General features: G+C 44.2%; 1 protein-coding gene across 1 annotated transcript; it reads right to left on the bottom strand.

Moving 5' to 3' along the window:
- Positions 1 to 20,585: 20,585 nt before the first annotated feature.
- On the bottom strand, positions 20,586 to 124,974 carry SLC45A3 (solute carrier family 45 member 3). The gene is given in 10 exon segments (XM_040337535.1): positions 20,586 to 20,745; positions 20,748 to 21,011; positions 22,100 to 22,114; positions 22,227 to 22,244; positions 27,638 to 27,907; positions 28,103 to 28,915; positions 40,260 to 40,645; positions 86,279 to 86,405; positions 109,452 to 109,609; positions 124,798 to 124,974. Coding segments are annotated over 7 exon segments (1,638 nt in total). The 5' UTR covers positions 40,429 to 40,645; positions 86,279 to 86,405; positions 109,452 to 109,609; positions 124,798 to 124,974; the 3' UTR covers positions 20,586 to 20,656.
- Between the last annotated feature and the right edge of the window lie 14,495 nt (positions 124,975 to 139,469).

Genomic DNA, 139,469 nt, shown 5'->3' with positions numbered 1-139,469 from the left:
TTTTCGTGGTGGGTGTTCTATTGAAATAGCCAACTCTCAGAAACTCCCAACTACTTAAAGTGGATGTAAACCCGATTCAGGAAATTTGAGCTGGTACATATAGCTGCAGTGTTTTGTTATCTCTCTTCAATGAGCTAAGTCCCGTAGCTCTCTCCCTGAACCATTCCTCTGTTATCAGCCCGATAACTCCTGATAAATTCTCTGACACATCAGATAAAAGCAGACCTGAAATTTCTGTCAGGGAGGTTGCTATAATAGATTAGCAGGGAGCTGCCCTGTTACAAAACACCACCTGAGAGTCTCTGCCAATTTGGTTTGTGTGTGCCTTTCCTCCAATCAGCAATTTTAGCTATCTTGGCTGTATGCCCAGACATCACACTCTCTGTTAACCAGGAAGAGAAAATCTCCTAACACAATCTGAACTTTCTAAACAGTATATAAATATAAGTCAGCAGATATACTGTACATGTTAAACCTATGTAGATTTGGTTCATCCCGGTGTATCATCTGAGGCTGTTCACTTCACTGGGTGTATGGGAGGTTTTACATCCACTTTAACTTCCGGAATGATACACCATCAGTAATGGAGATTTTTGACACCACGGCAGCAACCGAATAGAGTCCAAGGCACATATTATGAGCAGAAATTGTTACGGCCCGCCTCCGAGGCAGCGACATGTTTGTCCTCGTTAGCCGCTGTGCTGTCAAAATGGCTAAATCTTCCTGTACCGGACTGTATTCAGTTGCCGGTGTTGTGTCCAAGCAGCGTTATATAACGTCCTCCCAGAATCGTGCCCCCTGGGCGCGCACACGGGAGTCCCTCTGGACCTGGCGCATCATGGTAAATCGCCGCCAATGACGGAGCGATCACTTGTAAACAAACCGGCGTCATATGATGACGCCGGTTCCTCTCTGTACCAATCGGTACAGTGTTGTGGAAAGAGCAAAGGCAGCAGCGCTGTGGGCTGGATCTATGATCATGTATTGCAGTCACAGATCCAGTCATCTGTAGCGGGTGCCACTTTGATATGGATGGAAGACTGCCGTCTGTAGATAAAGAAGGAACTTGGCTCCCTCCGGTGGCCATTTTTTTGTCATAGCCACCTCCTGTTTGTTTACCATGGTACAGCAATGGACGCTGGGAATGGAAGTGCAGGAGATAAAGACTCCATTGCACTGGACGGTTGTCAGACTACAAAGTCCAGAGTGCAACTGTGCGATCCCAATATACTTTGCGCCCCGCACGGCCTGCTGGGGAAGGAATTTTAGGAGGAGGACGTCCTTGGCTCTCTCTTTCTGGACCGCCTCTCCAAGCAAGAAGGAGGTCTGTGTGAGGCTTATTTCAGGAGTGTAAGGCCTGAAAAGTCTGGGCCTGTACTCGCCTATGCAGATCGCCCCCATCTGGTGAGGGGATTCCTGACGGAGTGACCGGACCGTGTCAATGAGCATCTGGTGACCAGTTCGATCAGCAGTGTGTGACGGCCGCGTGGAAGACCGGGAACTGTCGGTGACGGAACAATCCAGAGAGGCCAGGCCTGGTTGGATGAGACGGGCACCTGCCCAACAATATTTGGATTACAAATTACTCATTGCGCGCCAACGCATGCCAACAAGTATATCTGCGGATTGTTGAAAACAATCGTATTAAGGTTTGGTCTGATCAACCAAACCTCCCTAGTGAGACTCACGTTTTAAAGACTGCCTGTTAGGAAGAGGCAGTTGCTTATATACACATAAACATATACTTGTTTACCTAAAGTATTTGGTTATATTAGGTTGCTGCTAGTAGAGCTGGGTGAGGCCTGGTGAAGAGGTGCTTCAGTATTAGACATATCTCACTGAAGGAATCCCTTTACTGTGTGCTTACACAGGTCTATCTTAACCACTTGCCGACCTGCCACCGTCAGTTTACGGCGGCAGGTCGGCTCCCCTGCGCGAGAGCAGGTAATATAACGTCGGCTTTCGCGCAGGCTCCCGGTCCTGTCAGGGAGAGAAATGCTGATCTTCTGTTCATACAATGTATGAACAGAAGATCAGTCATTTCCCCTAGTAAGTCCACCCCCCCTACAGTTAGAACACACCCAGGGAACATACTTAACCCCTTCCCCACCCCTTAGTGTTAACCCCTTCACTGCCAGTGGCATTTTTATAGTAATCCAATGCATTTTTATAGCTCTGATCGCTATAAAAATTCCAATGGTCCCAAAAATGTGTCCGAAGTGTCCACCATAATGTCGCAGTACTGCTGCCATTACTAGTAAAAAAAAATATTAATAAAAATGCCCCCTATTTGCGCAAATCAATCAATAAACGCTTATTGCGATTTTTTTTTAAGAAAAATATGTAGAAGAATACGTATCGGCCTAAACTGAGGGAAAAAAAATGTTTCTATATTTTTGGGGGATATTTATTATAGCAAAAAAATATTATTTTTTTTCAAAATTGTCGCTCTGTTTTTGTTTATAGCGCAAAAACTAAAAACCACAGAGGTGATCGAATACCACCAAAATAAAGCTCTATTTGTGGAGAAAAAAGGACGCCAATTTTGTTTGGGAGCCACATCGCATGACCGCGCAATTGTCAGTTAAAGCGACGCAGTGGCGAATCGCAAAACGTGCTCTGGTCTTTGACCAGCAATATGGTCCGGGGGTTAAGTGATTAAGTACTGTAATAAAACCTGTATTTATTTATTATAACCATTGACTCTTACAGGGCCCTGTAAGCAGTCCTCTAACTGTTTTACTTTGTTATTTACTTTAATTGCTTGCCAAGTAAAGTTCTCTTGGTTAAGTTTAAACCTGTGTGCTGTCTATCCATTATCTTAGGCTCAGTACAACATAAGGTAACGGTTTATTACCTTATGCCCACCATTTACTTTTACCCTTGCCACTGGGAGGTGGTACAGTGTCTTAATCCATTTTAACATCCTGGGTCCTAGGCCCATGGTTTCCAATGTTTGGATCATGAGTCCCCAGTCTACCCTGTCAAATGCCTTTTCCGCGTCAATCGACAGGAGTAGCCCTGGGGACCCATTCTCTTTCATCTTTCTGAGGAGTAATAATGCTCTCACCCCATAGTCCCTCCCCTCTCTTCCTGGAATAAATCCCAACTGGTCCGGATGGACCAGTGTGGTCATCAGCCGTTTCAGACGTTCTGCTAACACCTTTGCAAACAGCTTGTAAAACATGGGGGAACTAATGCGCAAACCAACCTAACCAGGGCACATAAGGCTAAAAATGAACAACTAAAACAATAAAAGCAGCAGCCACAACTAATAGTGCTCACACACTGGTAACAGATAAAAAATGGGGGGTGTATATGGCGCTTGCAAATAGCTAAACTAAATAATATTTGCTATTAATAATTTACATCAGAAAATAGGTAATTCCTATGTATCTAAAAGTGTTCCACTCCAAATACGATCAGAAAGCCATCCAACATCAATGAATCCATGTGGAGGGTGATAAGAGTGAAATAATAGATAGGAATACAAATAATATAAAAACAAACGTGCCAATGAAAGCACAGTGTTGATGAAGTGAGATGCATTAGGTATTTTAAAGATGTCCAAATATTTCTCAGCACTAAAACTTCATATCACATCTAACTAAAATAATAATTACATAAACTTCATCAACACTGTACTTTCATTGGCACGTTTGTTTATATTATTTGTATTCCTATCAATATTTTCACTCTTATCACCCTCCACATGGATTCATTGATGTTGGATGGCTTTCTGATTGTATTTGGAGTGGAACACTTTTAGATACATAGGAATTACCTATTTTTTGACGTAAATTATTATTGGAAATATTATTTAGTTTAGCTATTTGCAAGCGCCATATACACCCCCCATTTTTTTATTTGCAAACAGCTTGGTGTCAGCATTAAGCAACAAAATCGGCTTATACCCAGAGCAAAGCTTTTCATGTTTCCCTTCCTTCGGGATTACTACGATTGTGGCGGGAAGGGCTTCCCTACTCATTTCGTATTCATTCCCTAGGCCGTTATAATATTGACACAGTCTTGGAATCAATATCTCCTTGCACTTTTTAAAGTAGAGCGTTGTAAACCCATCTGGGCCAGGGCTTTTGCCCGAGGCTGAGTCCGCCAACGCTCCTCTGATTTCTTCCTCCGTTATTGGTTTATCCAGGGTTAGTCCTTCGCTCTGTCCAATATTAGGCAGTCTTGCCTCTTCTAAAAACTTCTTTTGTTTTGGTCTTTTTCTCCCCCTGTCCCCCAGGTCTTCTGCTCTACGAAGTATAGCCCCTTGTAGTAATTTTTGAAGGTTTCTGCTATGTCCTTTGTTGAGTGTACCACCTCTGTAATTTCTGGCTTTCTTTTTCTGCACCATTCTGCTAGATGTTTGCTAGATTTATTACACCACATATACCTTTCTTTTGCACATAATATTTAATTTCCTTCTAGTGTCTTTTTCCATGAGTTCTTTAAGTTCATCTCTTTTTCTAACTAAAACATTAGTAGAGCTCCCTTTGCTTCCCCTGTTTTTTATGTTCTTGTTCAATTTAATATATTTTGGCAATCAGGTTATTCATTTTTCTACTCCTTTTTTTTTCTTGCTAGCCCCCTCTGAAATCAAAATCCCTCTAATAAAAGCTTTATGGGCTTCCCAAAGAGTTGCTTTTGAGACTCCTTCAGTACAGTATCATTTATCTTGAAATAATATTCCAACCCATTTTTCACCCTATCTAGGCTAACTTCGTCCAGAATCAGTTCTTCATTCAGTCTCCAGGTATTAGGTGACCTTTCCCGAATTTCCCGAAACTTGTGGCAAAATATTAAATATTCCATGGACTCAACATGCCTATCAGCAAGTAGCTTGGGGTGTTTACTTTCCAAAAAGGGGTCATTTGGGGAGGGAGGGGAGTTTTAACTGTCCTGGCATCTTATGCACAACATTAGAAGCTTATGTCACACATTAACCACTCTTCTAAGCACTTTTTGTTTACATGAAAATATATATATATTTTTGCTAGAAAATTACATTGAAAAAATTTAGAAAACCTCAGTTGGATTTTTTTAGGCAACAAATACGAACAACTAGTGAAAAAAGTTGTTATACAAAAAGTTTATAAATTCATTCATTGAAGTTCCAATATATTCCATTTAAATATTGGTTTAAACCAACGCGTTTCAAGTGGTCATATTTAAAGAAATCTTCATCAGGGATTTTATGTATCACTATCTAGAATAAATCAAAAGAGTTAATTTAATTTCTTTTCTTGTCGAGTTTTAATTACATTGTCTCATTCTTACCCGGTACTAAGAATGTAAGGGCTGACACTTTGTCACAACAATTTTCCTCCACTTCCAAAATGGAGTCGGTTCCAGTTCGTGTGATTCCTCCTGATCGTATTCTGGCTACGGTTCGCACCAGTCTCACCTTTGGGTGACAAAATTCTTGCTGCTCAGGTCACTGCTCCTCCAGAGAAACTTTGTGACCGCTGCTTTGTCCCAGAGAGTCTCCGTACAGCCCTGCTCCAGACTTGCCATTCTCTCAAGGCTGCTGGCCACCCTGGGAAGAATCATCTCCATCTTTGCTCAGGAGATCTTTTGCTTATATGGGCTTCCCAAGGTGATTGTCTCAGACGGGGTAGTTGGTTTGTGTCCCGGTTCTGGCGAGCCTTTTGGGCACAGTTGGGAATTCAGCTAGCTTTCTCTTCTGCTTATCACCCGCAGTCTAATGGGGCTGCAGAACGAGCCAATTAGTCCTTGGAGCAATTCCTACATTGCTATATTTCTGACCATCATAACAACTGGTCAGACCCGACCCCGATTGTCCCCGTTTATGGCGAACTATGGTTCATGTTGCCTGACTTGTTTGTTCCGCAGAGTATTTCAAGTACAAGTGATACCACTTTCCGAATAAGGGTGACACCAAGCCCCACACAATCTACCAGTGCTCCCTATGTAGTCAGGAGCTGTTTTTTCGGCTCCACGTGACTATCTTTTCCCTCATAAAATCATAAAACTATATGTATAGCCTGTTGCCCTGTCACAGAGCTTATACATCTGGACCCCACATCTGGCACGTTTGCTGGGAAGATACTGTTTGATAGACAACGCGGCCAGAAAACTTAATCAGGGACTCATCAATGCAGACAACTTGATCAGGAGGCTGCAAACTGCCTGTTAAAGTGGTTTACGAGGGGTCGATTTTGAGAGAACCAATCTATCCAGGGTCTCCCCGAGGATGACAGAGTTGACGTGCATGAACTAGGGCAGGGGAAAAAATCGATTTGAATCTAGAATCAAGTTGAGAGGTCAAATCGTTCAGATTTTCAGCAAATCGATATTTTTTTTTCCACCAGGACCGGCCCCTGAGGAGCTGCGGGCAGGAGTTTTTAGGCGAGGCCGCGGCTTCGGCCTAGTCCGCAAGGCTGGATGCCGAGGACTAGGCCGAAGCCACGGCCTTGCCTAAAAACTCCTTCCCGCAGCTCCTCTGGACCGACGCGGTGTCCATTAAAGAAAAAACTCGATTCGAATCGTGAATCGAGTTTTTTTTTTTGGGAGGGAGAAAATCGTCCGGCTCTAGCATGAACCACAAAATCTGCTCGTATCGTGTCCTGGTCATGGAGGCAGAGAACATGAATGTATGGTGAATTGGGTCAATGGACCAATATGACCACAACTCACTTTTTTTAACTACGCCCATGAGGAGGGATAGGCCCAGGAAGGTCTTGAATTCGGAGACCGTAATAGGTCTCAAATCTCTGGCAAGGGGCAACTGGGGATTAGAGGCGATGAATTAACCAGCATACAAATTGCTTTGGTCCACAATAGATCTATAGAGATTTGTTGTGAAAAACGGCAAATAAAAATCAGGTGACGTAAAATCAACTGTTTCCATCTGAATTCCGGGTTGGGCAGTGAATGGGGGAAGTATGGGGGCTGCAGAAGTGGTGGTCTTCCAATTCGGATTGGCAAATGCAGCAGGAAGGGCACTATGGGCTCAGCAGGCCTATGTTTGTCATATTCCTTGGGGCTGGGGGACACAGCTCGTGCTAGCCACCATACCAGCTTGAACTGCACTTATGTGACTCGCCACATCACCAAGTGTTACTGCAAGTGCTGGATGTACGACCAGGATGTACTAGGCCGCTGGTGCTTGCCAGTTCACCAGAAGGATGAGCGGCACTAGTACATGGTTTAATGAATTAATATAACACAACAGTAAATTTAGCCAATTTTTTGTATAATGTGAAAGATGATGTTACACAAGAGTAAATAGATACCCAACATGTCATGCTTTAAAATTGTGCACTCTCATGGAATGGCGCCAAACTTCGGTACTTAAAAATCTTCATAGGTGACACTTTTTTTTTTTTTTTTACAGGTTACTAGTTTAGAGTTGCAGAGGAGGTCTAGAGCTAGAATTGTTGCTCCCGTTCTAACGCATGCGGCAATACCTCACATGTATGGTTTGAACGCCATTTACATATGTGAGTGGGACTTATGTGTGCGTTCACTTCTGAGCGCAAGCTACCGGGCATATTCAATTTCTTTTCTTTTCTTCTTTTTTCTATTTTTTTTTATTGCTTATTACACTTTCCCCTAAAACACCCACCCCTCATGTTGAGGGCATGTATCCTGGCAAGGTTCAGGAGAGGGGGGGGGGGCGCTCGCTCGTCCCCACCCCCTTCCCCGACCTGCCAGGCTGCATGCTTGGATAAGGGTCTGGTATGGATTTGGGGGGGGGGACCCACACCATTTTTTTGGCATGGGGTTTCTCTTGAAATCCATACCAGACTGAAGGGTCTGGTATAGTCTTGAAGGGGGAACCCTATGCCGGGTTTTTTTTTCTTTTTTTGGGGTGGTGATTTCCTTCAAGATCCTCAGAGCACAAGTCGCATGCCAAAGTCGGATCAGTTAAGATGATGATCCAACTTTAATGATATTCAATGGGCTGAAGTAGAATCAAAGTCAGACCAAAGTAGTGCAGGAACCTTTTTCAAAGTTGGACCAGTTAAGACGGCTCTCATAGGGAAACATTGATTTATGCACATCATGCAACATGTGTTTCCAATGTCAGAGCGTTTGTTGTACCAGTGTGAACCCAGCCTTAGGCCCCGTACACACCATAGAATCCATCCGCAGATAAATCCCAGCAAATGGGTTTCAGCGGATAGATCCTATGGTGTGTACACGCCAGCGGATCTGTTTCCGCGGATATATCTCCCCTGGGATGGATTCCAGCAGATCGAATATTTGCTGACATGCAGAACATATCCATCTGCTGGAGTCCATCCCAACGGATGGATCCGCTGGTCTGTACAGACTCACCGGATCCATCCGTCCAAAGGGATCCCCCGCATGCGTCGTAATGATTTGACGCATGCGTGGAATTCCTTATATGACAGCGTTACGCACGTCGCCGCGTCATAATCGCGGCGACGGCGACGACACGTCATCGCCAAGAGGATTTCGGCGCGGATTTCAATGCGATGGTTGTGTACACGCCCATCGCATAGAATCCGCGGAAATCTCGAGAGGATTTATCAGTGGAAATGGTCCGCTGGACCGTATCCGGGAATATCATCCGTGTGTATGGGGCCTTAGTCTGTATTTTAGCAATGTACAAAATAACAATGAGGAGACTCTCTACTTGCCATCAGCACAGCACAGCCTTACACTCGTATACAATGTATGGAATAAATTGTAACATTTCACCAGAGGGAGATCGTTCTTTGAATGAAAGCACCTAGAAAGTTTTCAGTTTCATAATATTTCTGTGTGCCTGTATTTACAGGACTATCTTCCTCTGGTACAATGTTAGCATGTTAAAAAAAAAATGGAAAAGAATTGTGTAATTTCTTCAGTGTTGTCACCAGCCATATCAGAAAGAGGAGGGAACTGCTGAGCAGGAGGAGTTCAACAAAAGGTTCCATCGCTGGTAATATCTATCATTCTGGCATGCAGTACTAAGGTCCACCAGCAGGTGTCTCCTGGCAGTTTTGAACTGTCAGGGGAACTTCTCCCTGCTGGTGTTATGTCCTCCTTGGGCCACAGTACTGGCGTCCACCAGCGGATGGATCCTGGCAGTGTGGAGCAGACAGCACCTTTTTGCGCTCAGGTGTGACTTGAGGCCAATTACAGGCATTCCTATAAATACCCGGCAAGTGCAAACATACCTTGCACTGGTATCGTCCTCGTGCCCTGATCTGTACCTGCTGCCTGATTATCTGTACCTGTTCCTGAAATCTACTACCTGAGTTCTTGATCCTGTCTCCCTGTCCTGACCATCCATCCTCTCCCTGTCCTGTGTTCCTTACCCCATCTGCTGATCTCCCAGTGTGTGATCTTGGCCTGGCTTACGTTTATGTTTCTGGAATATCCCTTTGTCCATCTGCCGATCTGCTGTGTATGACCCTGGCCTGGCTAATAGAGAAAAAAGAGGATCACCGCTCCAGGTGGGTCGCTATGTAGAGTAGACTGACTCAGGATACCGTGGGTGCTGGCCATGATTAAGCACTAGCTCAGTGTGAAAAACGCGTCGGCTGTTCCCCTGTTCCTTTGCTGTGACCTTGTGAAGTGATGCATTTGCTGTTCGTTTGAATAAAAAGACAACCTTTTTGGTTATTGGAGTGCGGCTATCCATTTCCTCTCTTCGTATCTCACCCTGGCCTGGCTGATGTTATTTGTGGGTCTCTGTCTGTTGGTTGGTTTGTTTCACTGTGTCATATTGGAGGTGGTTGTATTTATATTATTCACTTACCTAAATAAATCATTATATTTTCACTTATATGTGTTTGATGTTCCTCTGTTGCTAGCCACACAGTTCTGGTCACACCTGGTACATGATAGCAGCACTGCAGTGTGGGAACTGTAGTCCAGAGAAGAGACTACTGCCACCATGTATTTTAATCTATACCAATGCTAATTTACCACTAAACAGTAGGGGGCAGATCCACAAAGAAAGTACGCCGGCGTATCTATTGATACACCGGCGTAATTTCAAAATTCCTGTGTCGTATCTTTGTTTTGAATCCTCGGCATTTGGGTTAGATCCGACAGGCGTACGTCTTCGTACGCCTTCGGATCTTAGATGCAATTTTTCGGCATCCGCTAGGTGGCGTTCCCGTCGTAATCTGCGTCGAGTATGCAAATTAGCTATTTCTGACGATCCACGTACGAGCAGCCGTCGCATTTTGTTACGTCGTTTCCGTTCGGCTTTTTCCGGTGTATAGTTAAAGCTGCTATCTGGTGGCGTACTCAATGTTAAGTATGGCCGTCGTTCCCGCGTATAATTTTGAAAAATTTTCGTCGTTTGCGTAAGTCGTCCGTGAATGGGGCTGGACGCCATTTACGTTCACGTCCTTGCGACGTCTTTTAGCGCAATGCACGGCGGCAAATTTTAGGGACGGCGCATGCGCAGTTCGTTCGGCGCGGGGACGCGCTTCATTTAAATGAAACACGCCCCCTACCCGCCGCATTTGAATTCCGCGCCCTTACGCCGCGAGAGATACACTACGCCGCTGTAACTTACGGCGTTGGTTTGAGGATTCAAACCAAAGCCAAGTAAGTTACGGCGGCGTAGCGTATCTCAGATACGCTACGCCGGAGCAGATGTTTGTGGATCTGCCCCTAGGTGTGTATATTTCCTGGTGCTAATTCACAACCAAGTTATGGGTATCTACACTTGTGTTCCTGTGCTTGCAGTAACTTCATTCACCCAGGTGTGTCAGAGCAGCTGAGGTTGTTCTTGGAGGTGAGGCACAGAACAGAGAACCCAAATAACCAAATGGCTCCTTGGGGGGGGGGGGGGTACAGCTACAACATACAATACTACTCAACATCTGCAGGCCTACTTTAAAGTGAACCTCTCCCTACAAAACTCTAACTAAATTAACATTACCATGAGCCATAATATGCCGATACAAATAGTTTGTGTGTGTGTATATATATATATATATATATATATATATATATATATATATAAAAATATGAACATTCTGTGCACTCTGGGAGGTATCTAACCTGTAGTTAACGGCTCAAGCCTTTCTAAGTTGGCATATCTACGCACCCCCCCCTCCTTCCTCATCATGCCTAAATACCAAAACCCCAGTAATTGCACAAACTTTTGTCCCAGGTTTGAGGGTTTACAGAATGCACTGATGTTTTATTAAAAAAATATGGGGGCATCTTATAGTGTTTTAATTTGTAGTGATCCACAATAGCCGAACAACATTGGTAGATTGTGTACTTCTTGCTGCTATTGCGATCCTGGAATAATCACATGTGCTGCGTCCACACCATCTGCCGAGTCACTGACTTAGAACAAATATGCATGCTTGTTCCATATCTGTGACTAAAACTAGTGGGCCAGATTCACATAGAATTACGTTGCTCCTGGGCAGCGTAACGTATGTTATTTACGTTACACCGCCGCAGGTTTACAGCGTAAGTGCCTGATTCTCAGAACTCTGTGAACTACCTGTAAACTTGCGGCGGTGTATCGTAAATGCGCTCGGCGCAAGCCCGCCCAATTCAAATGGGGCGGGCACCCTTTAAATTGGGCGCGTTCCCGCGCCGAACGTACTGCGCATTCTCCGTCGGTTAAATTACCCGACGCGCATTTCGCTAAATGACGTCGCACGGACGTCATTTGTTTTGACGTTAACCTAAATGGCGTCCAGCGCCATTCACGGACGACTTACGCAAACGACGTTGGTTTTTAAATTTCGACGCGGGAACGACGGCCATACTTAACATGGCTTAGGACACCTAGGAGGTAGTCCTAATTTTACGCAGCGTAACTCGACGGAAACGACGTACAGTTAGATCGACGGGCAGCTTGGACGTTCAGGGATCGCCGTAAGTATTCATTTGCATATTCTACGCCGACCGCAATGGCCTCGCCCCCTAGCGGCCGGCCTAGAATTGCATCCTTAAGGCCGAGTACTCACAAGCATACATGTCCGATGAAACCGGTCCGCGGACCGTTTTCATCGGACATGTCTGCCCGGGGACTTCTGTTCAATGGCCGTACACACCATCGAACAGAGGTCCGCGCGTAAACAATACGCGGGGCGTGTCCGCGGTGTCGCCGCGACAATGACGTGGCGACGTGGGCGGCCTGCCTTTAAAAGGCTTCCACGCATGCGTCGAAGTCATTCGATGCATGCGAGGGATGGCGGGCGGCAGGACATGTACGGTAGGTCTGTACAGACGACCGTACATGTCCGGGCGGACAGGTTTCCAGCGGACTGTTTTAAAGCAAGTCCAGGAAACAGTTGTCCGCTGGAAACCTGTCCGATCCGCCCGAAAATGGTCCGCTCGGGCCTACACACGGCCAAACATGTCTGCTGAAACTGGTCCGCGGACCAGTTTCAGCAGACATGTTTGGTCGTGAGTACGGGGCCTCAGATCCGACAGTGTAATTCAATTACTCCTGTCGGATCTTAGGGCTAGCTATGCGTAACTGATTCTATGAATCAGTCACATAGTTAGGACGGCCCTAACACAGAGATACGACGGCGTATCAGGAGATACGCCGTCGTATCCTCTTTTGTGAATCTGGCCCAGTATTCTTAGAAGGAGAATGACAAGACACACTCGAACAATAACTAAATGTTTCCTTGAGCCTACCTATCCTGTACACCCATGTGAAAGGTTGGTCTTCGCCAGCACAGATGCACAGGCAGTCCCCATTCATGCATGTATAAGCCGGCTGGTCACAATTTGAGGACTAGACATGAGCAGAACAAAAAACACAAATTCGGATAATCCGGCTCAGTTCTGATTTCATTTTGCTGCATTTTTAACAACATTTGTTTTGTTTAGCTTTGTTTTCATTTTTTCGTTTTAGACCGGATTTAAATTTTCCCAATGGATTCAAAGTATTCAACAGAAATTTGCATAGAAAACATCAAATCGATCCAACTTCATTGTGAAGAATAGCTGCTTGTAGTCTATTAGAAATTCAGATTTCGGAAGATTGCTATATTCTTTCTATTTAATTCTATTCCTATTCAAATTGAGATGATCTGCTATATTCTTTTCTATTTTATCTATTGTACTTTTATATTTTCTAAATAATTCAAATTTTGGAAGAAAGCAATACTCCTTTTTCTCTTTTTTTTTTCTATTCTATCTCAAAAGACTGCTATATTCTTTATATTTTATTCAAAATTCAAATTTTGAAGATGGCTATATTCTTCTCTTCTATACTTTTTTATTTTCTAGTCTAGTCAATTTTCTTTTCTATTCTATTCCATTTTTTCCCATTCTATTCTGTCTTTTCTGTTTTGTTCTGTTCTTTTATATTATGTACTATAAGCAGGACCAAGTAGGAATCCTTATTTCACGTTTATACCTTACTGTATTTATTGCAATAGTTTCCAATTCAAATTCATCTTTCAATTCAAATTCAGGTAAATTGTTATAATTTATTTTGGATTAGTTGAAACTTGTTACTATTGTGATTTGGAAATTTGGGAACATCCGTATCTCTGAATAATGAAAAGTTCATCCAAATTTCAATTCGTAATAAAACAAATGGCACATGTCTATTTGACAGCTGTGCGTGACCCCTGTACCCTTCACATGAGTGTATGTATAGGTACACCTGTTTGAATGAGGCCTTAATGCTGAAGTTACATTAGTTACATTGCTCAAGCTAGGACCATACCTGTAGGATCCTCATGGAAGATGGAAATTACTGTAATAGGAACCGCTCCTACAGTGATTGCTGCTGGTTTCTGGGTCCTGTGCCTCAGCGGCTACCCTGGGGCTTACTGAACACAGGAGGTTGTTTGCACGGCACATGAGCCTTGCAGGGAACATTTCCTCAATGAATGCAAAGTGTTCTTTGGATGAGGCGGAGATTATAATGTCACCATCCAACGTCTCCAGCCTCTCCAATCAAAGAAAGCTTTACATTCATTGACAAAATGCAATGTGTTCCCAGAACGGTGCCCGTCACGAGTAACCAGCCTCTTGTGTTCACAATACAGCAGGGCAGTTGCTTGGCACAGGACTTGGAAACTAGTAGAGATCACTCTAGTAGCAGCACCTACTGCAGTGATTTACAGCTTCTACAGGGATCTCATAGGTATGGCAAGTCCAGGCAAAGCTACACAATCACAGTAGGGTAGGTTCGGTATAGCGGGAAAGGGGCTTTGTATACAGTGATTCAATTGATCTGCATATGTCGGCTTATGCCCTTTGTCTATGGCAATGTGCCAGACACAGAAGATGACAGCAGCCAGCTAATAAGCCATACTAAACTCTGCAGGGACATATGGACGATCCATCTCATGGTATGAGGAGATGGCTTGAATAGGACATAGGACATGCACTGAACAAATCATAGGAGGGGTAATGTATTCAATAACTGTGTGACCTATCGCTCCTCATATGGTATCACTGCACCAGTCGTAAACACCGACTCACCAGCCAGTTTATTCATCTGTATAGGGCATAGCAGCAACATAGTACATGCACACAGACCCATTGACCCATCCTCGGGTCATAGTTATTATTATTCCTGTTGCAAACTCGGTACCTTTTTAAAATAGTAATAAACCCAAAACCAAAAATGTAACATACTGCAGCTTTCCAATCATTCGATGTGGTGGCTCCATTCATTTTCTATTTTCCTCTGTTTCCAACTGGTGATCTGGCCAGTTACGCACCTCCTGTATTAGAGTGCCTCCACTCTGGAGGAGGGAGCACAAGGGGACCTTTAGACCAGGGCTCGACAAAACCCAGGTGCCAAGTCGCAATGGCGACTGGAAATTGCATCCTGGCGCCTGAATTACACTGCAGCAGTTGCGCGGACTAGCGTCGGGCTGGCCGATTAATTGAGGCCGCGGCCTGCTGAAGCGGGATACACGCTCCTATCTGCGAACCGGCGCCCTCTGGTGGACAGTGCTGTGATGAGCGCGGCTTGCTCTCACTGCCCGCCCACCTCCGAAATCATCTTCCCAGGTTGACAGCTGGGCTTGAGCGTTGCCAGGTGGGGGTGCAGGCCGCACCCGGGTGATACACGCCAGAGGGGTGACACCCGTGGATAGCGGCAGCAGCGACACCGCCCGCTGCCCTACACTGATCGCTCCACTGACACAGCAAGGGAGGCGCAGGAGTCAGACCGAAGCCGCCGACACCTCCTCCTCTGTTTACATCCAGTGAGGAGGAGGAGCCCGAGGGACACACACCGCTGTGTGTACACGGCCGCGCTGTTCTGAGGTCTGTACTGTACACTCTATTAAGTAGATGGACATGTTCGGTGGGGGAGGGGTGCCTATGCTGATGAGGGTCTGCACCAAGTTTGGTGTCTATACTGCAGTGGTCTGTACTAAGGGGGGATTCTATACTCATTGGGGGTCTGCACTAAGGGGGTGTCTATACTTCTGGGGTCTGTACTAAGGGGGGGGGTGTATACTGCGTGGGTCTGTACTAAGGGAGAATTCTATAGTGATGGGGGGTCTGCACTGAGGGGGTGTCTATACTGCGGGGGTCTGCACTAAGGGGGTGGCTATACTTCTGGGGTCTATACTAAGGGGGATTCTATAATGATGGGGGGTCTGCACTAAGGGGGATTGTATACTGATGGGGGTCTGCACTAAAGGTGGGTGTCTGCACTAAGAGGGGGGTTCTACACTGATGGGGGTATCTGTACTGAGGAAGGGGGGTTTGTTCTTAGTGAGGGGAATCTATACTGCAGGAGGGGGGTCTGTAGTTAGTGGAGGGGTGTCTGTACTGGAGGGGTCTGTACTGAAGGGGGAGACACAATTTTTTTCCGCACCAGGTAACACCAACCCTAGTGACGCCACTGTCAGAGCCACCTCATCAGTGCCACCCCATCAGTGCAGCCTCATCAGCGTCACCTATCAGTGAGTGCCACCTGTCAGTGCCCATCAGCACAGCCTATCAGTGCTTATTAGCACAGCCTCATCAATGTGACCTAACAGTGCCCATCAGTGAGTGCCACCTGTCAGGCTGCTCTGATGGGCACTGATAGGTGGCACTGATGAGCACTGATACGCTGCACTTATTAGATGGCACCGATAGGTACTAATAGGCGGCACTGACAGGCGATACTGATGAGGCTGCGCTGATAAGCTGCACTGATGGGTACTGACAGGCTGCACTGATAGGTGATGCTGATAAGCACTGACAGATGGCACTGATAGGCTGCACTGATCAGGCCGTGCTGATGGGCACTGATGAGGTGGCACTGACAATTGGCACTTATGGGCACTGACAGGTGGCACTTATGGGCACTGCTAGGCTGCACTAATCAGGCTGCGCCGATGGGCACTGAGGTGGAACTGACAGGCGGCACTAATGGTCACTGACAGGTAACACTGATGAGGCTGCGCTGATAAGCATTGATAGGCTGCACTGATTAGGTGGCACTTATGGGCACTGATAGGTTGCATCAGCGCAGCCTCATCAGTATCGCCTGTCGGTGCCCATCAGTGCCGCCTATCAGTACCTATCAGTGCTTATCATCGCAGCCTCATCAGCGCCACCTATCAGTGCCCATCAGAGCAGACTCATCAGTGCCACCTTATTTTTTTACTTTTTGGTCTTTTTCGCTCGGGCACCAGGCCCGAGCAATTCTTATTGCCTGATGCATCGGACATGAAGTTCTGGGCACTGGACAGCTGATTTAAAAAAACTGTCTTCTAACTTTTTTAGCTGGCTCCTAGATTCTAAGCAAATTTGTCAAGCCCTGCTTTAGACGGCAACATTGTCAGACCAGGAAGGAAGTGTTAGATGGACAAGAAATTTTAGATTACACTAACAAATACCGTATTTATCGGCGTATACCGCGCACTTTTTTGCCCTAAAAATCAGGGCAAAATCGTGGGTGCGCGATATACGCCGATACCCAATTTCCCGCGCCGTGTTTGAATACCGCGCCGGCATATACCGAGCGCAGTACACTCGTGTATAGTCGGGCAGGCTCGGCTCCTCTCACGCTCACGTCCTGGACGTACAGGACGTGAGCGCGAGAGTAGCCGAGCCTGCCCGACTATACGCGAGTGTACTGCGCTCGGTATATGCCGGTGCAGTATTCAAACTCGGCGCGGGGATCGAGCGGGGAGGACGCCACAGAAGGACGCCGGACCAGACGAAGAGGACACCCGAAGCCGCAGACGGACGCCGGACCCGACGAGGCCGCCGATGGACGCCGCGCAAGACACCAAAACTGTAAGTACAAAAATCTTTTTTCCACAGGAATGCGGGTCCACTTTAGGGGTGCGCGCTATACGCCGGAGCGCGCAATACCCCGATAAATACGGTAATTGAAGCTGAACTCCAGCTAACACTGTATAAGTAGTTACAATAACAGTTTTTGTTTTCCTTTTTGGATAAAAGATTTACATAAATTAATAAAGGCTGATCATTGTAAGCACTCTTCTTAGTAGTACAGTGGAACCTTGGATTACAAGCATAATCCATTCCAGGAGAATCAAAGTGAGTTTCCCCATAGAAGTCAATGAAAATAAACATAATTTGTTCCGCATTGACTTCTATGGCATGCAATACTGCATGTGGCCAGAGGTTGGGGGCGCCGGAGAGCCTCGGAAATACTCTGGGATAGCTTAGCTGAACTCGATAAGGCTTGGGAATGGACTATTTCTGAGTGTTTCCGAGTATTTCTGAACTGCTCGGCTCCGGCGCCCCTGACCTCTGGCCAAATGCGGTACTGCACACCGCAGAGGCTTGAATCCTGCTTGTTTTGCGAGACAACACTTGCAAACCGAGTCAGGATTTAAAAAATAAATGCTTGTATTGCGAAACGCTCGTCAACCGCATTACTCCCAATCCGAGGTTTCACTGTAAATGGTTTGTCTCAACCCTCTAACTGCTATATCTACAAAAAAAGACGTATTGGCAGTATCACCCAGTGAAAATAAGGGAAAGAATGTCTAAAAAAGAAAACTGGTGCAGCCACCACATCAAAGCTGCAATATAATAAATGTTTGCTTTTGGGTTTAATACCGCTTTAAGTTTTACTTCTTGGTTGCCACTGTTTACAACTCTTTTGTCTTGACCTTCTGATTGCTCTGTAAATATATTTTTGTTTGCTACCAAGCTGAATCTCTAGCCATTCCTGACGTGACCTCCACTTTCCTGAGGGTTGAACATTAGTGCTGTCTTCCATGCAAGATCCGTGGCTTTAAAGAAGACCAGACACTACTAGAGTCTGCATCTGGAAGGGAGTGTTCTGCCACCTGCTGGAGATACAGAGGGTTCACTGCAATCCATAACAGTATTCAATAATTCCGCTTTATTAATACTTAAAGCGGGAGTTCACCCAAAAATCAACTTTCTGCAGTTAGATCCAGCATACTGCTGACATCTGCAGTATGCTGGTCTTTTTTTTTGGTACTTATCGTTTTAGCGGTATTTCTTCTATGGCTCCGAGCGGGGATTACTTCCTGGTATAGGCGTTCCCTTCAAGACAAGCAAGTTGATTGACAGCCTTCGATAGTCCGACACGGCTTCCGAAAATACACGAGTGACGCTCAGCAAATTACGGCGCCTGCGCAGTCAGCTCTACACGGCACGCGCCGTAAACAGCCAAGTGTCACCTCGGCTGTTTTCGGAAGCCGTGACGCGCTATCGAAGACCGTCATTCAACTTGCTTGCCTTCGGGAACGCCCATTCCCCGAAGGATTCCCCGCTCAAAGCCATAGAAGAAATACTGCTAAAACGATAAGTACCAAAATAAAATAAAAAAGACCAGCATACTGCAGATGTCAGCAGTATGCTGGATCTAACTGCAGAAAGTTGATTTTTGGGTGAACTCCCGCTTTAAGAAGTAGGCGTTTACTTAAAAAACATTATAAATTCTAATTATCAATGGTAAAATAAAAACTTGGCAAACATATAGTGATGTTGAATTTTTTAATAATATATTAAATCTGAAAAGTGGCACTTAGTAGTTCATTCATTTAATATGTAACATACTTTAATATCCACACTAAAAACACTGATTCTCCCTTCAAACAAGCCTTCATGTAAATACCCAGCCTTCATTTAACCTTTACATTTATATTTCATATTTTAAACCTGTCATACTTTTTCTCTAGTTTTGGATAGAGTGCAGAGAGATTAGAACACCTGTCAGTTTTTATTGCTGTCTGTGTCCCCCCCGTTAAAGAGATTTACCCTTTTTTATTTGTCCTGTTTACCATTGAACGTAAAAGAAAATCCCCAAATTTTGGGTTATCCCCAGAAAAGTAATAGAGAGATAATCTACCAATGAGGACACTAGTTCTGGTGACCTAGGGTTCCCCAAGGAACTCTCTTAATTTGCAAAGATTTCCGCTGTCTTCCTGTTTGGCTATGGGACAGAAAGTGAAGGGAAATCTCTGCAATGGGACTAGGGTTGCCACCTGTCCAGGATTCACCCGGACAGTTTGGGTTTGGAATCATGTGTCTGGGTTTCAGACTGCCTGAAACCCGGACAAATTATTCAGAATGGACTATGGCTTCCCAGCAGGGTTGCTGGCTGCAGTTGTCTAAGCTGAGAGTGTCTGTTACACTTGTTCACACTGCCCAAAGCCAGCACTAACAATCACCCCTCCCCTCCAAACATACACACAGACGGGAGAGGGCTCGATCTGCACCTCTGCCCCCACCCTTCCGTGTCTGCCCACACTCCAATCCCCGGTACTGTGCCTTTAGAAAAAGAAAAGTTGGGGACGGAAATTTGAGGCCCAGCTGCCTCAGATACATCTGAATGAGAGGTGCTGACTGCCAAGGGGTGAATGAGCTCACCATCCATCCCTTCTCTCTCCTGCCTCTGAGTGAGTACAGTAAGTAAATCGGAGATCTCAGAGCAGAGTCTTCTCTGTACTTCAGAATTCTCTGTGTTCCCCCCTTAAATCAGGGTTTCGAGCATTCCTTATGTTAGAGTCCCCAGAGTTCTCCCTCACATCACAGTCTGCAGAGTTCCCCCTTACAGTGAAAGAGAACTCTGCGAGTTCAAGAGTAAAAGGGGAACTCTGTGGACTCTGATATAAAGGGGGACTCTTGTTATTAACTTCATATGATTAGAAATGTTATTTAATAGAAAAATATATGTATAGTTTATACAATTAAAAAAAATTCTGGGGAAAAAAGTGTGGGAAGTCCCACCCAAGATCCACTCCCCCACCAAAAAAAAAAATGATACGCTCATATGCATTAATTACTAAACCGCATGTTTTTTTTTAAGCAAGTTCTTTCTAAATCCCGCGATAACTCGCGGCAGACCTCCGCAATGTCTCCTGGGAACAATGATAAAAGCTCCCAGGAGACATTGCGGCATCGAGGAAGTGACGGAATACCCGCACACTACCCGATGAATCCATATACAGGAAGCGGCCAGTAACATAAAGGATTACTAAGGTTCGCCTGCCCCTGACAGTGACTCGAGCTGGGCATCGCCGCTTAGTGAAGGATTGGCTCGGCTGCTCTCGTCCTGGAAAGGGAACTGCGTTCCTGCTGTGAAAAAGTGCAGGGACTCCGTTCCCACGCGTTCCCGCAGACTTAAGCCCTGGTTTGACTTGAAGAAAAGGTGGCAACGCTAATGGGACACAGATGGGCAGAGAAAAAAAAAACTCTGTCCAAAATGGGGAAAAAAGTTTTGCCTAAAGTTCTACTTAAGTCATTTTTGATGTTCCTCTTACAAAGGAGTTGTTTTCACCATATCGCTTTTGTCAAATACTACCTTATTGGCGAAATATACAGCTATCAATCCAAAGGCTGCTGCGAGGCAACATAAGCTGTGACTGTTTGTGTCTTTTGTACAATAAAACCCATGAGAAGAGAAGGGACCACCTGTGAGAGCAGACAGGCACTGTCAAGTATGGCTATGTCCAGGCAGATCCCGTGGTTTGGTGCAGCTGATTCTCCAACTGTAAGAGGCCCATCACAGGAAGGACCAAGACACAAGGAAGGAGGATTCGAGGAGAAAAGTGCAACGCCATTGCTGTCTGTTGCTTCTTTGGTGAATGCAGACTTTCTTTCCTCTCTATTGTCTCGTCTTCTACCACATCCTTATATTTGGGGAGAACACCTGTTGAATAGAACAGGGAATTTTTTAATTTGCATATTTTAAAGTAGCACAGTATAAGTATAACAAGGCATTTTATACAGCAGTGTAAATATATATTCTATAATGATTTAACCAAGAATTGTGGAAGTTCGAGAAAGCTATCTCCGCAATTTTACTCACTTTTTGGGCTATTAGCAGAAAGCAGAGGTACAATTCCTGCCACACACTCTGGTGATAGCCCAAGGCAGAACTCTCATTTTATGGCTCATTGTTTTAAACAACATAGTATAGGGCACAGGCTGGACAGTGAGGTTTATATTGTTTTGCCAACACATTGTCCCCAGTAAAATGGAGGATGACTGAGCTGTTGAGGGAGAAATGTCAATCACATTACCACTACTACATCTATGCAATGCTGACTGACATGACATATCCCCACTTCACCACTGCACATGTGCACCACACTGACTGCCACTGTACCTATGCACTTCTTACCTGACCACCACTGTATCCATGTGCTTCTTACCTGACCACCACTGTATCCATGTGTTTCTTACCTGACCACCACTGTATCCATGTACTTCTTACATGAACACCACTGTATCTATGTACTTCTTACCTGACCACCACTGTATCCATGTGTTTCTTACCTGACCACCACTGTATCCATGTGCTTCTTACCTGACCACCACTGTATCCATGTTCTTCTTACCTGACCACCACTGTATCCATGTGCTTCTTACCTGACCACCACTGTATGCATGTGCTTCTTACCTGACCACCACTGTATCTATGTACTTCTTACATTAACACCACTGTATCCATGTGCTTCTTACCTGACCACCACTGTATCCATGTCCATGCACTTCTTACCTGACCACCACTGCATGTGCTTCTTACCTGACCACCACTGTATCCATGTACTTCTTACCTGACCTTACTGTATCTATGTACTTCTTACCTGACCACCACTGTATACATGTTCTTCTTTCCTGACCACCACTGTATCCATGTGGTTCTTACCTGACCACCACTGTATCCATGTCTATGCACTTATTACCTGACCACCACTGTATCCATGTGCTTCTTACCTGACCACCACTGTATCCATGTCTATGCACTTATTACCTGACCACCACTGTATCTATGTACTTCTTACCTGACCACCACTGTATACATGAATTTCTTACCTGACCACCACTGTATCTATGTACTTCTTACCTGACCACCACTGTATCCATGCACTTCTTACCTGACCACCACTGAGTCCATGTACTTCTTTAATGGCAGCCACTGAATAGTACAATTTCCCACATCTCCCGATGCACTCCTTAATTCACCTCTGCTGCACGCTGCGCTTCTCCACTAACTGCACCCATGCACTTCAAATGACCACCATTGTACCCATACAATTCTCCACTGACCATCACCACTGTAACAGGTCACCACATATAACATATGAGCTGCGCTCCAATATGGTATTATGATTTAAAAGGTGTAAACACGGTTGATTGATAAAAAATGGCTTCAGCCAAACAACAACCATGAGTGGAAAAAAAGTTTTTGTGTTATCATTCATATTCTCTGAAAAATGGCCAAGAAATCATAATTTCTGCCAGGGTATGTAAACGTATGAGCACAACTGTACAAAAAGGATATCATGTATAAAATAGGAGCTGCGCTCTAATATAGTGAAAAATACAAATATTGCATAGTGACAGAAAGGTGACAAAAGTGAACATAAATCAACAAATTGCACAGTGACACAATTAGTGAGTGGCAATATATGTCAGCAAGTCCCAATGATGGTATATAAAACTAAAGCAGATATATCCTTTGAGATGAATAATGTATGGTAAAACAGTACACAAGGGGGCAGATTCACAGAGATCGGCGCATCTCTGCGGCGGCGTAACGTATGTCATTTACGTTACGCCGCCGCAAGTTTTACAGGCAAGTGCTTGATTCACAAAGAACTTACCTGTAAAGTTGCGGCGGCGTATCGTAAATCACCCGGCGCAAGCCCACCTAATTCAAATTAGCCGGGTAGGGGGCGTGGAGCATTTAAATTAAGCGCGTTCCCACGCCGAACGTACTGTGCATGCGCCGTCCGGAAAATATCCCAGGGTGCATTGCTCCAAATGACATCGCAAGGACGTCATTGGTTTCGACGTGAACGTAAATAGTGTCCAGCCCCATTCCCACGTAATTTTTAAAATTTTGACGCGGGAACGACGGCCATACTTAACATTGGTTGACCCACATATAGCAGGGGCAACCTTACGCCGCGCAAACCTTACGTAAACGTCGTAACTTCACTGCGTCGACCGCGCGTACGTTCGGGAATTCGCGTATCTAGCTAATTTGCATACTTAACGGGGAAACCGACGGAGGCGACACCTAGCGGCGAACAAAAAAAATTGCATTTAAGATCCGACAGCGTAAGAGCCTTACGCCTGTCGGATCTAATGGATATCTATGCGTAACTGATTCTAAGAATCAGTCGCATAGATACAACGGCCCAGATCAGGACTTACGACGGCGTACATGGCGTTGCGCCGTCGTAAGCCCTTTGTGAATCTGGGCCAAGGTGTTTAAAGTCCTCCTCCTGTGAATACCACGATCACATTGACAGACAAGTATGAATCCACCACCACATGGAGTACACGTTTACCAGCTTGCACAAGCTGACTCGCTTGTGGCTAACATCCAGCGAGAGCCTTTTCTTCAAGGGATAGCACATTGTTTCTAAACTTGCCCCAACAGGTCATGTTTTCAGGATTTCCCTCAGATGAAACAGCTGTGGTAATTACTAAGGCAGTGAAACTGATCAAATCACCTGTGCAAAATAATGGAAAGCCTGAAAACATGACCTGTTGGGACGCCTTGGGGGACTGGAGTTGAGAAACATTGGGATAGCAAACGAATTACAGATCCGACCACAACAGCCTCCAAACTCTACTAAGGAGCAGATGGACTTAAATAGTCACAGGGACAGCAGCACGTCAGGAGGAGCGACGTGCTGACGTCACCACACTGTTTCCACGTCCCGTTAGGACAGGCATGTCCAAAGTCCGGCCCGCGGGCCAATCATGGCCCGCGTTCCAGTTTTGGACGGCCTGTCTGGTAATTTTGACATGTATATCTTTTGTGGCCCCCAATGAATCCCCGAGCGCCGGGGGCCACAAAAGATATAAATGCTTGCTGCCTTGGAGGAGACAGGACAAGTGCCTTACAGGATACAGGAGTATTTGTAAAAGGAAGTCCCGTCTCCTGCGCTGCCATTGGATGACTGTTCTGTTCATCACAGGAGGTGGGACTTTCAATTAAAGAGGCAGCCGAGAAAATAGGAGTTTCTCCTGTATGTCTGTCGGCGCTCGTCCCGCCCCCTCCCTGTCTCCTCAAGGCTGCAGATGGACATGAATCAGGCTGCACCGACGAATGGTGAGTCTGCATTCATGTCAATGTGGGTGCTGCATTAATGGCAATGTGGTTGGTGCTGTATTCATGGCAATGGAGTGGGTGCTGCATTCATGGCAATGGAGTGGATGCTGCATTCATGGCAATACGGTGGGTGCTGCATTCATGGCAATACGGTGGGTGCTGCATTCATGGCAATACGGTGGGTGCTTCATTCATGGCAATACGGTGGGTGCTGCATTCATGGCAATATGGTGGGTGCTACATTCATGGCAATACGGTGGGTGCTGCATTCATGGCAATACGGTGGGTGCTGCATTCATGGCAAAATAGTGGGTGTTGCATTCATGGCAATACGGTGGGTGCTGCATTCATGGCAATACGGTGGGTGCTGCATTCATGGCAAAATAGTGGGTGTTGCATTCATGGCAATACGGTGGGTGCTGTATTCATGGCAATACGGAGGGTGCTACATTCATGGCAATATGGTGGGTGTTGCATTCATGGCAATACGGTGGGTGCTGCATTCATGGCAATATGGTGGGTGCTGCATTCATGGCACTTGTGAGGCTGCAGATGGGCACTGATTAGGCTTTTTGATGGGCACTGATTAGGCTTTTTGATGGGCACTGACCCTTATTTTGCTTCACAGTTCTTTATTTAAAATGTAAGATTTCTTCCTGAAACTTCCTTTTTAAAGTTTTAAGTCGATAAATACGGTGTATCCAATTAACACGCCTAAGCTCATCTCTTCACCACACACAGCCACAAAGGCAAGAGAATTATTGTTAGGCAGTGTATTAGTGCTCGAACGAACACACTTCGACCAAATTTGAATGGTTTAAAGAATGTCAGGCAAAATGGTCGGCCCTCAAGCATGTTCACTTCATCAAATCTGGCCCTCTTTGAAAAAAGTTTGGACACCCCTGCGCTAGGAAGAGCTTTTGTATTGTAGCCGGCCGGCTTACTGTCCATGTTGGATGAACCTTGTTTATATGTAAGTGATACTGTTTTATAAAAGTGACCCATTTTTTTTTTTTTTTAGTGTAAAAATGTATAAAATAAATAAGAAAACAGTACTATATGTCATTTTGCTAATTATTAAAAACACATTTTTTTTTTCAAAATTTCCTCATAAATGCTAAAATAAAGCACATGCAGTTCAGTACCTGGGACAATTACAGAACACTAGAAAAATTCTGCACTCCAGCATTAGAGGTTGTCCAATGATAGCATGAAAGGAGAAAATATACCATGAAGAATAATATATATATGGAAAGAAATATACACTAGAACAATATAAACAAAATAGACCATTTCGAGAAACCTCATGAATAAGCATTTTCATCCTAAACATTTTATCCTAAACATTAAAATTGTCAGTAAGCGCCACCCAGACCAATGCTATTTTGTTCAGGGTATGAAAAAGGAAGGTCTCATCTTACACCCAGAACACAGTGCTTTATACTGTATGTAGCCTTCGGCTATATACAGTTTATACAGCACACCCAGTAGCCCGCACGTGCTAGTGAGGAAAATAGGTTGTTTGGACCAGCTTAGTCCAAACAAATTACGGTATTTAAAGCGGGGGTTCACCCTATCGACCAAAAAAAAAATATTTTTTTTCTTTTACATTAAAATCAGGCATTGTAGCGCGAGCTACAGTATGCCTGTCCCGCATTTTTTACCCCCGTACTCACCTTGTAGTCGTCCATCGAAGATACCGGGGAATGGGCGTGCCTATGGAGACGGAGGATGATTGACGGCCGGCTCTGGCGCGTCACGCTTCTCCGGAAATAGCCGAAATAGGCTTGGTCTTCACGACGCGTGCGCATAGCCTGTGCGCAGGCGCCGTGAAGAGCCGAGACCTACTCCGGCTGTCTTCGGGGAGAGTGACGTGCCAGGGCCGGCCGTCAATCATCCTCCCTCTCCATAGGCACGCCCATTCCCCGCGGGAGCCGAAATCTACGATGGACGAGTACAAGGTGAGTACGGGGTTAAAAAAATCGGGACAGGCATACTGTAGCTCGCGCTACTATGCCTGTCTCGATGGTAAAATGTGTCGGGGGTGGGTGAACTACCGCTTTAAACTAATACTAAAGCTTGAGATCAGCTTTAAGTTTATGGGTCTGTGCTGACCATTGGAGGGAGAACCCACTCTTCCCACTGGATGTTTTTTTTATCTTATATTAAAAGGAAAGTCCTACAAGACTTACTGAAACATGTAAAGGTGATTTGAACATCTAAAACCTGAAACAAACACAGAATACAGATCTTTCTAGAAGCAACTCACCACCCTTTACCAATAACCAAATAAATCACATTTTGGTGAACTGACCTTTTAAAACAAAATTACAGTCAAATATTTGTTTATGTATTTTCTTTTTTTTGGATCTGGGTAGACTTGGAAAAAGTTAATAATTATGAAAAATTGTTATTGCTGCCTGTTTCACAAAATGAATTAGGGGAGGAGATAACTTCAGGCTGAAAAAAATATATAATCTAAAAAAGAGGTCCTAATCCGTTCACTTTTTACAAAATAATATTGTTCTTTTGCCGGCTGTGTCCTCACTGGAGAGATTTCCCATCACTTCCTGTCTTGGGGGAAAGTGAGGGTACATTTCCCAAATAGCTACACACACTGGAATCAAATCTTATGTCGTCCCCACTTTACCCAAAACTAAAAAGTTGGGCTTTGACTTCTTCAACCTAATTTATACAGTATTTCCTACTTGATCTGTGCTGTAGTGGTGCATCACTAAGCTGAAAAAATCACTGGCAGTCACATGCATTTCTATCTTTTCATATATAGAAATGTCTAAATAAATAAATAATGATGCTAATTTGGTAGTTTGCAATATTCTTAGCCAAAGTTATGTTTGCTTTATTTGATTGTTCTAAACTACCAGTCTTTTAAATGTATTATATATAAAGGATGGATATAATGTGCCTGTAGATGGGATATATAAAGGATGGGAGATGATAGATCCTTCCACATTTTGAATTCATGGATTAAATCTCTATGAGCTATAACAATCATTTACATGTCTAGATTTTCTTAAGTGGTGCTGGCATTGTTTAAACTGATGATGTTTGTATGACCTTAATTTGAAAGGCAAACCATGAATTATTGGCCAATGAAAAGTACAGCTTCATGAGCACATAGACATAGTGTGGTGTCTTGTTGACTTACCTGACGGTTATGGTGATATAATGAAGTGAGAGTATAGGGCAGGATCTGAAGCACAGAGAATGGGATTCCTGTTATGGCAGCTGATGCGGTTACCATGATAACATTACTAGAAAAGCATATGACCAATGCAGCAACAGGTAGACAAGAGACACCAGCTAGGTAGACAAATCTTGTTCCAAATGTCCTAACCAGGTAATCCATAGAAGCCGAAAAGGCTATTGATATCACAGACTGAAGAAAGAGGCCCAGACTTCCCATCCTGACTCCTGGTTGAGATTAGAAAAACAACAAAAATAAAGTAAATGCCATGCTGCTTGTGGGAATTAATATATACTGATTTAAGAGCAATTTCTAGAAAAGATAATGCTACAGGATGAAGAGGAAATGAGCAACAAAGATTAACTGAGATTAAGAAAAGTTTGTTTTGTAAATATTTGTTTCTGATTAATTATTTTACTGACCTTCATCGTAACGAAGTCTAGCTTCTGTGCCTGGTTCTGCTGCTGGCACACCATGATACAGGCCTTCTCCAATAAAGTCGGTATAAAACAGTATAAATGTCATAAGGCCCATCCAAGAGCATAGTTGTGCCACAAATAGGCGCCGCAGAGCAATGGGCACCCCGCAACAAAATCTCCTTAATCGTGGAACCAAAGCACATGTACTTCTGAATGCAAGAAACATACGAGAAAGATTGTATGGCCAAAGCTGACACCCTTTCAGGGAACTTCCCCACCATCCTGTGTACTCCAAACAGATATCCTGTTGTACTGAATTTGTCCAAATCTCTTCTGAGACAAAGAATGTAGCAAATACACATACAGAAAATATAATAAATAGGAGTGTAAACAGACATTGTTCTTGCCCTCCTAACTGCTGTGCCAGCCAGCTGCCACGCCAGTCCACAGATGGTATTAAATAACCGATGCATGCACCTACTCCAACTGTTAATGCATAGACTGAGAATGCCTTCCTGCAAGCCTCTCCTTCTGGGAAAAGGTCAGACAGTAAGGCTTCCAAAGGAGTAAAACAGACTTGTCCACAGGAGTCCAGAAGGACGATTCCGAACACTAGGAAGGCCACCTCCATGCCAGCATGATGGCGACCGGTTAAACTGGCCAGATAGGTGGAATATGGGATAATAATGAGACTCAACATAACTCCAAAGCAAAGAAGCCAGATGAACGGACGGCGACGGCCATATCTGCTGTTCCAACGATCACTGGCTGAACCAATCAGGTGTACAACGAAAAGACCACAAATTGGGCCAATACCTGAAAAAGAAAATGGTAACATTCATCATATTATTTAGACTTAGTGTTTAAAGGGGTTGTAAAGGTTTGTTTTTTATTTTATAAATAGGTTACTTTAAGCTAGTGCATTGTTGGTTCACTTACCTTTTCCTTCAATTTCACTTCTAAATGTTTTTTTTCTTTGTCAGAATTTCTCACTTCCTGTTCCTCCTCAGTAAGGTGTTTAGTAAGCTGTTCAAAATTACTTTCCACCGCTCGGATGATGGTGAAAAGCTTACTGAGGAGAAACAGGAAGTGAGAAATTCAAACAAAGAAAAAAAAACATTTAGAAGGGAATTTGAAGGAAAAGGTAAGTGAACCAACAATGCACTAGCTTAAAGGAACCAATTTAGAAAATAAAAGATAACCTTTACGACCCCTTTAAATATGCATCACTTTGCCACAACTAAGCCAATATATAGATACATTGCAAATAGTATTTAAATATTCACATAAATATCAACAACAACAAAAAATTTACATTGATTTGGTACTATTTAACATGTAGTTAAAGCAAACTTTAGCTTTAGTGTTGCAGCATTAGAGCCGAATCCCTGTCAGGCTTTTATTGTTATCTGTGTTCCTGTAGAGGGGAATATTTCCAATGGGGAACTTGTTTCTAAGACAGAATTTCCCCTTCCTTTGATCCCAAAGACTTACTCTCAAAGTGGTTCTAAAGTCACAAGACTTTCACCTTAAAGCGGAGCTCCGCTGAAAAAAAAAATATTAAAAGCCAGCAGCTACAAATACTGCAGCTGCTGACTTTTAATATTAGGGCACTTACCTGTCCTGGAGTCCAGCGCCGTCCGCAGCAGAGGACGAGCAATCGCTCTTAATTCTGCTGCCCCCCGCCATCCTCGGTGAGGGAACCAGGAAGTGAAGCGCTCCGGCTTCACTGCCCGGTTCCCTATGGTGCATGCGTGAGTCACGCTGCACCTGCTGTGCTCTGGGAGCCGAGTGTTCCCAGAACACAATGGGGGGGGGGGACGGGAGGTGACGTCCTGCCCGCAGTCTGCCCACAGACTGTGGCCGGAAGTGGGTGCAAATACCTGTCTTTAGACAGGTATCTGCACCCCCCTCCCCCTGAAAGGTGTCAAATGTGACACCGGAGAGGGGGAGGGTTCCGATCAGCGGGAGTTCCACTTTAGGTTGTAGCTCCGCTCTAATATATTACCTGCAATAAGGTAAAAAAAACTACTTTCACTGTCTGCTTCCCTCCCTCTCTAAATACTTACCTGAGTCCTTTATCGATCCAGTGATGTGCCTGTCTGCAGCAGCGCTGCTTTCTCCCTAATATCACTGGGCAGATTGATAGCAGTGGGAGCCATTGGCTCTTGCTGCTGTCAGTCAAATCCAGTGAGGAGGGAGTGGGATGCAGGGCCGAACTGCACTAAGTTTGTCTTTTATGAATGGTTGAGACACTTAAGGCTCATACACACAGTCAGACATCCAACAAAATTTCCCTTGGATTTTTTTCCTAATTGATTTGTCCGGCCACACCCATAGCATACACACAGTCAGACTTTTCTGCAAACTTTTCTAAAACTTTCCTAACATCACGTGTTTTTTTTGCTATTTTCTGCTCTTTACCGCCACCCTTTGGTTAACTTCTGCTATAGTTTGTTGCTTTTAACATTGGTTCTGAGCATGCGTATTTGCACTTTGTCCAAAAGTTGGTTGGATTGCTGTACACACAGTCAGACAAGGCACCATCGGACTTTTGTTGCCGAAAAGTTGGTCCGTTTGCAGACCCAACTTTTTGTTGGATGAAACCCGAAAAAGTTGGTCCGATGGAGCGTACACACGGTCAGACAAATTAGAAAACTTGCAGATTTTGAAGTTGGTTGGCAAAAAGTGTGACCGTGTGTATGGGGCTTTAGACTTTTTTCTATGTCGAGGTATGGCTTTTTGGCTGCAATTCTTCCATGAAAACCACTAGTGGCCAGTGTTCTTGGACAATAGATAGGTGTATCTGGGTCCTACTGGTCTCTGGAAGTTCTGTGCTGATGGCACTGCTGGACATCTTCTGATGTCAAACGGAAATAAGCATGATGTGTCTTTCATCTCCTGCATTAGGTTTCCTTGGCCGACCACTGCATCTATGGTCCTCAACGTTGCCCAATCAATGGTGACAGAAAGATTTGAAGAAGCCTACATCCACAGAAGACCTGTAGTTATTTCTCCAAGATGTTTGGAACAACCTACCTGCCCAGTGCACTGTACCACCAGCATGATTTAGCTTTTTCTTCTGTTCGCTCACTTTGCATTTTGTAAATTGATAAAAATAAACAATTAAAATATATGTTTTTTAAAGCATTCTTACTTTACAGCATTTCTTCACACCTGCCTAAAACTTTTGCACAGTACTGTATTACTAGTAAAACAAATAATCAGGTTTGAGTAAGGCGCCTTTCGCACTTGTGCGACCTGAAAGTTGCGCGAGCTTGCTGCGATTTTTTCCACAACTTGAAGCAATGCCTGTGTAATCTTGAGGTCTATGGACATCAAGTCGCATTAAAGTCGGACCAAAGTAGTGCAGGGACTACTTTGAAGAGCACAGATATGAATGATACTCATTGGAAATCATGGAGTACGACTTGGCATGCGACTTTGCAGTGCAGGACAAGTCGCATAAGTGTGAAAGTGGCCTAAGTAGGCCTCTTACAAGTTACAAGATAACTTAGAGGTGGTGACTGGGGACAAAGATAATGCAAATATATTAAACACCTTCTTCAGCTCTGTGTATATGAAGGAAAATTTTAGCGCTTAAGTCCCTATTGGGGATAGGATTGCCACAGCCTAAAATGAACCACAATGCCCCAAAATGTATGGATACAGAAACAAACAAAATAAATGTGAATAAAGCACCTGGACTGCAGATGGCTTACACCCACGTGTCCTCAAAGAGTTGAGCTCTGTTATTTCAAAGTCACTGTGTCTAATTTTTGGAAACTCTTAAATGATTGTCTTGGTATGACTAGATTGGTGCAAGGCCAATGTGGTGCCTATACAGTGTTTAATAAGGGATCAAAGTATTTACTTGTTACTTGTTAATTTAAATTCTAAAGCCAGGAAGATATTTAAGAGTTTGATAAAAGACCACTGTGGCAGAGCGAGGCTCTGTCCCAATGAAAATTATATTGATTTTCTCAGATTTATTTATCTCTACAAGGGGCTCTGTGGCTTGGAAATTCCTCAGAGATATGGGTGGGATGGGATCTCCAACCTGTGTCCAGATCTTATAGATAGCCTGCAGGGTGTGTGCCCAGGTGCACACAGCTCATATAATAAAGGGCTGGTGAGAGTTAGAAGTGAGAGGAAGGTGGAGTTGGAGCAGTGGCTGCTTGTGAGTGCCTCTGTGTGAAGATAGATGCTGTGTGCGTCCAAGAAGCTCAAAGCTGTGTGCGTTGAAGGGCTTCAAGCTGTGTGCGACCAAGAAGCCAGAAGCTGTGTGCATTGAGGGGCTTGAAGCTGTGTGCGTTTAAGGAGCCCAAAGACTTTACGCATCCAAGACTGTTGGACTGGAAGGTCTGGTGGTTTAAGGTACCAGTGCTGTTGAAGAGTAGCCAGGTGGGCTAGTATTTTCAGTTATTTTCTGAACAACGTTTAAACCCCTGCGTGGTACTCCTGAGTGGACTTTTTTTTTTCCTTATTTAATAAACGTGGGCTAACAGGCCCTTAACAATATATGCCTGTTTGGTGTGGACTCACTACACAAAAATGCATCTACCACGAGAGCTAACAACCCCCAATGTCACTCCACATAGAAGAGTTTTTGCTAGGGAGGTGAAGATCTACCGCATGAAAGTTATCAAAGATCACCAGGGTTATGCACTCTTTTTAAATAAGAAATTAACTAGCAAGGCCTAACTGAGACCCCTTTCACACTGAAGGCGATTTTCAGGCGTTTTAGCGCTAAAAATATCGCTTATAAAGCGCCTGAAATGCACCTCTCATGCCTCCGCAGTGTGAAAGTCTGAGTGCTTTCACACCAGGGGTGGTGTGCTTGAAGGACGGAAAGAAAAGTCCTGCAAGCAGCGTCTTTGGGGCACTGCTTCCTAAACCACCCCTGCCATTGAAATCAATGGGCAGCTCTGCCGAAGCAAAGTGGTGCTTTTTGGACACTTTTAACCCCTTGTCAACCCCTTCTTTGCGGTTAAAAGAGCCCCTCTTTTGCCCGCACAACGCCACTAAAACGAGCAGTGCTTTACCGCTAGTGCGGAGCGGTCTTCAGTGTGAAAGGGGTCTAAATAGTAAGGGAAAAGTAGAAAAATATAATAAACCAAATGCCACTGTAAAAATATAAACTCAACCTACCTTAAAAGTAGACAGTGTCAGTCAGTAGAGCAGTGGACAGTGTCAGTAGGGCAGTGGACGGTGTCAGCAGAGCAGAGGATGGTGTCAGAAAGGCATAGGACACAGTCAGCAGAGCAGTGAAAAATGTCAGCAGGGCGGTGGATGGTCTTAGTCAGTAGAGCAGTGGATGGTGTCAGTAGGGCAGAGGTTGGTGTCAGTAGGGCAGAGGATGGTGCCAGTAGTTCTTGAGGGCAGCAGGGCAGCATTTTCCATCCAACATCCACATGCTCTTTTTGTATGTGGCTCCTGGGGTGGAGAATGCCTCAGTCGCTTATGATTGGCAAGGTACAGACAACATCAAATAAAAGCAGAAGGTGCAGATTCAAGTACAGTAAAACCTTGGTTTGAGAGCGTTTTGCAAGACAAGCAAAATGTTTTAATTTTGCCTTGATATACAAGCAATGTCTTGATATAAAAGTAGCGTCATGTCACAACTGAGTATAAAAAAGAATTGAAGGTACAACATTTAGCAACTTAATGCTACACTAATGGGCCGTACACACGACCGAACATGTCTGCTGAAACTGGTCCGCGGACCAGTTTCAGCAGACATGTTCGGTCGTGTGTAGGCCCAAGCGGACAGGATTCCAGCATTTGCCCGCCGGGCCTTTTTCCAGCGGGCAAATATTTCTGGACTTGTTTTAAAACAGCCCGCTGGAATCCTGTCCGCTTGGACATGTTCGGTCGTCTGTACAGGCCTACCGTACATGTCCGAGCACCCGCCATCCCTCGCATACGTCGAATGACTTCGACGCATGCGTGGAAGCATTGAACTGGCAGGGCCGCCCACGTTGCCGCGTTATCGTCGCGGCGACGGCGCGGCCACGCCCCACGTATTGTTTACGCGCGGATTTCTGTATGATGGTGAGTACAGCCACCATACAGAAATCCCCGGGCAGACATGTACGGTGAAAACGGTCCGGCGGACCGGTTTCATCGTACATGTTTGGTCGTCTGTACACGGCCTTAGAGGTGCCTCTCTTCTCTTGTATACCCAGTAAAAAAAAAGCTTTGATATACAAGTGCTTTGGATTACAAGCATGTTTCTGGAACGAATTATGCTTGCAAACCAAGGTTTTACTGTATAGTACACTTCAATCTGTACTCTCCTCTTTTGTTTTATGTGCTGTTCTTCCAGAACTCTCAGAGAAGCTGTGGTGAAGGTGTTTATTGAAAGATGTTAATTTAACCCTGTCCACCTCAGATCAATGATTTTGGATATCCAGTATCTTTCGTTGATTTAGATGAACTACCGTATTTATCGGCATATAACACACACAGGTGTATAACACGCACCCTAACTTTAAGAGTGAAGTTTCAGGGAAAAAACGTTCCATAGCCCCCTGCGTATAACACGCAGGCACAGTTTACCCTCTATTTTCAGGGTAAAATAGTGAGTGTTATACGCCAATAAATACAGTAATTGCCAGTTTATAATCTACAAATAATTTTTTGAGTTATGCAAACTGATAGTGTGCATAACAGTTTGCATGTGTTACAGTTTGCACAATCATCGGTAGCCTGCGTGACAGTACAGCGCCGAATTACATCATCCTTACAAAACTGCTGAAAGAATGTGCCGAGATTTTGGCACCCGCAATCTTGCACCTTATAAACCAATCATTTAAGGAAGGCGTGGTGCCGACCTCCCTAAAACAAGGCACAATAAAACCCATTCTAAAAAAAAAACAACCTCTACCCGAAGGACCCAAACCACCATCGACCGATAATCGGCCTCAGTGTCTTCTCCAAGATTATTGAGAAAGCTGTAGTACAACAGCTACAACACCATTTAGACACCCACAAACTACTGGACCCACTACAATCAGGTTTCCATCCAGGTCACAGCACGGAAACAGCACTTTTAAAAATATGGGAGGATGCTCTCGAAGCAGCAGATGAAGGAGAATCATGTCTTCTGATACTGCTGGACCTTAGTGTGGCCTTTGACACAGCAGATCACAAAATGTTGCTGACTCGGCTCACAGAAGTAGCTAGAGTCGCAGACTCTGATCTACCCTGGTTCTCATCATTCCTGGAAAATCAATCACAGACAGTGAAACTGGGACCCTTCACCTCTGAAGCACGTACTCTGACATGTGGAGTCCCTCAAGGGTCGCCCCTGTCGCCCGTGCCATTCAATATCTATCTTCGCCCACTCCTCAAAATTATCAGTAACCAGAATCTACTCTACCACTCCTACGCTGATGACACTCAGCTCTACTCTCATATAAACAACAAAAAGGACCAATGCCTCGGACTAGGAAAATGCCTCACTTTGATAGACAACTGGATGATGGAGAGTCACCTTAAACTCAATGGATCAAAAACAGAACTCCTTCTGCTCCACACAAACAAAAAGAGACTTGCTAGGACGACATGGATGCCCCCGCCCATATTGGGACAGACCATTACCCCTAGCACCAAAGTCAAAAGTCTTGGAGTCATGTTTTACTCCGACATGACAATGGATGCACAAATTGGTTCAGTAGTCAGCAGATCCCACCATCTTCTGTGTCTGCTACGAAGACTCGTTCCCTTCATCCCGGAAAAAGACACCGCAGTAGTGGTGGGAACAATAATCAACTCCAGGCTCGACTATGCTAACTCCCTTTACCTCGGTCTCCCAAAATACCAGATTGCCAGTCTACAAGTCGTCCACAACGGCACGACTGGTAACAGAAAAAAACCCCCTGGGAATCAATTACCCCTTCCCTGAGGTCCCTCCATTGGCTGGCCGTAAAGGACCGAGTCATATTCAAGGCCCTCTGCCTGACGCACAAATGTGTACAAGGAACCGCCCCCCAATATTTATGCGAGAAAATAAAATACCACAACCCCAATCGCGTTCTTCGATCCACTAACCAAAATCTACTACAAATCCCCAAGGCCCGCTACAAGACCAAAGGAGAACGAAGATTTGCAGTCCAAGGACCTCGACTGTGGAACGCTTTACCAACTAATATCCGAACGAAAGAAAATCACCAGGCCTTTAGGAAAAAACTCAAGACCCATCTTTTCTGAAGGCTAAATAAAAGGAAATGGATACCAAGCGCCTTGAGGCAATTCAGTTTGCATTTGTAGCGCTATACAAGTTACTCACTCACTCACTCACTCACTCACTCATCTAGTTACATAGTTAGGTTGAAAAACAAGTCTGTCCAGTTCAACCAAAAAAAGAAAAGAAAACAAGTGTTTTTCTTTTGTCTGTTAAATGACAAGATAGCTTAGGTGGATTTGGGCTAGGATCTGAACATACCGAGTCATCCCTATTTCTTTGTTTCTGATAAGAAAAATCAGCCTAGCTCTACTGTCTGGATGGGTTGTATAAATATCAGAACTAACTGTGTGGAAATGCAAAATAGTTTTTACAGTAAAACATTTCCCACACATGCATTTCAGCTGTGTGTTTAGATCTTTGCCTATGTTATAATTTTGTATGTTTTGCAGCTGTTCCTTGATGGCAAGCGGTGGTGCTTAGCTAACTTCTAAGGCCTCTTACAAACTGGTTTCTTGTAAACGTTGTTTATCCTGACAGGAGATAATCAGCATTATAAACTCACCTAAGCTGCATTTTTTCAAAACAGTCTAGGTGAGTTTACCAGAGTTTGGGTGTTTATTTATTTCATTGGCCAAATTTTTTATTTATTCTGCCCATTGAAATAAAGAAACGCTGAAGTGCTAATTGTGCCTAGAGTTTATGCGTTTAACAGCATTCAGCATTTTTTTTTTGTGGTCAAAGTTGCTGCTCCTGAACACAATTTTAGGGCGGTCAGAAAACAGCCTGTAAACTCCTCTGCTGATAAACTGCGAAAAACATCCATCGGCACATTGGATAACATAGAGGGAAGTTTAAGGGCAGGAAAAAAAACGCCCACTAAACTCAAAAAAACCTGAGTTTAACAGCAGCAGTGTTTATGAGGCCTAACCACATTTTCAAGCTTCTTTGTCTAATTGTATTCTATCTAATGCATAGCGGACAACTTTATTACTGTGACCAAGGTGCACAAGCTTACGTTTTTCAAAATTCACTTTGTTTGCCTTTTAACTACCTATTTAGACATTTTTAAATTTTATTATGTTTGCTTTATTTTGCGTTATCAGTAAAAATGGAACATTACTTTTTCATCTACTAGACTCAAACTCAGTACACTTCCTGTTGGATCATCATTACTTTTTTTGAATATGTATAATACATTTTTTCCTAGTTCTTGCATTCTCGGCTTCCATGTCAGGGTAGTATAATGAAACATTATCAAATATATTTATAGATGAATCTGGTAAAATGTTTCTTTTAATAACATTTTACCGTTATTTTCTAAAATCATTTTTATTCGTGTCATTAAAACCAAATAATTAAACTGTCTATATGCTATATTACATTCTGTTCATACTTACTAAGGCACTAGAGGATTATTTTTCTGTATGCTGCAAAAACCTGGTTGATCCTGACGTTTGCTGTCCCTCCCACCTGTCTGTGTCCCTGTGATTGTGTAAAGGAGCCGTTGCTACAGCTAGTTTTGCATGCTCCCTTTCTTTAACATAAGTAAGGAAATCCCCTAACTGTATTTCACAATTGCCTAGCTGGGGACGGTACTAAACTGGAGCGGGTCACATGTCCTGTGACGTCACCAGGCCCTCCGCCCTAGATTGTGCAAAGTGGATTGGAACTATCAGTCAAGGATTTTACCCCTGTAAGGCAATGGTGGGTGGATTTGTTCCTTGACTGACAGCTCCACTCTGCATTTGCTTGGCCTGGGGCAGGGCCTGTTGACGTCACAAGACATGTGACCCGCTTCAGCTTAGCCAGCCCAAAGCTGGTCTGTGCTGCAGCAAAAAAAAGTAATGTGACCCAGATTAAAAAAGGAGAAAAAGGTGCTTTTATACATAAAGCAGTTTGCATGTAATGAATGCCTGCTGGTGTGCCCCGTTGGTGTACTGCTGTAATAGTATCAGGGTTTTGAATCATTGTAATGTATAGAAAATTCATAGTTTTATTAGACAATATATTAAAATAAGTTTGTTTAAAATAATAGTAAATGAACCCCGTTAAGTTAAATCATTCATTATTGACAAGTAGTCAGGGAATCATTTATTTAAAGTAGAAGACAGGCCTTCACAAACTCCCATCCATCAATATATCACTAAATTTGTCATTTGTACTGGTATTCAGCTACACATGATTTATATATCGAAAACCCTTGTAAATAACTTTGAATCTATTAATTATCGTCACATGTGCACGAAAACCTTTGTTACTCCCTGTTAGGGCAGTTGGCATGATATATCGATGATGAGAGGCTAGGAGTAGCGGCAAAGCAGCGAGTAATGTATCCAGGGCTGGTGCAAGGATTTTTGACACCCCAGATGACACCTAATTTTTCTGCCCCCCCCTCCCCCCGGGCCACACTCTTGACTCCACCCCCATTGCCCTTCCCATGTATACCCCACCTTTTTAATGAAGCGCCCATCAAATGCAGCCCTCCGGCGCCCATCAAATGCAGCCTCGCCAGCGCCCATCATATGCAGCCCACCAGCGCCCATCAAATGCAGCCCACCAGCGCCCATCAAATGCAGCCCACCAGCGCCCAACAAATGCAGCCCACCAGTGAACATCAAATGCAGCCCACCAGTGCCCATCAAATGCAGAACACCAGCACCCATAAATCGCAGCCTACTAGCACCCATGAAATGCAGCCTACCAGCGCCCATGAAATGCAGCCTACTAGCACCCATGAAATGCAGCTTACCAGCGCCCATGAAATGCAGTCTACCAGCGCCCACTAATGAATATTTGCTTGCTTCCATTCATTCGGAGTCATGACAGAGACACGGTCCTCCTTTGCTGCTGCGCCTCTGACACTATGTGCTAACGGAGTGGCGGCTGTCTGCTGATGCTCAGACTTAGTTGCTTGCTGCAGAGAGAGGAGAGTAGAAACACCAGTGGCCAGGCGCCCTAGGCAGTAGTGCGCCCTAGGTGGCTGCCTAGTTTGCCTAGTGATAGCACCGGCCCTGAATGTATCTGTTGGCCAACAACTCCTACGCAAATTTGGACACGGTGACATGACAACATCACTGTATAGGTAAATGGGGAGAAGGGAATTGGTAACAGGCTGCTGTGCAGACTTGGAATTTAAAGCGGGAGTTCACCCATTTAAAAAAAAAAAAAAAATCTCCCCTTAGCTTCCTGCTCGTTCGGTCTAGGGGAATCGGCTATTTATATTAAAATAGGTGCAGTACTTACCCGTTTTCGAGCTGCATCTTCTTCCGTCGCTTCCGGGTATGGGTCTTCGGGAGCCGGCGTTCCTTCTTGAGTGACAGCCTTCCGAGAGGCTTCCGACGGTCGCATCCATCGCGTCACTCGTAGCCGAAAGAAGCCGAACGTCGGTGCGGCTCTATACTGCGCCTGCGCACCGACGTTCGGCTTCTTTCGGAAAATCGTGACGCGATGGATGCGACCGTCGGAAGCCTCTCGGAAACCTGTCAATCAAGAAGGACCGCCCATTCCCGAAGCCCATACCCGGAAGCGACGGAGAGGATGCGTCTCGTAAACGGGTAAGTACTGCACATATTTTTAAATAAATTGCCGATTCCCCTAGTAATAACGAGCAGGAAGCGAAGGGGGAAAAGTGCCCTCTAAGGGTGAACCCCCGCTTTAACTAGAAATTACAAGTTTGAGACTTATAAGTACAATAAGGAAAGCTTGATCTTTATTTAGGGAACTTTTGTATTTTACCTGGATTTCAAATGTCAATGAATGTGGATTGCAACATCTGGATGTGTTTAATGTTTCATTTACATTACTTTGTAATTTCATTGTTTAATTTTATAGCTAATGAGCAATGAAAACAAATTGGTTAACAGGAAGAATGCAAACATTGTTCTTCATCTACTTGATAGCACGTGTCCAAGGTGGGTGTGACTTCATGCTACAATTACAAATTGTACATAGGTTATCTGGTTTACATACCTAGTACCATGGTCATGAATTTTTCCTCCACTCCAGCTTCAAGAAGCAATGGTGGCACAAAGGAGATCCCAGCTGCCAAACAAACTTCCAGACCACATGTTAGAGAGTTCACCAGAAGAAGTTGTGCTTGAGGACGCTTCAGGTAATCCCTGAAACCAGCCCTCTGCATTATATCTTCTGCCGTGGGGATTTTTTTTTATATGTTAATTCTGCTTAAAGCCCCAAATACACATCTCGCAAGTCTTCTGCAGCTCTGTTCTTGCTGATATAAACCCATTTCTGATGCAGGAATCCACACGTTAAAATTTGGTTGTTCTTATGCAGTTTGCCATCCTGAGACTTTTTTCAAACCTTCACAAGCTTATATGCTATATGTACATTATCACCTGAAAAAAGAGAAATGTTATAAACTTAAACTTTCTGTATGTTTTTCACAAAAACAGAGATGCTGGCTTTTTAAATAATTCAGTGCAAATATCACAAGATAATCAATGTCCGACCATTGCCATCTCATGCCGAGTGAGTGACCCCCCAGTGCATGGGTGACATTCAGGGAACACCTTGCATTTGTTCAATGAATGCAAAGCATTCTCTGATCAGATAGGGTGGAGATCATAATGTTACCGCCCCCAGCCCCCAACTTCATCTAATCAGAGGACGTTTTGCGTTCATTGAGAAATGTATGCTCATGTAGCGAAGCGAAATCCAGTGTTCACAAAGCATCAGGGCAACTCATGACCCAGAAGCTAGCAGCTACCACTGTTGTAGCAGTGTCTACTACAATGATTTGAAGCTTCCACAGGGATCGGCCAGGTATGAACACATGTAGTACATAATTAGATAAGTTCAAGCTGCACCAATGTAACTATGCAAAATTATCCTATACCTAAACTTCAGCTTTAAATACAAGCTACAGACTACACTTTTGCCATTTATCTTCTTTAGTAAATCTTTATTGTTGAAAGCACACCAACATCAGTAGTGCAGCCCGTATCTCATGCTTTGTGCTTCCCAGGAGCGAGATGTGCATCTGTTGGACCTTGTGCACCCACAGCTGGTCCATGAACCAGCCATCCGCACAGCTTTGGAGCAGTACCACTATTTGCTCATTTGGATTGGTTAAATGTCTATAAACAATGAGGGGAAATAATGCGCAAACCACACTATAAATGAGAATAGCGAACAATTAATATTTTAAACTAACATCCACCATAATAAAGTGAAATAAAGGGGTATTAACCTAGCATGTCTATGAATGTCTATGAATACATTGCAGGCTCTGCAGCTATATTCTAGCTGATTAATCCTGGGAAAAAACATGTGTACAGAATACATTTCCAGCACAATTGCTGTTATTTCTCCAATATAAATGTATCTGCTCAAAGCAGTGCCAAATTACCAAATAGGCAGAGCAGGTATTGGCCTATGGATCCCACACTGTTTAAGGGCCCCACAATAATTAATAGTATTAATAGTATTGATTTGATCTAGAAAAGAAAATTACAATGATAAAAAATTGTTTACAACAGATAGAAAAAATAAATCATCTCAAATAAACAAACGCTACATTAAAGGCTTTAGAGAAAATACTGTATTAATGTAAAGTACCCAGTAACAACTTACAATAATAAACCATACACATCAGGTTCACATTACAATTTGTCTTTTAAGACAAGCTCATCTCCTTTCAGCTGTAAGTTTGCAAAAGAAATTGGTACAACCTACATACGTGGAATGTACAGTAGTGATGGTCATCTTCATCTAGTGACTGATATGGTAACTACTTAGTCCAGGGGTGCCCAGCCAGTGGCCCGGGGGCCACATGTGGCCCACAGAGCCCTCTGATGTGGCCCATGACCTCCTGCTCTGGGATGGAATAGAATAGAATACTGTTATTAAAGGTCAGTTTATTACTAAAATAACAGTGTATATATGGCATATTTTTTCTGCAGTGGTTACTGGGCTGCTTTCAAACTGATCCGCAGGTGCAGAGCAGTTTACCTGCACTGAGCCATAATCCAGCCAATGAAGACTCAATGGACTGATTTCAATTTATTGGTTAAATTGATTCTCATTAATAATCCATAGCATATTTTGCTGGATTTTGAGCTCCTCTACAGGCAATTTAAATGTTCTAGGTTCATAGCCTGGGACTCATTCCCCCCATTTTTTCCCCAATTTTTTTCAGGACTTTTCTGTATTTTTTCCTCTTATCCCGATTTCTTACCCCTTAGATATCCTGCAATATCCTTTTTTTTAACTTAAATTCTTAGGGTAATGACACGTATTGTCACTTATTGCCTAGTTTTTCTTTTACCTACTAATTTGAGGATATTTTCTTTACAGCTTACTTCTACATTACTTAGCCATAGTAACTTTTTATTTCTATTGACTCCTTTTCCTTAGACTATATCTTCTTTGTGTTGCCACATTTACTAGATATATGTCATTCATTAGGCACTCGGCTGACCAAACTTTTAGCTGTTAAGGCTCTGATGATATTGTTTTATTATATATGCATTTAAGTTATTGTTACCCGTTACTCACTAGTATTGTTTTTTATAAGGTTCTCTGGCGGTGTTCATTCCTTAGGAACTTTTTGCCGCCCCCTTTACTACCCTCAGACTCCTGCTACAGTTATGCAGGTATCGGACGGTAGCTCTGGAACCTCTCTGGGATGTTTTGATATTCGCTCCTACACCCTACTGAAAAGCTATTCTTTTTTGACATTTTGTACCTCCTATTAGGGTTTATCAATTATTTAATGTTCTCTCCCTCTCCATTTCTTCCTTCTCTTTTTTTTCTCTCATTCAATGATACGGGTGATATCTCCGCCCTTACAATATGGGAAGCCCACAAAGCTGTCATTCAGGGAAGATTGCTACAGCAAGCCACAGCCCTCAAAAGAGAACGTAAGATCATGTTCACAAAATTGGAGGCTGTTTTCAATGCGAGCCACATGGCTTTTTAATCTCACCCAAATGCCATTAATTATACTAAATTATACTAAATTGGATAAAGCCCGACTTGGATCTTCGATCTGGATCTCTTTTTGACTGATTCAACAGACACACTATTACGAAAATGTCAACATATTCAATACCTTAAAGCTAATAAACCTGATACTCCTATAGTGCGCAGCCTTAAAGCAATACACCATACACAGATGCCTATTAGACTTAAAATTTCCAGAGAAGCATACACTAGTAATCCAGTAAAAATCTTAGAGATATTTCGCTCAAATCTGGCTAAATTGTATTCCCCTGCTTCAAATTTTTATAGGATTAAAGCAGATACTCTATTCTCTGATATAAACCTTCCTACCCTGACTCAAGAACAGCTTGATTTACTCGAAAAATCCATAACTACTCTAATGCTATTAAAGTAGTGAAGCCTCATAAAAGACCGGGCCCTGATGGGTTTTCGGCAACATATTTTAAACAATTTGCACCTAGACTCACGCCAATGTTAACCAGAGCCTTCAACTCTTTGTTAGCTGGACACTCATTTTTTTTTAAATCTCTTTATTGATTTTTTCCTTTCTCATATACAAATATACATTCCACATTTTCATTTATCTACTTATTAAAATCACATTTATACAGACATTCCATTACATACTTCACATCTTATTCCCATTTAACCTCTTTCTTATCCCTTTCTTCCATTGCTGTAGTTCCATCCCACTTCCGTGCCCCCCTACCCTGAAGCCGTTGTCACATTCTCTGTCCAGTTTGCCCATATTTTTTTATACTTTTCCCCATTTCCTCTATTATAGTATGTCTCTTTATACAAATTATTGTTTATCAAATTTTTCCATTGCGCCACCGAGGGGGCTTCTGCTTTTTTCCAATTTAACACTATAACCTTTCTTGCGTAAAAGAGCAGCAAACCCACCTGTATTCTTCTTTCTATAGGGGCCATAATTTCCTCTACAAGTCCTAGCAGGCAGGTCCCTGCCTCCAGGTCAAGTTGGACTAACGTCACTTCATCAATTACTCTCAAGACCTCTCTCCAAAACCACCTTATCTTCGGGCAGGTCCAGAATATATGTATCCTATTTACGCTACGTCGCCGCAACTTAGACAGGCAAGTGCAGTATTCACAAAGCACTTGCTCCATAAGTTGCGGCGGCGTATCGTAAATTGGCCGGCGTAAGCCCACCTAATTCAAAGTAGGCTGGTTGGGGGCGTGTTGTATGGAAATGAATCGTGACCCCACGTAAATGACGCGCCTAATGAACGGCGCATGCGCGCGCATGGTCAGTATCACGTTGAATTTTCTCCCTAAGTTGCGCCGGCTCAATGCCTGTGACGTGAACATAACCTACGCACAGCCCCATTCACGTACAACTTACGTAAACTACGTAAAAAGATACGCTTGTTTTTCCGACGTCCATACTTTGCATTACCTGCGCCTCATATACCAGGGGTAACGTTATGCGGGACTTAAGCCTTACGTAAACGGCGTAGCGGACGCAAGTACGTTCGTGAATCGGCGTATCTAGCTCATTTACATATTCAACGCGTAATTCTATGGAAGCGCCCCTAGCGGGGGCACCCTAGATACGACGGCGTACTAAGACTTACGTCGGTCGGCTGAAGCCATATTTCAGGCATATCTTGTTCCCAGAATACCGCGCATAGATACGACGGCGCAACTTTTAAATTACGCAGCGTATCAATAGATACGCCAGCGTAACTCGTTCGTGAATCTGGCCCATAAAGTTCCCTGGAGTGCCTGCGCATCTCCAACAGTTTTGAGGATTTAATGGAAATATTTTAAACAATTTATACGGTGTATAATAACTCCTATGTGTTATTTTAAATTGAATTAATTTGTCTCGGAGTGAGACTAATATCTGAAATGGAAATTTGTATACCTCCCCCCAAATTTCTGATGACAGTTTTGGGAAATCTCTCAACCAACACTCACATAATTTATTCATATCTGATGGTTATGTTTTTACTAAATGGGTGTAAAAAGTTGAGATCAAGTCTTTTTCCTTTCTCTTTCTCATCAGTTGTTCTAGGCCTATTAGCTGCGGAATGCCATCGGGAAATTGGGCTGTCAGGGCATGGACCAACTGCATATGTCTAAAAAAATAATTCTCTGGCACATTCCATTTTTCTCTCATGTCTGCAAATGAGGATATTTTTCCCTCATATATTACTTGTGATATTCTTTTTACTTCAAATTTTGTCCATGCTCTAGGGCAGGGATAAGCAATTAGCGGACCTCCAGATGTTGCCAAACTACAAGTCCCATGAGGCATAGCGAAACTCTGACAGCATCAAGCATGATACCCAGAGGCAGAGGCATGATGGGACTTGTAGTTTGGCAACAGCTGGAGGTCCGCTAATTGCTTATCCCCGCTCTAGGGTACTGAATGGAAGTTAAATGTACCGATTCGGGATTTCTCCATAATGGAGTATTTGGGGATATATCTGTTTTTAGATTACTCTCTCTTGCTATGCCTACTTTCCATACCCTAATGCCCTGTACACACGATCGGTTCATCCGATGAAAACGGTCTGATGGATTTTTTCATCAGATATCCAATGAAGCTCACTTTCAGTCGTGCCTACACACCATTGGTTAAAAAAACGATCGTTTCAGAACGCGGTGATGTAAAACACAACGACGTGCTGAGAAAAATGAAGTTCAATGCTTCCGAGCATGCGTCGACTTGATTCTGAGCATGCGTGGATTTTTAACCGATGGACGTACCCACAGACGATCGTTTTTTTCTATCGGTTAGTTAACCATCAGATAATTTTAAAACAAGTTCCTAATTTTTTAACCGATGGATAAATAACCGATAGGGCCCACACACGATCGGTTAGTCTGATGAAAACGGTCCATCAGACCGTTTTCATCAGACAAACCGATCGTGTGTACGCGGCATTACTGTTGTTATCATTGATGGAGTTAAATCTCGCCTACATTTTAGCCCACGAAATGGCAATATCGGCAGTGCCTCCAAAGACTGGACCACTGTAGCCACTCCACCATTGTAGCGGGATCATATCCATTTGGATTCATCCATCTCCTTATTGTCATCAACTGAGTTGCAAGATAATATTTATGTAAGTCTGGAAATGCTAACCCCCCCTGTTCCACTGGACGCATAAGTGTTTTTAGTTTTATTCTGGCTATTTTATTTTGCCATATGAATGAGGATAAAACACCATGTAGTTGTGTGAAAAAAATTTTTGGTAACCATTGTGGTGAGTTTCTAAACAAATATAGCAACCTGGGAAGAATCTTCATTTTTATTAAATTTATACGTCCCAAAAGAGATAGAGGAAGCGTTTCCCATATCTTTAGTTTTTTCTTATATTCCTGCAGCACTGGGTCTAAATTTAACTTTTTAAATTCCTCAGCCTGGCGTGATATTATTATGCCCAGATATTTAAACTCTGTTACCCATCTCAGTGGAAAATTTGGGGTCGCTGTATCCTGCGTGCCTTGATCAATAGCAAATAACAGGGATTTATCCCAGTTCACTTTAAGTCCTGTAAAACCTGAGAAGACATTCAGTAGCTCTAGGGCTCCCTTCAATGATGGACCTGCGTCCTTTAGAAATAACAGCATATCATCAGCATACAGGGCTACCCTCTCCTCCAGCCCCCCTACTCGGAGTCCCTGGATGTCTTGTGAGGTCCTCAGAGCCTCTGCCACTGGTTCTATTGCTACTGCAAAAAGTGCCGGAGAGAGAGAGCAGCCCTGTCTTGTGCCTCTGTGCAGCTGAAAAAAGGATGACAGTTTTCCCCCCAATTTAACCACTGACATAGGTTTTCTTTATATTATTTGTACCCATTTAATAAATGTTACTAGAAACCCCATTCTTCTGAGTACCTCCCATAGAAAAGGCCATTTGATCGTATCGAAGGCCTTCTCTATATCTAGGGAGGCTACCGTTCTTGTTTCTTCACAATTGTGATGGGCATGTATATTTGTAAATAGTCTGCGTAGATTTACATCTGTCGTTCTTTGTGGCATGAACCCTGTCTGATCTGAATCTATAATGGTCTTTAGTATTGGCTGTAGTCTAAATGTTAGTATTTTAGGGCCAGATTCAGGTAGAATTGCGGTGGCGTAACGTATCATCGCAAGTTTTCAACGCAAGTGCCTGATTAACAAAGCACTTGCGATAAAAACGGCGGCCTCCGGCGTAAGCCCGCGTAATTCAAAGAGGCGTGTGCAATTTAAATTAGGCGCGCTCCCACGCCTGACCAACTGCGCATGCTCCCTTTTGAATTACCCGCCGTGCTTTGCGCGAAGTGACGTCATTTTTTCGAACGTCGACGTGCGTAGCGTATTTTCGGATTCCCGGACATCTTACGCAAACGACGTGAATTTTTAATTTTCGACGCGGGAACGACGGCCATACTTTATACAGCACATATGTGTGCTGTGTAAAGTTAGGGCAGCCAAAACGACGACTAAAATTGCGACGGGAAACTAGACTAGCGGCGACGTAGCGAACGCGAAAAACCGTCGTGGATCGCCGTAACTCCTAATTTGCATACCAGACGCTGATTTACGACGCAAACTCCCCCCAGCGGCGGCCGCAGTATTGCATCTTAAGATCCGACAGTGTAAAACAATTACACCTGTCGGATCTTATGGCTATCTATGCGTAACTGATTCTATGAATCAGTCGTATAGATAGAACAACAGATACGACGGCGTATCAGGAATCTGGGCCTTAGTTAGTATTTTGAAATCTATATTCAATAATGCTATCGGTCTATATGACGAGCATATTTTTGGATCCTTTCCTTCTTTGTATATTAATGTTATATGTGCCTGTCTCATTGAATCTGGTAATATCCCTTTCATTAGCCCACTTGTATATACCTCTGCCAATTTTGAAGCCAAAAGAGCTTCATATTTTTGGTAGAATTCATCAGGAATTCCATCTGCGCCTGGTGCTTTTTCTCCTGGAAATGTTTTTATAACCTTACTTATTTCTTCACTTGTTATTGGATCCATCAATGCCTCTATCTCCCTATCCGACAGCCATCCGAGGGCAACCCGGTCCAAAAGTTCCAACATGTCCCCTGGGCGGAAGTCGGAGGGGAGAGAAGAGGCATATAGCCTGCTATAGTATTCACCGAAAGCCTTCAAGGTCTCTTCAGGTTCCTTTACTCTCTTTCCTTCTGATGTTTCTATTTCTGCTATACTTGTAGCCTGATGTTGTTGCTGCGCCAATCTCGCCAAGAATCTCCCACTTTTATCACCTTGCTCAAAGATATTTTGTCTCTTTCTTTGTAATTCCAACCTTGTTATTTCCTCCATATGTAATTGTAATTCTCATTGTGTAGACATCATTAGATCAAAATTAAAGTTGCTTGAGTCTTGACAATATTGTTCCTTGCTACTCTCTACCTGTATTTGTAACTCCTGTACCTTAGCCTTTTGTTTTTTAATTACTGCTGCAATATTTGAAATATATTGCCCTCGTAGATATGCCTTAAACGCGTCCCAGACCATATCCACTGAGGATGATCCCTCATTGCTTTCTCAATATTCATTTATTATTGTTACCATCTTTTCTACTATCTCTGGGTATACCACCCATTGTATTATTTTTTCTGGGTTTCTCCATCTCCATATGTCTGTCACCCCTGTCACTTGTGCCCAATTATATAAATCAGCAGACTGATACTTGGGGGGTCCTGGTCTGTCCAGCTTAGAAGATAGTACCGAATTAAAACCCTCCAATGAGCATTAATTTCGCTGGAAAAAATTGGATAATTCTTTTCATTATCTCATTCAGGATTCCGACAGAAAATGGCGGTGGAATATATATTGCCACTAAAATACATTTTTTTTGACCAATCACATATCGGAGGATCACATATATAGGCTTCCTCTACCTTCCCAGGAAAAGTTTTACTAATTAGGACTGATACTCCTCTGGCATAGGATGAGTAAGTGGCATGATATTCTTTTTGTATCCAGGCTTTTTTTAGTGTTGTTAATTTTTTTCCTATTAGATGTGTCTCCTGAAGTAATTATTTTATTAATATATATATATATATATATATATATATATATATATATATATATATATGAATCTTCTGTTAAACAATTTTTACCCTGCTGACCTCTTCCCCTTTCTAGTTAAAAAAAATAATAATAATAATAATAATAATCAATGCTGTAAAAACGTCAATCTTACCGAAATTCCTGTATTTATTTTCAGTACTTCCCATTCCAATACTATCATATTTATTAAGACTCACACAGCGGAGTTCTCATAAGTTCTCATAACCCTAAATCCATGCATAACCCCCTATTTTCCTTTATCAGAAATCCTGCCTGGAAGTTTCCAAGATCATTTATAGCCTGGTCTTCCATAGACTTGACACGATTACACAATCTGGTCTCTGCTAATAATAATATTCATTCTTTTCCTATACTATGTGAAACTTATGGGCTACCCAATACTGAACTGTTTCACTATCTGCAAATAATGTTTTTTATACACCCTTCATCAGGACTCATCACTTAACCAAATGTCACAATTTGAACGCATTTGTGAAAGTGACCCTCATATCAGGGGACTAATTTCTATTCTTTATCGACAACTTAACAAAATTCCTAATGAAACAATTCCCACCTACACTACCAAATGGTCGCAAGACATAGATAGATAGAACATTTAACAATGATGAATGGTCCAGTATTTGGTTAGCCACTAAATTCTCCTCTTGAAATTGTTTTGCATTAGAAACTAACTTTAAAGTCCTGGCACGTTGGTATTTAGTACCTGCTAGGATAGCTAAATTTGTTTCTTCCTATCCAGTAACTTGTTTCCGAGGTTGCAGCACAACAGGTACCCATTTTCATATCTGGTGTCAGTGCCCGGTGGTCCAAGAATTTTGGAAGAAAATATTTAATATGGCCTCTATAGCCTTGGAGACTTCGATCATTCCAGACCCAGCCTTGGCAATTTTAAATATTAAATCCCCTGAACTCACCCGGACTCAATTCCAATTACTTATTCATATTACTACTGCAGCTAAACAAACTATAGCTAAGGCATGGAAAACCCAAATCTTGGTTGTGGCCGAGGCCAAGCACAGAATTAAAAGAGCCCTTATTTTTGTTAAGATGACGGCTATTGAGGATAATAAAATAAAACAATATAATTTGATCTGGCAACCCTGGGTTAAGCATTTCTTATCTCCTGATTTTGGCCAAATATTGTTGCTGCCTTGCTAATTTTCCTCACCAACTTTACTATTCTGGGCATTCCCCTGTTGTGGGCCGGGCTACCACTGGGAGAGACCTTTCCTTTTTTTCTTCTTCTCCTCCCTTGGCTTCTTTCTCCTCTACTCTCTACCTCTTTACTTTCTTATTGTAACCAACTCCCTAATATGGGCATATAACAGTTTGCTGATCAGAAAATATAATAGCCCGTATTAACTATATACTTTTCTTTTTTTTCTACTCCTTTTTATTCACTTGTCATCAAGTGTCCCATACATCTACGCTACATTCCTTTATGTTACCTACCCAATATAGAGTTTAGAACATATCGTCCATATTGAAATCTTTTTTCCCACTGTCATTCTTTTTTGACCTATAACACTTAGCAATTAAGATCTATATTTATTTTTTAGTACCATTTCCCCCTCTTATCTTGTTTCATACACCTTCTATGCTTAGTGTACTTTATACCTTAACCTACTAATGTGCCCCTACCCATTCACAGTTTGAACCCATTAGGGGTGGATGGGTGGTCTGGAGGCACATTCCATTGCATATATCTATTTATAGGGGGATTCTACTATGGTTTTCATTTTATTATTATTATCATATATATTGTTACATGGATTGCTCAGTGTTTTTTACGCTCAATATCCTTTGTCTATAAGATTTGTAAGCAAATGTCAGACTTTATTTGCCTTAGATATATCCCATGTATACATCTAAAACTATTCTTTGTTTTTCTTATGTAAACCTTAATAAACATATTGAGCAAGAAAATGGAAAGAATATGGCATGACTGCAAACCTACTAAAACATGGCTGTCCACCTAAACTGACAGGGAGAGCATTAATCAGAGAAGCAGCCAAGAGGCCCATGGTAACTACTTTGAATGTGCTGCAGTGATCCACATTTCGGGTGGGAGAATCTGTCCACAGGACAACTATTAGTTGTGCAATCCACAAATCTGGCCTTTATGGAAGAGTGGCAAGAAAAAAGCCATTGTTAAAAGAAAGCCATAAGAAGTCCTGTTTGCGAGAAGCCATGTGGCGGACACAGCAAACATGTGAAAGAAGGTGCTCTGGTCAGATGAGAACAACATTTTACTTTTTGGCCTAAAAGCAAAACGCTATGTGTTTTTCATTTTCATTGGCACCTTGAAGATTGATAGTCATATGCCAACAAAATTATTTGATATTTCTCATTATTGTTATACAATATCTTGTCTGCAGTCTATTGAGCTTACCAACCAAAACCTGTCATTACAGCACTGAACAGGTCCTTGGGAAGGACATCCAGTATAGGTGCAGTTTGACAACAACATGGTGGTGGTGTACATCAACCAACAAGAAGGAAGAAAGGGTAACCGCCCTAGAGATGTCCAGCATCTTGCACTGGGTACCAAATCACTTCTCCTATGTTATACAATCTAGGTGTGAAATATGGGCGAAATTACTATCTAAGTTGCCAGAGCCTGGATCAAGGAGAGTGGTCTCTCCACAGGAAAATGCTTCACTAATTGTGTCTGTGTTGGGGAGAGTCATACGTGGGACGTGATTGTGTTTTGTCTCAACAGCAACCTTGTGGTTTGTGGCCAGGACTAACTATCCCTAGGCGCAGGCAACAAATGCACTGGTGTCTCTTTGGGACTGTTACTCTCTGATAAAGCTTCTAGCCTCACTGCTCTGCAGAGTCAAAGGTAGCACCAGAATGACCTTGTTGGTTTGGTAAATAGGCCTAGTTCATCTGGTCTTAGATGCTCCCTGGCCCTGTTGTCATCACTATGTTGACTCTTTCCCAGATAGCCCTGCCCTACTAGCATCTATATTTGGTCTTGCATAAGAACAAGCTGTGCTTTGCCTAAAATCCTTTTTCTTTCCTAAGGTGATGTTCTCTTTTAACCAGAACCAAACCTAAATGAAGATATTGTGTTGCCATCATGCTATCCCAAATCAGTTTATTTTAGGTGATAGCTTTAACTTTTATGGGCTGATCAAGAAAAATGTAACCATGTATGGGTAGCTTTATAATGACAGACTTCCTGCATGTGTGTACAATATGGAACACAGGGATGACCTGGGCCACTGTGTACACAAAGCTTCCAATCAATGGACAGCGGTTAGGAAGATGATCAGATGGTGTGACAGAACCGCTTGGCACCCCGATTAGGTGCTTCCTTCCACCAAACAGCACCTCCTGCCCTCCAAACCGCTCTGAGCAGACCAAGAGCTAGTACCAGCCATTTTTTATCAAAAACATCATACACAGACAAGATGTAAGGTAAAATCCAAAGGAATTACTGTTTATTGTTACTCAGACTCATACTTTATAACACACAGGAAGGCATTCTCCTCTTGAGGATATTAGCATGACAATGCAAACTTCAAACACCAATCCAATTAACAGCTAACAATGACCTTAATTAAATAGTAAATTAGTTTGTTTGTTGATTAAATTAAGTTAATCAACAAACATGTGACATCTCACAACAATTTGGTAAATTAAAGTGGTCACCAGATTAATCCCATCTCCAAGAGATGATCAAACAGACAGAAACAATAGATCAATAGGAATACACACCAAGGAGGCACATAATGGGGAAATGATACAATGGGACAAAGACACATAACACCTTGATTATATCAGGGGCCCATAAGAATCGAGTTGGTTTGAGCTGAGGACATCTGCTCTAAGTCTCACAGTCTAAACTTAGTCATTGTTGGTAATGGGGCATCTAGGCCCTAAATATGGATCCCAGAGTCTGTGTGTTTTGGGGACACATGGACCTAAATCAGAAAAAAGACCATTGCAAGGGTTCCCCACGGAAAAACCTCCCAAGGAGTAGTGTTCCTTTAAAAGCCAGAGCGCATAGTCCATAGGCAAGAGACCACCCTGCAGTCCTCAAAAAGCCCCATGTCCTGGCTGGGTCTGTCACAGATGGTAACTAGCTGGCATTTAGATTTTTAAACCTACAGGGCCTAGGTAAACTATGACACGCCAGCTGTTATAAAGTGCAGATCCCAGAAATAAGAACCTAATGTGACACCCTGACCCTGTGACTTGTAGATCAACAATAAGTCAGTATGTCAAAGAAAAACCTAAAAGCCACAAAAGGATTTATTTATGGTGTTTAAATTGGGATGACATGTTCCAAAGCATGTTCCAAAAATCACATTGGCCATCACCAAAGGTATGCTTACACTTTAATGTCCCTTAAACAGAAGTTTATTTACCTATAAAAATATTATAGGATCGGGTGAGGACAGCCAGAGGAATATCAAATTCCATTGTGGAAAGTGTGGATAGTGGATACTCAGGGGCGGGGGCATGTCTGAGGAGCCAGAAGAAGCAAGCTGGATGACAGAACCTTCAACCCATCTGCAGCCACAATAGGTAAATCACAGTATTCAGTAGAAAAATCAGTCAAATGATATTTCTACATTTTTTTTTTTTTTTTTATGTCCAACGTGTTTGCAATGTAATTGGTGTTTATGTATTCTTTGCAAGTGCTATTGGGGTTGCCCCACTTTAAAAAAAACATTCTCTACCCACAATGGCTTGTTGGACGCACAGCAAAAAAAGGTGTCACTAGAAAATGTTTAAAAATATTGTCAGCTAAGCAACTCTCAGCTAAGCCAACAGGGGCAGTCCAGGGTAAAGGCACTGCAAGAACTAACTCAAGCAGAGGATTTACAGTGAGTACTTAGTTACATTCAAAGTATACCAGGGTGCAAAGGATTTTAGCATGTCTTTGTATGCTCTTTTTAAATGATTAGTGCTTCAAGGGACTTTCAGGGTGATTTACTCCACTGCCTGTGCCACAGATGCAACAGCGTTTGATTGGAAGCTTCATGTGTGGCGAAATCACTGCATTGACAATTGTTACTGCAAGTGGAAATCTCCCAGTAGCCCTGTTCCAGTGACTACTAAAAATGATGGTAATAGTCACTATGGCAAATATTGACAGAAAATAAAAACTTGACTGAAGTTTTAACATACATTCTAATCAAAATTAGGAAAACATTTTTTTCTCTTCCGTTCATAGACGGACACAGCATTCTTTAACAGTAGGGTTATATCCGCTTTCACTAGGAGAGTTTTAGGCAGAAAAAAAGCACTTAAAGTGTTAACAACACATTCCTCAGTGCAGTTCTTCCCAGGGGGCGTGGCCTCCCCGGGTATAACCCACACCCTGCTCTAGTAGCCTCAGTTTTTTCCTGCCTAACGACAGGAGAGTCAGGCACTCTGGAGTCCTGTACTCTGGAGGTTTTTTTCTTGCGATTTTTTTCGCTTTTATTATTTTGTTCCTGCGTTTTTGAATCCTGTGATTCTTCTATCAACAGCCGACTGGGTGACAGGCTGGGTCCTCGACTCTTGTAGTCCCCCCATGTTCGGCCATCGAGCATGTGCCGGCCCTTAGCTCAGCTTTGGGACATCCACGACAGGCCCCGTTGCTCCAGGGGCGGCCGGGGAACATTTTGTTCTAGGGCACACATATGACCGGTCTCTATGGCTTTGTCACAGTGTGTCTGGCCGACAGCAATGCCATTTAGCGGACGTTGGTTCTGTCTGGGATACCTCCAGCCGGGTAGTCGCAGGACGGGTAAGTAGTGGCCCCTTGCTCAGGTAAGTGGTCTGGCTGGAATTTTCCCATGGGAGGTCGACTGAGGGTCCGCCCTGCTTTCCTCTCTCCCTTATTCCTCTCCCTCCTTCCCTTTTGGGTGACGGCTGTGAGGGTTTTTTTTTTCTGGGGTCTCCTATCACCTGGACCTGTGTGCGTAGTGGGGGTTGTGTGTGTTCACTGCAGGGGGCTGTGTGTGTTCACTACAGGGCCTTTTTGTGTGCTGGAATGTGATTTTTGTGCTGTGCTGTTTTGCTGTGTCATTGTCTTTTTAAATGCGCAACGGCCGCCATTTTGTCAGAGTCGCGCCTTATATAGCTCGGCGGCCATTTTCTTGTGGTCCTGGGCTGTTTTTTTGCTATTCAGCGGCCATCTTAAAGATTCGATTGGCCTCGTGTGGCCGTTTTAGCACTGGAGAAAGCCCGCGAATCTGCTGGGAGAGACAGACGCAGCTCAGCCGGCTTCTCGGCACCGCACAGGCTCTTTCAGACCGCGCTGCAAAACAGGAGGGATGGTGAGTTTCCCTGGGGGCCCCCCATGCTCTGTAACGGCCGGGAGGTGACCGTGGGTTGTTTTCTGCTTTGCAGGATTGGTGACACAGCGGGGGGGGGGGGGCGTTGTAGAGCCTGGACAGGTATCTCTTCCCCTGTAAGCCTGAGTTAACCCTTGCTGCCCCTCCCCCTACCACATCTGCTATGACAATGGCGGTGGCGTTTTTTTCTCGCCAGGTTGAAGCGACTAGGGGCCGGATGGGGGGGATGTTAGCGCCCCCCACCCTGGCCTGCTTCTGGAGATATCTCTGACACTGTATGTCAGATGATGCAGGCTTAATCCACACGCACAGTGAGAGCGACTCAGGGTTAGGGTCGGTTACTGAATGGAATTGTTGGAGCTATTTTTTCTGCAGGTGTGATACTCTGTACTTGAGTATGGGGCGGGGACACCTGCCGGGTGGGTCCCGCGAACCGCCACGCACTGACAATTTTTTCCTTGCGTTCCTTTTTGGGACGGTTGTACTACAAGGAATGGGATACGCCGCAGACAGTTTGCCTTGCGACCCGTTATCCCTTTGTGGAGGACCTTTTTAGTAAAGTGGGTCTCTCCTCCGTCCGTGGACCCTCCCGTGCCCAGGTGAGCTAGCCACCATGTGGATGGGGCTCCTGCCTTTGGCCCCGCGGATGGGAGAATGGAGGCTGTGGCCCGCTCCATCTTCGCGGCAGGGGGTTCGGCTGTGAGACCGGTTTTTGGCCGGAGCTCTGGTGTCACAGACTCTGACTGCACGGGCAACGTTTTGTTTTTGCTGCAGGAGCTGGAGGCTACCGAGACCTGCAAGGACCTGGCTGAACATTTAGTTCTGGGTCTTGAAATTTGTCTGTGAGTCGGTCCTGGTTACACTCTTGCTTTCCAGGGCTTCCGCCTATATGGTGGTACTGCGCCGCCTTGTGTGGCTGATGGCTGGTCTGCAGACTAGTCCTCAGAGTAGGCCTTGGTGAATGGCCTTTAGGGGTGAACGGTCCTTTGGGGACTTCCCTAAGTGGCGTCATTGAGGATGCCGTGGGTGGTTAGAGCATGCTGTTCCCACAGTCTGGAAAGGGCTAGGGACCTTGCCATGTGCAAGGACCCTCCTTTACTACCCCTTGGCGTTTTTTCGCCCACCCTGGCGGTGAGGGATGGTTTGCAAGGTGCCAAGACCCCCGCTGCGGGGCAGCAGCGCACCTGGTTCTGCAAGCCCAACGAGCCTGCGGACCTACCTGCTTCCGCCTGTGGGTCTGCCCCCGCCCGTGTCTCGGGTGGGGGACTGGCTTCGCGAATTCGTGGCTCGGTGGAGGTCTCTCCTCCCCGACCGTGGGGTTCGCAAAGTGTTTTCCTCGGGGTGCGAGTCAGAGTTTCTCTCTTGTCTACCAAACAGGATTTTTTTCCCTCCAGCCTCTGGCTTCCTCCGGTTCGCCGGTTGGCTCTGTCAGGGGCTGTTCAGGATTTTCTGGTCGGGGGGAGGGATTGTGCCAGTTCCCTCGATGGAACGATCTCAGGGGTTTTACTCCAATCTGTTTGTAGTCCCCAAGGAGGACGGGGTGCGTGCAATCCTGGGCCTCGAGGCCCTCGTTTGCTTTTGTCAAAGTGCAAAATTTAGGATGGGGATTTTCTGGCGTCCTTGGATGTCATGAACGCGTACCTGCATGTTCCCATATGCTCAAAGCACCAGAGATTCTGGGCTTTGCGGTCGGGGGAGGACCATTTTCATTTTGTGGCCCTTCCGCTCGGCTTGGTGTCGACACCACAGGTTTTCACCGAGGTGCTCGTCCCGATACTGGCCCGGCTGTGACAGCGGGGGTTTGTTATCATGGGATGTCTGGACGACATTCTCCTACGAGCTTCTTCAAGCTCTGAATTAGTGGAGCTGTGTCTATCACATGTCAGACTCTCCAAGAGTTTGGCTGGCTTCTGTATTGTCCAGAAGTCAGTGTTGATTCCGTCTCAGGGACTGGAATTCCTGGGACTAGTCCTGGATTCCGCCGGGGCGGGAGTTTTTTTCTCCTAACGGGAAAAAAATTCAGGCTCTGCAATCTGCTGGGCAGCAGTTGTCGACCTAGAAGTGGTCATCTCTGCAATTCTGCATGAGGGTTCTGGGTCTGACGGTGGCCTCTTTCAAGGCGGTTCCATATGCCCAATTCCACGCAAGGGTGCTAGAGAGGGAACTGCTGTCACGTTGGGACAAGCTTCTGTCATCTCTGGTTTACCAGGTTCATTGAGTCAACTGGGCATGTTTCCCCTGGTGTGGTGGCGGGCATCTCCGGTGCTTCGGGCCGGGAAGTCGTTTTCTGCCGTGCCACTGGACAGTGGTCACGACGGATGCCAGCCTCTCCGGTTGGGGGGGGCGTTTGGGGCACCCAGTCAGCCCAGGGGCGCTGGACTCCGGTGGAGTCCCGCCTACCGTTCAATATTCTGGAGCTTCGAGCAATTAAGCTGTGCCTTGCCAGGTGGTCCCTGGATCTACAGGGCCGACCGGTCAGGATCCAGTCCGACAACGCCGCGGCCGTGGCGTACGTCAATCAACAGGGAGGCACACGGAGTTCAACTGCAGCGACGGTGGTCGCGCACTTCCTTCGGTGGGCCGAAAGGTCCGTTCCGGCTCTATTGGCCGTGTATGTTCCGGGGGTACAGTATGGCTAGCCGACTTCCTAAGTCGCGCTACACTAGGGCAAGGAGAGTGGTCTCTCCACCCGCAGGTGTTTTCAGGGTCTGTGCCAAAATGTGGGGCACTCCGGACGTGGACCTTCTAGCGTCCCGTCTCTATCGGTAGGTGCCACGGTTCGTGGCCAGGTTTAAGGACCTGTGGGCGGACGCGTCAGGTGCGTTGGTGGCTCCTTGGGGTCACTATCTCCTAAAAACTTACACCTTCCATCCTCGGAAGCTTCTTCCTCGCCTGCTGCGCAGAGTGGAAGCCGATGGGATTCTATCGATCCTGATTGCCCCAGATTGGCCGTGTCGCTCCTGCTACGCGGACCTGGTGTGTCTGGTGGCAGACGCCCCCTGGGGTCTTCCCCTGGGAGATGATCTTCTGTTACAGGGTACGATCTTCCACCCTGTTTCACAGCCAATGGCTTAGCGGCGTGGCTGTTGAGAGCCAGGGGCTGAAGGACCGAGGCCTATTGGGCTCGGTGGTCTCTACCGTGCTGCCTGCACGGAAGTCTACCTCACGTTGGATTTACCATCATACATGGAAGGCCTACATCTCTGCGTGTGAGGAGATGAAATGGCACCCTCGTACATACGTGGTGTACAGGGTTCTGCTGTCTTTACAGCAGGGAGTGGTTCGGGCTCTCGCCTTAAGTACGGTTAGGAGCCGGATTTCTGCTCTGGTTGTTTTTTACTTGCAGCGTCCCTTGGCGTAGCACTCCTGGGTGCGTACGTTTGGTCAGGGGGTCTGGCATGTGGCCCCTCCGGTGCGCCCTCCACTACCCCCATGGGACTTGAATTTAGTCCTTTCAGTGTTTCAGGATGCTCCCTTTGAGGACATTCGGGAGGTTTTTTGTTGACTATCACAAAAAGTGATTTGTTTCTGGTAGCAATTACCTCGATCAGACGAGTGTCTGTCTGAACTGGCAGCCTTGTCTTGCAAGGCTCCCTACTTGGTCATCCATAAGGATGAGGTGGTGCTGCGGCCGCAGCCATCTTTTCTCCCAAAGGTGGTTTCGGCTTTTCACATTGATGGGGACATTGCAAGGAGGGGGCCACTTTACATCCTCTGGATATGGTTCAGGCCCTACGAGTGTACTTATCTGCTACGATTCCTTTCCGGAAGTCGGACTCACTGTTCGTGTCAGTGGCTGGTCCTACAAGAGGGCCTGGCAGTCTCGTCGGCCACCATTTCTAGGTGGATCCGATGGATTTTGCTTCAGGCCTATGCCCTGAAGGGGCGGGAGCCTCGCTTTCGGGTTACGGCGCATTCCACCAGGGCGATCGGGGCCTCTTGGGCTTCCGGCATCATGCCTCTGTGTTACAGGGGTGTAAGGCAGCGACCTGGTCGTCGGTCCACACTTTTTCAAAGTTTTACAAGGTGGATGTGTGTGCATCTTCTGATGCCTCCTTCGGCCGCAAGTGTTACAGGCGGCAGTTTATGGTTGGAGTTTCTCCGTTGAGCAACTCCGGTTTTGTTTGGGGTGTAACCTGGTTTGCTGTGTTATTTTCCCACCCCTCAAATTTTTTTGACACTGCTTTGGGACGTCCCTACTGTCAAAGAATGCTGTGTCCATCTATGAACGGAAGAGAAAATAGGATTTTTGTACTCACCGTAAAATCCATTTCTCTGAGTTCATAGACGGACCCAGCACCCACCCCTCCTTTGTTTGTACTGCTTGTTACGAACTGAGGCTACTAGAGCAGGGTGTGGGTTATACCCGGGGAGGCCACGCCCCCTGGGAGGAGCTGCACTGAGGAATGTGTTGTTAACACTTTAAGTGCTTTTTTTCTGCCTAAAACTCTCCTAGTGAAAGCGGATATAACCCTACTGTCAAAGAATGCTGTGTCTGTCTATGAACTCAGAGAAATGGATTTTACGGTGAGTACAAAAATCCTATTTTTCTCGATCTTCATTTTAAAACTGAGCTGCACATGGTATATATTCATAAACTAAAGTTCAGATTGGCTCCATTTACATTGATCCTGAGCCATTATTATAAATAAAGTCTGTTCTTTGTTTGAAAAGTAATGGAAATACAGTAATATTAAAGTATTTCTAACCTGCTTGCTGCAAAGTGAACAGCTGCCTTCTAGTGGTGATCCTCCAGAAAACTGCCATAAAAGTACTGCCAGAAGATTCTTTCAAATTGTCTATACAGGTAATAACAATGATTAACAGCCCAGCAGCTGACGTATATTTGCTGTAAGGCCGCATACACACGATCGGTTAAACCGATGAGAACAGTCTGATGGACCGTTCTCATCGGTCCAAACCGATCGTGTGTGGGCGCCATTGGTTATTTAACCATCGGTTAAAAAAAAGCCAACTTGTTTTAAATTTAACCGATGGATTCCTAACCGATAGAAAAAAAACGATCGTTAGTACGCACGACCATCGGTTAAAAATCCACACATGCTCAGACTAAATTAGGGGACGGTAGCGCTCGTTCTGGTAAAACTAGCGTTCGTTATGGAGATATCACATTCATCACGCTGTAACAGACAGAAAAGAGCGAAACGTCTTTTACTAACACAAAATCAGCTTAAGCAGCCCCAAGGGTGGCGCCATTGGATTTGAACTTCCCCTTTATAGTGCCGTCGTACGTTGTTTACGTGTCCATGTTCTGACACGATCGGTTTTTTAACCGATGGTGTGTAGGCACGACTGATCATCAGTCAGCTTCATCGGTTAACTGATGGAAAAATCCATCAGACCGTTCTCATCCGATGGACCGATCGTGTGTACGCGGCCTAATACATTTCTGTCCATGCACGCTCCAATAGTAGTCAGAATCTTTTGGACCAAGGAGCGGTTTGACTGTGTGTGTGTGTGTGTATCATTAAAGTGACACTATACTCTGGTTGATAAAAAAAAGTATTAACGTATGTATTCCTAACTCAAAAAGTACCTTCTATTGCTTTCAGCCTCCTCCTAATTCCTTTTTTTACAAGCATTGCTTATGGACTAGATACAGGTCTGATTTACCAGTTGGATGATTTTGCTAAACGCAGATTCAACATTTTTTAATTTGGGCTAAGGGGTTAATTTAGGCTTTAATATTAAGGATACTCATGGTTATCAGGATATTAGCATTTTTAGAAATGGATCATGAATGGCAGCCTCTTCATTTGTCCCAGCACAGGCTTCCATTGAAGGTATTTCCTTTTGAAGCAAATTAAAGTTTATTATTCTAGTATACAAAATAAATTCTCTTGCTGCAGTCTCTTTTACCCTATTACATATTTCTAACTAAAAATCAACTTAAAGGGTCATTAAAGGAATTTTTTTTTTTAGCTAAATAGCTTCCTTTACCTTACTGCAGTACTGGTTTCACGTCCTTATTGTTCGTTTTTGCTTTGAAGTGGCTGTAATTCTGCTCTGATCTCCACACTTCCTGTTGTCTTTTTCCTTATAACCATCGTACTGGGAGCTTTTCACTGTAGGTCTAAGCTGTCATTACTGTGTGTCTAAAACTTAACCAATCATATTCATTTTAAAAACAAAACCCTGCCCAGGATTTGTTTGTTTTTGTTCTGTGTGTCTCTCTATTTCCCAGGAACATGAAAACAGTTTAAAAGTGAAACTAACCTGCAGGCACATTTATATGATTGATTTTTTATCTATTTTTAATCATTTTTAAAAGGAATCAGTTAACTTTTATGTCTCTATACCCTGTAAACAGTCATTTCAGCAAAAACATTTTTTTCCTTTAGTGACCCTTTAAGGAAAAATAAGCACAAATTACTTTCCTCTCCCTGATTTTGAACAGTAATCCTAAAAAAAAATCCAGCATGTCAGCTGCTGGAGTTTGAGGGCGACCGTTACTGTGCTACTGTAGCATCAGGTTACTAATATGGATATTTCTCTTGATATCTGGCTAAACTGTATTGTTATGGCATCATAATCTTTATATTAATTTCTACATTTATATTCAATTGAACTCTAACAATGGCTTCAATTGACATGTCTAGTTTACATGGATTTAGTTTGTTAGAGTGGATGAGTCCCACTTTTCCTTGCTGGCTCGATTTTCCTTTTGTTCAGTATGTTTCTTGATAGTTACTAGGTGACTCAGGATGTCATTACTCTGAGGCCCCGTACACACGTCCGAGAAACTCGACGGGCAAAACACATCGTTTTGCTCGTCGAGTTCCTTGTGAAGTCGCAGAGGATCTCGCCGAGCCAACTTTTCTCATTGACTAACGAGAAAATAGAGAACATGTTCTCTATTTGGCCCGACGAGATCCTCGTCGGCTTCCTCGGCGAAAAGTGTACACACGACCGGGTTTCTTGGCAGAATACGTCTCCCATTGAGTTTCTGGCTGAATTCTGCCAAGAAACGTCGTGTGTACGGGGCCTGATGCACTAAGACCCCTTTCACCCTGAGCTGCCCATAGCGTCAGCGGTAAAACGCCAAAATTTTTACCGCCACATTTTGGCCGCTAGCGTGGCGCATTTAACCCCCGCTAGTGGGCGAGAAAGGGTTAAAACCACCCGCAATGCGCTGCTTAAGCAGCACATTGCGGGCGGTATAGCCACGATGTGCCATTGATTTCAATGGACAGCAGCGGTGGAGGAGCAGTATACTCACCGCTCCAAAGATGCGGCTAGCAGGACTTTTTTCACCGTCCTGCTAGCGCAACGCGAGGGCTTTCACACTGGAGACAATGGAGCAGCTTTTTAAGCAGCTTTTTAAGGGCGGATTGCAGGCGCTATTTTTAACGCTATAGCGCCTGCAATACGCCCTCAGTGTGAAAGGGGTCTAAGGCTCATTCAACCTCTCCTGAATGATTTAACTTGACAGCTAGAAACTGGCATCTAAATATGGCTGTTTAGCCACGTTTGCGTCTAGAAGAGTTTTTGCATCTAGAAGTGTTTTTTTTTTTTTGGTTAAAATGAAAAACGTCTGTAAACAAAACGCTGCTAAATGCGAGTTATCGCGTTTAGCCGCGTTTGGCGCTTGAAATGCCTCTAAACACAGCTTCTGAAAGCATTTTTTGGGGTTCCAGAAAAAGCCTCTAAACTCAATTGCCTAGAAACGACTGTAAACGACCCTGTGTACATGTACTGATAAGATAACATAGAGGAGAGTTCAGGAGCAGTTGAAAAAAATGCCCAACTGCTCCTAAACCAGCAGCGGTGTACATGAGGCCTTATTGTGTTCAGTTGTATGATTAGCTCTTACATTGCAGTTAAATGCTAGTGATCTCCTTATATGCATACCTATATTATGGAAATATGGCAATATATTACTGTGTTTTTTTTCCATTTTTTTGTAGTTACCCAAGTTTCATTGCTGATTGTTACCGCATTACGATTAGGTGCCCTTGTATTGTTCCTTTTTAAACTACATTTCAAGTAAGTAAGATTATGAGGCTAGGTTAGCCCTTGAATGGACATACTGGTGGGTTGTCCAATGAACTTTTGCTATACTGAAAGTCAACTTATGTATTGTACTTTTTATTTTAGCCCTGTGGCCTCCTTCGGAGGTGTGGACGAATTTGGTGACTCTCATTGGTGTACTTATCATTTTGTCTCTATAATGGTCCATTGACTAGTGGTGGTCCGCTAATCCCCTGAGAAGAAGCCAATCTATCTATCTATTCACTATTTTTTGCACCTCTATAATCCCACAAATTTCCCTATTGTCCCGTGTGTACTATTAAAAGGTCCTTACGTTGAGAAGTGGACTTGAAAAACATTTGAGTGTAATGCCCTGTACACACGATCGGTTCATCCGATGAAAACGGTCTGATAGATCTTTTCATCAGATATCTGATAAAGCTGACTTTCATCAGTCTTGCCTACACACCATCAGTTAAAAAAAATTATTGTGTCAGAACGCGGTGACGTAAAACACAACGACGTGCTGAGAAAAATGAAGTTTAATGCTTCCGAGCATGCGTCGACTTGATTCTGAGCATGCGTTTTTAACCGATGGATTTCCCCACAGACGATCGTTTTTTTTTCTATCGTTTTTTTTACCATCAGATAATTTTAAAACAGGTTCTACGTTTTTTCAACGATGGGGAAAAAAAACTGATGGGGCCCACACACGATCGGTTCATCGGATGAAAACGGTCCATCAGACCGTTTTCATTAGACGAACCGGTCGTGTGTACGCAGCATTACTGTATTTGCCCGTTTATTGAATGAAGCTCTCTTAAAGGAACAGTTGTGCTCCCCTTGTTCTCTTGTCCGCTACAGCCTTGATTGTATAGGAAATAAACAACTGCAAATGGGCAACAATACAATGGTTTTACATCTTTTTGAAACCACAGCTTAAAAAGTGATAATTTAAATGAAAATCAACTAATATGGTATAAAAAAATAAATAAAAAAATCACTTTTTTTGTATACCTCCGGAAGCCTTATGATAGAAGATTATTTGACTGCATAATTCTGTTAATTCTCTACTGAGGATATGCAATTGTTTGGGGAATGGCTACATATTTTTTTCGTATCAGACATAAGATTGTTCCACTGGTAGGCATTTGACAAAAAAGATATTTCAGGAGAAAAAAAATGTGTTTTCACATTTCTGTGCTTAGAAACACCTCACCGATTTTCCAGGATGAGAGAAAAGTAAATATCGTTGTCTACACTCCAGGATCTATTACTTTGGCACAGGGTCCTTGCTGAATTGTTCACATCATACAATAGCTTATCTTTTGAATATATTTGCTATGTCACCCTGAGCCATATAATACAGAAAGGCTCAGGGCAGGTCAGCTGCCAGTTTCTCTGGGTGTATGTGACAAAGCACCTGAAACTGAGCGGGAGGGTGCATTGTTCTATTCTATTTAAGAGCGGCAGGTATTTCTACATTCCTCTGCCTTGCACATATATCACCCAGTCTGTTCTTCAAACTTTGCTGGAGAGGAGGAAGCTTTTCTATAACACAAATCACTCCACAAATCTTAGTTACTTTTCTAGTTATTCATGTTTGATTATTTATTTTCTTTCCTCTGACGTTCACACCACAATACAAATGTTAGAAATTTCCCTATAACTGCGCCTCTGTTTATTTAACACTTACAGTAATTTAATCCTAAACACACCTATGTCATACTATGTAGGAAATCATAGCAGGAAAAGTTAAGGTGTCACGGTACAATACATTTTGCAGTATCAGAAGTTAAAAAGACAAACATGTACTGCATTCAGATCCGTAACCAATAATACAAATTGTTTGCATCTAAGGACATGCATTTTACATGCATATGCATGTAAATGCGTATGAATGCATATTTATGCATATATAATTATGCATAAACATAGTTACAAAAATTGCATTCTGGTATTGCAAAAGAAGCAGGAGGATATAGAACTACAATTGTAAGTATTTAAAAACGTATCTAAAGGCAAGAATTTTACTGATCATTTACGCAGGAACTTTTGTTGCAGAAAAACCTTGCCTATATGATCAGGAAAATTTTTACACCTTTATGCATGTAGCCTAAAAGCTGAACTCAATGTAAATGTGAAATTGTATAGATGAATGCAGTTCTGTATTCAAAATTACATCATTAGTCCTAGTACACACGGGCCGGATGCCAATGGCGCCTGACATCCGATCCATGTGTACTAGGCCTAAGGAGTGTACTTGAGTCGGTCCGACAGAAGCTGGCCATTTGGCCGGCTTCTTTTGAAGGGGCTTGACCAAAAAAGGTCTGCCGATCAGCACTCTCAGCCAATGGCTGAGAGCGCTGACTGGGGTGTTCTGGCGGGGGGACCATCCACTGTCAGAACACAATAGCTCAGCAGCGGAGATAACTATACTAACATCAGATTGTGGCTCCGACCTGAGCTGTCAGTTTAATTTTATGCAACGCAAAAAAACTAGTAGTATGTATGAGGCTTTAGGCTACATTCACACAGATTGTAGCGGCATTAATCTTCTGTTCACAGCTGCAGATGAGAGTGGCTCGGTGCACCCGCTGACCCTGTTTACTATAATGACAGGTCACCAGTGGCCTCAGCTATTGTGGCTCTTATTTTTTACTGATGTTGATAGGGGAATCCCTCATGCAAAGCGATTGTATTCTCCTGGTGGAGGGAGCTGTCCCTGCCCAGAGAACACAATGATTAGCGGCTATAATAGCCATTAGCAATAATCAAATATGAAATCCAACAGACTGGTTGTACTCAAATTGATCGATCAACCAACTTGGGTACATTCAACCAGCCCATACATTTGAATCTTGGTCCCTGCTGAACCAGCCGAGATTCAAACCATCTATGACCAGTTTAAGTTTCACGCTCTGCCAGACAAAACTGTGCTGTGTGGCAGAGCTGTGTTAATCTTGGAGAGAAACACAAACCTTTAAACAATGCTCTCAGGGAAAGGGGGGGGGGGGGTTGGTGCTAAACATGTTATATGTTACACCCTAAGGCTCTGTTCACACCTAGGAATTTTTGGGCGTTTTTTTGCTGTAATGCAAACGACCATTTTTCGGGTTGTAAAAAATGACATTTTTAATAGTCTAGAAAAAACAATTTTTTTTTAAACCCGATCGTTAAAACGGCCTTGCCTCCACACGATCGTGAAAAAAAAAAGCTCTAGCAAAGCGCGGTGACGTACAACACGTACAACGGCACTATAAAGGGGAAGTTCCATTCGGATGGCGCCACCCTTGGGGCTGCTTTTGCTGATTTTGTGTTAGTAAAAGACGATTCGCGCTTTTCAGTCTGTTACAGCGTGACGAATGTGCTATCTCCATTACGAACGCTAGTTTTACCACAACGAGCGCTCCCGTCTCAAAACTTGCTTCTGAGCATGCACGTTTTTTTCAAATCGTTAAAGCCCAAACACGAAATTTAGAGCATGTTCTAAATTTTTAATGCCCATTTTTTACATTGTGAAAAATGCTCTGGAGCCCACACACGATCGTTTTTAAAGCAGGGGTTCACCCTAAAAACAATTTTCTAACATTACATCCAGCTCACTCTCTACATTCACAGTATGTCGTTTGTTTTTTGTTTTTTTTGCTGTACATACCTCGTACAGCTATTTTCTTCCGCGGCTTCTGGGTCGGGACTCCCGCGGGAGTGGGCGTTCCTATCCAGCAGGTGATTGACGTGATGACAAAAACGACCTCCCCCCGTCGCATAAGGAGCGTCTTGAGTTGGCGAAAGAAGCCGAACGTCGGTGCGCAGGCGCCGTATAGTGCCGACTCGCCGTTTGGCTTCTTTCGACAACTCGTAACGCTCCTTATGCGACGGGGTAAGGTCGTTTTTGTCATCATGTCAATCACCTGCTGGATAGGAACGCCCACTCCCGCGGGAGTCCCGACCCGGAAGCCGGGGAAGAAAATAGCTGTATGAGGTATGTACAGCAAAAACAAACGGCATACTGTGAATGTAGAGAGCGAGCTGAATGTAATGTTAGAAAATCGTTTTTAGGGTGAACCCCCGCTTTAATAACATAAAAAAAAAAACGTCATTTTTTACAACCCGAAAAACGGTTGTGTTTATGCGGTATTAGCCTCAGCTCTAAAAATGCCCAACAAGACAAATAACATTAATTTCAATTGTTCACATCTGAGCGTTTTGTCATCTGAAGCTTAAAAAAGTACAGGAGCTTCTTTTTTGGCAGATTACATGCGTTTTCTGCTTTTTACATTGGTGACCTTTTAACCTGTACAAAACCGTGGCAAAATCATGGCAAAAAACACATGAATTTCTTCCTATAAGCAAAACGTCTAGGTGTGAACAGAGCCTAAATAAAGGTGTAACATGTTAAGAAGCACCGACAGCAAGCTGCGTCCTCCATATCATATACATGTACTGTACATATGTTTTGGAATCTAAATAAGTGACAATGGGGTGTCAGGCACTGAAACACTCTCCTCACTCTAGCACCCGGCACTGAAAAAAGATTGTACGGTTAGGCGGAGCAATCTCCATCCGACAATACAAGTCCCAGCCTCATTGGGGGAGAGAGATAGAATATCATTTCCACTGATCACCAATGCAGGCAGGGTTTCAAACACAGGGGGTTATTTACGAAAGGCAAATGCACTTTGCACTACAAGTGCACTGAAAGTGCACTTGGAAGTGCAGTCGCTGTAGATCTGAGGGGAAAATCTGAAATGAGGGGAAGCTCTGCCGATTTTATCATCTAATCATGTGTAGGCTAAAATGCTGTTTTTTATTTTCCTTGCATGTCCCTCTCGGATCTACAGCGACTGCACTTCCAAGTATGCAGCTAAAAATGCAGCAAGATAAAACCACTTGGGAGCCGCACTTGGGAAAATGATTAAAATGACGACCACTGCTCTAGATGTTTGATTGTTCCCACATTCTTGGTACTGCTCGTCACTCCGTTGAGGGTGGCCTAGTGCTCTTCCAGGGTCAAGAGAAAGAACAGAGGGTGGCGGGAATTGTGTTTAATACATTATGCAAATGGTATTTAATTGTTGGAGTTTTTCCATGTTTGGATATACATAACACAACTATTCAAAATGGAATATTTTGGATCTCCATCCTGTTTTTTTTAAGTGAAATTAGGGATACCTATTTATAGGGATCAAAATTATACAGTAAGCTGTAAGGTGGTGCCACAAGTGTGTGTGGTTTTGCACTTTTCATGGTGGATTTGGAAACTTTAGTTTAACATACTGTATATTGGATTTTTTTTTACCAGTTTACCCATTGAGTTTTGCACATCATCAGGATTTTTTTATTTAGAATATAAATATTTTGCACTATAACTATAGCGCTTCCTTTTTAAAGTGGATGTAAACTCCATTCATGAAATATGACCTGGACACATAGGCCCAGATTCACGTAGAGAGGCAAGTGCAGTATTCACAAAGCAGTTGCGTCCTAAGTTACGGCGGCGTAGCGTAAATGGGCCGGCTTAAGCGCGCGTAATTCAAAGTAGGCTGTAGTGGGTGTGTTGTATGGTAATGAATTGTGACCTCACGTAAATGACACGCCTAACGAACGGCGCATGCGCCCTCCGTGAACGTATTCCAGTGCGCATGCTCAAAATCACGTCACAAATAGTCAATGCTTTCAACGTGAACGTTACCTACGCCCAGCCCCATTCTGAATCAGCTTACGCAAACGACGTAAACAATGTGAAATTCGACGGCTGTCCCGACGTCCATACTTAACATTGGCTGCGCCATCCTTTTGATGGTTTATCTTTACGCTTGAAAACGCCTTATGTAAACGGCGTATCTTACTGCTACGGGCGTGCGTACGTTCGTGAATAGGCGTATCTCGCTCATTTGCATATTCTCGGCGTAAATCGCCGTACATGCCCCTAGTGGCCAGCGTAAATATGCAGCTAAGATACGACGGCGTAGGAGACTTACGCCGGTCGTATCTTAGCAACAGAGAAGCGTATCTCAATTTGAGCATACTCTTAAAGATCCGACGGTGCGGATTCGGACTTACGACGGTGTATCTATTGATACGCCGTCGTAAGTCTTTGTGAATCCGGGCCATATACTGTATCTGTAGTGTTTACTTATCAGCATGATAACTTCTGACAAGCTCTCTGACATAAGAGATAAAAGCAGCTGGAAATTTGTGTCGGGGAGGTAACTTAGAGATAGATAAGCAGGGAGCAGGGACACGCTCAAAATTTCCGATAACAAATGTTCGATGAGAGATTTTGGTTGGAAATTCAGACCGCGTGTAGGCCCTAATTGGACATTTTCTGTCGGAATTTCCGACAGCAAAAATTTGAGAGCTGATTCTCAAATTTTCCGACAACAAAATCCGTTCTCGTAAATTCCGATCGTGTGTGGACACAAAATTCCATGCATGCTCTGAATCAAGTACGAGACGGAAGCGCTCGGTCTGGTAAAACTAGTGTTTGTAATGGAGATAGTACATTCGTCACGATGTAACAGACTGAAAAGCATGAGGCTGAAAAGCGCGAATCGTCTTTCACCAAACTTCTACTAACACAACTGGTATTGAACTTCCCTTTTCTAGTGCTGTCGTACATGTTGTATGTCACCGCGTTATTGACGTTCGGAATTTCCGACAACATTTGTGTGACCGTGTGTATGCAAGAAAAGTTTGAGCCAACATCCGTCGGAAATGTATCTACGGTTTTGTTGTCGGAATGTCCTATCGTCTGTACGCGGCATTAGTCCCAGGACTCCTCTCCTCTCCTCCTGCACAAACTTCACTTTACATAAAGGATTACTCTGAATAGTCCTATATGCTTGATGAATTGATGAACTGTTAGTAGGCCAGAGGCCTGCAGTACCCCTTCTTGCGGCCTAGTAGATTAGCAACTTGTATTAGTTGGAGGACTACTGATCCCAGCTAGCCTGACTTGCAAATCCTGTGCCTGCAGGCCACATCGATTTGACACAAAACTCCACAGTCTCTCCTCTGGCCTTGCACCCAGCTCCCCTGGCATGCCTCTTCCAGATATCCACTGTGTCACACTCACCGACCTTCTCCTGCCCTGAGTCCATAGTGAAGAACTTAACTGGACATGCGTTCCAATCACTTCTCCAGCCCCTCTGTTCCAGGATACCTCCTCCATGACAGTGTAAGGACAAGGCTCCCTCCCAGCTCTCCCCGGCTCCTCCACCGAGGCGCGCACCCCCCCCCCCCTAGATGGGGCTGGGTCTCCTGCTGTGAGCTAGCACTCCATTCTCCACATCTCCCAGGCGACAACTCCCCTCCAGTGGATTGGACCTGAGATTTTGAAGGAGACCTGCCCTCTTTTAATTTCAAGTTGGGATAGGTCAGGGCTCCTCACATGAGCTCCCTGTCACTCCAGTCCTCTGCCCTGCCCCTCTTCCAGAACATTCTCCCTGGAAGCAGGGGAGGCACCCAAGAACTGAAGCACAAGTGGTCACACCCACTGCTACACTAACCACTCTCTGCATCCCTGATCAAAACAAGCAGGCCTAGCCTGAAGCATAAGCCTGCCTAAATTTGCCTGCTCTGGCAGCTACCACACAAAAAATCCTCACTCTAGCACCTACCTATGTTAGAGGGTGCTACATAAGACTAAAGCCTGGTACACACCATGAGCTTTTTTTCTGTTCAACCCAGTGGGTTGAATGAAATAAATCTGTCAGCTCCTGTTGGAGCCGCTGTAGTAAAAAACCAACGTTAGTACAGCGATCTTCCCCGCTGAGCTGTTGTGTTCTTTGCCAGAACACTCTGGTCAGTGCTCTCAGCCATTGGCTGAGAGTGCTGATCGAGAACCGGATCGTTTGACTGTTTTCTGTCAGACCAGAACCCATACACATGGGCCAAATGTCAGCCTGTTTTTATTGAACCGGCAGATGTCGCCTGACATTCGGCCCATGTGTATGGGGTTTTAATCAGCAGAGTTTGCACCAGCGTCCCGTGTACATGGAGCCTAATCCTCATAGAAATCAAGTATCCTTGTAACCACCTGCACACTGAATGCTTAAATGTTAACAGCTTTCCCAGTTCTATATATACTATAGAACCTCCCTCCCTCTTTCCTGAGGGAGTAGGAGGTGTTTATACTCTAAATCTGGAGTAAGCAGCCTAGTGTGCCAACTCTACTCCTCCATAGATACATAAGTGGGCGTTGTCACCTTAGGGCAGGGAGTGAATTATTGGCAGGATCATCAGGTGAAAATCAAAAGAATAAAGCTTGAAAACGAATGCAACCATCAGATCTATACAATCGTAAGCTTCAATAAATTACATTTTTGTTCTATGGTTCATATCAATGATGAATACACAGCATTTTAATTTAGCTCGTCTTCCCTGCCCATCCTTGTTTTCCTCATGCTTTATCCATTTTCTGTTTGCAGTAGCAAAGTTCAACTACTAGATATGCAAAAGATCTACAGGTAACAGATGTGGGTAAAGTGAGGAAATAAACTCTCCTGGAGAGCCTCTGGTAGCTGCAATCATCCCACAAGTCTATTTGCATTTCTGAGAGTGGTTGATTGTTTATACACAGTGCATACACCAGGAACTAAATCAGATAGGTCCTCCTATAATGCACACTTGGTTTTCCTGTGTGTATATTTTAACCAGGGAGAAGGAGTGTATATATTAATAATTTCTGCTGCCACGTATGTTGGAAGTGAACAATATAGATACAACCTGCCGAGAACAGTTAGTAGGGAGTTATTTGATGCTGACAAACACATGAAATAATGACCGAATATTGGATTGAGTTCCTGTCATCTTATGTCTATGGCCTGCATTGGAATAGAAAGGTAAATAGTAAAAGCCACATAAGTAGCTTAGTACAGTGGTTCTCAACCCTGTCCTCAAGTACACCCAACAGGCCACGTTTTGGTAATTCCTGTCCAAAATACCAAGCCATTGACTCTGATTTAACCTCCTTGGCGGTCTGATTATGTCTGGTTTCTGACTGTCAAAGCGGTACATTGTTTTGCATAGAAATTTGTTGTTTTATATTGTAGACCTGTAATTCTTAGGAATAATTTAATTAAATCTGTCCAAACAAGAGTCTAGTAGACATCTCGGGTATAATAAAGTTTGAAACACAAAATTATAAATTATAATATAATAAATAACTATAACTAATTATAAAAAAAAAATAATACATTTTATTCAATAATGTAATTAAATTAAAAACATTGAGATTTGTCCAAACAAGGGTGCAATATTACTAGTCACTGTAATACTAGACACTGCATATTGGTTTAGTAAACATCCCGGGTATGAACATTTTTAAAAACATGGGACTGCACAAAGTCCAACATCACAATCAGGACAATGGGAAGCGTCCCTCTATGTCAAACAGTTTTAGACCAGTTAGAAAACAGCGATAGTGAATTAGAATCACTTGCAGAATTGAGCGATAGGGATTTGTGGGGAAATTCGTCATCAGACACTGAAAGTGACGACAGTGAGGATTCTGCGACTGAGCTCAGTGCTGCGTGATCCGTACCACAGTCAATAGAGCACCAAGTTCGCACATCACTGAGCTCAGTCGCAGAATCATCGCTGTTGTGTCTGATTACACATTTCCCCACAAATCACTATCGCTCAATTCTGCAAGTGATTCTAATTCACTATTGCTGTTTTCTAGCTGGTCTAAAACTGCTTTTTGACGTAGAGGGACACTTTTTGGATGCCATGGACGTTATCAAGTTTCTAGGCAGAAAGAATGGTAAAAGTGCAGGCAGGGCACTGGACAAAGCACTAGGGACAAAACTGGGGTGAAATGATTTGATACAGTAATGTAATCTACAGATTACAATGTATGTTGTGTGTTATGTTTTTTGTAACTTTTTTTATTTCACGCCGGTTCCACCCCCATGCGTCACAATGCTCGTAGGGAATAGAGGCCAGAACACTGATACATCGGGTGGTGAATCTGGCCGGAGGATACAGTGGGAGGACATCGCAGGATCCTAGGGACTAGGTAAGTACCTGTACCTGGACACTGCGGTGTAATCCTGAGTGTGGCTCGGGGTTACCGCTTTTGGTACTGAAAATTAACCCAGAGCCACACTCTGGGTTACTTCTAGGGAGGTAAAAGCACCTGTGCGAGGTGAAACCTGCAAACATGGCCTGTTGAGGGTACTTGAGGACAGGGTTGAGAACCACTGGCTTAGTAGATACAATAAAACCAGCCCATCATTCTAGGGGCTAAAATGGAGTTTAATGGCTAACAACTAGGAAAACATTAGTGTTCATGGTGCCTGTTTATGGAATATGTACGACTGAAACATTGAACTAGTGTATATACTGTATGACCAGCTTATAGGGTTATAGATATTTTATTCCATAAAGAATTTGAACACATTTCTTTAACATTTCAGTGTACGTCTACACTTTTCTTGTGTGTACTAAGCTATTTAGCCTAATACACTATTTATACAAGGAGTGCTGGCTTTGGTTGTAAGGAATGCGTGCCAAGCCCTTATTAACGTATGTGTATACAAGGTTAAACAACGAAAACCTAAACAGAAAAATGTACTTTTAGAAAAGTGTATCTTGAAGGAAACACATGAAAATACATAAGGAAAGGTACGTTTTAATTACTGGCACAGATATACTTTGCTTTAAAGCAGAACTCCAGGCAAATAGCTAAATATACACTTTAGTATAATTAAAACTGTTTTATCTTCCAAAGGTTTAGTCATTTTGTTCAGGTTGTCTTATGATTCACGCAGCCCTGACACCTTGCAGAGCCAGGCAGATAACAACCCTATTTGCTGGTTTAACTTTGTAGTATCCAGCTCTGCCTCTGTCCACCTCCATCCAGTTCACAGGGAAAAAAAAATCTGGATTTTCACCAATGTCCAATTAGCAGGCAGGCATCTCAGGGGAATGCAAGAAATGGTATGCCTAGCTATATGAAATAAAAATACTGTTCTGGAAATCGAATCACAAATATATTTCAAAAAATATTTTTATGTTTACCTAAAGTTCTTCTTCAAGTCTCTAATATTAATAGAAACAGAGCCACAGCAATTTATGCATAACACAGTAAAACAAGTTAAGAGTTAAAAGAATGAAATGTGACCTCAGCCCAGGTTCACACTGGGTACGATTTGCTTCGATTTGAGATGCGATTTCACATGTGAAATCGCATCTCAAATCGGCGGCATTTGCCGGCAATTGACGGCAATGACAGTGTCCTAATCGGTGCGACGCCGCAACTGCGGCGCTGCACCGATTTCAAAAAGTAGTTCCTGTACTACTTTTTGCGATTTCGGGCCGCGATTTACATTGACTTTTAAATCGCGGCCCGAAATCGCAAAAAGTAGTACAGGAACTACTTTTTGAAATCGGTGCAGCGCCACAGATGTCTTTTAAATCGCGGCCGAAATCGGGACTGCCAGCGGGAGTGAAATCGTGCGAGTTCAGCTGAACTCGCACAGCTTCACTCCCGCAGCCCAGTGTGAACCAGGGCTAAAAAATTTTTAAAAAAGGAGTGAAAGTCCACCGTTGGCCCTTTCCCATTTACATCTGCCTGTCCATAGGTCTCAATTAGGGATGAGCTTTATGTTCGGGTCGAGCATGAGTTTTACTCGAACTTTGTCTGTTCTCCCGTTCGCTGAATAGTGAACAATTTGGGGTGTTCACAGCAAATTCAAAAGCCGCGGAACACCCTTTAAAAGTCTATTTGAGAAATCAAAAGTGCTAATTTTAAAGGTTAGTATGCAAGTTATTGTCATAAAAAGTGTTTGGGGACCTGGGTCCTGCCCCAGGGGACATATATCAATGCAAAAAAAATGTTTACATTTTTTTTCGGGAGCAGTGATTTTAATAATGCTTAAAGTGAAACAATAAAAGTGAAATATTTAAAATTTCGTAACTGGGGGGTGTCTATAGTATGCTTGTAAAGTAGCGCATGTTTCCTGTGTTTATAACAGTTCCTGCACAAAATGACATTTCTAAAGGAAAAAAAGTAATTAAACACTATTCGCGGCTATAATGAATTGTCGGGTCCAGGCAATACAGATACAAGTCATTTTAAAAAAACGACATGGGTTTCCATCCCCCAGTCCATTACCAGGCCCTTTGGGTCTGGTATGAATATTAAGGGAAACCCTGCGGCAAATGTAAAAATCCATACCAGACCCTTATCCGAGCACGCAACCTGGCAGGCCGCAGGAAAAGAGGGGGGATGAGAGAGCACCCCCCCTCCTGAACCGTACCAGGCCACTTCCCCTTGAAAATGGGGATGATGTCCTCATCCCCACAACTCTTGCCCGGTGGTTGTGGGGTTCTGCGGGCAGGGGGCTTATCGGAATCTGGAAGCCCCCTTTAACAAAGGGGACCTCTAGATCCCAGCCCCCCCCATGTGAATTGGTAACGGGGTACATTGTACCCCTACCATTTCACCAAAAAACTGAGAAAAAAAACACACACACAAAGTCTGTGTGGTGTCACGGGTGACCTCGCCCCCTCTGGTGTCACGGGAAACCCGTTGCGTCAGAGGGGGCAGGGTCACCCATCCACGTCACGCGCGGCCCCGCCCTTGGTTATAAAATAGCTGTCAGATGGCTTGCGCATCATTTGGCCGGGAGCCTCCTATGGAGGCGGTATCGTTCGTAGCGGCGGGTCGGACTCGTAGAAGGATTACGGCGCTGGATTTTTTTTTTAATTAAAGGACTTGTCCCAACTTTGTGTGTGTCTATTTTTCCTTTTTTCTCACTTTTTTGGGTGAAATGGTAGGTGTACAATGTACCCTTACCAATTCACATGGGGGGGCCGGGATCTGGAGGTCCCCCACCGGGCAAGGGTTGTGGGGATGAGGCCTTATCCCCATCAACATAGGGACATCCTCCCCATGTTTAGTGCACGTGGCCTGGTACAGTTCAGGAGGGGGGCTGCTCTTTCATCCCCCACTCTTTTCCTGCAGCCTGCCAGGTTGCATGCTCGGATAAGGGTCTGGTATGGATTTTTGGGGGGAAATTTTTATTTTTTATTTTGGTGCAGAGTTCCCCTTAAAATCCATACCAGGCCCTTTCATGTCTTGTATAGATTATTGGGGGAACCCCATGCCATTTTATTTTAAAATTTGGCACAGGGTTCCCCTTAATATACATACCAGACCTGAAGGGCCTGGTAATGAAATTTGGGGGGACCCCCACGCATTTTTTTTTGTTTGGGGGTTCCCCTTAATATTCATACCAGACCCAAAGGGCCTGGTAATGGACTGGGGGGGGGGGGGCATGTTGATTTTTTCAATTACTTTTATCTGTATTGCCGGGACCTGACAATTCATTATAGCAGAGAGTAGTTTTAAATTACCCTTTTGTTATAAAAAAAGTCATTTTGTGAAGGGACTGTTATAAACACAGGAAACATGCACTACTTTACAGGCATACTATAGACACCCCCCAGGTACAAAATTTTAAGGAATATTTCACTTTTATTGTTTCATTATTAAAATCACTGCTCCCGAAAAACGTTTTTAAAACTTTTTGGAAAATTGATGCATGTCCCCTGGGGCAGGACCCAGGTCCCCAAACACTTTTTATGACAATAACTTGCATATTAGCCATTAAAATTAGCACTTTTGATTTTTCATGTTCCTGTCCCATAGACTTTAATGGTGTTTGAACATATTTTTTGTCTGTTTGCATGTTCTGCTACGAACCGAACCGGGGGGTGTTCGGCTCATCCCTAGTCTCCATGGCCCTTCTGTTCAGGTCCAACTGAAAACTGACAAGCAGGCTTATTTAGAATGCCCTTGTGAAATGGGTCTAACTGTCCATGGGATCTCCTTACGGAAGTTCCTAGCTCTGCCTTCCATTATACAGGCACAGGGAACTCCCACTCCTCCAGCTGTATATATTGTAAAATAAAATAATCTAGTCCAGGGAAGAGAGAGACTTTTACTAAAATGTGATAGATGGGTGGAACTGGGAAAAACAGGTCCAGCAATCATGGGATTATTTAACCTTTCAGCATCCACCTTCTACAGAAATACTATATATAGCTGGCTAAATTAACTTAATTTGCCTTCTCAACAATTACCATTAATTTCAGTTACATTAAATATTTATGATAGCTCCCAAAGTACAAGTAGATATGACATGATAGCACCTGGAAGATCTTTTTATAATTCAAAACATACATACTGGTATCTAACTAAAAAGTAACTACACTGAGCAAAATTATAAATGCAACACTTTTGTGTTTGCCCCTATTTATCATGAGCTGAACTTAAAGATCTACAACTTATTCTATGTACAATAAAAGGCCTATTTTTTTCAAATATTGTTTACAAATCTGTCTAAATCTGTGCCCACTCAAGGCCCATGCGGCGTGACATGGACGCTATCAGCCTGTGGCACTGCTGAGGTGTTATGAAAGACCAGAATGCTCAATAGTGGCCTTCAGCTCTTCAGCATTGTTTGGTCTCATGTCTCTAATCTTTCCCTTGGCAATGCCCCATAGATTCTCTTCAGGTCAATCGAGTTTGCTGGCCAATCAAGCACAGTAATCCCACGGTCATTAAACCAGGTTTTGGTGCGTTTGGCAGTGTGGGCAGGTGCCAAGTTCTGCTGGATAATGAAGTCAGCATCCCCATAGAGCTTGTCTGCAGAAGCAAGCATGATATGCTCCAAAATTTCCTGGTAGATGGCTGCGTTGACCCTGGACTTAATGAAGCACAGTGAACCAACACCAGCAGATGACATAGCTCCCCAAATCAACACAGACTGTGTTTCACCTGTATATTACCAATAATCTCAGTGAAAATCTTAGTTTTGTCAACATAATAAGCAAACTTATTAAAAACTTTATCGGAAAAACAAAACAAAAAAAACCCCCTGCAAGACAAAGGCATAATACTTACCTTAGAACGATGCCCTGGATCAGCGGCGGCCCTCTGAGTACAGTGCGGACATCTTCCACCGGAGTTTCTTCTGGGTTCGCAGCTCCTGCGATGTAATTATCTGGAGCCGCGATGATGTCACTCCCGTGCGGGAGCCGCTGATCATGGCACGACTCCTGAAGAAATGGCACCAGTGGCCCGTTTCTTCAGTGCGCATATGCTGATGACGTCGGCAGCAGTGCATATACTGAATATCTCCTAAACTGTGCAAGTTTAGGAGATACTCAAGTAGGTAGATTCACAAAGAGTTAGGCCGGCTTATCTCCAGATAAGCCGACCTAACTCTGAATCTACGCCGGCGTTTGTTTAAGCGTATGCTCAAACAGAGATACGCTTAAACAAATCTAAGATAGGCCGGCTTGCGCCGTTCTATCTTAGCTTGCAATGTTTCTGATGGCCGCTAGATGGCGCTTCCATTGCGGCCGGCGTAGATTATGTAAATGAGGGGATACGCCGATTCACGAACGTACGCCAGGCCTACGCCGTCTAATTACATCGTTTCCGTAAGGGATAGGCCGCCTAAAGTTTTTCCACCTATGAGGTGGAATAACAATGTTAAGTATGGCCGCCGTTCCCGCCGCGAGGTTCGAATTTTTTACGTCGTTTGCGCAAGTCGTCCGCAAATCGGGATTTACGTCCACGTCAAAATCAATAGGCCCGTACGGCGTACTTAGCCGCAATGCGCACTGGGAAATGTAGTCGCCCGGCGCATGCGCAGTGTCAAAAAACATCAAACGTGAGGTCAAGCCTCATTTCCATACAACACGCCCCCCCTCCAAGTCATTTGAATTTAAGCGCCCTTACGCCCGCTCATTTGAGGCTACGCCGCCTTAGATTAGCAGGTAAGTGGCTTGAAAATCACTACTAGCCTAACTAATTTACGGCGGTGTAGCCTAAACAGGCTAGGCTAGGCCGTCCTAAAGTTACACCAATGTACGTGAATCTACCTAAAGGTACCTAACAGGGTTTACAACACTTTTAACACATTATTCTATAATGAAAATGATATTCAAGCTTTGAACTGGTCAATGGAATTTCTCCTTCCATGCAAAGATAATACCATGCATTCCAGATACCTTCAACACAGAGATGACTAAAATACTTGCATACCTGCTGAAAGTAGCCATGTATCATGACAACATCAGCATTATTTATCTACATACAAACATTACTGGAGGCACTAAGTTGGTCTTCGAAAGAATAAAGAAAGTCTCAGATGTAATTTCTATTGATCTACCTGTATTTCTCACCAAGCCTGCTGGTAAACTTGCAGCAAGGAAGAGGACAGGAGATATGGCAAGTCTACATGGGGAGCAGGAACTACCCTACCTTTCAAATTAACAAGCGGTTGATGGGTTGATAGGACACAAGGTGGTCCTAACAACCAATCACTTGCTTATTGACAAGAAGAGTTGGGCAGCTTCCCCCCTCAGTGCAGACCTTCCGTATCTCCTGCTCGTTTCTCTTCAGTGTTCGGGGGTGTACAACTGCATCCACATGCCTCTCAAATTAGGGCCTGCAGCTGTGTTTGTAGATCCACTGTGTCCCCATAGAGTAAATTTCCCTGCCTACAAAGAGCTCCATCCACTTTAAAAAAACACTGATTCACGCTGTACAGGGCACAGCACCCATGTGAATGAGCCCTAAGGCCCTATTCACACACAGAGCTTTATTTATTAAAGCGGAGGTCCACCTAAAAAAAATATATCAAAAATATATCAAAAGCCAGCAGCTACAAATACTGCAGCTGCTGACTTTTAATAAATGGACACTTACCTGTCCAGGGTGCCCGCGATGTCAGCAGCCAAAGCCATCCTCTGTGAGGGAATCAGGAAGTGAAGCGTTGTGGCTTCACTGCCCGGTTCCCTACTATGAAATTGACTGGATTAATGGTACTTCTGGGACAGTTAAAGGACAAAAATTTAAAAACCTATTGCAGGACAATTTTATGGTGCAGTTTATTGAGGCCCCAACTAGGAATGATGCCCTGTTGGACCTGATAATTTCAAACCATGCAGAGCTTATTACTAATGTTCAGATAAAGGAACACCTGGGTAGCAGTGATCATAACATGATTTCATTTAATGTTAACTATAAGCAAGAAATACATACAGGAAATATTAAAACACTAAATTTTAAGAGAGCAAATTTTCCAAGGATGAGGGCTGCTCTCCAGGACTTGGACTGGGAGGGACTATTGACACAGATGAACACAGAACAGAAATGGGAATTCTTCAAAAAGACTGTGTGGAGCCTCACTGCAAAGTATGTTCCCATGGGCAATAAGTTTAAAAGGCTAAAAATAAAACCTATGTGGCTCACGGTCAAAGTTAAAAAAGCTATAAACAATAAGAAAGTCGCTTTTAAAAAATATAAAAATGAAGGAACACTAGTGTTGTTTAAATGTTACAAAGAATATAACAGGATATGCAAAAAGGAAATCAAGGATGCAAAAATTCAAAACGAACGACAGATTGCAAAAGATAGTAGGACAAACCCCAAAAAATTCTTTAAATATATTAATAGTAAAAAGGTGAAGTCTGAGCATGTAGGCCCCTTACAAAATAATCTAGAGTGGGTGACTGGGGACAAAGAGAAGGCAAATGTATTAAATGCTTTCTTCAGCTCTGTGTATACAATGGAGCATGGGGGAGCTCATGTCCAAAATGGGGGTGGGAGTGACACAGCCCCAAATCCACAATGGCTCAAAAGTGATATGGTCCTGAAATATTTAGACAGAATAAAGGTGGATAAAGCACCTGGACCTGATGGCATCCATCCACGGATCCTAGGTGAGTTGAGCTCTGTCATTTCAAAGCCACTGTATCTAATATTTAGGGACTCAGTAAAGACAGGAATAGTACCACTGGATTGGCGCAGGGCCAATGTGGTGCCCATATTTAAAAAGGGAACAAAGTCTTTACCAAGTAACTATAGACCTGTTAGTCTAACTTCTATAGTTGGGAAGATACTGGAACGTTTAATAAAAGACCACATGGATGAGTTCTTGCTGGAAAAAAACTATTTAAGCAGCAGACAACATGGATTCATGAAAGACAGAAGTTGTCAGACAAACCTGATTTCCTTTTATGAAGAGGTAAGTAAAACCCTGGACAGAGGCGTGGCTGTGGACGTGATATATTTGGATTTTGCAAAAGCGTTCGATACAGTTCCGCACACACGGCTCATGTGTAAGGTAAGGTCTACAGGATTGGATATATCAGTTTGTAAATGGATAGAAAACTGGCTGAAAGACAGAATTCAGAGAGTCGTGGTTAATGATTCTTACTCTGAATGGTCCAATGTTATCAGCGGTGTACCCCAAGGTTCAGTGCTGGGACCCTTACTTTTCAATATATTTATAAATGATATTGGGTCTGAGATCAAAAGTAACATTTCTGTCTTTGCAGATGACACCAAGCTATGCAGTGGAATAACGTCCTTACAGGATGTCTCCAATTTACAAGCCGACCTCAATGCTCTGTCTAATTGGGCGACTGAGTGGCAGATGAGGTTTAATGTTGATAAATGTAAAGTTATGCACTTGGGGGCTAAGAATATGCATGCATCATACATACTAGGGGGAGTACAACTGGGGGGATCTGTAGTGGAGAAGGATCTGGGGGTTTTAGTTGATCATAAGCTCAATAATGGCATGCAATGCCAAGCTGCGGTTTCCAAAGCGAGCAAAGTCCTTTCTTGTATTAAGAGAGGTATGGACTCCAGAGACAGAGATATAGTTTTGCCCCTGTACAAATCATTAGTAAGACCTCATCTGGAATATGCAGTTCAGTTTTGGGCACCAGTTCTCAAAAAGGATATCGGAGAACTGGAGAAAGTGCAGAGAAGAGCAACCAAACTGATAAGAGGCATGGAGGAGCTCAGCTATGAGGAAAGATTAGAAGAACTAAATCTATTCACTCTTGAGAAGAGGAGAATTAGGGGGGATATGATCACCATGTACAAATATATAAGAGGTCCATACAGTGAACTTGGTGTTGAGTTATTCACTTTACGGTCATCACTGAGGACAAGGGGGCACTCTTTACGTCTAGAGGAAAAGAGATTTCACCTCCAAATACGGAAAGGTTTTTTCACAGTAAGAGCTGTGAAAATGTGGAACAGACTCCCTCCAGAGGTGGTTCTGGCCAGCTCAGTAGATTGCTTTAAGAAGGGTCTGGATTCTTTCCTAAATGTACAGAATATAACTGAGTACTAAGATTTGTAGGTATAGTTGATCCAGGGTAAATCCGATTGCCTCTCAGGGGATCAGGAAGGAATTTTTTCCCCTGCTGTAGCAAATTGGATCATGCTCCGCTGGGGTTTTTTGCCTTCCTCTGGATCAACTGTGGGTATGGAGTTGGGTGTATAGGATTTTACTGTGTTTTTTATTTTGTTTTTTTGTTTTTTGTGGTTGAACTGGATGGACTTGTGTCTTTTTTCAACCTGACTAACTATGTAACTATGTAACTATGCATGCGCTAGTCGCGCGGCGCATCCTCACTGGTCCCCGTTGTCTCCTAGGACCAGTGTGTTTCCCAGAAGACAGCGGGGGTGGGGGGTTAAATGAGGGTGGTAAGAAGCGTGACTCCCGCAGGAGTCTATTCACGGAAGTGGGTGCAAATACCTGTATTACACAGGTATCTGCACCTCCCTCCCCCTGAAAGGTGCCAAATGTGACACCGGAGGGGGGGGGGAGGTTCCAAAAATCAGAGATTCACTTTTTGTGTCATTACAGTTTTATGTTTTAGATTTAGCAGAAAGTTATTTTGTGTTTTTATCCACTAATAATGATTTTAGTGTATTTTTAGCTAAAATATTTGTTTTAATATTTTGGAGGGCTCTGTCAGGTTTCTAACGGCAGCCCTGCTCAATCACAACAGTATTACTATTTATGCAGACATTGTGTCATGATTAATACTGAATAAAATAACCACAGCTTATGATTCTTATTACTAGAAATAAAGATTTAATCAACAAACAATAAAACATTTAACTTTTAATAAGTGTGTCCCATTCTTTCCACACAGCACATAAAGGGAGCAGCAGACAGTGCATTGTATTTTCAGAAACCAAAACTATAGGTTATCAATATTTCTCAACACAACCCACATGTATGAACATAGTAATGAGGACAGTTACTGTATATTAAGAAGAAATAACAGTCATTGGAGATAATAATAGGAAAGCATGCATGCAGTTTCTCTCTAAAGCCTGTACATGCGGGACCAGTACTGTCTGGTTCAACAGAAACCGTCCGACATTTGACAGACAGCCCTTGTCCTTCAACCTTTCTATCTATATTCTATCTATTTCTATCTATCTTCTAAAATGCCACAGTCCAGGCCAGCCTTTCTCAATCTTTTTATCCTAGAGCACAGGTGTCAAGCACAAGGCCCACGGGCCGAATCCAGCCCTCCAGGCCATTCCATGTGGCCCTTGCACCTCTCCTGCAGCTGCACGAGAGCTCCAGCCCTTCTCTGGTCCTACTTCAGACCCTCATGCCGCGTACACACGATCGGTTCATCTGATGAAACCGGTCTGATGGACCGTTTTCATCAGACGAACCGATCGTGTGTGGGCCCCATCGGTTTTTTATCCATCGGTGAAAAAAATAGGAACTTGTTTTAAAATTATCTGATGGTTAAAAAACGGATAGAAAAAAACTATCGTCTGTGGGCACGTCCATTGGTTAAAAATCCACGCATGCTCAGAATCAAGTCGACGCATGCTCGGAAGCATTGAACTTCATTTTTCCCAGCATGTCGTTGTGTTTTACGTCACCACGTTCTGAAATTATCGTTTTTTTAACTGATAGTGTGTAGGCAAGACTGATGAAAGTCAGGTTCATCGGATATCTGATGAAAAAATCCATCGGTCCGTTTTCATCGGATGAACCGATCATGTGTACAGGGCATTACTTTCTGCTTTCAAGCAATGCACCCATCTTCTTCCCAGCAGCAGCATAAGGTAAGGGGGGTGCACTGTGATGTAAAGGAGATTGGGGGACTCAACTTCTGATGGTGGGGTGGCTCTTGAAATCTAATGTAAGGGGAGGGGATGCGCTGGACATCTAATCTTACAGATACAACCGGCCCTTTTGAGGGCAATCATAATGCTGATGCGGCCCACAATGAAATTGAGTTTGACACCCCTGTCCTAGAGGATCACAGGCTTTGATTTAGCAGTAATGATTAGAAGTGTCTACACCTCTATACCTGTCTACAATTTTAGATGTCTGGTAGGGGCATTCAGCAGTACTGTGGTTTAACTTTTTATTTGCTCCCCAGGACACACACACAGATACATTTGCTTCAAACATTGAGAACATTCTCCCAACACTACATTTGTGCTTAATAATGAAAAAAAAGACAGTGGGATTGATTTGCTAAAACTGGAGAGTGCAAAATCTGGTGCAGTTCTGCATATAATCCAATCAGCTTCCAGGTTTCATTGTCAAAGCTTAATTGAAAAAGTTAGAAGCTGATTGGTTACCATGCACAGTTACACAAGATTACGCTCTCTCCAGTTTTGGAAAATCTACCCCAGTGTGCCTACTCATGCGGAACTGGATCAACTTAGTGCTGACCTGAATCGTGATTTCTCTCTTCCATCACATTAGTGTAGTGAAGACTGATTCATTCACAAAGTTGCTCAATGTAGTTTTTGGAGAATTTGATCAATCATTCAAATCTACGCTGATCTAATGCCTCGTACACATGATCGGAATTTCCGAGGAAATTCCGACCGTATGTATGCCCATCGGAAATTCCGAGGAATTCCATCGGAGTTTACATAGAGAACATGTTCTCTTTTCCTCCGATGGAATTCCGTTGGCGTTTGGTCGGGCAAAAGCCCGATCGTGTGTACGGTGCATAATGGAGTACACCAGGGGAAGCATTGCATATCAAACCCTTTTTCTGCCTTAACATTTCTTATATCCTCTGTGCTGTGTGTGCTCATGATGGTGGTTTAAATAATAAAAATATTACTTCACATTACCGCTACCACCTCATATTCTAATTGCATTTTACATTTTTAACTGACACTGTTTGAATAGACTCTAAAAAAAATATGGACATGTAATATTCTGTGGAAATTTTAGGCTCTGTTCACATCTCATGTAGCGGGAACCAGCGCTCCAGCTTGCGATTTTCATGCGTTTCTGTATGTCATGCAAAAGGCAGCCCTTCAATGGGTTACCCTATGCGCGTTTGTTGCCCTGAGGGATCTACTGCTCTATTTTTGTCAAGGAGCTTTACATGATTTTTAAAGGCACATTTTGTCGCAATTTCCACACGATTCCGTTGCGCAACAATCATGGAAAAAATCACACCATGTTTGAGGTGCCATTAGGAGTGAATGGGTGTCATGCGTTTTAAAAGCAATTTGGAGTCGCGGGCAAAATTGGGGCAAGTCTTCTGGTAATTACAAATCACCAAGTGTGAATGGGGCCTTGTTATTTCTTTTGCATTTGTGTGTCAAAATTTGTGTATATAAGAGCTCTCAGAATTTCTTTTAAAACAATAAAATACAAGATTTTTGAATGGCCTTTAAAAAATGAATATAGTAATAGACTACTTTCCATAAAAAATTGGGAGCTATTTCAAGACCCATAGCCCAGTGCTTAACAAATTAAACCAGTATTAAACCCAAAAGCAAACATTTATTTTAATGCAGCTTACCATTTTTTTTAGATGTGATGGCTGCATTAATTTTCTTTTTTTAGGCTTTTTTCTGCTATTTTCACCTGCTGGTCTGGCCAGTGAGTCTATTGTTTTTCAAAAGAAGAAGCTCTCAAGCAGAATGTATCTGTAAAAGAGATGAGACAAACCATTTAATACTGGCAGGGGTGCTTACAACGATCAGCTTTTATTTATTTATGTAAAACCATTATCTCAAAATGAAAAACACTGTTTGCTGTAACTGCATAGAAAGTATTAGCTGGAGTTCAGCTTCAATTTGTTAATGTATGTAAATATACTAGTACATCTAAAACTACCTTCCCCCTGCTGCTAAAATTGAAAAAATAGGAAGAAAGTGCACCAGCCTAGTGAATTATCGTAAAGGACTTTAATAAATAATAGTAAAACACTCCATTATACTCACAAAGAGAGATAATTCACAGGCATAAAAGCAAAGCAGCACCAGACGTGTGGCTGTCCAATAGGCGCATCCAATGCGTTTGAGGTACTTGCCCGTTTTTGGGGGACTTGCCCACTTCCTCAGAGCTAGCCTATTGGACTGACATGCGTCTGATGGTGCTTTGCTTTTATGCCTGTGAATTTTCTCTTTTTGTGAGTATAATGGAGTGTTTTACTATTATTTATTAAAGTCCTTTACAATAATGCACTAGGTTGGTGCGCCTCCTTCCTATTTTTTTTATTTAAGTTTGGTGTCCCTATACCGAAGAGTTCACCAAAGCCATGGTGCATATATTTGTGGTCACAGTTGTCAATGAGTAGTGTGAGAATACTGCACTGTCCCAAATTAAATGCGAGAAAAAATTGTGTTAATGTGTATTAAGCACAATACGCTGCTGCAACTAACCACGTGAGGTACACCATGGAGAGTAAATGTTAAAGAAAATAGCTGCGCTGCGATGTGAAACTAAAATTGATGATAACAGTGGTGTTATACACGTGATAATAATTATAATCAATTACGAGAAACACCATATGTGATGATTAGAGTCACCTGCACCCCACTCTCCACAATGTAAGCGGAGTATATGAAGTACAGTGACTATTAGCCAGATTCAGAGAGAGTTATGCCGGCTTATCAGTAGATTTAAGTGTATTCTCAAATTCAGATACACTTAAATCTAGCTAAGATACGACCGCGGGCGCCGTCATATCTTAGCTGTCTATTTAGGCCGGCCGCTAGGGGCGTGTACGCTGATTTACGCCTAGAATGCGTAAATCAGCGAGATACGCCTATTCACGAACGTACGCCCACCTGTCGCAGTAAAGATACGCCGTTTACATAAGGCGTTTTCAGGTCTAAAGATATTCCACCAAAAAGATGGCGCAGCCAATGTTAAGTATGGACTTTGGAATCGCGTCGAATTTTAAAAATGTTATGCCGTTTGCGTAAGTCGTCCGTGAATGGGGCTGGGCGTAATTTACGTTCACGTCGAAACCAATAAGTCTTTGCGGCGTAATTTTGAGCATGCGCACTGGGATATGTCCACGGAAGGCGCATGCGCCGTTCGATAAAAACGTCAATCACGTCGGGTCACGATTCATTAGCATAAAACACGCCCACCTCTTCAAAATTTGAATTAGGCGCGCTTAGGCCGGCACATTTACGCTACGCCACCGTAACTTAGGACGCAAGTGCTTTGCGAATACAGAACTTGCCTCTCTAACTTACGGCGGCGTAGCGTATATGAGATACGCTACTCCTGCCTAACGTTAAGCCCATCTACGTGAATCCAGCTATATAACCCTAAATCCAATGACACAGTGACCTTTCCGGTGAACCTTAGTATGACACACTAGCCCCAAATGGGAAACTATCTCATCAAGGTAATAACAAATAACAATTGATGAAAATTCAAATTGACTTGAAAAAACTAAAAATTAGTTAAATATAAAGTCCAAAAAAACTATTATTCAGGTGTTGAAAAAAGTCCTCTCCAATGGTGATGTATGTGGTATCAAACAAAACACCCAAGGTAAAAGTGATGATCCCAGAAAGATCAAAGTTGCCTCCACCAATAAATGTACTGCCGCTTACCAGATTTCCTGATCTCGTGTGAAAGAGATCAGAATCGCTTGTGGCTTACACCCCAGCCAGGGTCTCTAATCCTCCCAAAAGAGTCCCTCTACTTTCCAGTACGGGTGAATCACTGTGGAAATCGTAGCTCAACAGCTGGGTGGAGGAGTTCACCCAGGAGTTTTGCTGAACTCCACCCAGCTGTTGAGCTAAAGTAATTTATTTACATATACAAGGTAAAAACATATGCTAAAATGTACACTTATGAATGAATATTCATGGCATTTCATTTGGCCCACATTCATGCACGTGAATGTATGCCTAAAGAAGAGCACACACAACTAAATGAATGTATTAAACCAACTCTGATGCTAAGCTGAATATGTAAAATACAGCTGTACCTTTTAAGAGGAATGTAAATACTTACCTCTTCTTCTGACCACCCCGCTGTATGCCGTTATAATCGAAAGGAATACCAGGCAGAAGTCTATAACATTTCTATAATATCAATCTGATGTGTCACCCCTCTGTGCTCAGTGCTTACCTCCCGATGATCCTAATGCAGTGGTGCAAAGAATCACAATATTTCTATAAAACAAGTGTGTTTCTCCTATTCATATAGTCATACTATTGCCGCGTACACACGATCGTTTAAACCGATGAGAATGGTCTGATGGACCGTTTTCATCGGTCAAAACCGATCGTGTGTGGACGCCATCGGTTATTTAACCACTTCCAGACCTTAGGTGTTTTTCAGATTTGGTGTTTGTAAGACTAAAACAGTTTTTTCTGCTAGAAAATTACTTAAAACCCCCAAACATTATATATATTTTTTTCTAACACCCTAGAGAATAAAAAAGTGGTCATTGCAATACTTTTTGTCACACCGTATTTGCGCAGCGGTCTTACAAGCGCACTTTTTTTGGAAAAAATTCACTTTTTTTAATTAAAAAATAAGACAATAAATTTGGCCCAATTTTTTTACATATTGTGAAAGATAATGTTACGCCGAGTAAAATGATACCCAACATGTCACGCTTAAAAATTGCGCCCGCTCGTGGCATGGCGTCAGACTTTTACCCTTAAAAATCTTGATAGGCGACATTTAAAAAATTCTATAGGTTGCATTTTTTGAGCTACACAGTAGCTCTATGGCTAGAATTATTGCTCTCGCTCTAACGATCGCGGCGATACCTCACTAGTGTGATTTGAACACCGTTTTCATATGCGGGCGCTACTCGCGTATGCGTTCGCTTCTGTGCGCGAGCTCGTCGGGACGGGGCGCTTTAAAATATTTATTTTTATTACTTTTTACACTGAAAAAAAAAATTGATCACTTTTATTCCTATTATAAGGAATGTAAACATCCCTTATAATAGAAAAAAGCATGACAGGTCCTCTTAAATATGAGATCTGGGGTCAAAAAGACCTCACATCTCATAATTAGACTAATAACGGCGATCTTGCGGCGAATCGTGTACCGGACCGCGCACACTAAAGATTGATACCTCGGTTGTGGCAGCAGCTGCTGCCGTTACCGAGATATCCATCTTTAAAAATAGGACGTACATCGTCGTGCGCAGGTCTGGAAGTGGTTAACCATCGGTTAAAAAAAGCCAACTTGTTTTAAATTTAACTGATGGATTCCTAACCGATAGGACAAAACCGATCGTTAGTAGGCACGACCATCGGTTAAAAATCCATGCATGTTCAGAATCAAGTCGACGCATGCTTGGAAGCATTGAACTTCATTTTTTTCAACACGTCGTTGTGTTTTTTACATCACCGCGTTCTGACACAATCGTTTTTTTAACCGATGGTGTGTAGGTGTGACGGACCATCAGTCAGCTTCATCGGTTAACTGATGAAAACGGTCCACCATCAGACCGTTCTCATCGGATAGACCGATCGGGTGTACGCGGCATTAGACTTCAAGCACGCTAGCATTTTTTTAAGCTCCCAGGAGCTGTTATTAGCATTTTTTCTGCTCCTAGAAGCTAAAGTGTTATCCTATGTGTTCATGCACACTACTTTAGACTAATATGCCGCATACACACAACCGTTTTTCATGATGTGAAAAATGCAATTTTTTAAATTGGTCATTAAAAACGATCATGTGTAGGCTCCAGAGCATTTTTCTCGATGCGAAAAATGTCCATTAAAAATGTAATGCTCTAATTTTTCTCACCGTTTTTCAAGTTGTGAAAAACAGTCATGTGTAGGCTTTAACGACGGGAAAAAACACGCATGCTCAGAAGCAAGTTATGAGACGGGAGCCCTCATTCTGGTAAAACTAGTGTTCGTAATGGAGATAGCACATTCGTCACGCTGTAACAGACTGAAAAGCACGAAGACTGAAAAGCGCGAATCGTCTCTCACCAAACTTTTACTAACATGAAATCAGCAAAAGCAGCCCAAAGGGTGGCGCCATCCGAATGGAACGTCCCCTTTATAGTGCCGTCGTACGTGTTGTACGTCACCGCGATTTGCTTGAGCATTTTTTTTGTCCACGATCGTGTGTAGGCAAGGCAAGCTTGTCAAAAATCACGTTGAGAGAAACGTTGTTTTTTCCATGACATTAAAAATGGTCTTATGTACGCGGCATTAGTGTTTTTTGAGCTTCAGCATCTAGGAGCAAGAAAAAATTGTTTCCTGACAGACTCCATGGCAGCCTACGTGTGGGTTTACCCCGCCTCCTCTCCAATGCTATAGGACCACCTACCCTATAAGTTTGAGCTCACCGGTAGAGACTGTGTTCCTTTTTTGTCCTCCAAATGGACCTACATCACGTTTGTTCCTGCTGGCGTCCGTTTGGAATATTTCCCGAATGTTTGGGATATCATCCATGCGGTACAGCTCAGGGCTGAGCTACGAGTGGGCCTGTGCATTTCTTTGGCAGTATATACTCCATAGAGAAGAAGGGAACTGCCACTCCAGCTGAGTGCACTAAGCAATCAGTGTCCTCTCAGAAGCCTGGATGCAGGCAATGCATGGAAACAAAGCTTGAAGAGAAAAAGGTGAACAACCGCACTTCCAAAAATATATACCCCAGTGATGGAATGGAGGTTGTCACGGTATGCCTGAAGGTGGACGCATCAACGGCTGGCAAGGTCTGAACCTTTTTCACTTCCTCCATGGCAGTCGCCTCTGTGTCTATTTGTTTGTTTGTTTCCCTTTATTTCCTGGTACTCTCCGGTACCTCTGTGTCCCCTCACGGCGCATGGAACGTGTTTGCGTTCCATGGTGCCACGGTACTTCCGGGTCGCGGGCGCTGCCGCCGCTCTGCGCATGTGCGGGGCCTCTGTGATAGTGAGGCCTGGCTCGCGCGTTCATGCAGTGATGGGTGGTCCGGCGACCGCGCAGGCGCCGTTAGGCTGTCTTCACGGCGCAGGCGCGAGGTGGAGGGGCGGTGACGCCACCAGGCCGGGGATTTGAATGTCTGTCTCCTGTCAGTGCGGGAATTTTCTGCAGACAGTGAGCGGTGGCTTCCCCCAAGCTGAGTCTGCACCAGGATGTCCTATATGTTTAAAAAAAAAAAAAAAAAAATTGTATAATGTTATTAGTGTATGTATATATTTTTGATATTATAAAAAAAATAATAATAAATATATGTTTTTCTTCGGAATGGCTTACCTGGTCTGGGTAGCATTTATGGGTCATCCGCAGACTGTATGTATTTTTTGCTGACGTCCTGTCCAGAGGTTATGCAGCCAGCCCTTGCGCACTGGGTACGTGCAGGCAAGGGGAGGGGGCCGAGGTTGCATTCTCAAGGGTTTTGAGATTGCGTTTGGTGTGCCCACCCCCCCCCACATTTTTTTCTTTTCAGCCCTTTTAAAAGATCGGACCAGCAATTTGTGGTTCAGGACGTCCGAGACCTTGCCAGACCACAATTTCTCCATTTATTGTCCAGTTCTAGACGATATTCGCCGTCAGCAGAGGAGAAGTCGCATTCCTGCGGCAACTGGAGAAGTCGCATTCCTGCGGCAACTGGAGAAGTCGCATTCCTGCGGCAACTGGAGAAGTCGCATTCCTGCGGCAGCTAGAGGAGACGTGGCATTCCTCCTCCAACTAGAGGAGACGTGGCATTCCTCCTCCAACTAGAGGAGACGTGGCATTCCTCTTCCAACTAGGGGAGACGTTGCATTCCTCCTCCAACTAGAGGAGACGTTGCATTACTGCTCCAACTAGAGGAGATGTAGCATTCCTCCTGCAACTAGAAGGAGACGTAGCATTCCTCCTGCAACTAGAAGGAGACGTAGCATTCCTCCTGCAACTAGAAGGAGACGTAGCATTCCTCCTGCAACTAGAAGGAGACGTAGCATTCCTCCTGCAACTAGAAGGAGACGTAGCATTCCTCCTGCATCTAGAAGGAGACGTAGCAGTCCTCCTGCATCTAGAAGGAGACGTAGCATTCCTCCTGCATCTAGAAGGAGACGTAGCATTCCTCGTAGCATTCCTCCTGCATCTAGAAGAAGACGTAGCATTCCTCCTGCATCTAGAAGAAGACGTAGCATTCCTCCTGCAACTAGAAGGAGACGTAGCATTCCTCCTGCAACTAGAAGGAGACGTAGCATTCCTCCTGCAACTAGAAGGAGACGTAGCATTCCTCCTGCAACTAGAAGGAGACGTAGCATTCCTCCTGCAACTAGTAGGAGACGTAGCATTCCTCCTGCAACTAGAAGGAGACGTAGCATTCCTCCTGCAACTAGAAGGAGACGTAGCATTCCTCCTGCAACTAGAAGGAGACGTTGCATTCCTCCTGCAACTAGAAGGAGACGTTGCATTCCTCCTGCAACTAGAAGGAGACGTTGCATTCCTCCTGCAACTAGAAGGAGACGTTGCATTCCTCCTCCGATTCACCACACTCACTGCCATGACAGCCGCGCTGATTGCAGAATCTGCTGGAGATATGGGACATGAGTTCCGGAAGGCAAGTTTTTATGTGACCAAGGTTATGCCCAGGTGGTTGAGGGAAAAGGAGACGGGTCCAATAAAATATTGAGTCTCTGGTGAAACATGTGGTAGAGCAATCCCTTAAATAATGGGATACATCCCACACACAGAGCCAGTCTACCCTTCTACATGGCTCCTTGGCTAAATGCGGCCTAAAGGATTTTGATCCTTCCAGCCCTACGCTGCTTCGCTGGATTCTTCGGACAGAGAGTTGGAAGTTGATGAAAGGTTTCAGAGGATTTGATGTCTTTCTGGCACTAGTCAAGATGGTTAAGGAGGCCCTTGTGTGGGTAGACCATTCCATCCCCCGGCTAAGCAAGGGGGTTCTTTAAGCATCCGGGGGAAGAACACTCTTTCTCTCCTTTTTTGCCTTTTACAGGAATTAAGGATATCATCTGAGCGGAGTATGGTGGACAAGAAAACTTCTTCATCAAACAAAATATTCAGAGTATACCCCTGCAAGACAGAAGTGGAGTCCCTGGCATACTCCCCACTCATGGAAGTCGCAGGGAGCAGTGGTACATGTCTGTAGGGACTGAGGTCCCCAGGGGGTATATTTCCCCCTTCCCCTCTCGTAGCAGGAGAAGAAGGTTTGTGGCGACCAGTGTCAGTCCTGACTTACCTAAACAGTGTATAAAATCTAAAAGAGTCAAAGACTCTGTCGACTACCTGTACAGCCAGACCACCGACTATTCTCAATCAACTTAAATACTTATCTCCACGTTCCAGTGACAAAGGAGTTTCTCAAATACCTCCAGTTCCAAGTTGGACAAGAACATCTACAGTTCGTCTCCCTTCCTGTTGAGCCGACCACCTCACCCAAGTCTTCTCAAGAATTCCTCTGGCCATAATGGCCCTCATCGGAACGAGAAGGGTTCATTGTGTCACTACTTTGACCTCCTGTTGCTGACGCAGAACAAAGGGTAGCTGCTGGTTCACAGGGAGAAGGTAGTCTCCACCTTGGCCAGCTTTTGGATGGTTCATAGGTCAGGGTAAAAGGCCACCTAGGACCAATCCAGCACCTAGTGTACTCTGGAGCCCAGCTTAGTTTTTTCCTATGGTGGAAAGCACCATCCCACTCCCAGTGGGGAAGATCCCAGTTTCTCAGAAGAGAATTTTGTTATCTCTAATCTTTTCACGGCCGAGGGCCTCACAGTGCCAAAGATTTTCGGCTCAATGGTCTCCAAGACCCCTATGGTCAAGTGGTCCCTGCAGACGTTGCATCCTTTTTTTCTTTGCCAAATATGTTTCCTACAGCTACATATGCCAAGGGGCAACGGTCAATTTAATTCTCCGGTTGGGGAGCCCTCTGCAGATCGGATCTTGCCCTAGTCAAGCTAGGTATACGTTTTCTCAACCCGGACTGGAACACCTTGGGGATTCAGGCAGCTTGGTGTGCCCTTCAGTCTTTCTCCAGTTCCCGGAAGAGAGAGTCAGTATCATTAAGAGTGATCAACACCACGGTGATCTCCTATATGAAGAATCTGGGAGCACTTAGAGGGAGGTCAAGTCCATTATGTCTTGGGTCCAGAAAAACCTATCCTGCATGTCAACGGCTTACATCCCGGAGTCCAGAGTGCCCCAGTGGTCTTCCTGACATGTATTCGGCTGGTCACCAACGAGTGGTCCCTTCATGTGCAGTCATTCAAGCAAATTCTGCCCCTGGGAAGTCCTTCCCGAAGTGGTCCTGCTCTCTAGTCTTTACCGGCAACTTTAAGCTTAAGAGGTATTACACTCTGGATCGTGCAGCTAGGCCTCTGGAATGGATGCCCTGACAGATCGATTGGTTTCTAGAAGACATACGCCTTTTTTCCTTTGATCGACTCAAATCTATGATTGCCTCAAGGTCCCATAAGAGCCAGTGAATCGTCCTACCTCAACTTTTGGACCTACCAGTCCACTAGAATTCATCCTCTGGACATAGATTAAATCTTGGGGGTATGCTTGCGAGCTACTTCCTCCGTCTCAAACACTGTCTAGTTGTTCGTCCTGCATGCTGGCAGTTGAGCCTCGAGCAGAATGATTGTGGCCGGGATTGTCCAGTCTGTCCAACAAGCTTATAAAGGCGAGGACCCGGTTCCTCCGGAGTCGGCGAGGGCACATTCCACTAGGCGTATATCGGTTTAATGGGCAACAGTCCAGCTTATGGTTCCAGATGTCTTCTGTAGGACGGCCTTGTGGGCCTCCATTATTACCTTTTGTCACTTTCTGTAGTGAGCCTGCTCCGTTACCTTCTATGGACTTTTGTTTGTAAAACTTGTCGGTTGACAGGTCAAATCAAATGTATTTTCTGTTCATCATACCCACCCGTGTGGATTGGCTAGTTATTTCCCACACGTAGGCTGCCATGGAGTCTGTCAGGAAAACGGAAAATGTATTATCAGTACTTACCGTAATTTTCCTTTCCTGATGGACTCCATGGCAGCCGGAGTTCCCCCCCATCGGTCTAGAGTAGGCTAGTTACGGAACACAGTCTCTACCGGTGAGCTCAAACTTATAGGGTAGGGGGTCCTATAGCATTGGAGAGGAGGCGGGGTAAACCCACACGTAGGCTGCCATGGAGTCCATCAGGAAAGGAAAATTACGGTAAGTACTGATAATAAATTTTCAGTTTTTTGTAGAGTTTCTTGGAGAGTTTTTCCAGCAGAAATGTTCCTAAACACTACTAATAGCGTTTTTGAGCTTTTTTTCCCACTTTTTTTTAAAGGAACTGCAAAAATGCTAATAAAATGCTAACACTCCTAAACGCTCCTGAAAACGCTACTACAAAAAGTGATTACCAGCATTTTTTATGCAGCGTTTTCCCAGCATTTTTTTTAGCTTAAAAGATGCTAGTGTGCTTGGAGCCTTAGGGGTTAATTGACAGTAGATGAGTAATTTTCCTTTTCTAACGAAAAAGTCATCATTGTTTAACCATATTCTAGATAATTTCCTCCAACAAATGAGATGTAAAGTCGATAAGGTTTGTACTGAAATTTCAGGCAGCTGTTTGAAAAATAAATTCTAACATTTTGTTTAAATTTTGTAATGATAAATGCTTATCATGAGTAAGGTTCATGTGGCAGGCAAAAAAAAAAAATGAACAGGAAGCTGTGGGAGGGTACATAAAATTTACAAATGTGATGTGAAACTATTGTTGTACACATCATTTTGGAAATAATAACAATGTATTAAATAAGGTTTTGCTAAATTCCAGTAATGGGGTTTTTATTTACTGTATGTTGCTTTGGCTTTACATATACAATTTTAAAAAAAGTTACATTTTTTTCAAATAATCAGTTTTTTTTTGGCTTCCACAGAAGCATTTAAAGAGGATCCTATGTCCGTATTTTATCCATCCGTTTTCGGATACATTAACCACTTGACAACCGCCCTATAGACAAAGTACGTCTACAGGGCAGTTGCTTAACTCCGGGAGGCCGTTAATTAACGTGCTACCAGAATCGCGCTCCCACGCGCCTCCTGGGGCGCGCACACAGGAGTGTCCGGACCCGGCGCATCACGGATCACGGTAAATCGCCGCTGATAGCGGCGGTTTACCACGTGATCGCTCCGTCCCGATCGGTACAGTGTGAGAGGAGAGGGGGGAGGGCGGAGGCAGCAGCAGCACTGTGGGCTGGATCTGTGACAATTGCAGTCACAGATCCAGCCATCCATCCCTGTGCAATACTCTGCAATACTGTGTGCAATACTCTGCAGTACCCTGCAATTCCCTGTGCAATACTCTGCAATACCCTGCACAATACTCTGCACAATACTCTGCAATACCCCGCAATACCGCAATACTCCGCAATACCATGCAATACTCCGCAATACCCTGCAATACGCCGCAATACTCCGCAATACCCTGCAATATTCCGCAATACCCTGCAATACCCCGCAATACTCGCCACTCACCGATACGATTGAAGCCAGGATCATTTTTTTATTTTTTTTTACTATTTCAGGCTTCCCAGCCTAGAGGTGAGATGTGGGATCTTATTGACTCCATATCTCACTGTAAAGAGGACCTGTCATGCTATATTCCTATTACAAGGGATGTTTACATTCCTTATAATAGGAATAAAAGTGATCAAAAAATTAATTTTTGGGGAAAAAAGTTTTAAACTAAAATAAATAAAGTAAAATGAACATTAAAATATATATATTTTTTTTAAAGTGCCCCTGTCCCAGTGTGCTCGCACGCAGAAGCGAACGCACACGTAAGTCCCGCCCACATATGAGGCATCGCTGCGAACGTTAAAGCGAGAACAATCATTTTGGGCCTAGACCTTCTCTGTAACTGAAAACATGTAACTAGTAAAAATAATTAAAGCGTCGCCTATGGGGATTTTTAAGTAGCAAAGTTTGGCGCCATTCCACGAGCATGTGCAATTTTGAAGGGTGACATGTTTGGTATGCAAAAACATTGGGCTAACTTTACTGTTTTGTGTTTTTTTAAAGCACAAACCTGTATTTTTTTTTTTTTAAAAACACGGGTTCAAAAAATTGCTGCTAAAATACAGTGCGAGATAAAAAGTTGTAATGGCCGCCATTGTATTCTCTAGGGTCTTTGCTAAAGAAGCATATATAATGTTTTGGGGTTCTATGTAATTTTCTAGCAAATAAATGAGGATTTTTACATAGAAGAGAAATGTCAGGATTGGCCTGGGTGCTGCAGAACGCCTGAAGGTGCTTCCTGCATGTTGGGCCTCTGTATGTGGCCACGCTGTGTAAAAGTCTCACACATGTGATATCGCCATACTCAGGAGGAATAGCAGAATGTGTTTTGGGGTATAATTTGACGGACCCATCCGTATACTGGACATATTGTGTTCGTCTGCTTTGCCGTTTTACATGAAGTCGCCCATTCGTATGTCGGCAGTTATAAAGTTATAGATTTTAATGTCTGTTATTTCAGTCTCCCATCTGGTCCCCTAGGGGAGTGTCCACCAGGTGGGAGACCTGCATAAATAATATGCCCTCAGTTCCAGGCTATCTGGGGATACGTTATATGAATATAAAATGTTCGGCAGTTATAAAGTTATAGATTTTAATGTCTGTTATTTCAGTCTCCCATCTGGTCCCCTAGGGGAGTGTCCACCAGGTGGGAGACCTGCATAAATACGGGCGGGTAGCCCACAGTAAATGAGTTTGTGTTTTACCCTCATAATGGAGCTTGGTCTCGTTAGTGGAGGGGATTGGGTTACTGGCCACTAAGGACGGTGTATGGAGAGAGGTACCGCAACAACTGGTGGCAAGCGACGGGATGAACCTCAGCGCCCAAAGAAACCACTACAACCAGGACCAAATGGAATTGCAATACCAAAACCTGAGAAGAGCTACCTTAAAGGATTTATTAGAGCAAAGAGGCGGACAGGCCAGTAACCTCAAAAAGGGGGACATTATCACATTATTGCTGGAAATGGATGGAGTACCAGCAGCAGAGGGAACCAATGGACTCAGCCCAGACGACAGAACCCCCGAAGAAGAGAGATTTGACCGGGCGGTAAGAATTAGGCTGGCCCATTATGGTCCCAACCCATCTGCGGAAATTATCGCCCAAGTCCAAGCCGCTGTGGAGGCCAACCTGCTACGCCAAAGCGGCACTGCAGCAGCCCCAGTCATAGCAGACACGGGGGAAAGAAAGAAGGTGCCGTTTGCAGCATTTAAAGCCTTCAGTGAGACAGAAGGAGAGATCGATGGGTACCTTGCCGATTTTGAGCGGCAATGTGCCCTGCACAAGGTACCCCTGGAGGACTGGATCCCTATATTGTCCGGCAAGTTATCCGGCCGGGCCAGTGAGGCTTTTCGGGCCATCCCTGACGAGGAGATCGGGGATTATGTGGCCGTCAGGAAAGCTCTACTCTCCCGGTATGCCATTACACCCGAGGCATACCGAAGGAGGTTCCGGGACACTGTAAAAACGACTGGGGACTCCTACGTTGAATGGGCATGTAAGGTGCACCGCACCGCCGCACACTGGATGGCGGGGTGCCAGGCTGTGTCCGGAGAGGAGGTGCTACAGATGTTTCTGTTGAAACATTGCTTCGACAAATTACCAACAGGGGTCAGAGAGTGGGTAAGGGACCGTAAACCCTCCACTCTCCATGAAGCAGCTCGCCTGGCGGATGAGTATACGGATGCCCGAAAATTGGACAATTCAGCCACCAAGGCTCCCGCCAGGGTGGAATACAAGCCAGCAGCTACTATTTACCAACCCCCTATGAATCGGCCCTCAGCACCCCCTCCGTCGACCCAGTTTTCCCGCTCACCCCGGTTTAACTCTCGGGAATACTCCCAACCCAGTCGGTGCTACCTATGCAATCAGCTGGGACACAAGCGACCGGAGTGCCCGATGAACAATGCCAACCAAAGTCAGTCCTGGAAGAGACCCCCAAGGGCCAATCCACGACCACCTCTCCCCGCAACTCACTGTGTGGAGGAAGAGGAATGCTGGGGTATTCTGCATGAGGCCGACCCCGTTCAGGCGGCCCACCGAGATAACAGGCAGCACCACAGACAGTGTGTCAAGGTCAACGGGAAGGAGGTCAGTGGCCTACGGGATACCGGTGCGACCATGACTTTACTCCAGAAGCACCTAGTATCCGAGAACCAACATACCGGGGACACGGTCGCAGTACGAGTAGCCGGAGGTGCCGTGTTCCGACTACCCGTTGCCCGGGTACATTTGGATTGGGGAGTGGGCGCTAGACAAGTGAACGTGGGGGTTATGAAAGACTTACCCGCCGATGTCCTCCTTGGCAATGACTTGGCCCCCCTCCTTTCAGCCTATACTCCCATGGGCCCCGCTGCAGTAGACGCTGTCACGACCCGGGCCCAGACAAGTGCCACCGAAGCCGGCCCACCTGCTGCTGCGACCCAGGTAAGACCCTCTACCCCGACGTGTATGTTAGATCCGGCCCCTTTAGGCTGGGATACCCCAGAGATGTACGGAAGGGAGACTAGGGAAGACCCGACGTTAGCGAAGTACAGGGCCAGGGCCGACTCAGGGGAGGAAGGAGTAGATGGGGAGCACTACGAGTGGGTGGGGGATAGGCTGTACAGGATCCCGAGACCGTCCCAAAAACCGAGCACCCCTCCGCACAAGCGACAGCTAGTGGTACCTGCCAAGTACCGGCAGGAGATTTTACGGATTGGGCACGATGTGCCGTTAGCGGGCCATCTAGGCTCCCACCGCACAGCTCATAGGATCACACAAAACTTTTTCTGGCCCAATTTGAACCGAGACGTGCGGATGTATTGTAGCACGTGCGACACCTGTCAACGGGTAGGAAAGCGGGGAGATCACCCAAAAGCTAGGCTTCAGTCGATGCCTATCATTGGGGAGCCCTTTTCCCGCATAGCCGTTGACCTTGTAGGTCCACTGGCCAGGGCTAGCCCCTCCGGTAAGAAGTACATTCTTACCGTGGTGGACTATGCCACACGTTACCCAGAGGCAGTAGCGCTGTCTAATATCGAGGCAGAGACAGTAGCTGATGCCCTGGTTAAGATATTCACTAGGGTCGGGTTCCCTCAGGAGATTCTCTCTGATCAGGGAACTCAGTTTACCGCTGTGCTCACCCAGCAACTGTGGAAGGTGTGCGGCATTAAACCGCTGCTTAGCTCACCGTATCACCCACATACCAACGGCCTCTGCGAGCGATTTAATGGTACCCTCAAACAGATGCTGAGGACCTTTACTGACACTTGCAGAGACTGGGAGCGATTCCTGCCTCATCTGCTATTTGCATACAGAGAGGTGCCCCAGGAATCTACTGGGTTCTCCCCCTTTGAGTTACTCTATGGGAGAAGGGTCCGAGGACCCCTAGATCTCATTAGAGGACACTGGGAGGGGGAGACAGAGCAAGAAGGGACCCCCATAGTACCATATGTCCTGGAACTCCGGGACCGCATGGAGAAACTATCCCTGATGGTAAGGGAGAATCTCCAGGCGGCCCAGGGGAGACAGAAGCGGTGGTATGATCGGGGCGCCCGACAGCGGGTCTTCCAGGTTGGGCAGAAGGTTCTAGTGCTCAAACCTGTGAAGGCAAACAAGATGCAAGCATCTTGGCAGGGCCCGTATAAAGTATTAGCGCAGATATGTGATACTACCTACCTTATAGCCAGCTGTTCAGATGAAGGGATCCAGCGATCCTTTCATGTGAACATGTTAAAGGAGTATCAGGAGCGACCAGAAGATGTTGCGGCAGTCTGTGCCCCAGCTACGGATGACCCCGAGAACTTACCTTTACCTGACTTGTTAGAGAGGAATCCCCAGACGGACCTTACGAGCCTTGTGCAGCTAGGAGACCGGTTAAACCCAGCAAAGAAGGTACAGGCAAGACAGCTTCTGTGGGAGAAGCAGGCAACGTTCTCCCAAGAACCCGGGTACACCACACTAGCTATGCACAAAGTCGAGACGCCCGGACAGAACCCCCTACGACAACCCCCATACCGTATCCCTGAAGCAGTCCAAGAGGAAATGCGGACGGAGATACAGGAGATGACTCGGCTGGGGGTTATCGAGCCGTCAGACAGCCCTTGGGCCTCGCCTGTAGTCCTGGTGCCTAAGAAAGATGGGACCACCCGGTTCTGCGTAGATTACAGGCGGCTCAACGAACGGACCACCACTGACGCGTACCCGATGCCCCGGGTAGACAAATTATTAGACCGCATTGCCAGGGGGCGCTACCTGACCACCATTGACCTGTGCGAGGGTTATTGGCAGATCCCCCTGGCCGAGGATGCTATCCCTAAGTCGGCCTTCGTCACCCCATTTGGCCTATACCAGTTTAAGGTTATGCCATTTGGAATGAAGAATGCTCCGGCTACCTTTCAGCGTATGGTGGATAGACTCCTCGATGGCTTCCAGGACTTCGCGTGTGCGTACCTGGATGACATTGCGGTCTACAGCGAGACTTGGGAAGACCATTTAGTCCACGTGGGGGTGGTGCTGGACAAGATTCGGGCCGCCGGCCTGACCTTGAAGCCAGATAAGTGCCATTTAGGCATGGCAGAAGTGCAGTACTTGGGTCACAGGGTAGGATGTGGGACCCAGCGACCAGAGCCAGCTAAGGTCGAGGCGGTAGCTAACTGGCCCACACCTATCACCAAGACCCAAGTGCTAGCCTTCCTGGGGACGGCAGGGTATTACCGACGTTTTGTCCCCGACTACTGTACGGTGGCCAAGCCCTTGACGGACCTGACTAAGAAAAACTTACCTAAGCAGGTCCTGTGGTCGCCAGCTTGTGAAGCCGCGTTTCGGGCCCTGAAGCAAGCTCTAGTGAATGCCCCTGTCCTGGCTGCCCCAGTGCCTAACAAACGTTTTCTCGTCCATACGGATGCTTCCATGTATGGACTGGGGGCTGTGCTAAGCCAGGTCGGGGAAGATGGAGGGGAGCACCCTGTCGCGTATCTCAGCAGAAAAATACTACCCAGGGAAGTGAGTTATGCGGCAGTGGAGAAGGAGTGTTTAGCCCTGGTCTGGGCACTAAAGAAATTGAGTCCTTATTTATACGGACAAGAATTTTCCCTCATTACGGACCACAACCCCCTAGTTTGGCTTAACCGGGTCTCAGGAGACAATGGCAGACTGCTGAGGTGGAGTCTGGCACTACAGCCTTACAATTTCACCATCAGCTACCGACCCGGTAAGCAGAATGGGAATGCGGATGGATTATCTCGGCAAACAGACGTCTCTACGCCTTCTCCGTCCGGTCATCCCCAAGTTGACCCGCCAAAGGGTCAAGCCGGGTCTGCCGGAGTGTTCCACAAGGAGGGAGCCATGTGACGGACCCATCCGTATACTGGACATATTGTGTTCGTCTGCTTTGCCGTTTTACATGAACTCGCCCATTCGTATGTCGGCAGTTATAAAGTTATAGATTTTAATGTCTGTTATTTCAGTCTCCCATCTGGTCCCCTAGGGGAGTGTCCACCAGGTGGGAGACCTGCATAAATAATATGCCCTCAGTTCCAGGCTATCTGGGGATACGTTATATGAATATAAAATGTTCGGCAGTTATAAAGTTATAGATTTTAATGTCTGTTATTTCAGTCTCCCATCTGGTCCCCTAGGGGAGTGTCCACCAGGTGGGAGACCTGCATAAATACGGGCGGGTAGCCCACAGTAAATGAGTTTGTGTTTTACCCTCATAATGGAGCTTGGTCTCGTTACTGGAGGGGATTGGGTTACTGGCCACTAAGGACGGTGTATGGAGAGAGGTACCGCAACACACGGGTTCAAAAAATTGCTGCTAAAATACAGTGCGAGATAAAAAGTTGTAATGGCCGCCATTGTATTCTCTAGGGTCTTTGCTAAAGAAGCATATATAATGTTTTGGGGTTCTATGTAATTTTCTAGCAAATAAATGAGGATTTTTACATAGAAGAGAAATGTCAGGATTGGCCTGGGTGCTGCAGAACGCCTGAAGGTGCTTCCTGCATGTTGGGCCTCTGTATGTGGCCACGCTGTGTAAAAGTCTCACACATGTGATATCGCCATACTCAGGAGGAATAGCAGAATGTGTTTTGGGGTATAATTTGTGGTATGCATATGCTGTATGTGAGAAATAACTTGCTAATATGACAGAAACTAGATATTTTTTTTACTGAATTTTCAGTATTTTTTCTTTTATAGCGCAAAAAATAAAAAACCCAGAGGTGATCAAATACCACCAAAAGAAAGCTCTATTTGTGTAAAAAAAAAAGGAAAAAAATGTCATATGGGTACAATGTTGTATGACTGAGTAATTGTCATTCAAATTGTGAGAGCACCGAAAGCTGAAAATTGATCTGGTTAGGAAGGGGTTTTAAGTGCCCAGTGGTCAAGTGGTTAATCCCTATTGGATAGCGGGTGTCAGCAGATGAACATCAGCTGACACCCAATCTCATCGCCCCCCCCCCCCCCCGCTATGGTGCGATTCTGCAGACGGAGGAAAAAAATATTTTTCCATCCGTCTGTGGATCGGATCGGGTGAACACGGACAGACGGTCCATGTTTTATCAGATCCCCCAATAGAGAAGAGCAGAGATCTGACAGGGTGGTTCCCGCACAGTGTGCAAGGACCGCCCTGTCATCCGCCAGCTCAGCGGGGATCAACGGAGCGATCCCCACTGAGCAAGCGGATGATAAAGCAACAGATCCTCACGGGATCCGTGAGTGTGAAAGATGACTTCATGATGGCCCCTTTTGCAGGTATAGCTAAGTAAAACATTAAAAATAGGATCCTATACTGTTTAAAATTCATGGCCCTGTTTCACCCTGTTCTGGACAGCCTCAGTTGTCCTGTATTCTCGGCACTGTGCAGATAATTGGTGAATCACTAAAGGCTGATCTGCTGACTGCTTAAAGATTTACTGCTGCAGGATGTTGCTGGCTATAGCAGTACTGATCGTTCAGGAAAAACCTGACAAACTTACAAGGATAGTGCCTTATCTTATCTCCCTAATAGTCTCTCCTTTCTCCCTCAGTAGCAGTCAACACTGTGCCGTAACTTACAATAAAGGCTGGAAATGCCTACATTTTGATCGCAGAAAGTGAAATTTTATTTTTGAGACTAAGGAGAGGGAGAGAGGGCCAAATCTTCAAAAGAGATACGCAGGCGGAACTGCTGTTCAGCCTGCGTATCCCTGTGCCTATCTTTGGAAACGATCCTCCGAAGGACTTTTCCAAAGTTAGGCAGAAGATCTGACATCTGTAATAGACTTACACTGTCAGATCTTAGGATGCAGTACCGCATCCGCCGCTGGGGGCATTTCGAGTCGAAATGCCGCTTTGCGTATGCAAATGAGTACTTAGGCAGATCCACAAAGCTTTTTAGCTTTGTGTTTTCTGCGTAAGTTACGTTTTGCATGCGTAAAATTAGGGATGCTTTTACAAGGCCTAAACTGTTTAGACCTTGTAAAAACAAACCTTTTTTTCGATCGCCGCGTTTTTTTTTAAATTTCGATTTTTTTTTCCCTGGCGCGTAACTTTTTTTTAACCCGACGCAACTTTATTGTCCCGTCGCAATCAACAAAGCCCGACGTAAAGTACGTTCGCGCGATGCACGTCGGGAAAAATGACGTCACACGCATGCGCCGTATGTCCGGCGCGGGAGCGCGCCTCATTTAAATAGGAATCGCCCCCTCGATCAGACGACCACAATTTACAGCACACAGTCATTTTGATAGCATAATGAATAATGTGGAATGTATGTTGTTATTGAACAATATTTTTTATTAAACTTTTAGGGGTAAATTTCTGCCCAAAGCCTAAACAAGAAGTGAAAAAGGTACCTTGGGCAACGGCAAAGAAAAAATATTATATAGAATAAGCAAATCGAAATAAAATCAACGGATAACAGAATGTGGTGAAAAGCAGTGTGTCATTTCACAAACATTTCTATATTTTGCTATAATAAATATGAAATCTCAGAATGAGGCCTCGTACACACGACCGGGTAACTCGTCGGGCGAGACACATTGTTTTTCCCCAACGAGTTCCTTGTTAGGCTTGTGGAGGAACTCGACAGGCTTTCTTTGCGTACACACGTTAAAGACCAAATCTCCTCGTTCTCAAAAGGCGGTGACGTTCAACACGTACGACGGCACTATAAAGGGGAAGTTCGATTCCATTGGCGCCACCCTTGGGGCTCCTTTTGCTAATCTCGTGTTGCCGTGTGTTAGTAAAAGTATGGTGAGTGACGATTGTGCTATCTCCATTACAAATGCTACTTTTACCGAAGGTGCGCTACCGTTTCATACTTTATTCTGAGCTTGCGCGGGTTTCTTAGCATACACACACTCGAGTTTCTCGTCGAAAACCAGCCCGACGAGGAAATTGAGACTCCCGTCGAGGAACTTGTTCTCTTTTTTGCTCGTCGAGCAGTTTCCTCGATGAAAAACGTACACACGGCCGGTTTCCTCTGCAAAAAAGCTCTCCCACCAAGTTTCTTGATGGATTCTGTCGAGTTACTCGGTCGTGTGTATGAGGCCTAATGCCCCGTACACACCATCACTTTATGTGATGAAAAAAAACGAAGTTTTTAAAAACGTCACTTTAATTGACCGTGTGTGGGGGGAAAACGTTGTTTTATGTCTTGTAAAAAACTACCAAAAAAAATTGAAGCATGCTTCAATTTTATGTGTCGTTTTTCAAAACGTCGTTTTTTACTTCACAGAAATTGACCGTGTGTAGCAAAAAACGTCGTTTAAAAAGACGTTTTTACACCCGCGCATGCCCAGAAGCTAGTTATGAAGCAAGCTTCAATGGAAAAACGTGGTGGAACGTAACCTCGCTTTGCTAGAACATTGTGAGAAAAACGATGGTGTGTAGGCAACTTCGTCTTAGAAAATTGAAGTTTCAAAAAGGTCGTTTTTTACTTCACAGAAAATGTTTTTTTTTCATCATTTAAAGTGATGGTGTGTATGCGGCATAAGACACAGTGGGCTCCATTCACAGAATCAGATTGCATGCATATTTCCCTAAATATCACATGTGATTCTGCAACTGTCAATTCACCACAACGTTTTGCAGAAAAGGGGTTCAAGTCAGTTCAGAGAAGGAAATATATAATACGTTTATTAAACGGAGACGTTTTTTTTTTCTCAGTTGAGTTCTCGGCAGTTCTCAGAGGAAAATGATCTCCTCTGTAGCCTGTTTATGAAGCCGAGAACTTCTGCTCTCAACGGGTGATCAGAGGAGAAGTTTTTCCTCAAAAAATGGGAAAGATCTGTATAGAAGGAGGTGGGCTGCCTGTAATCTTGTGCGATATTGTGAGATTACAGTGCTGCCCAGTTTAAAAAGTGAAACCAAAGAGAAAAAAGAACATGTAATTACATGTATAGACACATGGTAGCTAATATACAGTTATGCCGCGTACAGACGGTCATTTTTTGTGATGAAATAAAATGACATTTTTAAAAATGTCAATTAAAATGATCGTGTGTGGGCAAAATGTCATTTTATGTCTTCTGAAAAATGACAAAAAAAAAATTCGAACATGCTTGAATTTTTTGTGTCGTTTTTCAAAATGTCATTTTTTGTGTCAATGAAAATGATAGTGTGTGGGCAAAACGATGTTTTTAAACCCGCACATGCCCAGAAGCAAGTTTTGAGACGGGAGGTAAAACTACCATTCATAATGGAGTAAGCACATTCATCACGCTGTAACAGACAAAAAAGCACGAATCATCTTTTACTAACAAGTAACCAGCTAAAAGCAGCCTCAAGGCGAATAGAACTTCCCCTTTAGAGTGCCGTCACTTTGTTCATCATTTTTCAAAATGATGGTGTGTATGCTACATCGTTTTTTAAAATGAAGTTTCAAAAATGTCGTTTTTTTTCATCACTTCAAACGTCATTTTTTTTTCATCACAAAAAATGACCGTCTGTATGGGGCATAATGCTCATAAGTTTACATACCCTGGCAGAATTGATGATTTCTTTGATTTTTCTCAGAATATGAATGATAACACAAAAACATTTCTTTCACTCATGGTTGAGTAGCAGACAGGTGTGAGTGCATCTGGATGATGGCCTGGTGTCAAGAAGGGCAGCAAAGAAGCCACTTCTCTCCAGGAAAACCCTCGGGGACAGACTGATATTCTGCAGCAGGTACAGGGATTGGTCTGCTGAGGACTGGGGGTAAAGTAATTTTCTCTGATGAATCCCCTTTCCTATTGTTTGGGGTTACCCGGAAAAAACCCTGCCTGGAGAAGACGGGATGAGCGCTTCCATCAGTCCTGTGTCATGCCAACAGTTGTGGGGTTGCTTCTCAGCCAATTTTGCCTAAGATCACAGCCGTAAATAAAGGATGGTACAAAAAAACATCCTCCGAGAGCAACTTCTCCCAAATATCCAAGAACAGTTTGGTGATGAACAATGCCTTTTCCGGCATGACGGAGCACCTTCGATAAGGCAAAAGTGATAACCAAGTGGCTTAGGGAACAAAACATTGAAATTTTGGGTTCATGGCCAGGAAACTCCAGGAAACTCCCCAGACCCTAATCCCATTGAGAACTCAAGCATTGAGTATGTAAGAATGGGTTGCCATGAGTCAGGATCTGGCCCAGAAGTGGATTGACAGCATGCCAGGGCGAACGACAGAGGTCATGAAAAAGCAAGGTCAACACTGCAAATATTGACTCTTTCTAAAAACTTGGCAATAGCAATGACAGTCCACCTGGCTGCCATCTACACACCATTCCAATAACACTGACAGTAAATCTGGATGGCACCTATACATCAGCCTAGTAAAACTGACAGTGCACCTGGCTGACACCTACCTACCCCCACCTTTTTGGTGACACTGCTAGTTTTTCTCATTTAATTTCTCATTTCCTGGGTCACTTGCTGGCCAGTCCAGACCTTCCACTTGCCCACGATAGATCACTCCTTGGGCTACAGATGCGTATCACTGTGGGTCTCCCTCGCTTCCTGAGCTGTCACCTTGCTACTGGTGGTGCCCTGCTCATCAGATTATGAAGGGCCACTAATTGCCATGCTCCAGGGCACTCAGGTTTCCTACTTTTATATCAGGATATCACCAGCAGTTATTTTAACGAAATAGCTAGTGATTAAAAAAATAGTTTTTCTAAGTGATAACAACATTTACAAGCTTTTTGGGATTTTACGGGTTATGTTTATTCTACTTTAACAAGCAATGCTTCAGTTCTTTGAATTGCAGTGCTGAGCATTTTCTTATGTGCCCTGCCTGTGCGCACAGATCTGTACACTCCAATTTTTTTTTAAGGAACAATATTTCTCCTTAACAACAGATTCATAACTAGCTCTATAATCGTCAACACCCTAACTAGATTTTTGGGGTATTATTATTAATATTATTATTATTATTATTTTTTTAGCTTGTGTGCACAGATCTGTGCACTCAAAAATCCTTCTAAGGACCAAATTCTGCCCTCAACAAATAATCAATAGCTAGCTCTTCAACTGTGGACACCTTAGCTACTTTTTTATTAATTGAGACTTTATTTTCAGATTATAATTTCTACTTTGGGATGATTAGAGCACATCAAACTGCTGTTGCCTACAGTCCGGTTCAAGAGCTGCCTTTTTCACAGCTCCTCACGAAATTTTTTGAAAAAAAAAAAAATGTAAATGCTGTACACCCTCACCACAGGTGCACAACAAACCCCTGCTGTATCCCCATATTCCTAAAAAGTATTTTATTAGTTAAAGCTGAACTCCAGGACACTCACCTCTTCTCTCAGATGCTCTGGCTTGTGAGCAGGTCTTTGGTATATTGGTATCCTCACTTGGAATGCAGGACTATTATTCCTGCATTGTGTGTAATGATGTCACATCTGCGTTCGGCTAGATCGGATTGTAGAAGAACCAGTTGCATGGAAGGAAGTATCTGAGGGAGCAAGTGATAAGGTAAGTGAATGTTATTTCTACGGGTACCCTAGGCATAAACAAGCATTTAAACAAACATTGCAGTGTCCTGGGGGGTTGTGCGCTGTAAAGGTATTTCTTTACAGTTCCGCCTTAAACATATAAAAAAAAACGTTTTTCTTTGTAACATCTGTAGTGGGTGTTTGGAAGACCCCTGTGACCCAGGTCTGATATAAAATTTCCCCCCAGAGCCGCCTCTCTGACATGACATGTGCCGCAGGGCAGATTAATACCTTGAGTGCATATTGTGCCACCTCCACCCAGTAATACTTCCATGACACCCAATAGTCCATGGAAAAGATAGCTTGAACCATTTGGTTACAGCTTTTCCGTTTTGCCCCTACCTGTGTTTGCTTGACAACAGCAGGGACATCCTTATGAGGAACAAATAAAAAAACAAACAAAAAAATAAATGTAAATAATTAACCACTTCTCGACCATCCGCTTGCAATGTACTGTAGGCAGAGCAACATAGCCATACAGTGCTGCCTACTTCTGGGTTTAGGGCACGCGCAAGCAGGCCCCTGGCAGGCACCTGCTCTGATTGTACACAGCGGAGGCCTGTCAGCAAGTCCCGGCCAATGATTCATGGCTCTGACCTGCTAATTGCCATGTACAATCGCAGCACAGCGCTCTGTGTTGACAATCAACACAAAGCTCTGTACAGGGAGAACGATCCTTCTGTTTCTCATTCCCTGCAATGCAGGGATGAGAAACATGGAGATCTATTAGTAAAAGCAGCACATTTTACACACATTCCACATAGTTAGGCGCACATTTAACCTTTTGGTCGCCTTATATGAAGACATTTTACTTCTTTAATTATTTTATTGGATATGATTTACAGCAGAAGGATATATATATATATATATATATATATATATATATATATATATATATATATATATATATATATATATATAAATGATACAATGATCAAATCCTACACATTTTGTCTGGATACAGCGTTATATGTCCTCACAATTACAAGATAGAGTAGCACAGTGTTAAATAGCAAAAAATGGCCTGGTCATGAAGGGGGTAAAATCTTCTGGAGCTAAAGTAGTTAAAAAAATTAATCTTCAAAAAACATAAATGGTAATGATAGGTGGGAAAATGGCTGTGTTTGGACTCACTATCAAAGGTTGGGTTTCTGCACCTTTTATCTTGTTTCAGAGACCATTGGCCTCTCACTGATTAAAACCTAATCTTGTTTTCTGTGAGCTTCTGAAATCACCTTTTGAACTCATTAAAGATGTTCCTTTCTCTAATATCACCTGCAAGGTGGTATTCCTTGTAACTGTCACCTCTTCTACGCAAGTGTCAGCTGACAACCTAGGAAGGAAATTTGTTTTTGCTTTTGCATTGGGATAGGGTGGTGTTGAGGCCTAGGAAGTCCTTCTTGTCTAAGGTAGTACCCAGTTTGCATTGCCATTCCTGCCTGTGTTTGCTTGAGCAGGAATTGTAGGTTTCCACACCTGATGCCGCGTACACACGATCATTTTTCGGCATGAAAAAAAACGATGTTTTTCGGCATGTAGAAAAAACTTTGTTTTTTTCAAATTCATCATTAAAACGACGTTGCCCACACACGTTTTAAAAAAATGCTCTTGCCCTTTTCACACAAGCTGTCACTTTGCTTATTCAGGGCAAAGTTTTAGCGACTCTTTAATGTGTGTTATTTTGTGCATTTGCGTGCATTGTGTTAAGGCAGTCCATTCATTGTGAAAAAGAAGCAAGCGCACCAAAACACACAAACACTAAAATTTTTATCAAACACAGTGCACCACAAAACATAGATGGTTCCCATCTGTGCATTGTTATGCCCTAAGATGCAATTGCATTGAAGTACCATTTCAAACAAAAACAGCACATATCACTAAAAGGAGCACCAGACCAAGTAATATGCCGTGTACATGCGGTTGGAATTTCCGACAACAAATGTTCGATGTGAGCCTTTGGTTGGATTTTCCGACCATGTGTAGGCTTCATCAAACATTCCGACAACAAATGTTTGAGAGCTGGTTCTCAATTTTTCCGACAACAAAGTTCTTGTCGGAAATTCCGATTGTCTGTATGAAATTTAGACGCACAGAAATCCTACGCATGCTCGGAATCATTAAACTTTATTTTTCTCGGCTCGTCGTAGTGTTGTACGTCACTGCGTTCTTGACGTTTGGAATTTCTGACAACATTTGTGTGACCGTGTGTATGCAAGACAAGTTTGAGCGAACAATCCGTCAGAAAAAAATCCACAATTTTGTTGTTGGAATGTCCGATCGTGTGTACGCAGCAATAGAGTCCAAAATGATTTGGTGGTTTGCACTAAAAGACAGTCAATGCGTTTCAGGGGCCCTTTCCCGTTTTATCATTGCAACAGTTAAAGTCAGAAGCTCAAAAGTTACTTGCCAGCAACATCTGCATGAATAACCGTAAAGATCTTTGGGGGTCTTTTACCAACTTTAAAACACAGTTCAAAGAACACACACAAAAAAAGTGGTAACAAATACTGGCCAGATTGTTTTGGGGTTTAATATAGCTGCAACTACTGTACCCCAAGTAAGAGTTTAACAGACAGACATAAACCTATAGGATCACCTTTAAACTAAAACAGAATAGGGGCAAAGATCTAACATTTTGCCTGAGCCCTCATTCAGCTGCTTAGCAGACAGAAATTATAGAGACACTTAACACTTTGGTCAGGTGTATGCAATGTATAGTAATAAGCACTTTGTTATGTACAATACGATGTACAAAGTGCAGCAGTCAGCAGTTTGTGTAATAGTGCCCCTTATATTGCTCTTTAGGAGGAGGAAAAGATGGCTAGCATTTGTGGCCAATGGGAGGAAAACAGTGCCTGATATTGAAGGTCAGGTGGTAGGAAAAGTATCTGGCATTAGCAGTCGGTGAAAGGAAAATAATGTTTATCTTGGTATTGGAAAAAAAATGGCCAGAGTTGGTGGTCAGTGATAAGAAAATGTTTGTCTTTGGGTAACGGGAGAAAAAAATGCCTCAGAGGGGGTGCAAGAAGGTGCACTAGTGCTCATTTGGGGAGAAGGTTGGGCATCGATGCTCATTGGGGGGACATTGGTGTTCTGTGGGGGAAGAGGAGGGCACTAGTGCTCTGTGGAGGAAGAGGGGGGCAGTGGTATTCTATGGGGGGGAAAAGGGAACACTGGTGCTCTGGGGAGGGGGGCATTGGTATTCTGTGGAAGGAGAGGGGACACTGGTGCTCTGTGGAGGTAGGAGGGGCACTGGTATTCTGTGGGGGAAGAAAGGGTCCCAATGCTAGGTGGGGGAAATTGGTAAAATTGGTACACCATGGGGGAAGGAAGTACACTACTACATTATGGAGGAAGGGGGAGTTTTAGTGCTCTGTGAAGGGAAAGGAGAAACTGCCAGCTATGAGGAAAGGTTAGCTGAACTGAATTTATTCTCTCTTGAGAAGAGTCGATTAAAGTGGGGAGTGGGAGGTTTGATCACCATGTAAAAATACATACATGGTCCATAACTTGGTGCTGAGTTATTCATTTTAATTTCATCACAGGGGACAAGGGGGCATTCTTTACCTGGGGGAAAATAGATGTATTCTCCAAAGACGGAAAGTCAGCTCTGTAGATTAAAAAAAAAAAAAAAGACTGGATTCTTCTTATTACATATTCAAAATAAAACTGGATACTTATATTTATAGGTACCAGGGGTATAGGTATATTTATAGCACCAAGGATAGCTGATCCAGGGAATATCTGCATCCTGAGGGATCAGGAAGGATTTTTATCCCATTGCTGCAAAATGGATCATGCTTTATTGAGGGTTTTTTGCCTTCTTCTGGATCAACTGTGGGTATACGATTGTGTATATGAAGGTTTTCTATTTGTGTGTGTAAATATATTTTTTTTATTTGTGTGTGTGTGTGTGTGTGTGTGTATATTTTTTTTCTATTTGATGAGCTGGATGGATTTGTGTTTTTTTTCAAGCAGGCTAATGTTGTGTACACATTTTCCATTCAACCCAGTGGACTGAACAAACAAAAAACTGAGAGGTCGCAGTACTAACTAAGTGATATTAGTGTAGTGATCTCCCCTGCTGACCTATTGTGTTCTGACAGGGGGACTGCTCCCGCCAAAACACAGGGATCAGCGCTTTCAGCCATTGCTGAAGCTCATTGCTTAAATAGAAGCCAGTTCTGAGACTGGCTTCTGTCAGGCTAGAAGCTGTACACAGTTCTTGCCAAAGTGACCCTTTTCTGACAATTTCTGGCCTGTGTGTACCCAGCTTAACTATGTAACTAGGTAAGAAGTGGGATGAAGTAAACCAGTATCTCACCCCTTCATGGAGCACAATGACTGAAGCAGAGAGAGACAATAGAAGGGAGTGATAATGTTTTGTATAGTCAAATCATGTTATAGCCTCTCAGAGATGTTTCAGTAGGGAGAATATTGTATGTTTTGCATGGGCTAAAAAAATAAAAAAAAATAAACAGGTTATACATATGCACCATGAAAATCAAGAATTTGTGGCCCCCGCTCTGATGCCGCGTACAAACGACCGTTTTTCGGGTTCTAAACGATCGTGTGTGGGCTTCAGAGCATTTTTCGGGTTCTAAAAAATGGCCAAATCTTTATTCGAACATTATATTTTTTTGTGTGTGGGCTTTAACGACGTGAAAAATCCGTGCATGCTCAGAAGCAAGTTATGAGACGGGAGCGCTCGTTCTGGTAAAACTACCGTTCATAACGGAGTAAGCACATTCATCACGCCGTAACAGACTGAAAAGCGTGAATCGTCTTTTACTAACACAAAATCAGCTAAAGCAGCCCAAAGGGTGGCGTCATCCGAACGGAACTTCCCCTTTATAGTCCCGTCGTACGTGTTGTACGTCACCGTGCTTTGCTAGAGCATTTTTTTTTCACGATTGTGTGTAGGCAAGGCTGTTTTAATGATCGGGTTGAAAAAACGTTTCTTGCTGGTTTTTGCCGAGAAACTCGGTCGTGTGTACGAGGCCTGACAGGTTTGCTTTCCATGAAATTACAGTATATATAGGAAAGCAAGAACACTTTTTACAGACTTCACTTTATACACGTTATGAAAGATAACAGTGCTAAAACATTCCAATACTGTGTACTACTGTGTAATACGAGTCGTAGTTTTATTTGTTCTCTTCTTCCTGAAAATGAATCTCCTTCTCATTGTAATCATCTGAAAATTAAACAAAAATGTATCCCATTCGAATTCTGAAATGGCATCTAAACAAATATTCAATTCATCTTTTAGCAGAAGTTCTCTTGTCCATAACAAAACAACTTGTGTAAAAAATGTTGCCTTTAATATGACACTTTTAAAGAGTATGGAACAAAAAAGTCCAAGAGTGTGCAGTATTGTCTACAGTACAATCTACAATAGAGTACACGATGTTCATTACAGAGTACAGAAGGGGACCATGTGCAGTATAGTTTACAGCACAGTGTATAGAGTGGAGTAGTACAAAGTATGTAATGTACAAGATAATGTACAGAGCGGAGTAGTGGGAAGTACGGTATATAATGTAAAGAATAATGTACAGAAAAGCACAATGTGGAGTATATATTGTACAGAATAATGTTTAGAAGAGCACAATGTGAAGTATATAATGTACAGAGTGGCACAGTGTGGATTACTGTACTGTACGTTATAATGTATAGCACGGCACAGTATGAAGTATATAATGTACAGGATAATGTACAGAGTGCTGCATGGTACAGTATGGAGGAGATAATGTTGCGCAGTGTGGCGTATAAAATGTACAAGAAAATGTATAAATATTGTCACAGTGTGGCATATATAATGTACAGGATAATGTACAGAGTGGCTTGGTATGGAGTATATAATGTACACATCAAGGGATAAAGTGTCACAGTGTGGCATATATAATATACACGGTAAGGTAAAGAGTGGCCCATTGTGGAGTATATAGGGCCAGATTCACGTAGGATCGCGTACCTTTGTGCGGGCGTAACGTACGCCTCCGCAACTTAGACGGGCAAGTGCTGTATTCTCAAAGCACTTGCTCCGTAAGTTGCGGCGGCGTAGCGTAAATCGGCCGGCGTAAGCCCGCCTAATTCAAATTTGGAACAGGGGGGCGTGTTCTATGTAAATGTTGTGTGACCCAACGTGATTGACGTTTTTCACGAACGGCGCATGCTCCGTTCGTGGAAATCTCCCAGTGTGCATTGCTCCTAATACGCCGCAAGGACGTATTGGTTTTGACGTGAACGTAAATTACGTCCAGCCCCATTCACGGATGAGTTACGCAAACAACGTAAAATTTTCAAATTTCCTCGCGGGAACGACGGCCATACTTAACATTGGTACGCCACACTTACGCCACCATATAGCAGGGGTAACTATACGCCGGGAAAAGCCTAACGTAAACGGCATAAATGTACTGTGTCGGCCAGGCGTACGTTCGTGAATTTGCGTATCTAGCTAATTTGCATACTCAACACGGAATTCGATGGAAGCGCCACCTAGCGGCCAGCGTAAATATGCAGTTAGGATACGACGGTGTAACACAGTTACGCCAGTCGGATCTACGGGAAATCTATGCGTAACTGATTCTAAGAATCAGGCGCATAGATACGACCGCGCAACTCAGAGATACGACGGCGTATCTCTGAGTTGTGCGGTCGTATCTGGAGATACGCCGTCATATCTCGTTTGAGAATCTGGCCCATAATGTATAGGATATTGCATAAATAATACAAACTGGGGTATACACCAATCAGCTATAACTTTATGACCACTAACAGGTTAGTTGAATAACACTGATTATCTTGTTACAAAGGCATCCTAAAGTTGTGGAATATACAGTGCCATGAACAAAAATATTCATACCCCTTGAAATATTCCACATTTTGTCATGTTACAACCAAAATCGTAAATGTATTTTATTGTGATTTTATGTGATAGACTAACACAAAGTGGAAGTTGAAGGAAAATAAGAAAGGTTTTTCATTTTTTTTTTACAAATAAATATCTGAAAAGTGTGGCGTGTATTTGTATTCAGCTCCTTTTAGTCTGTTACCCATAACTAAAATCTAGCGGAACCAATTGCCTCTGAAGTCACCTAATTAAAACATGGAGTCCACCTGTGTGTAATTTATTCTTGGTATAAATACAGCTGTTCTGTGAAGCCCTCCGAGGTTTGTTAGAGAACCTTAGTGAACAAACAGCATCACAAAGGCCAAGGAACACACCAAATTCCGATCGTTTGTACGGGGCATTAGAGTCTGCAAAAGACTTAAGCCTGGGACGGAGGTTCACCTTCCAGTAGGACAACAACCCTAAACATACAGCCAGAGCTACAATGGAATGCTTTACATCAAAGCATATTCATGTGTTAGACTGGCCCAGTTAAAGTCCAGGCCTAAACCCAATTAAGAATCTGTGGCAAGACTTGAAAATTGCGGTTTAAAGACACTCTCCATCCAATCTGACAGAGCATGAGCTATTTTGCAAAGAATGGGCAAAAATGTCACTCTTTAGATGTGCAAAACTGGTAGAGACATCCCCAAAAAGACTTGCAGCTGTAATTGCAGCGAAAGGTGGTTCTGCAATGGGGCTGAATACAAATGCACGCCACACTTTTCACATATCTATTTGTAAAAAATCTGAAAACCATTTATCATTTTCTTTCCAATTCACAATTATGTGCCACTTTGTCTATCACATGAAATCCCAATAACATACATTTACGTTTTTGGTTGTAACATGACAAAATGTGGAAAATTTCAAGGGGTATGAATACTTTTTCAAGGCACTGTACAGTATTAGGCAGCAAGTAAACATGTTGTCCCTGATGTGTTAAAAGCATAAAACAAATTGGAATTGCAGTTTGTTGTGTATGGGGCTGCATAGCTACAGACTGGTCAGGGTGCCGTGCTGATTCGTGTCCACAGCCAAAAGTGCCTACAATGGGCACATGAGCATCAGAACTGGACCACAGAGCAATGGAAGAAGATGGCCTGGTCTGATGAATCATGCTTTCTTTTACATGTGGGTGGCCAGTTGCGTGTTTGTCAGTTATTCGAGGAAGATGCAGTAAGGGAAGAAGAAAAGCCGGTGGAGACAGTGTGATGCTTTGGGCTAGGGAACCTTGGTCCTGCCATTTATGTGGATGTTAATTTGACATGTACTATCTTTCCAAACATTATTGGTGACCAAGTACACCCCTGATGGCAGTGGCCACATATGGCTGGATAATGTACCTTGCCACACTGCAAAAATTGTTCAAGAACAGTTTGAGGAACACAACAAGTTTGAGGTGACCAAATTCTCCAAATCTGAATCCAATCAAGCATCTGTCTGATGTGCTGGAAAAACAAGTCTGATCCATGGAGGACCCACCTCACAACTCGCAGGGCTAAAGGATCTGCTACTGATAGCTTGGTGCCATATACCACTGCATACCTTCAGAGATCTAGATGCTAAGAAACATGTCCGCTGGAAACCTGTTCGTCGGACATGTCCGACGGTCAGTACAACTCATCGGACATGTCCGCTGGCCCGAGAACCCGCGCATGGCGTCGAAGTGATTTGACGCATGCGTGGAAGCATTGAACTTCCGGGTCACCGCGTCGTCACCGCGTATTCTGTCCGTGGGGATTTTGGTTTGATGGTGTGTACAACCATCAGACCAAAATCTGCTAGCAGACATGTCCGATGAAAACAGTCCGCGGACTGTTTTCATCGGACATGTCCGCTCGTCTGTACGAGGCCTAAGGGTCCTAATATTCCGTTTGAGGCTCCTAACATTTTCATTACATTTGTCACGCTATTTCTTATTCCCTTTAAAGGGGTTGTAAAGGTTAGTTTTTTATTTTCTAAATAGGTTCCTTTAAGCCAGCGCATTGTTGGTTCACTTACCTTTTCCTTTGATTTCCCTTCTAAATGATTTTTTTCTTTGTCTGAATTTCTCACTTCCTGTTTCTCCTCAGGAAGCTTGCCCCCATGTTCTGGCTGGGGGTTAGTCAGCCAGAACAGCTTACTGAGGAGGAACAGGAATTGAGAAATTCAGACAAAGAAAAAAATCATTTAGAAGGGAAATCAAAGGAAAAGGTAAGTGAACCAACAATGTACTAGCTTAACCAGTTCCCGACCCCCGCATGTACATATACGTCCACAATATGGCACGTACAGGCACATGGGCGTACATGTACGTCCTTGCCTATTAGCGGGTGGGGGGTCCGATCGGGACCCCCCCCGCTACATGCGGAGGTCGGGTCCGCTCGGGGAGCGATCCGGGACCACGGCGCGGCTATTTGTTTATAGCCGCTCCGTCGCGATCGCTCCCCTGAGCTGAAGAACGGGGAGAGCCGTGTGTAAACACGGCTTCCCCGTGCTTCACTGTGTCGGCGCATCGATCGCGTCATTCCCTTTATAGGGAAGACACGATCGATGACGTCATTCCTACAGCCACACCCCCCTACAGTTGTAAACACATACTAGGTGCACCCTAACCCCTACAGCGCCCCCTGTGGTTAACTCCCAAACTGCAACTGTCATTTTCACAATAAAGAATGCAATTTAAATGCATTTTTTGCTGTGAAAATGACAATGGTCCCAAAAATGTGTCAAAATTGTCCGAAGTGTCCGCCATAATGTCGCAGTCACGAAAAAAATTGCTGATCGCCGCCATTAGTAGTAAAAAAAAAAAAATTAATAAAAATGCAATAAAACTATCCTCTATTTTGTAAACGCTATAAATTTTGCGCAAACCAATCGATAAACGCTTATTGCGATTTTTTTTACTAAAAATAGGTAGAAGAATACGTATCGGCCTAAACTGAGGAAAAAAAATGTTTTTATATATGTTTTTGGGGGATATTTATTACAGCAAAAAGTAAAAAATATTGCATTTTTTTCAAAATTGTCGCTCTATTTTTGTTTATAGCGCAAAAAATAAAAACCGCAGATGTGATCAAATACCACCAAAAGAAAGCTCTATTTGTGGGGGAAAAAGGACGCCAATTTTGTTTGGGAGCCACGTCGCACGACCGCGCAATTGTCTGTTAAAGCGACGCAGTCCCGAACTGTAAAAACACCTTGGGTCTTTAGGCTGCATATTGGTCCGGGGCTTAACTGGTTAAAGGAACCTATTTAGAAAATAAAAAACAAACCTTTACAACCCCTTTAACATCAAAGTCCTTTAACTTCACATGTTTTTTAGAAAACAGAGATCGCTTTTTTGTATCATATTTTCCAAAATGTGCTGCAGATTTCTGACATTAAAAGGTTAACTTGGGACGTTAAGACTTAAGGTAGAAAAAAAAAAAAAAAAATCGGATCCTAAGTATTCATTTCATGTGAGTCACAATCCTCTTTCTGGAAGATCAGAGAAAGAAGCTGCACCAGAACAGGAAGAATAGATGGAAATACAAAATAGAGGGTGGATGTAGGCAGCCACGATGTCGTCCTTTCCACTGTTGTCTTCATTTGACTAACAAGTCAGTGACAATGAGAGAGCGCATCTTGTATAATTGTAATTGTTACAAACAGGTCTATTACAGCATAAGCATAGCAACATAGAAAATTAGATGGCGGTTACATTTTCAACACTAGAAAAAATATGTGACATAATAAGAGTAAAAAAGCACTATTAAATCATAATAACAATTTATTAGTACAACAGTGTATTAAAAAACAACCATCAAACATATATAATAAACTTTATTGCTGCCAGTCAAGACATTCGCACACATCGGTAGTGTCAGCGCGTTTGTGGAATTTGCTTATTCAAGACTATGATGTTCTAAAGAGGAAGTAAACCCTCTTGTCAAAATACAAACAAAAAAAAAGACAACCTTCAAGCCAAAGGCATAATGAGCTAGTATGCATAGCATACTAGCTCATTATGAATTACTTACCCGAGATCGAAGCCCCCGTAGCGTCCCTTGTTCGCCTCCTCCGACGCTGCCATGATGCCCGGAGTGACTTCCGGGTATCGCTGCTCCGGCGCTGTGAATGGCCGGAGCAGAGATAACGTCACTCCCGCGCATGTGCGCGGGAGCCGCCACTAACAGCATGATGCCGTTATTAGCGGCATGCGCCATAGATATCGGTGCTGCAATTTTTTGCAAATATCTCCTAAACCTTTTAGGTTTGGGAGATATTTCTTGTACCTACAGGTAGGTAAGCCTTAATCTAGGCTTACCTGTAGGTTAAAGTGGTTGTAAAGGGTTTACAACCACTTTAAATGTAAATATCCAGTGCCAAAGCTTGAAGAGGAAGTAAACCCTCTAGAGTCTTTCTTTAAAAACAAATCCCTGCAAGAAAAAGCATAATGAGCTAGTATGCATAGCATACTAGCTCATTATGAATTACTTACCTGAGATCGAAGCCCCAGAAGCGACTCTCGTTCCTCACCACCGCCGCCGACATTGATATCCGAGTTACTTCTGGGTATCGCGGCTCCGGCACTGTAATTGGCCGGAGCCGCGATGACGTCACTCCCACACATGCGCGCGGGAGCCGTCAGTGACGGCACGATCACCCTCACTAACGGCGCGCCCAGTGCGCCTGCACCGGTGTCTACGGCGCTCATGCACCGTAGACATCAGTGCAGTCTTTTCTGCAAATATCTCCTAAGCCGTGCAGGTTTAGGAGATATTTGTTGCACTTACAGGCAAGCCTTAATCTAGGCTTACCTGTAGGTTAAAGTGGTCTGTAAGCCCAACTCTGGGGCTTAAATTCTCCCTTACATTGGGGCTGCCTCCACACTGCAATGGTTAAATGCTCATTTAGACTAAGGGAGAGTAAAAGCACCTTTACTTACCTAATCCTGCGCTCCCCACAGCAGATGGTGCTTCCCTATGCTCTGGCTGTGGACCATCCCTTGGTGTCCTCTGGCTATGGACCCTGCATTGGTCTTGATGACATCAGGACCTTAGGCTGCTAGAGCAATGGGGAGAGGCACCGATCTGGCAATGTGGAGGAGTGGAGGATCAGGTAAGTACATTTTCTTTTCAATGCTGCTTAGACCTAAATGAGCAGTTAACCCTTGCTGTGCATTTTTAAGCCGGGACAAAGTCATCCAGTGCCCAGGGCAAAGATTCCAAACTGCGCCTACCTCCCCTGCTCATGATGTGCAAGGTTAGGGGATCCTACATCCAACAGTCACTTGCTTGTCAAAACCACAGCCTTGCAACAGAAGGAAGATGCCCTCAGTAAACCATTGTGCCCTTTGTCCCTGCCCTGGTTAGGTGCGATAAAGGTTTTATGTATATGTTTGATGGCTGAAATGTTGTAAAAATACAAAGCAATGGTGTGATCCTTGTGTTTTTTGATACACTGTTGTATTAATTTGTTATTCTTTTTTGCTCTTTATGCTTTCAGTCCCTCGTTATGTGATATATTTTGACAATTAAACCCCTATCTATTTTCCAGGGGTGTTATGCTGGGGAACATCTGATTGCCTCTCGGGGGATCAGGAAGGAATTTTTCCCCTGCTGTAGCAAATTGGATCATGCTTTGCTGTTTTTTTTTTCCTTCCTCTGGATCAACTGTGGGTATAGAATTGGGTATATGTGATTGTACGATATTATTATTGTTTTATTTCTTATGGTTGAACTTGATGGACTTGTGTCTTTTTTTCAACCTGACTAAGGGCCAGATTCTCAGCGGAGATACGACGGCGTATCTCCAGATACGTTGTCGTATCTCTGGGTTGCGCTGACGTATCTATGCGCCTGATTCTTAGAATCAGTTATGCATAGATTTCCCTTAGATCCGACAGGCGTAAGTCTCTTACGCCGTCGGATCGTAACTGCATATTTACGCTGGCCGCCAGGGGCGTGTATGCTGATTTACGCGTCAAAATATGTAAATCAGCTAGATACGCGAATTCACGAACGTACGCCCGGCCGACGCAGTACAGTTACGCCATTTACGTTAGGCTTTTTCCGGCGTATAGTTACCCCTGCTATATGGTGGTGCAAGTGCGGCACACCAATGTTAAGTATGGCCGTCTTTCCCGCGTCAAAATTTGAAAAAGTTACGTCGTTTGCGTAAGTCATCCGTGAATGGGGCTGGACGTCATTTACGTTCACGTCGAAACCAATGACGTCCTTGCGGCGTATTAGGAGCAATGCACACTGGAAAATTCCACAGACGGCGCATGGACGGCGCATCACGTCGGGTCACACAACATTAACATAAAACACGCCCCCCTGTCCCAAATTTGAATTAGGCGGGCTTACGCCGGCCGATTTACGCTACGCCACCGCAACTTACGGAGCAAGTGCTTTGAGAATACAGCACTTGCCCGTCTAAGTTGCGGAGGCATAACGTAAATCGGATACGTTACACCGCCGCAAAGATACGCAGATCTACGTGAATCTACCCCTAAGTATATAACTATATGCTGTACCAGCTTTATGAGGGGTGGGGGGGGGGGTTTCAAAACTGCAAATAAATCAATAAGAACCCCCCCCTCCTTTTTATTGTTTTATTATTTCTATCTACTCATCAATAACTGTGCTTGGCCATAATATACAGTAGTAGATGTCTCACTGAATGGCGGACCATGATACAGCGATCCATTCAAAACATGTCTTCATTACTAGAACCCATCCTTCCCCTCAACTTGGCCAATCTACTAGTTAATGGCCCCCGTAATCTATTTTTCCATCTTTTCCGAGTTAGGAATATGTGAATAGAATTACATTTTGAATCAGAGTTTAATGTCACTTTAATTAAATGTACATATCACAAAGAACTAGAAGTTTATACACGTCGTATTTTCATTTTTAGCCCTGGCCTTGTTCGCAAAAGTGCGACTTTTACTGCTGCAATGCACAACAATGGAAATCACATTATTCTCTATGATGCCTGTTCACATCAATGCAACATGGCGAGGAGCGATTTCAAGGCAGGAAAGAAGGTACAGGTGTATCTTTATGCGCATTTTTAAGCCCCACACACTTTCAAAACGCATGTACAATAGTTTTTGGTGAGTTTTTGGCTGGGTTTTTTGTTGAAAGTGGAACTAAAATTCTGCTGTTTTTTGCATCAGCCATGCAGGTTTTTTATTGCAAAAGAGACATGCAATGCCTTTTGTAAATAACCCCCAAAGTCTCTTCTGCAATACATTACACTACCTGTTTGCAGCCTCCCCTGGCATGTAAAGTTAGCTGCGCATGCACAGCTCTGCTCACAGGGGGTCATCCTGATCCCTGTGTGCCAGAATGACAGCCTCCTACGCATGCGCAGGAGTGACATCATCTCTCGCCGGCCAATGAAAGTGGCCAAAGACTGGCACACAAAAGAAGACGCACCAGCCAGCCAGGGAGGAAAGGTGAGTATAAACTGCCTTTAGCTCCACCAGCAACCTCCTTCTACAAAGAAAAAGTAACACATCAAGGTGCATAGAAAAAGGGGTTATAAAGCTGCAGTCACATCTCCGTGTTCCGGGAACACACAATAAACACGTGAAAAACGCATGTTGCATTTGGGGTGCCATTAATTAACCTGGCCAGCAGATGCACATTTTTTTCGCAAGCATATTTGATGCGTTGTGTATTGGTGGATGTGGGAAGCACATTACAGTATGAGCTGCAACACTAATTACTTGAGTAAACAGGATTGCGCTATTCATTTAATTATCGTAAGCACTACGTGGGTTATATCGGGAATATTTTGTTTGATTATTTTTTGCAAGCAGCTAAACAAGCGACAAACGCACTACAAGCATAATAAAAAAATGCGCAAGTAAACGCGAGATGCTTTATGACCTAAAAGGACGTGAAAACATGCGCAAAAAATGTGTGCAATTGTGAAAGGGGAATATAAACACGCCCTGAAAATGCACGATTCACGAGTGTGACCCTAGACTAAGATTGCATACTTGATTATTTTTTTTAAACAGAATTTCGTGTGACTTTAATAACTAAAACAGTGAAGTGTCCAGCACAGCAAAGGAAGGGTTAAAGGAAAATGCTGTGATGTCCCTTGTTTGTATTTCAGAGGGGCAGACTGGAAGTTTGAGGACAATCAGCAGCCATACATTAGAAGGAGCCCTGCAGAGAGCAGCACAAAGAGCGAGGAGAGCTCCAGTACAGACAGGAGGAGGGGAGACTGGGGGAGAGTCCCAATCATGGGTCACTCTGTGCTCACCTGTCCCACTGATGGCTGTCAGCTTGTCATCGTCCTAGGAGATGGCTTGTCCCCAGCTCTGCGCTGTGATGAGTGTCCAGGAGGAAGGAAGGGTAGAGAGACCTGTGTGAGGGAGGGGGAGTGTCACAACACCACTGTCACTTGCTGCTGTCACTTCCAGAACTTTAACCTGTCACCAACTGGGACTGAGCTCATTGTAGAGAGTGGGTGGAGTTTCTGGGAGAGGCTGCATAATCTCTATTGGAAATGATCGAGCTGAGGATAACTTTAACCCCTTGGCTGCCAGGGCACTTTGCACTCAATCCACTTCTGCATATTTATGGCATACCCATAAAAGGTGGCTGAATACTACAGTGTTAAATGAGGAGCGCAGGAGAGAGAGAAAAAAAAAAAAAAAACAATCACACTCATCCGGATGGCTGCAGCAGCAGCGCCAATCCAAAGCTGCACCTGTCCTCTGCCCATAGGCGTGTGCCAGGTGTGCCCAGGCACACCCTAATCACCCTGAGAGGCACAGATTCCCCCTACTGCCCTGGCTCCCATCTTTCCCCCCGCAGCGCTGCCAGCTTCCCTCCTCAACTATTGGCTGTTGCTGCTGGGATGTTTTAGGAGTGGGGAAGGGGCCAGTAAATTTGTCATTTACCGGCCCCTTCCTTTCTGAATGAATGATCCGTAGTGCGTGTTTGGGCTTTGGGGTGCACACCCTGATGCAATAGACTGTGCACACCTATGCCTCTGCCAGCTATACCCTGAAAACTGAGCGATCGAACACCGCTGATCGCTGAGTTATCGGCCCACTCTGAGCGGAGAGCAGTGACTGTTAGCCACCGGCTCTCTGATCTGCCCCTCCAGCGCTCACTGGAGCACCTGGCTGTGAAGGGGGCAGGAGCGGCTGGCTCAGGCTCTCCGCAGTGCTCTGAGAGGCTGAACCAGCTGCCAATCAGGCACCTGGGCGAATCCCAACATTAATGTCGGGATACCTGCAGAGCCTGGACCAGCTCTGTGACATCATCGCATCAGACAGCTGACCAGTGGCTGCCAATCCATTAGGGGTGCAGGGGTGCCACCCCCCAATCCATGCGCCTGGCCCCCATCTCCATGCAGGGTGCCGGGACGCATGGATTTCAATGTGTTTTTTTTTTCTTGAAGCATGTGATCAGTGCCCGGGGCTCTTATTGGCTTCAAAAAGGGTGGGCTTGGGGCGCAGAGCACTGTGCCCCGAATTAATATTTACAAATGTCTTCCTGATTCTCCTTCTAGCCAATCAGGGAGCAGGTCCTGAGACCCGATTGTCCAGGAGTCTTAAGGACAGTAGTCCGAGTGAGTAGTGTGAGTGGATTGCCACGAGTGTATATCGAGGGCTGCGTGAGGGGGTGGCGGTAGTGCAAGTGGATTGCCGTGAGTGGATCGAGAGGTGTGAGGGGGTCAGGTCTGTTTGCCGCTCCCCCAAACTATTGACCACCAGCCACCACTGCAGCTGACTTTAGCCTGCTGTCAGCTGAATCTGGGTCACGGCGGTGCCAAAATAAATCAGAAGTATGACCAAAAAAGCTCTGGCCATACTTCTCCCTGATGGCAAAATGTTTTCCTGGTGCCTCCATGGCAGCATACCTGTGATAAGCTCCGCCCCAGACTCCTCCACTCAGGATCGTGAATATATTATAAAAGAAAGACCAATACCCCCTATAGTGTCTCTCCTCTCTGCTTCTCCACGCTCATTGGAGCGCTGAGCCATGTAGGAGTGGGGTGCGGCCATCTCAGCGCCTCAGCAGCTCACTGAGACTGCCATCAGTCAGTCAGCTGGCGGATCCAGACTTGGGAAGTCAGGATGATGCGCTGCCTCGACTGATGGCAGTGACGTCAGCAGAGAGCGGACTTCAGACCGCTCTCTGCTGAAAACGGATCACAGGAGTGCAAAACGAACTGTGACCCAGACGAGAAGCCCAGCCTAAAAAGCTCAGGCTGGACTTCTCCTATAACTAAAAGGAAAAAACATGAGTTTATGTGTATAAGATTTACCCACAATCCCATGTTTTTCTCCCAGTTAAAGAGGAAGTGAACACTCTAGAAATTTTCAAAAAAATAAAACCCTGCAAGAGAAAGGCATAATGAGCTAGTATGCATAGCATACTAGCTCATTATGAATGACTTACCTGAGATCGAAGCCCCAAAAGCACTCCTCGTTCCCCTCCTCATCCGCCGCTGTGTCTCCTCCGAGTGCCTTCCGGGTATCGTCGCTCCGGCGCTGTGCGCTGTAGACAGCCGTTCATTCTTTTTGGCAATTATCACGCATGCGCCGTAGACAGCCGTTCATTCTTTTTGGCAATTATCACGCATGCGCCGTAGACAGCCGTTCATTCTTTTTTGCAATTATCACGCATGCGCCGTAGACAGCCGTTCATTCTTTTTTGCCAACTATCACGCATGCGCCGTAGACAGCCGTTCATTCTTTTTGGCAATTATCACGCATGCGCCGTAGACAGCCGTTCATTCTTTTTGGCAATTATCACGCATGCGCCGTAGACAGCCGTTCATTCTTTTTTGCCAACTATCACGCATGCGCCGTAGACAGCCGTTCATTCTTTTTGGCAATTATCACGCATGCGCCGTAGACAGCCGTTCATTCTTTTTGGCAAATATCTCCTAAACCGTGCAGGTTTAGGAGATATTGCAAACACCTAGCCTAGATTAAGGCTTACCTGTAGGTAAAAGCAGTCAGAGAGGGTTTACAACTAGGCATGAGCTTCGTATTCGAGTCGAACTCATGTTCGACAAGAAACATCGTATGTTCGATCGTTTGTCAAATTACGAACGTTTTGGGCCGTTCGTGCCAAATTCGAGTGGCGTGTCACGGCCCATAATTCACTGCGGCATCGCAGTGCATTGCTGGCTGATGATTGGCCAAGCATGCACTATGACCCGCATGCTTGGCCAATCACAGCGCGCAAAAAACGGAGAGCCATAATTGGCCAAAGCCAGGGTGGCTTTGGCCAATTATGGCTCAGGGGGTTTAGTACACGCCTCACACTATATAATGCTGCCTGGAAGGCGGCCTTGTGTAGTGTGTTGGTGGTTTACAGAGAGAGATAGAGAAAGAGAGAGAATGTCATTTTTTGGAGTTAGATAGAGCAGGCAGGCTAGTCAGTTAGAGTTACAGTGTGTAGAGGATATATATGCATCCCAGGTGTTGTATATATAGTTATACACTGTATTGAGTTTAGCTAGATCCGCTCTTCCTAATTTACTGACAGGCAGGCAGGTGATTGTGCTAGCTGCAGTATTTTCACGTGATGTACTGTCTGTGTCCTCTGTACAGTGTGCACCTAAAGCTACATCAATAGATTTGCTGGTGTTTCTCATATTAATTCCTAAAGGCAGTAAAGCTGCAAGATTCTGGGAAAATTAGAATCACAATTCTTTTGCTTAGAATGAAGATCACGATTCTCAAAAAAATGCATGGTGCTTTTGTTAGCATGCATTTTTATTTTTGTGATTTTATATATATATATATATATATATTTTATGTGTGTATATAAAAAAAAAATCACAAAAATAAAAATGCATGCTAACAAAAGCACCATGCATTTTGATGCAGAGGCATTAAAAAATAAAATAAAAAAAAGGCCCATGCACTTCGGTGCTATTGAGGGGTGGCAGGCAGTTCATTCTCAAATTAATAGGCTATTCTGCAGCAATTGCAGTGTGAAATTGAACCTTTAACCACTTGACCACTGGGCACGTAAACCCCCTTAATAACCAGACCAATTTTCAGCTTTCGGTGCTCACAATTTGAATGACAATTACTCAGTCATAAAACACTGTACCCAAATGAAATTTTGGTCCTTTTTTTCACACAAATAGAGCTTTCTTTTGGTGGTATTTAATCACCGTTGGGTTTTTTATTTTTTGCGCTATAAGAGAAAAAAGACAGAAAATTCTGTAAAAAGAAATAATTTTTCTTTGTTTCTGTTATAAAATTTGGCAAATTTAGTATTTTTTCTTCATTCTTTTGCATAAATGTAAAAGATGAAGTTACGCCGAGTAAATAGATACCCAACATGTCACCCTTCAAAATTGCACACGCTCGTGGAATGGCGCCAAACTTCGCTACTTAAAAATCCCCATAGACGACGTTGCAGGGTATTGTGGGGTATTGCGGAGTATTGTGGGGTATTGCGGAGTATTGTGGGGTATTGCAGGGTATTGCGGGGTATTGCGGAGTATTGTGGGGTATTGCGGAGTATTGCGGGGTATTGTGGGGTATTGCGTAGTATTGCGGGGTACTGCGGGGTATTGCGGAGTATTGCGGAGTATTGCGGAGTATTGCGGGGTATTGCGGAGTATTGCGGGGTATTGTGGGGTATTGCGGGGCATTGCGGAGTATTGCGGGGTATTGCAGAGTATGGGGGCATTGCAGAGTATTTTGGGGTATTGCAGAGTATGGGGGCATTGCAGAGTATTTTGGGGCATTGCAGAGTATGGGGGCATTGCAGAGTATGGGGGCATTGCAGAGTATGGGGGCATTGCAGAGTATGGGGGCATTGCAGAGTATTGCACAGGGAGGGATGGATGGCTGGATCTGTGACTGCATGTGTCACAGATCCAGCCCACAGCAGCTGCTGCTGCTTCCGCTCTCTCCCCTCTCCTCTCTCACACTGTACCGTTCGGTACAGAGAGGAGAGGGAGGAACCGGCGTCATCACATGACGCCGGTTTGTTTACTAGTGATCGCTCCGTCATTGGACGGAGCGATCACTAGTAAACCGTGATCAGCTGGAGGACCCGGCGGTCACGGAGACTCCCGTGTGCGCGATCTGGGAGGACGTACATTGACGCCCTCCCAGAGTTAAGCAAACCGCCTCGTAGACGTATTTCGTCTATAGGGCGGTTGTTAAGTGGTTAAAACAGTTAGGAGGCCAAGGGGCACCAAAAAAAAAACACATTTTCAAAAAATCTTTTGTCATTGGGACAGAAAGTGAGGTGCAATCTTCTGAACAGATGCGCACAGACAGCAAAACAAATGTTACAGGGGTGATAACCCTTCTCTATGTTTTCCAAAAAGCTTAAAAAATAGATTTTTTTTTGGCTGGAGCTACACTTTAAAAAAGTACCACTTGAAAATTACAAACATATTCTACTTAACAACAAACCTACAGTGCCTTCTCAAACCCGTTTTACGACAATAACTTGCATATTAGCCTATAAAATGAGCACTTTTGAATTCGAACATTCGAGTCCCATAGACTTTAAGGGGGTTCTAAATGTTTGTGCGAATGTTCGGTCCGTTCGAAGGTTCTGGTGCGAACCGAACGGGGGGGGGGGGGGGGGGGGGGGGGGGGTTTGTTTGGCTCATACCTATTTACAACCACTTTAAGAGGGAGAAACTGATTCTGCTGAAAATGTTCTGTTATATTCAAACAAAACCATATATTATTATGCTATATGTTATAACATAATAATTTATTATTTATCTATTTACTGTGAAATTACTGGTGGAAAGTTATAACTTTAAACTTCAGTAATTTGTCCGTTAAGCCACCTGGTTGAGTACAAATTTAGAAAATATAGTAAATGACCTTAAAAACAATATTTAATAATTATTTGTATATTACTTACTTATGGTAATTAACCCCTTGCCACCCAGGCCAATTCTAATCTCTCTCTCTCTCCCTCTTTTAGCGGACACCCTAGGGCAGGGATCTGCAATTAGCGGACTTCATGCTGTTGTAAAACTACAAGTCCCATCATGCCTCTGCCTCTGGGTGTCATGCTTGTGGCTTTCAGAGTCTTGCTATGCATCATGGGACTTGTAGTTCTGAAACAGCTGGAGGTCCGCTAATTACATATCCTTGCCCTAGGGAATAAAATGGTGGTCCTGAAACAGTCTCATGAGTAATAAGAAAAAAAAAAAACACTAAAGTTAGCCCAATTTTTTTGTATAATGTGAGAGATGACGTTACGCCGAGTAAATAGATACCTAATATGTCACACTTAAAAATTGCGCACACTTGTGGAATGGCGCAAAACTTCAGTACTTATAAATCTCCATAGGTGATGCTTTACATTTTTTTACAGGTTACATGTTTAGAGTTACAGAGGAGGTCTAGTGCTAGAATTATTGCTCTCGCTCTAACGGGCGTATGTAACCTGTGTGTATATCTGGCTCTGATACTAGCCAGTGCCTCAGCAGTCCCTCACCTCACCGCACTTCCCTGTTTAGGACTATGACACCCCACTCTCTTCATCACACTTGGTGAGGTTTTTTTGTAGCCAACAGAGATAGCTATGAACAATGCTAACTAATCACTGTTAGCAGAGGAAGAGTGTCAGCTCACAAGATTTATGGCGAGATGAACTTTTTTTTTTTTTTGTACTTGTTGATGTTACCAAATGCCTTAACCACTTCAATACCAAACACATTCACCCCCTTTCTGCCCAAGACAATTTGAATGACAAATACTCAGGCATGCAACACTGTATCCAAATGACATTTTTATCATTTTTTTTAGACAGATAGCGCTTTCTTTTGGTGATATTTAATCACAACTGGGTTGTTTATTAAATGGAAAAATACTGAAATGTATCCACTTGCCAACCAGCTCAGGCACATTTACGTCGGCAAGTTGGCTCATTCCCGCGAAACGACGCGTGGGTATGTCGGCTCCTTTAAAGAGGAAATAAACCCAGATGTGTTTTACTTCCTCTTTATTACCCTGCAAAGTAAAAGCATAATGGGCTAGTATGCATCACATATCATTATGTGCTACCTACCTGCAAACAAAGCCTGCGATGTCCCCGTTGGGGAAAGCATCCATCTTGACCCCTCTTGCTTCCGGGCTGCGGGCTCTGTGACTGGCCAGAGTCACGTGACGTCACTCCCGGGCACACAGGCACGCGCAGCCTATTGCATTAGGGTGTGCACTCCAAAGCTCAAACACACATGCGTTAGTAAAGCAGCGGACAATGTCGGTAGTTTATTTTTATTACTTGTTTGTAATTGTATTTAAAAAAAAAATCTACAATAATAATTTTTTTTAATGAGCCCTATTGGGGGCTTTGGTGAACTATCAGGGGTCTAAGCAGACCCCTGATGTCTTGCTTTTGAGACAGAGAAAGAGTCTAAGGACAGAGATTCCCCAGTTCCTTTCTCTACAGCCAATCAGCAGAGGGAATCTGTGCAGCACAGAGTGATTACGGTGTGGCCAGGCACACCTGGCACACCCTGTGCGCACGCCTATGACCGCGCATGCGTGTGGGAGCCAACAGTCGCAGCATGGGCCCTATAGAAACGTCATGACCCTGCCCATTCCATAGTGCGCATACTTATACGGTAAATATCTCCTAAATCATGCAGGTTTGGGAGATAATTCCAGTACCTACAGGTAAGCTTTAAAGGGGTTGTAAACCCTTGTGTTTTTTCACCTTAATGCATCCTATGGGGCAGAGTCCGGCATTCTGTGTCTATGGACGCAAAAGACTCAGGAGCGCACCCGCTTGGTAACCCCCAGGGAGAGCGCTTCTCCTAGAGGGTTATATGATTCAGGGAGGAGCTGATAGCGCCGCTGGGGGACCCGAGAAGAGGAGGATCGGGGCCACTCTGTGCAGAACGAACGGCACAGTTGAGGTAAGTATGACATGTTTGTTATTTACAACCCATTTAATATAGCTTACATGTAGGTAAAAGTGGTCTATAAGGTATAAGGACCACTTTTAAGTGCCATAGCAGGCATGCGCCCGGAGCACGGCAATCGTGTGCACGAGAGCCAGAATGGGGATTTGTGTGTTTACAGGGGAGGAGAGACAGATCTGCTGATCCTAGTAATTAGGAAAAGCAATACGTCTCCTCCTCCAGTCAGTCCCATCCCCCCAAAGTTAGAGACACTCATGATGGAACACATTTAACCCCTTGTGTTAACCTCTTCCCTGCCGGTGACATTTTACACAGTAATCAGTGCATTTTTAAAGCACTGATTGCTGTATACTGTAAATGTCAATGACCCAGAAATTTGTCAAAAGTGTCCGATCTGTCCACTGCAATGTTGCAGTCTCGCTAAAAATCACTGATCGCCGCCATTACTAGTAAAAAAATAAATAAAAATGCCATAAATCTATCCCCTCTATTTTGTAGCCGCTAAAACGTTTGCGCAAACCAATCAATATACACTTATTGCAGTTTTTTTTTTTACAAAAATATGTAGAATAGATATTGACCTATTATAGCAAAAAGTGAAAATATAATTATTTTTTTCAAAATTGTCAGTGTTTTTTTGTTTATAGCACCAAAAATAAAAACAGCATGGGGAAAATAAGGGCATCAATTTTATTTGGGTACATTGTCGCATGACCGCGCAATTGTCAGTTAAAGTGACGCCAAAAAATGGCCTGGTCATTAACCACTTCAGCCCCGGAAGAATTTACCCCCTTTCTGACCAGAGCACTTTTTGCGATTCGGCACTGCTTCGCTTTAACTGACAATTGCGCGGTGGTGCAACGTTGCATCCAAACAAAATCGATGTCCTTTTTTTCCCACAAATAGAGCTTTCTTTTGGTGGTATTGATCACCTCTGCGATTTTAATTTTTTGCGCTATAAACAAAAAATTTTTAAATTTTGGAAAAAAAGCTAAATTGTATTACTTTTTGTGATAATAAATATCCCAAAAATATATATATATATATATATATATATAAAAACAATTTTTTTCCTCAGTTTAGGCCGATATGTATTCTTCTACATATTTTTGGTAAAAAAAAAAACCAATATGTCTATATTGACTGGTTTGCGCAAAAGTTATAGCGTCTATATAATAGAGGATCGTTTTATTGCATTTTTATTATTCATTTTTATTGCGACTGTGCCTTTTTGGCGAACACATTGAACACTTTTGTAAAATTTTTGGGGACCAGTGTCATTTATACAGCGATCGGTGCTATAAAAATGCACTGATTACTGTGTAAATTACACTGGCAGGGAAAGGGGTTAACCACTAGGGGGGCGATGAAGAGGTTAAGTGTGTCCTAGGGATGTGTTCTAACTGTGACACGACAGTGATCACGGCTCCCAATGACAGGGAGCAGTAGATCACTGTCCTGTCATTAGATAGAACAGGGAAATGCCTTGTTTACATAGGCATCTCCCCATTCTGCCTCTCCTGGCCACAATCGCGGGGCGCCGGTGAACATCGAGTTCCCGGGGACCCGTGAGCACACTCCCAAGGCACACGGCAGCCGTGCGCACGTGCCTGCTGGCAGGCAAATTTAAAGGGGTACGCCCATTTGCCTGCACGTGACATTCTGCCAACGTATATCGGTGTGTGGCGGTCGGGAAGGAAGAAAATCTTCCAGGGCTGAAATGGTTAAAAAAAAGATTTTCTTAGTTTCTGTTATAACATTTTGCAAATAAGTAATCTTTCTTAATACATTTAGGCCAACATTTGATCTGCTACATTTATAACCCAAATTTGTGTATATTATTTAGCCTGTGTGAAAGTTATAGACTCTACAAACTACAGTACATATATTTGAAAATTGATCAATCCTAATGTACTGACTGTCTGTCTTATTTCTTTAGGCCATAAAACAGTACAAATAACCCCAAATAACCCCTTTTTGGAAAGTAGACTCCTCAAGGTGTCAGAGGCATGGTAACTTTTTAAAATGTTATTTTTCCCCACAATTCTTTGGAAAATTAAGAAATCAAATCAAATTTGTATTTTTTCACAAAAGTTATTTCTCACACACAGCATAGGCATACTTGCAACTACATCTCAAAACACATTCTGCTGCCCCTTCTGATTAAGGAGATACCACATGTGTGAGACTTTTTCACAGCCTAGAACAGTGGTTCTCAACCTGGGGGTCCCCGAATCCTGGGCTGTTCTTGAAGCCCGCAAAGCTCTCCCTGCCTTTTTGTGGCCACCCAGCTGGGCTGTTCCTGCAGCCTGCCCACTTGGCCTCTTCGCAGCCGCCCATTCAGTTCACGTCATTGAGGCTAGAGGTCAGCTGATTGGTGAGGAATGTGAAGTGGGAGGGGCTGGAGGAGACCCTATCTCCTGATTCCGGCATAGGTGCCACTGCTACGAGACGCTACAAAGTCGGAGTCACAGTGAGTAACACCACCTGTGATTATAGTTGCCATTAAAAGTCCTGACAACAGTTCTCAGATCAGCAGGTGACCTTGTTCAAGAGCACCTAATCCACTCATCCCACCATCCCACCTCCCCACCAAGGAGTAAGAGAAGGAATACAAATACATGGAAGGGAGAGGAAAAGGGGGTGGAACAAATAAAAAGGTAGAGAAAGAACAAGAAAGATGGGTAGGGAGAGGGATGGGGAAAAAATAAAAAATAAATTAGGATAGAGCGATAAAAGGGAAAGAAAGGAGAACAAAGAGAAAGAGTGGTACATCCTAAAATGTACCATAAGGGGTTTTAATACTGTACAAGTGGAAGGGACTCAGGGAGCGCTAAATGCCTGTGGGTTAGGGGTGCAAATTACTTGTCTTGCCCCGGGTGATGACAATCCATGATATGAAAATAATTTTACTGTTAGGGGCCCGGGTCCCCACAACTTGGGAAATTTCATCAAGGGGACACAGCACTAGAAAGGTTGAGAGCCACTGGCCTAGAAGCATATAAATTACACATAATTGAAGGGGGAACCTCTGCTGTGGTTCTCACAGCATTAGAGATCTAGATGTCACCTTTTTTAATCTTCACTGTGTGGTTTTGATCTCAAATTAAGTAACTTTCATATGCACATACAGGTTTTTTTTTCAGGGGGAACTTGGGGGAACTCAGTTCCACCACCTTTGGCTCAGACCCTTTGGTGCCTGCTCACCACAATCACTTGTAAACACAGAAGTCTGGTTTCTGTGTTTACAAGTGACAGCTCTGCACTCTGTATGTAATGCAATCCTGGTATTTAATGCCCCTTTAAGACCCTTCTACTGTCAGGGTCGTGGTTGAGTTCCTGCACCTATTTTCTGAGAAAAAAAGCTCTGTGCACATACAAACCAACTGTGGCTGTCTCCTGATGAATTGAGCGTTGTCCCGTGAAATGCATAGAGTTTACAGCTCCTGCAAATGAATAATGAGTGAGTGAGTGAGTGAGTGGAGTGAGTGAGTGACTTGTATAGCGCAACAAATGCAAAACTTAATCGCCTCAAGGCGCTTGACATCCAGAGTCGTACCGGTCCTTCAGAAGAGTGGGGTCTTTAGTTTTTTTCCTAAAGGCCTGATGGTTTTCCTCCAAGCGGATGGTAGTGGGTAGAGCATTCCAGAGCCGTGGTCCTTGGACCGAAAATCTGCGTTCCTCCCTTCGATTTGTAGCGTGATTTGGAATTTGGAGAAGGTTTTGGTTGGTTGACCGGAGGCACGCGCTTGGTGACGTAGGGTTTTATTTTCTCGCTTAAGTATTGGGGAGCGTTCCCCTATATACATTTTGTGGGTGAGGCGGAGTGTCTTGAATGTCACCCGGTCCTGTACGGGCCAGCCAGTGGAGGGACCCTCAAGACCGGGAGACTGATTCCCACGGGCTTTTTACCTGTTACCAGTCTGGCTGCCATGTTCTGGACGACTTGTAGACGTGAAATCTGGTATTTTGGTAGTCCTAAGTAGAGGGAGTTTGCGTAGTTGAGTCGTGAGTTGATGATCGTTTCCAACCACTACTGCTGTGTCCTCTTCCGGGATGAAGGGGATGAGTCTACTTAGCATGCGGAGCAGATGATGAGAACTGCTGACGACTGATCCTATTTGTGCATCCATCGTCAGGTCACCCTCTGCCGCCTTCCTTAAGTTGCAGAGGGTGTCCGCTGCGTACTTGAAGATGCGCATGGTGGGAGATGACTTGTTGGTCATGTGCTGATACAGTGATCCTGTTGATCCAACGATGATGAGGATGGTGTTCAGGGGGGGGGGTGATGTTCCCGGAAGGTTCAGTTGAATTCGCTCAGTGCCAGTGATGTGGATCGGCGAAGTTGCTGCAAAAAAAAAAATGGTGGCCCGGCCTAAACCGCCCCCCTCAGTTGATCCAGAGGAAGGCAAAAAACCCTAGTCTAGCGGCCAATTGCTGCAGCAAGGGAAACAAATTCCTTCCGACCCCAGAGGCGATCGGAGAACCCTGCATCAAGCTGCTAGATGGACCCCGGATTAGACTTACCTGGCCGGTGTAGGCTGACTGTGATGGGTGAGCTGGGGAAGGAAGTGCAGGGGGTGGAAAAAAATGGAGAGGGGGCCAAGGAAGGCCCTTACTTACTGGTTTGTAGCCCTGTGCTACTCTTTCCTGATGTCTATAGTCCGTGGTCCCCGTGGAATGTTTGGTCATGCCTGAAGTTGGTGAGAAGTTCTTTGGCCACGGCAGGGAGTACCAAGATGGCCGCCGGAACTGCAGCTAGGCCCAAGCCACGGCCTCTCCTAACTCTTCAGCCGAGATGCGGCTTTGTGGGCGTCAGTATCAGCCTCCGTGTGTTCCTAGGTATGGAAGAACCCTGTCTGGCTGGAGGTGATGATGCGGAGGAAGGAGGCAGGGAAAAACTGGTGCGGATGGCGGGGGCTGGGCCACAGCCGCGGTCTTTCCTGTGGCTCTGCGCCCGAGGACGCCTGGGAAGCCACAGGCGGAAGGCAGCGGCTGCGGAGGGGCAGGAGAGCTGGGTGAGAAGGGCCCTAGCTCTGGACGGAGGGATCCCACCGAGAGAGTGCTCAGCGGCGGATGTCTCCTAGGTAATCAGAGTGGGGGGCTCCGCTGGAGGGGGGTCGCGGGTGCTATACAGGGGAGACGCCGGTCCTGTCCCATGGAGCTTGGCTTAGGAAGGGGTGCTCGGCAGCGAGTGAGGCCTTGGCGATCCCCGGGGGGGCTGTGGAGGGGTGCCGCTGAGGAGGGAAGTCCCGGAGAGCGGGAGCGGGAGAAGGGGGGAGAGAACCGAGATTCGGCACAGATTCAGCTCTGCTTCAACACTGAAGTCAGGCTGACAGGAGCTGCAGTAACACACGTCCGCACTCACTCCCCAGAGTGTCTCAATGATATTCAGGTCAGAAGACTGAGATGGCCACTCCAGAACCTTCACTTTATTCTGCTGTAGCCAATGACAGGTCGACTTGGCCTTGTGTTTTGGATCATTGTCGTGTTGGAATGTCCAAGTACGTCCCATGTGCAGCTACCTGGCTGATGAATGCAAATGTTCCTCCAGTATTTTTTGATAACATACTGCATTCATCTTGCCAACTATTTTGACCAAATTTCCTGCGCCTTTGTAGCTCCCACATCCACATCAGCGATCCACCTCAGTTTTTCACAGTAGGAATGGTGTACCTTTCATCATAGGCCTTGTTGACTACTCTTCAAATGTAGCATTTATGGCTGTGGCCAAAAAGCAAAATTTTGGTCTCATCGCTCCAATGGAGCCCACCTTTCTTCAAGTGCCTCCTTATTGTGCATCTTGAAACAGCCACACCACATATTTTCAGAGTTCTGTATTTGACCTGAAGTTATTTGTGAATTTTACTTTGCAGCACGAACAATTTTCTTAGCAGTTGTGACTGAAATTTTAGTTGGTCTACCAGACCGTGGTTTGGTATCAATAGAACCCCTCATTTTCCACTTCTTGATTAGAGTTTGAACACTGCTGATTGGCATTCTCAATTCCTTGGATATCTTTTTATATCCTTTTCCTGTTTGATACAGTTCAACTACCCTTTCCCGCAGAGCCTTTGACAATTCTTTTGCTTTCCCCATGACTCCGAATCCAGAAACGTCAGTGCAGCACTGGATGAAAGATGCAAGGGTCTGTCAGGAGTCCAGAATCTCATTGACCTTTTATACACACACACTAATTACAAGCTAACAGATCACAGGTGAGCCCATCTATATATAAAGTTACCATTTATAAATGAGTATATATAATGAAATTTCTCCCATCACCTTCCAGGACGGCACCTGAGAGATGATGGCTCCTCCTTGCAGGAAACACAATCACATGACAGATTAAAAAGCCCCACCCATCCCCTTGTTCCCCAGTATTGATTGTGTTTCTCCAACACAACGACATGTTTTTTTTTTTCTAAAACCTAGAGACCAGGGAGGGTCGAAGGTACCCCTGTGAGACAGGTCTAGGGAAGCTGGGGAGGGCTGAACTAACCTGTAGGCCTTCGGGTCCACTCGCAGGTCGCCCCAAAGGAGCATCAGCGCTCTGTGCTGCGGGGAGGCAAGCCATCGCTGACTGCTCGATACCGCCGCCACTTTCAAATCGCCCGGGTGAACGCCGCGCTCCAAGCCTCGTTCTGAGAAGGGAACCGCGTCACAGGAAGGGGCGGTTCCCGGCAGCGCAACCCGGAAGCTCCTGGCAGCGTGGAGCAGCGTTGGCGGCGGTGGGTCGGCTTAAGGAAAGCCTGTGTGAAGGTTCCGGCAAGCCAAGGCCCTGTCAACCCCCATCATGGAAGAGGATGGGAAGACGGATACAGCTGCTGGTCGTTCCAGGTCGGGGGTCGGTGAGTACTTATCCCCCTGGAAAGGGAGAAGGTTAGCAGCGAGAGTTCCCGACTTTCCAGGGAAATGGTCAGAGCAGGATCTGACCCCCCTCTTGCTGCTTCCTTCCTCCTAGTACAAACCAGCAGTCTTATGGGGAAAGACAACATAACGTTGTGCATATTTTATGTCTTTTCAGAATCCCCCAGCGGAGC

This window comes from Rana temporaria, chromosome 2, assembly GCF_905171775.1.
Source record: "Rana temporaria chromosome 2, aRanTem1.1, whole genome shotgun sequence".
In the NCBI taxonomy this organism is placed as follows: domain Eukaryota; kingdom Metazoa; phylum Chordata; class Amphibia; order Anura; family Ranidae; genus Rana; species Rana temporaria.
This window is presented reverse-complemented; position numbering and strand designations above follow the sequence as displayed.